The sequence below is a fragment of the Adiantum capillus-veneris genome, chromosome 30 (genome assembly GCF_014529385.1).
Source record: "Adiantum capillus-veneris isolate H3 chromosome 30, ASM1452938v2, whole genome shotgun sequence".
Lineage (NCBI taxonomy): Eukaryota > Viridiplantae > Streptophyta > Polypodiopsida > Polypodiales > Pteridaceae > Adiantum > Adiantum capillus-veneris.
Window position 1 is genome coordinate 111,412,785 of NC_140960.1, and position 144,179 is coordinate 111,556,963.

General features: G+C 42.9%; 3 protein-coding genes across 10 annotated transcripts; 2 read left to right on the forward strand and 1 right to left on the reverse strand.

Annotated features, from left to right (window-relative positions):
• Positions 1 to 13,944: 13,944 nt before the first annotated feature.
• LOC147418614 (uncharacterized) lies at positions 13,945 to 83,630 on the forward strand. 8 transcript variants are annotated; one of them, XR_015187271.1, is made up of 9 exons: positions 13,945 to 14,192; positions 15,119 to 15,232; positions 15,336 to 15,371; positions 80,115 to 80,186; positions 80,270 to 80,311; positions 80,385 to 80,441; positions 80,523 to 80,599; positions 82,760 to 83,068; positions 83,157 to 83,630. XR_015187271.1 is itself a non-coding variant. In XM_086506812.1 (8 exons), exons 2-8 carry the CDS (start codon positions 15,215 to 15,217, stop codon positions 82,956 to 82,958), a joined length of 501 nt encoding a protein of 166 aa, XP_086362938.1. In that variant the 5' UTR covers positions 13,945 to 14,192; positions 15,119 to 15,214; the 3' UTR covers positions 82,959 to 83,630. The 8 variants fall into 8 exon arrangements, 5 of the variants coding, with proteins under 5 accessions (XP_086362938.1, XP_086362939.1, XP_086362941.1 ...); XR_015187272.1 differs by having other exon boundaries at positions 80,529 to 80,599; XR_015187273.1 differs by lacking the exons at positions 13,945 to 14,192; positions 15,119 to 15,232; positions 15,336 to 15,371 and adding exons at positions 79,728 to 79,754; positions 79,834 to 79,895; positions 79,980 to 80,039.
• Positions 15,385 to 16,509, forward strand: LOC147418615 (uncharacterized). The gene has a single exon (XM_086506817.1). The coding sequence runs from the start codon at positions 16,117 to 16,119 to the stop codon at positions 16,507 to 16,509; it is 393 nt and encodes a 130-aa protein (XP_086362943.1). The 5' UTR covers positions 15,385 to 16,116.
• Positions 83,631 to 83,804: 174 nt separating the features above from the next.
• Positions 83,805 to 85,455, reverse strand: LOC147418616 (uncharacterized). Its single transcript, XM_086506810.1, has 3 exons — positions 85,428 to 85,455; positions 85,231 to 85,332; positions 83,805 to 85,116 (listed from the first exon to the last, which is right to left on the reverse strand). The coding sequence occupies exon 3, from the start codon at positions 84,974 to 84,976 to the stop codon at positions 84,047 to 84,049; it is 930 nt and encodes a 309-aa protein (XP_086362936.1). The 5' UTR covers positions 84,977 to 85,116; positions 85,231 to 85,332; positions 85,428 to 85,455; the 3' UTR covers positions 83,805 to 84,046.
• Between the last annotated feature and the right edge of the window lie 58,724 nt (positions 85,456 to 144,179).

Below are 144,179 nucleotides of genomic sequence, written 5' to 3' on the forward strand. Positions count from 1 at the left end.
TAACTGGGGTGACTACCTTGAAAGCTTTATGTGGTGTGGCCCACAACCCATTTACATTGCACAAGTAGAGGCTACAGAGAAGCCAAAATTGAGCCGTACCGTAAGGAGTTGACAAAACTTAGAGCTAGCTCAACAACAGAAGGACTCAAAAGTGAAATCACAGTCCACAGAACAACAGGACTGTTGAGCCAGCAGAGGATCACACCCACATTTTTGCTCACACTCATCTTTTTGTAACCATTGATTGTAATAAATGTCTTTCCGACATTAATTTTGATTTGATCCATTCATTAAGTAACGGGACTCAATTGAGTTTCCAGCTTGTAATCCCGAAGTAATTTCACTTGCTGATGTAATTAGCTAGAGATGTTCTCACCTCCAAGGGTGAGGTATATAAGCCAAAGTTTTTGTAACCTAAGGATTTGAGATTATTAATCAAAGTGAGTTTTTGGAGCGCCGTGACTGTGTCTGAGAGAGAGAGAGAGAGAGAGAGTGAGAGAGAGTCTTATCTACTTGCTACGCGAGCTACGGAGCCGCCATTAGAGAAGCGACACCGCCATTGTGTTAGCAACGGCGAGAGCTACGCACAGATACCAAGAGTGCGTGCTATCGGCTTCTATGTGTGGTGAGTTCCTACGAGCTTCGGTGTGAGTTTTCTTCCAACTCGTGTGTCGGAATGGAGTGTGCAGCATATCTACAGAACCACAACGAGTAGAGCTACACATTAGTACCATCGGGGGTCAAGTTTCGATCACCTGTATTTTTCGGCCTGTCTTCATACGCGTTTACCGCACGGAGTGGATATAGGTTGATTTTGCAGTTCAAGTCTTTAGGGTGTTGTTCTTACCTAGTGTATAGACTTCCCCTTGAGTTTGAGATCGATTCAATGATCCTAGATCCTGTTTCGTATAGCATTCGTTCGTAGTACGAATTTCAGTCACTTACGTATTTTAGAACTTAGATTTGATTTCCTTAGTAGTGATTGTCATTAGAAGGTCGAGTAGGTGATTTGACACCCACCTAGTTGTTTCCATGCGCCTGCGGGTCAAGCTCCGTCCTCGTTTGACAAATTCTGTTGTTGGTTGAGTTCTCGCTATTTAGCTTCCGCTAGCGGCGTAACCGCCTTAACAAGGACCCCACAGACTTACACCTTGCACCTGAACATTTCAAATCCTATACCACAGAGGAACGTAAGGTTGTGTATACAAAGGCTCAAAGAAAACCTATCGATGGAAGCAATGGAGTTTATGACGGTCCAACGATAGTTAAGAAAATAGAGTTAGCAAAATCCTGGAGAAGAGTCCAAACCTATTTTCATTGCCCAAGACTTTGACTGAGACTGAGGAGTGTGTACTTAAAGAACTTCTTAAGGAATTCATGGATATTTTTTATTGGAAATATCATGATATGAAAGGTGTTCCACCTTCTTGGTGCAACACACAATCCCCATGAATAGCATAGCTAAACCAGTTCAGCAACGACCCTACCCAATGAATCCTAAATATACAAAGATCGTTCAAGAAGAGATTGAAAAGCTTGTGAAATGCGGATTCATATACCCTATTGAGCACTCAGAATGGATGTCTCCAATAGTGATTGTGCCAAAAAATAATGGGAAACTCAAAGCGTGCATGGATCTCAAGAAGGTCAATGCCGCCACTAGGAGGGACCATTACCCCTTGCCATATTCAGAACATGTGCTAGAAAGAGTTGCAGGAAGGAAGCTTATAGCTTTTTAGATGGGTACTCTGGCTACAATCAAATCACAATTGCACTAGAGGACCAAGCTAAAACATCCTTTATAACCGAATTTGGAGTGTTCGCATTTCGTGTTATGGCTTTTGGCTTAACCAATGCCCCTGCTACCTTTCAAAGATTAATAAACACTGCTTTTAGAGAATATTCGAGGGAGTTTTGCGAAGCTTTCTTAGATGACCTTTGTGTTTATTCCTCTTGGAAAGAACATCTATCATGCTTATGAAAAGTGTTTGAGAAGTGCAGATTATATCGCATCTTCTTAAACCCTTTCAAATGCCAATTTTGGGTTAAACATGGAGTCATTTTAGGGCATATAGTGTCCAAAAATGGGATTTCCATAGATGGGAGCAAATTAAAGCCATTTCTGAATTGCCACCACCTTCAAACTATAAAGGAGTTCAAAGGTTAATGAGCCATGTTGGTTATTACCGACGGTTTATTTTAAACATTGCCGAGATAGCTCGTCCTTTGTACAAGCTTCTTATTGAGTTCCACTGGACCGCGGAGTGTGATCATGCTTATGAGTCATTAAAAAAGACCTTAACAAGCGCTCCTATTCTACAAGTGTCTAATTGGAATGTAGTTTTCCATGTGCATATTGATGTGTTGAACTTTGCTATTGGGTGTGTTGTAGCTCAACCAGGAGAACATAAACTGGACTGCCCCATTAGCTTTTCAAGTCATCAATTGAATGATGCCGAGAGAGACGACACCACTACAGAGCGAGAAGGTTTATCTATGATTTATGCAGTAAAGAAATTCCGCTACTACCTTCTTGTCAACAAGTTTGTTTTCTATGTGGATCATCAAGCCTTGTTGTACCTAGTAAATAAATCTTGTTCCATGGGAAGAATTACACGATGGTTGTTAATTCTTCTTGAGTTTGATTTTTCCATTGTGGTGAGACTTGGTAAAAGACATGTCATGGCAAATCATTTGTCTCGCATACCCAATGGTGAAGTCCCTACTAGAGTTGATGATGAATTGCCCGATACTTCATTATTTCTAGTCAAGACCATGCTTGAATGGAGTGAGAAGATTGTGAACTTTCTAGTTAATGGTTTTCCACCCAAAGAGCTTCGTAAGGACATAGCTCAAAAACTATTAAACGAACGTGAACCTTATTCTATCAATGTTGGTGATAAAGTCCTTATGTATGGAGTACGTAACGAAAAGAAAAAGTTGAAATATGTAGGAAAAGGACCATATAGAGTATGTGAAATCACTCCACAAGAAACCATTCGTGTGGAGACTCTTGATGGAGTCAAAACCATTGGATTCCTCAATGGTAGAAAATTTTAAAGATATTATGCTCCTTTAAGCCAAGAGGATTTACATGCCATCCATCAAAAAAAGGTAGGCAAAGCACAAATAGAATTGAAGAAGATACAAGCTCAAGCTGAGGCTAAAGAGCAACAACAATGCATAAGATGCCAACGAGAGGCCAACCTTGGACTTACACATGCATTCCATGTTGAAACAGAGGATCATTGGTTGGACTCTGACACATCTCTATGATACCCTATTGAGCTAAATAGCGCCTATGGAAAAGTGCTATATAACACCTTATTGGACACGGGTGCTAAGTATAATATTCTATCATATGGGGTTTGTTGTCAGTTAGGGAAGCCACCTCTATCTGAGAGTATTATCCAAGTCAAGGATGTCAATAAGAAAAAAACTGTGATTTTTAGAATCTGGCACACTTCTGTGAGTTATGACAATGGGGTTGTAGCTCAAGACTATTTGGTCATACTTGCTGGAACTATGGAGGGTAATATAAACCTAGGATGCACGTGGATGATAGCCACCAAATGCACTATTGATTGGGGGTGTCACAATGCAAAAACCAGCTCTTAGCCCTTCCACTCAAGCCAAAGTCCCTGAGATATTGCCTCTTAAGGATATAAAACCCAAAACATTGCATGTCCAAGAGGTTGGACCATATGTCCCCATAGCCCAACTCTCTAGAGCTTCAATTGCTGTACTTGAAATAAAGCTTGAAACACACAAGACCCATCCTAATATAACAAAGAATACATACAAGTGGGTCCCTAAAGCTTCTTTAGCGACCATAGTTAGTGCTCAAAGACAGGATCCTAGTAAGAGACGTCCCACTCGCCCCAAGAAATGTACAGAAACTTTGCGTTTGATTCTCAAAAACCTATTGGAAACCCAAGGCTACTATGAAGGAAATGATCAAATCTGGATGCCAAAACTTAAATTGTGCTCTTACCTGTCACCTGACCCATTTGAGCCCAATCTTGTAGCTCCAAAACAAATTCAAGATTGCAAAAAGGAAAAAAATCACAGAATGCTGCACACCCTCTCCAAAGCTAGTTTGGGTACTGAAGAAAGAACGATTTGTTCCACCTAACTCAGGAACATGGAAGTCAAATGAAGCTTCTTGCTCTTCATGTAGTTCATATATAAAAATAGAAGCTTCCACACAACCTCCACCTACCATTGTACATATCCATACAAAAAAGGAAGAATTTGCACCTCCCATTGTAAGTTCACCACCTACAACAACGTTACAAATAAAATCATGGGAGAGTACCTTAGCACCCTTGCAACTAGATGATATGCCTAGGACGGTCGAAAACTAGTGGTCAAAGTCTTCACCTATAACAACTTGGAACAATTGGCTTCAAAAGGTGACAATATCATTCCAAAAGGTATGATCTACCCAAGAAAGGAGGGAGTGTTTGTGCTGACATTCATCATTCACTCACTTCTCTCTCGACCTTCCTCCCTGACCTCTCAATCTCCAATCTTATGGATGTATATATAAAGCCATTATGCACAAGGACACGGCATTTTGACACGCCCCTTCTAACCATCATCTATCTGTGTGTATAGATATGGCTAGTATGTTAGAGTCATCCACTCCTGCCTTGGATGAGAGGTACCCTCATTATTTTTCATAAGTGTTTCACACGGTCTTTGTGGTGCTTGCCTGTGAATGGGATTTGGTAGGTACGCTAGTATGTGAGAGGAATTTTGACAAGTTAAAATGGCTGATACGTCTCTTGACCACGACTTATCCATACGTAGTAGAGAGAGTTTCTCCCATTGCACAAGCCTACCCTTTTGACCAAGATGACTATAAATGTCTAGTGACCTTCTTAGTAAACATTAGTGCCTCTAATGATGAATACAATTTACATGATTACACAGATGGCACATATGGTCTCACGGATGATGACTTTGTTTTTCTCGATGACAAGGATAGGGGTTTAGCTTTAGGGTTCCTCTCCAATCTCTACAATATCCTATTTCCTTGACTCTCTAGGGGGAGTGAAAATAATTAGGTTAGGGTTCCTTATGTTGTTTAATTGTGTTCAATAAGGGTTGGTACCTCTTCCCACTGATGTGTCTCTGAAAAGTGGATGTTTGGTGGTGATTATTGTGCAGTTTGTGACTACATAAAGATGCCTTCAAAGGACAACGACAATTAATGTTTACATGTTACAATGGATGTTCTCCATTATATCAGGTGTACTACTTCCTTTTATCTACGCTTTTCACAGTTACATGTTTGTATCTCGTCATTTGAGTTTCTAACAATACATACAATTTATGAAGTTGTGACATTGCCAATTTAGATGCTATAATTTTTTCAAACTTCTAGTACCTTGTTCTTCTCTTTGACTTTGGTCTATTAGTTGGCTTTAAGTAGGTATCAGGATGTTAGGCTAAACTAGACCACTTAATTGCTGACTTTAATTCCTAAATAGTCTATCAATTGTAGTAGCTTTAGTAATGTTTTAGGCTATGAGAATATAGTTCTCTCTAACTTATTCCACCTAAGTGTGACTTGTGTTGTGGAAGTTCATGTGTTAAGCTAGTATTTGAGACCTCGAGTCTCCCGGGCTAGTTATGCTCAAGCTAGTATTTGAGACCTCGAGTCTCCCAGCTGCTGGTATTTGAGACCTCGAGTCCCCCAGCTACTTGTAGCAACTATGACAACAACAAAAAGAAAAGAGAAAAAAAACAAGAAAAAAAGAAGAAGAAGAAGCAAATAGCACAAACTTCCTTGTATTTTATGTTGATCACACTTAAGTGGTATAAGTGACAATATCACTAGTCTTTAGACCCCGACGAGCATTCCTAGGGTTAACTACTCTTTAGTCAACATTTTTTAATTAATGTTGGTCAATCTAGTACTTACTTTAGTCCTAGCTCTTGTGTACTTCTCTTAGAGTCAACCTAATAGACATTAACTCAATTGCATTTCGTTCAGGTACTAGCTTGTTATAGTTGGGAATGTTACAATTCATGAATTTGTTTTTGCATTTCCTAGAATATCATGTATGCATCTCACTTATTGCACGTTTACACGTGCTACCTTTGAACTTTACCAATGTTGTTTTTCTTTTGCTACAGGTACTCCTATCGTGGATCCCAATGCTGCACTGTTATATTCCAAGGGCAGAATCTACTTCAGGAAGAGGGGCATGCTAACCACCGGCATCCACTTCTAGTAGTCATGGCCAGGCTTGTCGGTCCAATAGGAAAAGGGTAAGAGTGATCGCTGATGAGAGGCGCACTCTAACTGGAACAATCAAGGGTTAGTTGGATAAGCATGGGCGCCCAAGTGTGAATGGGCGAGCTCATATAAAAGTCACCTAAACCTAAAAATCATTCATTCTCTCATTTGTGCAATTGAAGAGTGCTCTTGCTCCATCTCCATCTTCTTCTTCATCTCCTTGTGTGTCTGTGTATGCATGTGTGTGTGTGTGTGTGTGTGTGTGTGTGTGTGTGTGTGAGAGAGAGAGAGAGAGAGAGAGAGAGAGAGAGAGAGAGAGAGAGACTGATCGAGCATTGCGATGGCACGGCGGGGGCGAGGCGGTTGAGCGCAGCATGATGATAGATCCCTCTCCTTCGTGGCGAGGAATCCTCCACGAAGGCGAGCGTAGGGCGGTGAGTGACACACCCTTGCTCTCTTGAACTTGCTAGATTAGTCTGGTTGTGTGCTTGCAGCCATTTATGGCTCGCACATTGTGTATGGCAAGTCCCTTGCTTTGACATGTGCAACAGACGTGCACAACTACTCAATCATAAATGGATTTTCTAGCTACTTTTAGATTTTGATAGCGATTGAAGATCGATTGAAGACGACTTTCATTACTCCTTGAGGTTGTTTTGTCTACAAAAGAATGCCTTTTGGGCTAGTTAATGCATATGCTACCTTTTAAGTGTGGATGAATAGAGTGTTTGGTCCCTACTTGGGTAAGTTCATTTGAGTTTTCATGGATGACATTGGGTGTTATAGCTCCAGGGTCACAGATTTGGAGAAGCTGAGGTTGAGTTTTGAAAGGCTTGAACAAGAGGGTGGGCAACTCAACCAAAAAAGTGTAAGTTTGCTTATGCCAAAGTGCATGTACTAGGACATGTGGTTTCCCAAAATGTAATAGAAGCCGACCCAGAGAAAGCTAAGGCTTTGTTGCTTATGGATCCACCCAGCAACACAAAGGATTTGGAATCATTTGTGCATAATCTTAGGTATCTGTCACGTTTTTTCTGGATGCTATGTCATTATATGTATCCTCTCCAAAAATCGAGTCAAAGAGTTCAAGGGTTTGAGTGGAATGAGGACATGCAACATGCTTTTGATGGTATCAAGAAGGTATTGTGTGCTCTACCAATAGTGAGTCCTTGTGATTGCAATCGATTTTCTAATTATCTATTAGTGTGGGCTTAGTAGCATTTGGGTCGGTGCTCTTACAAAAGCATGGAAGAAACTTCAAGCCAGTCTATTTTGAGAGAAAGATGAATAATGTAAGCGAGTTCTCCTACACAGAAATGGAACAATGGATATTTGCCTTGGTTCTTGCTTGTCGTAGTTCAAAACATATTTGTTGCCCCAAAAGTGCTATGTGCTCACCACATCAAACCTGTTGCTGGATGTAGTACATTATTTGAAGCCTAGCAAGTGCATCTTAAAGTGGAATTTGGAGCTTCAATTGTATGAGTTTGAGTTTAAAGTGGATCATCTGTTAAAGTTCACTTGGCGGACACAGTGGTACACAAGGGAGGGGAGCTTCCATCTTACCCAAGGGTTGACAAGGATGATCATGAAGAGGAAGTAGATATTACAGATGCGTATACAATGATGTTTGACGGTGCATACAAGAAACTTCTTCAAAAGCAAGTGGTGGGGTAGTCATTAAGAACCCAAAAGGCAATGTAATATTTTCTAGAGCTTCATGTTGAAAGTAACAATGAGGCCGAGTATCTCATGCTTTTCCTTGGGTTGAAGCAGTGTGTTGAGTTTGGATTGAAGAAGGTCATTGCAAAAGGGGTGCGTTGCTAGTCATGAATCAATTGCTTGGTTTGTGGAATGTTAAGAAAGACAATTTGAAGAAGTGGTTCTATGGCATCAAGAAGCTTTTGTATGAGTTTGAGAAGATACAGTTTAAGCATGTTCCTCGTGATCAGAATAAAGAAGCTAATGAGTTGGCTAGGGACAAGTTGGATGCCTTAGTAGCTCCTTTAAAAGTCAAGGAAGCCTTGTATGCGGGAAGGGAAGCATTGCAAGATGTAGAAGTATTTCTTGGTAAAAAGGGCATGCCAAAGGTTCGGTGTAAGAGAATAGTTGCAAAAGCAAGAAACTACAGATTGGTAGATGAGGATCTCATGCTTTATGGCAAAAATAGCATTTTGAGAAAAGTGCCGTACAAAGAAGAAATAGTCTTGATTTAGGAGCACTGCCATGAAGAAACAGGTCATCAAGGCAACGATCAGGTTGTCTTTTGTATTTTGAGAGCAGGTTATTGTTGGACCTCTATGATGAGAGATGCTTATTTTTGGTGCAAGTCATCCCATGAATGTCAAGTCTTTTGATGCATTTGCAAAATGGGGCGTGGATGCTGTGGGTCCAACGCCAAGGACCAACAATGGAAAAAGGTATATCCTTGTAGCTGTGGACTATTTGACAAAGTGGGTGGAAGCAAGAGCTGTAAAAGATGTAACAGCAGGAAGAGTGGTCTCTTTTTTGTATGAACATGTGTGTTGAGGGTTTGGAGCTCTATGGTTATCATTTTTGATCGTGGACCAAGGTTTATGGGAAAACTTGTTGCTGTTTTCATGGAGAAATTAAAAATTTAGCATAGGCATTCTTCTCCTTACTAACCACAATGCAATCGGTTGGTTGAAAACTGCAATGGTCAAATTGTGAAGATGCTATCAAAGTATGCTAAAGAGCATCCTAAAGAGTGGGACTTGGACTTGGAAAAGTGTTTGTCGGCTTATAGAACTACGTATAGAGTGTCAACACAGTTTACGGCATATGAGCTTGTTTATGGAAAGGAAGCTCTTATGCCCATACAAATGCAATTGGATGTCTTGAAGTTGTTGTGCAAAATGCAAGGTTTGCATAATGATAAGCAGCAGGAAATAATTCTTTCTCTAGAGTTGTTGCGAATGAATAGAGAGAAAGCTAGTGATGATTATCTTCATCAACAAGCAGAGACAAGGATGCAAAAAATGAATAAGAGGCTGCCAGAGAAAGAGATTAAAAAGGGAGATCAGGTGATGAAGTATGACTCTCGCTTGGATTTCACTTTTCAGAAGAAGTTGAGGGACAAATGGTTGGGTCCATACAGAGCGAAGCATGTATTTCCTAATGGCACATATGAGTTGGAAAAATTTTCAGGGGAACATTTGTGCTATAGAATAAATGGTTATAGATTGAAGAAATATTTTGTGAGGGATGTGGTTCCAGATGCAAATAGTCTCTTGGTTGAGCATAAATGCTCTACCTAGAGGGTGGACAATGATGATAGACCGCTTTCAACGTGTACAAAGTAGAAAATATGTACAAAAGATGTAATACATGCATTTGGGACCTTTGGGAAGTGGTTTCAAGCTTTAAAATAGATGCAACGTATACACATTGTGAATAGTCAAGTTCGCGTGCCAACAGTCGGCACATGCCTGGATAGGGTATCGAGGCCTTGGATATGGTTCTTGGTGGCTTCTTTTGGCTCTAGGAAATATTTTTCAGCTTTCTAGAATGTGAATAATGTAAGTGACAAGTGTGGGCACCCTCGACCCACCCGAGAAGTTTGACATATACAGTAATTGTCTATTTGCGACACCTGATCTGCTGCGGTGATGCATACACCACCCTAGAAGTGGTCAAAAATAGAATGTGGGGATGTGGCCAAAAAATTTGGGTATCAAGGAGAAAGAGTACAGAATCTGGTGACTTTTGGAGTCCGATTGGGGTTTTTCCCACAAAAATGCTCGTCAGGGGTCAAAACTGGGCCCAAAAAGGTCAAAAAATGGCCAAAAATGGTGTGAAAATGCTTCAAATTTCCAGATCACTCACGGTGTTGTGAGAGTTCAAGCTGAGGGAGATTTTTTGAAGCCAATACTCAGCCCTTTCACGTCTGTGTGTGTGGGAGAAAGCAAGGTTCTTACAGGTGGTCCAATGCAGTCCCGTCGCGTTCGCGTTCTGTTTTCGAGTGTGTGGAGGAGTGAATGAGAGATTTCTCTCTTCATTTTTGCACTTGGAAGAGTCTATGGAAGTTCTGAGGTTTCCATGGATGTGTGTGTGAAAGGAATGGAGGGAAGAAGGTGCGGCTTTCTGCAAGACTATGTGACCCTGTATCGGTGCCATTAGGGTTGGTGCGACTCCAAAGAGTCCAACAAAGTGGAGTTTGGTGAAGGCTTTGTAATGGTTTGAGAGAGGCCTTTTTTGGATGAAGTTTTTGAGTTTTTGATGGTTTTTCTTGTATATTTTGGTCACCATCAAGTGTAATTTCAAGTGTCGATCAACTCGACTCACCTTCTAGTGTCTGTGGGCAGGCAAGGGCTTGTAGGTCGAGGTGTTTAGAGTTTGAATTGAGCTTGTGGGTAGTATTTCTATTGAGCTCTTGAGTGGTGGTGTGTGTGGGTTGGAATTTAGATAACTTCCTTGTGTGGTGTTGAGTTGTCTGGGTGTGTGAGTGTGTGCACGACGTCTTTTGCTCCATCAGCGTCGCCACGACGGACGTCTGCAGCATAGCTTTTTGGTATTAACATAATGTCAATATGCAAGGAAGACTCGGGATGGGGCACGAAGACTCAATGAGATCGTCAATCTCAAAGAAGTGAACCTTAAGGACTATTCATACATCTACAATAGAAAATCAACCACTTCCTATTCAAAAAATGAGTCTATGTCCAATCTCACCGCTCTAGGTCATCACGCCTTTTCGGCATCCAAACAAGTTTGGAATGCAACAAAACTTAAGGAGAGGTATTATAACGTTAAGTTCATATTCCTACCAAGTTTTGCAATCATCTAAGGAGGTATATGATCACGATCCATCCCAAAAAATGTATAGGAAACTGAAACAGAACTACACAAAAAGGTTACCTTCAAGATTAGAAACACTCTTCCAAGGTCAAACCATAAAAAAATAACCATTCAAGACCTTTGATCAATGCATTTAGCTCACAAACAAGATGTCGTGAACCACAATAAAATTGAGAATGATTACACTTAGATTAAAGAGCAAGAGACAAGGAACACAATGTGCTATTCAGAATCAAATTTTGATTACCAGTCAAGGAGAAAGATTGATTACAACTTGTAGCAGCAATGCAGCTTTCAGTTGACGTCCAATATATCCCAAAGATAATGATAATGTCCTTCTCAAAACTAAGGGTTTTGACTTAAAAACTTGGGACCCTTTCCCACGACCATTGGCCACTTACAAGGTTTGTAGGCTCGGAGAGAATAAGAGGGAATGATAGACTATATTACAATTTGAGAATCATCAACTATAGAATTACACAGCTTCTTTTGAAAAATTGATTGAATATAGCAAAGTTTAACGTGTATTTGGCTTTTAGGTGACATTCTGCTGTATCCACCAAACATTCCCCCTTCCTATTCATTGCACGTCCTCGTGCAATCTGTATTTGATTGTTGCCTTTATTAGTTGACCAGTCTCTTTTCCAGTGTCCTTGTGAGTCGCCCGAATTTCCATCCTTGTTGCCAGCTCTGTAAAAGGATTATTGTTGAGAGTGCTTTGATATGCAATATGTCGAGCTGGTAAATCCTTGGTCATGGGATTAAAGATGGAGGAGGCAACTTCAAAGAATCCTATCATGAATGCCTCCTCAATGCTTTTCATGTAGTGTGAGGGCAAAAAAATCACTCATGTATATAATCCCACGATGATGTTTTTGCTCGGAATCTCTATTTCCATATTCAAGCATAGTCCTCTTGTGCCTTCGACAAATACCTGCCAAGGATGCTCCGCTGCTTCTATATCACTGAAGGCCGTTATACAGGTGATTAGCATATTTGCAATTTTTACAAGCATTTGACATGAAAGATCTGGTACTTCCTTCATCATGTTGATGATTCCTTTTAACATGTAAAGCATATACTTTTTTGAGGGGAGAAGGTTATTGCCTAGCTTGGTTATGACTGGGTAGTTTTGAACAATTGGTCTCCTGCTTTGCCATGAATAAAAGCTATCCGAGGATTGCCGTTGTTAGGAGTTTTTTGGAAGAAGTGATTGCGCATATGTATATACACATGCATGGTGCATCGAATAAAGGATTGCCCATTTTCCAAAGCCAGGTGGTTGTGTGGGGCCCACATGTGTACATGTAGGACAACATGTACATAGTGCATCGATTTTCATTCGTCACCAGTATCAATGTATTTTTTTGATAATAATGAGGAGTCGGTAGCACGTAAAACTTCTCGTGGAAGTCATCCATGGGTAAAATCCATGAGGTAAGCAGATGCGTCAGATGGCATCTAGTGGCGTCAGGAGGTCGAATGGAGTCAATACTTGCACGTGATAAGTACGGACACAATGTGGGTGTTTTCTTGTGATATTTATGCAGAAAGGTCACCGGTAGGACTATATTTGGGGGACACTTCACGTGGTTGCGGGATGCATTATTCGAAAAAGTTGAGTGCCAGGTGTGCGGATGATGCAAAAAGGTAACAAAAATGCATTGCGTCGTCAGTTTTTGGCCTGTTCGGGGTCTGTTTGAGGTCAACTAAAGGCCCAAAGGTGCCCAAGCAATAAAGTGAAGTGTGGAACTGAAAAACCTGAGAAAAAGACCAGCAAAACATGGAGAGAAGAGGAGGAACAACCGCAACTCGATTTTTGCTATTTTTGGAGCTTGTTTTGGCCATAAACTGCTCATCCGAGGTCAAATTTGAGCACTTTGATATTGTAGACTGGGGTTTTTGGCTGCTAAGGACGCAATGGTACTGTCCACTTTGCCAAATTCCTCACGTTTCTTGCTATTTTACCGTGTATTTCTCTTGTGAGCCAAGCCTCTGCTCCAATTTGTGATCTCGGGGGATTCACCGTGTTTTTTCGTACGGTACCACGTGAGTGTACAAGAGGGGGGTTTTGAATTTTGTACATAAGCGTATACAATAGAGGTAGCCCCTCATTATTTCATACTCATATCGTATACATAAAAGAGGGGGCATCGGGGGGGGGGGGAGGGGTATCACATACTATGTGTGTGTGTGTAATATATATATATACATACATACAATGTATGTATGTATGTATGTGTGTAATATATATACATACATACAATGTACATATATACACCATGTTTATAGATCACATCGTCCGCGGATAAGTTCGCATTCCGTGGATAAGTTCACATTTAGTTCACACTTAGTTAACATCGAGTTCACAACAAATTTGGTGTGGTGCACATACCCTCCCAAGTTCACATCTAGTTCACACCAAACTTAGTGTGGTGCACATGTTCACATTTTGTTCACACCTAGACGCTAAAGGGTCCAATCACATGGGGTGGGTTTCACTTTATAGAATTAGCTTACCCCAATTCTAGCACCAATGGATGTGGGTTTAATGGTTAAGTTAACTGACATGAAGGCGTGCCATCGCAGGTTTTGAGTTCAAATATGGTCCGCGACGAGGTTTAAATGGAGCTCTGATTGTACTAATTCAATTTTTACACATTTTCACCCTTGAGATCAACGAACACCTATCGCGTTTTCTCTGCGCATTACCGCAACAGTGAGCTTTTGTTTTTCAACTTCCGCCCATGGTCCGTCATCTATAGCGCTCTTGAGAATTGAAATTGATGCTTGCGTACTCAAGATTGACCATCCCCGCTTAAAGGTTCTAAAACTGGGGGTTTTACTCTAGCCTAGTTCAAAAAGCGATCGGATGGGCCAGACTGCCCTAACGTGTGCCTTTCGCACCTCCCCAAAGAAGGAAGGATCGCTGAGAGTCATACGTTTGAGAGCTCTCCCGCCAAAAGCAGAGCAATGGCAGTCCCAGAAGGAAGCACGGGCCTCATTCGCATCGTCAAGGCCTCTTGCTCCACCCTTGCCCCTAACCAGATTCACCTCCTCCCCTGCTCCATCTCCTTCAGTGGCCCCGTCCCTGTTTCCGATTACTTCCGGCCCAGGATCACAGGTATTTCCCTATGCTCTCCCTCATTACACACAGCCCCATGCACGTTTCTGATGCGTGCGGCATTGTTTTTTTGGCTTTGAACCCTTTCACTTTTATGGAAGATGTAAAGTCCTCGTACTGGCCAGAATCAGGCCAAAACACTGCATTTGAGCTCTGAGTTTTGTATTCATTGACTCAATTTCGAACATTACACTTTCCTTCATCTTGCATTCAGGGCACATGCCCTGAGCATCCTTCTACAAGGCATTGTCCGTTTGTACAGAACGGTTTTGTCAGATGCACCTAGCAAGTAGCCAGTTGGTTCGTGGGCTCCTTCTCATTTGTTTGTGCTTTTGAAGCTTAGATTCAGGTGTGGTAATGATTTCAAGTTTGCCAGACCTTACTCGCAAGTCATCTAGTCAAGCCTTCAAAGATAGTGGCAACATCGAACCATTTTTATGCACCTGCGTAAGATGGTGCCCGTGCTTCTAAAGGCTGATTTTTGAAGCTGCCAAGAAACGAAGAGGGATACTTTAGTTGCGTCGCCTACCTATGGTATCATTTTGGGGATTTTCCCAATATGTGTGTTGTTGGGGAAATTCACCAGATAGATGTATAATTGCCAAAATAGCTCCTAGACAAGTGAAAGAATTAGGCGTGAGCAGATCTTGAGGGATGGGAGCAAACCAAGACTGCAATTGTCTCTGAAGTGGCTCGCTTGAAGGGGAAAAGGGGGGTGCTGGACTTCAGCAACCTTGGGCTGAGCAAAAAAATTAAGTCAAAGAATGTTTGCATTTTACCATGTAAGTGTTCCACTTAGCTTCAAGCCTCCCTTGCAAACACAGGGCAAGAGAGCACAAAACGTGTGTGTGTGCTTGGAGAGAGAGAGAGAGAGAGAGAGAGAGAGAGAGAGAGAGTTGTATGAGCATTGTGTGCGTGTTTTGAAGGCTGGACGAGTTAACCAGGCTTTGGTTGCTATCCATGAGCTCAAGCAACATTTTAAACAGAGCATACATTCAAAAACTGATTAGGAGTATGTTGGCATGGCAGTAGCAAGAAAGGTAATGGCTGGTTGACGGAGTTTTTAGACTGTTGCTAAGTCTTTTCACCATGTTTGTCTTGATTCTATTCACATAATGATTATTCTAGCTATTGTCTTGTCAGAGTAAAGAAGCAGGAGTTCAGGCTCGGAGATTTAAGGTATGCTTACTAGAAGCCAGAATTCATGATCTGCAAGTAGTAGTAATGCACATCTCACGTGCATAAGATATGAGTTTGTATTATGTCAGTCAATGTGAACTGGTAAAGAATTATAAATATGTTGATGATTCCTTGCACTTTTGAAGATGGATTTGGGGGTGTGGGAGTGTGTGAAAGAGGGGGTGTTGGTTGACAGTGCAGCAGTAGCCAATGCTCAGCTCCAATAATCACTAGAGTTAGTCTAGAAATGGAGGTTTCTCACTTGCATTTTACATAGTCGCATCAGTTAACATGAAATGCATTGTCAAGACAAAGTTTTCCAGGTGTGGATATCATGGAGTCCTCTGAATATCAACTTGCCCAAGAGAGTTTTGTAAATAGGTCTAAGTCTCATGTCTGCATTCTTAACACTCTGCATTCTAAGTCCCAAGTCTGCATTCTTAACTCAGCAGGTCACTCGAGTGGGTCTCGAGTCCATGTTTTGTATGCCAGTTGAAGGGTGAGCCACAATGCTCCGAACCCCCATCATTTGTATTGTAAAGCCCTGTTGGCTTATTGAGTTGAGGAGAGTCAGTCCCTCACTCGCTACCTGATTATTGTTTTTGGATCCACGGGTGTTGCCGGCCACTATAGACTTGGCCCTAGTTTGCTATTGGGCTCTTGTTGAGCCCGTGTTCAGTGTATTGCGCCCTGTTATGCTATGTATGCACTTGGGTCCTAACATTTGGTATCAGAGCTTGTCGAGATGGCCTCATTAAAGGCTTGGTTCAATGTGGAAGTTGCGTCCTTATGCTTTGAAAGGGTGATGCACCGTTTAGTTGAACGTTATGATGGATGGAGCAGAGAAGAACCGGAATATGATTGGGATATGGTGCAAGATGCTATGCATGCTTTGACTCAAACTCGCTCGAGGACTATGGAGATTTACCACAGGGATGTAAATTCAATGCGGTTGGGAAGTAAGAGAACAAGGAAGGAACTTGAAGGAAAGAAAGCAATGTTGGAGGACGAGCTCCGCCGGCAAGAGCAAGGGATAACCTGGCTTTTTGAGAAGGTGGCTATGATGCAGGATAAGTGGGCCACTGAGGTAGCAATTGCGAAGGAAGAGATGGATCAGCAGGGGCTGGTTCAAATGTAGGTGTAAGGTGCAGCGGAATGAATGTTGTATTTTCTCAAGATATGTGATCTTTATTGCTCAAGGTTCCTTTTAGTTCTTTAGGGAAAGAGAGAGCTTTCCGTCTTGTAGAGTGCTGTGGTCACGAACAAAGTGAGTGGATATTGTGCGTGCAAGTGAATGAGATTGAGAGAAGGAGAGAGAAGAGATACGACACCCGAGAGGTTGTAAAACCCTCCTCCGAAGGCCCCACTCTCGTCGGCGAGAGTGGTCTACTTTGATTGCACAAAGGTGTACAATGCGAATGCAATGGGACTATGCCGATGACGACGACGGTGATGACGACGACGACTCGATGGCTGAAATCTGTAGGCTTCTAATCGTTGAATTCGAGGACTGTTTCGGTGGCTGAAAATGACTGTTTTGGCTGCGTTTTGATGGCTGAAAATGGGGGAGCATTTGCAACCTTCTTGGGGGCTGATCTGCTACGGAGTCTAGGCTGGAAACTGGGGTCCTCCAAGGCTGAAATCCGATGATTAAAAACGCTGAGATGGCTGGTCCAAAAACGCTGAACTGTGGCAGCAAAGAAAACGCTGGTCTGTTGTGGTTACCTAGCGTTAGTGAAGGTTGATCCGTACCTGCTGGATATGTTGCAGCAAACGTTGAAGGGCTGAATTGGACAAGCTGAGAATCTGCCACAAAAACGCTGAGGGCTGGTGGTGGTCTAGCATTAGTAAAATGCTAAAGCTGGGGTTGATTCTGTCGCGGGAAAACTCCAAGGATGGGGCTGATCTGCAAGGGGAACAAGCGCTAGAAGAGGGAAACTTCAAGGCGATGGTTCTGTTGGGAATCCTCGCGAAGAAGGAGGTCCAAAAACGTTGGGGGGTTTTGGGGGGGTATTGCTGAGAAGTTGCCTGTTGAGCGGGAACCTCCTGCTGCCTCTTCTGCCAGAAAGTGCTAACTTGGGTTTGCTTATATATTAACTTAGCAAAATTGCCCTACCTACTTTTGTTGGAAAGTCACTTAAAAATAATAAGTGAAAATACCAATAAATAGAAAAATAGGCTAAATGCATTGGAAAATTCCCTTAATTGATGCTAATGGATTCTGATGGGAATTCCGATGATCATGCTGTGTGCAACCGGAGGATATGCATCTATGCTAAGTGACTGGGCATGCACGGTCTACGAATAGACTCACAAAAGTGCCAGATCACTGCTAATCTAAACTGACTGAACTGACGGGAACCCTGCTATGGTGTAGCTTGTCCACGGACACATAGGGTTGGGATGTGTCACGTGACATTAGGCCACATATGGCCGTTGGATTCCCCCTCGATGAGGTGGATTACAAGAGGATGCGAGGCGGGTGAAGTGTACTCGATACCGTACCAGGCAGCCAGGAACACGATTAAATGGTCGGGGATGCACAACAATCATGGTATATCGGGCTGAGCCGGGGGGGCCAGTGAACAACTAAGACGTGTGGTGAGATATGTGGGCATGAGTGGAACAGCATGTTGGGGCAGTCTATGGATGGCCGATGGTTCCCCCTCGACAAAGCGGGTTGTCCATCGAGTGGGAGCGCAACATGAGTGCGCATGAGAATAGCTAGGGTAGTAGAGACGAGATCACTACGACAGGGCGATGCAATGAAAAGGGTGGCTGAGAGACTGAGAGAAAGAGAGAAGAGAGATACGACATCAGAGACGTTGTAAAACCATCCTGCGAAGGCCCCACTCTCGTCGGCGAGAGTGGTCTACTTATTGATTGCACAAAGGTGTACAATGATGATGCATGGACTGATGCAACTCGTGACTATGTCGGTGACGCCGATGATGACTTTAGGGCTGAAAATCTGCCAAAACCTAGGGGCTGTTTGTGCGACTGAAAACGCAGGTTTGGCTGCGTTTTTAAGGCTCAAAATGATTGCTGTCCTTGACTCCGAAAATGCTGGTTTGATGTGGCGACTGAAGGCTGAAAACGCTGCCCAAGTGCAGGTCTGTGGCTGCGTTTTGTAGGCTGCTAACGCTGGCTGAAAATGCTGATATCTGCAGCCCTTTATTGCTGAAAATGCTAGTTGGCTGCAGTCCCTTGAGGGCGATCCCAAAACGCTAGGGATTGGGGGTGGATGACGATAGCAAAAATGCTAGGTTGGGGACTATTGCTGCTGTGTTGCTTGTGGAAACGTGTCACGTGACACATCCCAACCCTATGTGTCCGTGGACAAGCTACACCATAACAAGGTTTCCGTCAAGTCCAGTTAAGTTAGATTAGAAGTGATCTGGTACTTTTGTGAGTCTATTCGTAGACCATGCATGCCCAATCACTTAGAGTAGATGCATATCCTTTGGTTGCATAAGCATAAGCATAAGCATTTCCATCAGATTCCATCAGAGTCAGTTTGGGGATTTTTCAGATGAGTTTAGCCTATTTTTTCCTATATTTAACATTTTTCACTTATTTATTAAGTGACTTTTGTTGGGTACTCAGTAGGGCAAACTCGGTAAGTTAATTTAAAAGCAAACCCAAGCTAGCACAAATTGGCAGATGAGCCAAGGAGCACAGCAGGCTACCAGGCAATAGGTGTTCCCTCCCTCTCTCAGCAAGACCCTCTCCAAGCATCTTGGTGAGGCCCATTTCCCCGCATCACCCTCAACTTGGGATCGCCCAATCTACTGGCTGCCCTAGCGTTTTCCTCCCATGCAGAGATCGCCAGCAAGTAGTGGAGGCTAGCGTTTTTCATCTTGGTCACATCAGCGTTTTTGGCCTCCACTAACGCCTGACACACCTCAGCCAAATCAGCGTTTTCATCAAGCAACTTGCAGCAGATCACCATAGCCGGGTAAGGGGTTATTAAGCACTTGAAAACCTGCACTTTTCAGCAAGAAACCCTCTGCTGTCCCAGCGTTTTTCAGCAAGGAAATTCCATCCAAAAACGCAACCAAAGAGCATATGACAGCAGCGTTTTCCATCACCTTTTCGACCCCGACAAAAAAGTCATTCTCAGCCATTAAAACAACGAGAAACAATCATTTTCAACCACCAAGAAAGTCCTCATCGTCGTCGTCATCGGCATAGTCCCATTGCATTAGTCCATTGCATTCGCATTGTACGCTTTTGTGCAATCAAGTAGACCACTCTCGCCGATGAGAGTGGGGCCTTCGGAGGAGGGTTTTACAACCTCTCGGTGTCGTATCTCTTCTCTCTCCTTCTCCCAGTCTCATTCACTTGCACGCACAATCCACTCACTTTGTTCGTGACCACAACACTCTACATACGGAAAGCTCTCTCTTTCCCTAAGAACTAAAAGGAACCTTGAGCAGTAAAGATTACTAATCTTGAGAAAATACAACATTTATTCCGCTGCGCCTTACAAAACGCCAGGCTACAAGAGAGGATGGCACCACAAAAACGCTGGGCTGAATGGGAAGGGGCTCGCCAAGGAATGCTTGGAGAGGGTCTTGCTGAGAGAGGGGGAGTACCTGTTGCCTGGGGGACCTGTTGTGCTCCTTGCTCATCTGCCCAAGAGTGCCAACTTGGGTTTGCTTATATATTTTCTTACCCAATTTGCCCTACCTACTTTTGTTGGGAAGTCACTTAAATTAATAAGTGAAAAATGTCAAAAATAGGATAAAGTCACTGGAAAAATTCCCAAACTGACTCTGATGGAATCTGATGGAAATGCTTATGCTTATGCGGTGTGCAACCAGAGGATATGCATCTACACTAAGTGATTGGGCATGCACGGTCTACGAATAGACTCACAAAAGTGCAAGATCACTTCTAATCTAGACTGGTTGGACTTTACGGAAACCTTGTTATGGTGTAGTTTGTCCACGGACACGTAGGGTTGGATGTGTCACGTGACATTAGCCGATGCTGGCTAAGATGAAATTAGTAGACACCGGGCAGCCAGGCAGCAGATGAACGATGTTCGCATAGCGACCAACAAGGCAGTGGGGCGAAGAGTCGCTCTATAATGTGGGGATTGCAATCGAGCGACTTCAGTTGGTTGATTGCTTGGACTGAGTTTATGAGGTGGATATCTCCTCGTCACAGAAGTTGTGAATGCACAAACAGGTGCAAAAGGGAGCCAAATCGACGCCAAGTTTTGGGAGGTGGTATGCATAGAGCTCGGCATTGATCCCACAGGGTCATACATCGGTGATGCTAACGTGTAGCTAGAGAGAGTGAATGTGTACTACAACGAGGCAAGCTGCGGGCGCTACGTGCCTCGTGCCGTGCTCATGGATCTGGAGTTAGGTACTATGGTCAGTGTTTGAACGGGTCCCTATGGGCAGATCTTCCGCCCAGATAACTTCGTCTTTGGCCAGTCCGGAGTTGGCAACAACGACTGGGCCAAGGGTCACTACACCGAAGGCGCGGAGCTCATTGATTATGTTCTATCGTTCTTTATTCTATTTTATTATGTGAAATGCTGTTTTGTCATGCCTTCTTTGCTATTTCTCCGATGTTACAGTTCCATTTATGTCTGTTATAACGATTCTGTTGTCAGTTTTGGTTATATTTGACAATGTAGCTAGCATGTGCAATCGTCTTGTTTGAAACAATGTTCAGATCTGTCCTCAGTGAAGGTTTGAAAATAATATTCAGATCTGTCCTCAGTGAAGGTTGTCAGATTTCTTTAAGTGAAATTTTCGCCGCTGTTGTTCTAACTTCTCTAGCTTCCTAGTATCCCCTCTCACTTGGTAGACATTGGCTTTAGATCTACGCTCACCACTCCCAGCCAGTGCTAGATTCCAAATTTGAAGTTAGCAAGGCTTTGCCACAAACTTTCTTCAATTAATGTTGATCTGTAAACTGTATACCGTTTCTATGCTTGAGATGTTTGTCTATACACTATGATGCAAGCTTCTGTAGTGGCAGTGTCTTCAACATTGTGTCATTAATCCTACCGAACTGGTTGATGGTGTCTTGTATACCTTGAACGACGGTTTTTTCTTTTTGCTATAGCTACATCTTATAAAAAAGCTAGCTTTTCTCTACTGATCAGTTAAATCTGTTATTGCTTGCTTTGAGGCCTTTGTTTTGTAGTTGTTTTGTAGTTTTGAGCTCTGCCTCCCACAGCAAGTTCGCGTTCTCAACGGCTTCCTTGGGCCTCATCTTATTAAGCTTCCTCTTTTCAGACTTCTTCGGCAAGGATGATGACGATGCGAGGAGGAGTTCGTGCTAACGCTCACGATGGGAGGCTAGCACCTTGCAAGCGAAGCGATTGCCAGACGCAGAGAGAGTTCTCAGTTCACTGTAGTCGTGACTTATTTTCGCCTGCTCAATGTCCTTAGGCTTTAGCTATGGCGTTCGAGTCTTGACCTCCTGATCAGTGACACTTAGTCTTGATGTCCCAACTTGCTGGAGCTGGCGTTCGAGTCCCGACTTCTTCCATTGCAACCATCAACGCTGTTGACTCCCTGAGCCTCTCGTTGCCTGTCCGATGCACTAAATCGGCTTTTTGATCATAGTTTGAAGCATCTATCGGTAGTTACACTAAATCTTGTCATATTTTGTCAAATTTTTTCAAGGCAAGCTCGAAATCTAGCCTAGATTTTGCAAGTTAGTGATACTCACAATTTTGGGTGGTATGAAAGATGTTTGTCCGACATGGCATGTGGACCAGTGAAATGTTGATTAAGGGATGCGCACTTCGTTTAGGAAACTCTGTTTAGACATTTCATTTTGATGTTTTGATTTATGTATTTTATGTACACGACAGCCATATGACATGGACATGCCATTTTGTTGATTGTGTAGTATGAGAAGTATGACATACTAACAGTTGGAATATAGTTTGATTTTGAGGGTTCTTAAGTTAATTTGGTAGGCTACTTCTATGTTTTCATTTTGTGTTTGTTTTGTACACGATCGCCTATCGATGTGGACATGGCTTTTTGGTATTCATGTGATTAGACTTTGTGATTGGAGGTTTCGTATGTACTATGATATGCAGCTCATACCACCACTTTGAAGTTAGATTACTTCGACTCTGTTGAAAATGTGCTTGATTTTAATGTGTAAGATAATCCTTAAATCCCACGTGGGAGCCCAAGATGAGGTGGACAATTTTTTCGCAAAAAGAAATTATGTGATGAAAATCTCATGTGGGAGCCCAAGAAAAGGGTGTACTGGTTCTTTTTTGAGAAATAGGTCTCTGTACAAAGGAGACTTCGGTAAAATTTTTAAGATTTATATGTTATGTACAAACTCAAAATTAAATATGGATGGTGCTTTTTTAAAAGTTTCACTTTGTTTAAGCATAGACGTGCATTCATATCACATATAATTGTTTTTGGTCAAAAAGATTAATCTTTTAATGGGTTGTTTTGTAATGTGTTTTGATTTGATGAATGAAGTTTTTCATGGTTGTTTAAGAGTATGCATTATTTGTCATTTAAAAAACAATCCATTTTATATGTGTGTCTTAAATCCCATGTGGGAAGCCTACTAAGTAGGTGGCTACTATTATATGGTTTGAGATTGAGATTTGTATCAGTTTACAAGGTAAATGCTAATCGTTTTTTGATAAATTACATTGAAACGATTGGTTTATTTTAATTTAATATTCATTATATTTGTTGCTTTTCATGGTTTGTTCTCTTAGCATCTATTGCAAATGAAAACACACGACATTGTACACTTGTTGTTCATTTGTAGTTCATCGTATATTTTTATAACATGTGCTTCTAAATTGTTATGTTACTAGTATACATAAAATAGTGGGTCATTACATTTCGTACAAAATTCGTATGAGGGGGGATGGCTCATTGCGAGAATGTCCCTATCTTGTCCGTATGTAGGGGGGTAGGTTAGCATGTAAGATACCGTACATAGGGGGGTTTCTCTAATATTGATGCACGCAGGTGACATCTCCCCATTACTAATAGTGAATCCCTCGGGTTTGTGATTGTATCTGTCATATTTCTTTCATATTGTGTGAGCTATTTGTCTCATTGGTATTGGTCCTAGCTCAATTGTATTTGAACATAAAAAATCTTCCTATTTTGAGCTGAGTTTTTTGGATGTGTGTGTGTGTGTCTGTGTTGAGTGGGCAAATGGATAGTCTCTCTCCTCTCATTCCATCGGTGTGTTCCCTGTCTCGGTCAGGTGGGTTGTGTAAGCCGAGTGGTGTCCCATGTATCATCCCAAGAGTGTGTGTCGGGTGATTATAGAGACGTTGTGTGTGTTTCCATCCTGCTCACATTCTTTTGGTGCCCCCACAGAGGATCTTCTTTGAGTACCTTCAACTTTGGGATTACAGGTTGCAGATTACAGATTACAGGTACAGGTGATTCACACAAGTACAGGTAGTTGGAGTAGAGTGATATATTGGCAAGTGGAAGTCACTTACAATTGTCGTGGATATGCATCATTTGACGCCTGTTTTAGCGCATTGTCTGTTGGTATTGTACGTTACTTGTGGAAACTGTCATTGTATGCGTTTTTGGAGCCATACTTGGTTTTATTTGGCAGTCCCAGCCATTTATGAGACTTGGTCTGGAAGATAGTCATTTCTGAAACTTGACTATACGAAATTGCATAAGCTTTCGTGAGAGGGTCAATAGCGTGAGGTTTTCTTGAACTGGGGGATTCTCAAATATGAGATCCTTTCGGTGGTACAGGTGGCTGGAGCACCCTTTTCGTGACCTCGCCATAGGTTATGTACTAGTGATTCCTACTTGATGCTCGAGTTCTATTGTTGGCAGATTATGCATACATATAGTCTATATTTTGGGTTCTTACTGCTCTACTTTTGGGGAATCTCTGTCAAAATTTTTCCAAGTTGTGATGGTTGGTTTTTTTGTCTTTTGAGCCATTTATATTGTTATGTTGTTGAAATTCTGGCAAAATTAAAGGATAAGTCAGGTGTGCCTTCTTGGGAGCTGTATGGTTAGCTTTAATGGATGATCAAAACGGACCTCAGTTCATTCCTTTTCATTTAACACAAATAATCCAAATAAATGTTCATGTGTCTAGGAAGATTTTTTTCCAGCAACGCATAGTCTTTATGTCCAGGCCAAGAAGATTAAGATAGATACTAGAATGCCCTTTGTCTGTTGTAATTCCGATGATTAACTATGAAAACTCATTTGATATGCATGTGTTTGTCCTTATCTAAAGTCGAGCTCCATTGAAGTTTTTGGGGATTGAGTCAGTAAAACGTTTTGGGTTCTTGCACCTGTGTTAGAAGGGGTTCTCAAAGCATTGAAAATTGGGTAGCCATGGCTTTTTGAGCTTCATCTTTGTCAATGAGAGTGGCTTTCCCATTGTACTGAATGGAGCTAATAAGTTCATGGGTCGTTTTGAAATTTGTTCCCCATGGAGGTAGTCTTAAAAAATTGTCCAATTGTAGACATATGGCCCCTTCTAGCACTTTGGACCTTTGATGTAACATCCATAGTTCCCTTGGAAAAAGGGTGGCCTTTACTATCATTTCGTTCGCTACTTGGAACTTCTCGATGAATATGTTTGTAGGTATTGTTTCTAATACCTATTTCGTGATGTGAGCTTTCTCAATGAGGAGATATCAGTGATCTTGTATGGAGCCAACTCCCACTCCTTTTGTGCTTTTTAGCGCGACATCTTGATGCTAGTTTTAAGTTGAAAATAGGGTTAAGCTTCGACCAAAAATTGTCGAAAGGGTTGAAAAAATGCAAACTTTGACCATAAAATGAAAAATGAGCATAACTCTGTCAAAACTATCGTAGATTTGACCAAATTTACGAGTGCATCTAAGATTACTATAGTTACAAAGGCATGAGGTCACAAATGAAATCAGGCTCTGAGGTATGTGGATCACGATCCATGTTGAGAAACATTTTGAAGATCTGATGATACCATCTGGTAGGGCTCATCAAGGTGAGGTCTTGGTCCAAATTTTTTGAGATTTGGATCATTGGTTAGGAACATAGGTCAATACTTTGTAATTTTCTTCAGACTTAGAGAATTTGGGCATTTTGGTTGGGATTTTGGGATTCAAATGAGTTGATACTTCATGGCTAGACTTTGTGTGATGTTTTGAGCCAAATGATGTGATTTTTGTCTTTGTTTGGACAAAAAGGTACATGAATCCCGATCCATGTTGGGAAGGGTATTTGGGCACTCTTTTGCACACATGTTCCTATAGGTCTTCTTAGCACTCTAGTGAAATTTTTTCAAGTTTGGACTTGTTTTTCTGTGTTTACTTTTTCTAGTTTATGGTCATGTTTGTCCCGTCTTGACCATATCTATTTTTTGGATCCAATTTTGAGCACTTCCCTTGATTGACATATGTTCATTGACTCCGGATGATGTATGTCTGAAAATCACTTTTTTGCCTAATTCCCCGCCAAATTTCATCAGTTTTTGAATTCATCCGAAGTGGGAAATTGATGCAGGCAATTTGCACAACTTTATTGGTATCCCTTTGCTTTTCTTTGCCCCTAATTAGACCTTTAGTGTTGCTTCTCTTGATCTTTGGATTCTACTCACTTCCGCATTCCCTTTTGTTTTGGATTGCTTTCAAATAAAGCCATCGGAAGTTCCAAATGCCACTGTAGTTAGTGGTTTAGCTTCATGTTCCCTTCCCATTCCTATTCCATAGTGTTTTTTTGGAAATACGACCATTTTAGCCTTGATTAAATAAAAAATGACCCTTTGCAGACTAAAATTACCAAATCGCTATGTTTTAATAATTTTAAGATCCCTTTTGTGATTAATTTGCATGGTCAGTTATCCTTTTGTCTTCTCCAGCCAGTGATCAACTTCTTCCCTGTTTTGTCATCAAGGTACATGGATTGCTATCCATGTTGGGAAGGGTTTTGCAAATCCAATTAGTAGAGTTTTCTCCTAGGCTTATAGAGAACTTACTGCCCAATTTTTATTGGTTTTAGGATTTCGGGAATATGGATCACGATCCATGTTTCAACCCCTTTTTGCAAATGTTTTTGCATTTGCATTGGGTGATTCTCTTAGCTGCAGGGGCCTATGAAGAAAGGGTTTTGGTTTTGGGCAAGTTTTGAACTCCCCCATAAGCTCTAACAATTTGCAAAACTTCTATTTGATATGATCTGCCGTTTTGGTAGAGTTGGTGCAGTGTGGAGCACATACAAATGTTCTTGTAGGTTTAATGATCATACCTGCCAAATTTGGTGAAGTAAGAGCTATTGTAGTGGTCGTAGTAGGCAAAAACACGTCAGGTATCTCTAAGCTTCTCTCTCTCTCTCTCTCTCTCTCTCTCTCTCTCTCAGTGAATGCGAATGAGATTATCTTGTCCCATTTTGACTATATATACCCTACCTACTCGGAATGCCCCATTCATAGTTACCTCCATTGATCATATCTTCCTATTCATATCACCTGCAGTGTGAACCGTTCTTCATTTGGATATTCTGTCGACAAATGGCTTTTAATATGCTATTTTGATTCTTCAGTAGTTGGCTCAAAATTCATCCTATGCCAAACTTTTTCATATTTGCCATGTTTGAAGCCCTTGCTTTGTAGATTTGGCGTTTGCTCTCAGAAGTCAATTGGACTTTCCTGGCTTGACTTATTAATTTTTGTTGATTATTTTTTCTTTTTAGTTTTTTAGTGTTTAAAAATAAAAGAAAATTACCCATAATTATTATTAATTGACCAAAATTTTACCAAAATTATTTTTATCATTCATACATACATGTTCTTACCATGACATCTTATTTTTAATGAATGATGTCAATATGGTTCATGATTATGCATGCTAAGAGCTAAAAAGCTCTTAAAAACTGATAAAGTAAAATAATATATACAAAATGATGAGTATCTTGCTACTTGTTTTTTCCCCCTTCCCATAGCGAGTCGTCCCCTGACGAACATGTGTCAAAGTGCATGGGTACAAAGATGCTATTGGAGGGGAATTGATGTAATTATTCTGTTGGCAATTTCTTTGAAGGTTTACTAGCTCCTTTCGCTTTAATATTCTGACCTTGGCCTCCTCCTTAGCCTGATCTTGAATAGCATGTGCTCGATTTCTTTGGTGGTTTGCTGCATGAACTGTTTGGAGCTCTTCTGGTGTCAGTGGGAGAAGATATTTCTTTAACTTGCAGCCACTCATCCAATTAGGCATCTCCTCACTTGCCAATGTTGCAAGCTTGGTGGTACCACTTTGCAATATATCATGTATTACAAAAGGCTCCATCCCTCGCTTTTTGAGTTTTTTGGAGTTTTGTTTTAGGGTAAACACCAAAATGTAATCCTCTTTTTGGAACTGCTTGCTATGTATTTATTTTTGCGCTCTGTTTTTGATAATGTTGTTGACCTCTCAGAGATACTTTTCGCTTGTGATTTTTGTCTGTTCTTCTTTTTTAAGTATTTTCTGCTGAGTTGGGTTTTATGAACCTCTCCAATATCTTGTCTTTAAGCCAATCACTTGCTTCAAAAAATCATAGTAGACCACTTGTCGATCCTTCCGTTTGATGTCCTAGTCTGAGCTAATAGAAAGCTCGTCGTTTGCGTTGTCTTCTAAAGGCTTGTTAGTGGAGTCTTGGAATGCTTCCTCATCAGTTTGATCAAGGTCCCTTATGAAGATCTCGTCCACTATATATTGGCAATTTGCAACTCCCTCCTTCCGATCTTGATTTTGGATATAGGCTGACACTCATCATTTGAAATGGAATGATATCATATCCTTACTCATCACAGAATTTAGTCAGTGTCACCTCATTCACACAAACATCAAGGGTGGCCAGTATTTGCTGCCATCCAAAAGGTTCGAACATCTCTTTCAAAAAGGGCTATGGTACATACGCCTTGTCTTGTACAAACCTATTGTGAATACAATCCACTTTTTTCAAGCTGCCACTCTCAGAATCTTCACATATCTAAATGTGAGCTTTGTTTTGCAGTCAAGCATGTATTTCTCCTTCTTGGTCAGTAATGGAGTTTAATTCTTCTCCTAGGGTTTGTTCCACATCTCTATAACTATGATCGGTGACACTGATCTTCGTAGTGACATCCTTGTGTCTTAAGTAGATATAGTCATAGCCCCAATCTTGTACCATTTTGAGCTGACACATAAATAGTATGTCCAATATGATATCAAAATTGCTGCTCTCAATGAAATGCATAATAGTGAAGTTGTGTTCATATGGGATTCCACAAGAGGTTAATACAATTTTCTCTAATATGCCAATAGGTCTCTCCAAGTACCCATCCACTAATTGTAGTTTCATTCTAGTTTTCCTCATGCTTTTCGCATTTTTCCCACATTGAGTTCAATTTGTTGCAGCATCTCATTGGTCTGAATAGGTCTGATATGAGAGATGATGTTGCATTTGTCCGTTGTAATAATGATGAGGTTGCTGTTTATTTATGAAAAGTATATACAAGGGAAGTAGAATGATGAGGTTCTAAACGAGGGTCTAATACTTGGATGACCAAAGCGAAAATACTCGGTGGGAAAAAAGTGCCTTTGGGATACGCGCATTATTGGAGTATTTATTGGCATGGAAAATATTAATAAAGTACTCAAGGGATTATTTGCTGATAGATATGGAATTAAAAAGGCACCAAATATGAGAGGGTAGCATGATGGAACATTGGATTGCCTGTTGTAGTTCACTCACGGTGCATAGGTGGAAGCAAAAAAGAGTGTCTAATGCATATGTCCAATGATGGCACATCCTATTTATGCATACACAATGCATGGAAAACAATATGTTGTGCAAGAAGAATTTTGAGGGGTTTTTCAGAAAGATGGTGTAGCTATAAAAGCATATGACATGGCTTTTCAAGCTGGCACCCCTTTATGGTTTTTGTTGTTGAGGATATGTGCTCTCATCTTACTGTGCACTGTGCGTGAGTGTTGGACTCTACGACACTCCACCAATTGTAAGTTAATAGACTTTGACTCTTATGCTCATCTCATCCAGTATGAGCGACATGACTTAGATATGCTCAACTCTTTCAGTTTGAGTGTAAGCTTAATAACTACAACTCATAGCACATAGTTTAATATGACTTGAAGCTTTGGGCCTAATGCTTTGCTCATTTTATGGCTCAGAAATCTTTGACTTTGACTATGTCAAAGAGTGTTTTTTGCACCCTGGCGACTTGATTTTTTATATTCTTGTGCTTACTACAAACATTTCTTCAAATAAAAGTAAGCTTGAATCCTCAAAAAGAGGATTAGTGAAGGACCAAGTTGGCACTGAAGGTTTCATTTGCCATACCTGTTTAATCTTCTTCGAATCTACATTCGCATTGGCTGGGTGGTCCTTCTTTGAGTGTGAAGACTCCAGTATCTATTTGATTCTCCATTTAGGCATGTTGATAGGAGTGTTTGATGTTGCTGTAGGCCTTTGTTCACTGTCGGCATTTGTCTTTTGACTAGGAGCATTGGAAGACTTAGGAATCCAAATCTTTCGAGGACCTTTGTATCTCCTTTGTTGACTTTGCTTTGCTCTAGGTCTTGTTGAGTTTTGAGCTCTTCATGTAGGCCTGGTGCAGTTGCAGTTGGCTTGTGGTGGCTGACTGGTAGCCAAATCTTTGTATAGCCTGTGTGGAATCCTTGTCCAAGAGGCAGCATCCTTTAGTTGAGCTTTATCTGCATTTTCTTGCTTTGATCATTTTCTTCAATCAATATTGACTCCACTGGTTGTAATATTGCACATTTTGCCTGCAACGGATGAGCATTATCTGCCTGCATCTGAGTAACCTTTGACCTTAAAAGATCCATTGTACTTTTTGTAGAATCTGTCTCTCTGGAGGAGGTGACCTTTGTGTAGCTTTCTTGACTTTTGCTTCTATTGACTTTGACTTTTTTTCCACCTATTCTGGAAGCTTGAGGCTTTGCATCATCTTCAGATAGTCTTTGACTTCAGTTGTACCATCCATATAGGTCTTGATCTCGCTAATAATCGTTACCATGTGCATCTTGATATGCATATGTGAGCTTGGTCACATGTAACTATTTGAACACTATTGGATTTGTCTGTTTTTGACTTTGACTTGTGGAGATCAGCTAAAACTTTTGTCCTTGATGATCTTCATAAAGACATTATTCTGTAGACTTTGATGGAATCTGGGTTAATTGGAGAATTCCAACAACCATATGATCTCTCAATGGTTTTTGCTTTGAAGGAGTTTGTTGGTTAAAGGCTATAGGGCTTCTAACTAATGTAGCATTTCCTAGTACATAAGCTGAGCTTGATGGAATTATAGCTCCCCCCTTCCTAGGGTGATCATATAGCCTGATTCATTGTAATAGTTCAAAATTGTTTGGCTCTAGTTTAGTCTCACCTTTTGGGACTGTGAAGGTACACTTTGGGTAGCACTATTGTTTGGCATCTGTGAACATTCTGCATAGTTTCCTATGTATCTTCATGAAACATGACAAATTATTTCCCAAGTCAAGCTATAGATAGCATTATCTTTGCTCTGATATTATCTATCCCATGGGTCTCCTATGATATGAGATTCTGTGGTTTCAGGACCCAAGGCATCATAGATGCTAGACTCTTGTGTATATCTATGACTATTTTGGTCAAAATATATATTCGTTGGGTTACAACATCAAAGCTTGATTTCTGATGGAGGAGAGTTTGGCTTTGAAAATATTTCTGGGTTCACTTGGTTAATATCCTTCAGCTCTAGAGAGGATGGGCTATAATAGATTCTTTCCTTTGAAATGAACCATCCTTTCTGATCTATCACTGGACGCACTTCTATGAGCTGGTATGTGGGATGTTCAAACACTGGTTGATCCTTTTTGTACAGTTTCTCTTTTTGGTCTACATAGTGTGCACATGAATTATGTGTTCCATATAATGCTAACATCATTATGTTTGATGTGTCCCTTAGACTCGTGAATGATTGCACACTTGTGGTAGTGGATGCAAAATCATTTGCAATCCTAACAGTCTTTTCAATTTTCGGTGATATCTGGACACCTTGACCAAATTCATGCAGGAATTCGTTGTTCAAAGAATCAATTTTAAACCTTTCAGGTGCCTATGCATGTTTATGCTGATTTTGAACTTGCAGTGCTTTTACTGGTGCTTCTAATGGTAATGCAGAATCCTCTAATTGCATTGAAAGTGACGAGTTTGATGCACTTACATTATGAGTTGCATTTTCAATTTTCCATGTATCTCGCTTGGCAGTTGATGTGTCCCTGTTGTGTGGATTTCTTGGACAATCTTCAAAAAAATGTCCACCTTTTCATTCACAGTCTGAGCAATACGCCATGATTGGTGGTATTTCATTTGGTTCTGTCAAGTCAAGCTCTAGTTGAGAAGTTTCTGCTTCTATGCTTGCCAAGTTGTCGGCATCTTCTTTCAGAACACTAAGCATCAAGCTGTAGAATGCTCCGTCTTGACCTTTATACTTTCTTTGGCTCGGTTCTCCAATTAGATTGGCTTCTATTGACTGATCTGTTGGATCTTGCAGTTCTGGCTGTCAACAATAGATCTGACCACTGTAATCCATGTACAATGACCCTGATTGCATATGCACCAATTGTATGTTTTGCTGGCTTGTGCAGATTTTTGGATAAACACTTGGGTCGGTTGTTTGCATCTCTATCTGCACTTTATTTTTGAGCTTGCAATACCTAGCTCCATTGAAGTCTGTGAACATTTGAGAGTTCTCTGAATTGGCTTCACTCTTATCCACTAGAATCTTGGCTCCTATGTTGCTTTTGTTGCTCACCAAGTATCTATGGCCTTTTGTATCTGCATATAAGACTTTATCTCTATTGTAGCCATATAGCTATAAAATCTGCTCTATTGTAGTTGTGCATGTGTTGCCACTGCTACTAGCTTACTCTGCTGTACTTGAACTCTCGGCTCGATTTGAGTCCATGTTGTCTTGGTCTCTAAGAACTATCTCTTAGCAGATCTTGGTATTGATTAGTAGAATTAATCCTGCTCGAGTTTGATAAGACTGCTTTTGCCCAAGTAATTTTGGTAGTTGATTGCTCTTGGACTCACACGAGTTGATTAACTCTAACTCAAAATTACAAAAATTGATTGCAGCCTTGAAATGATAGAAATCTAGGCCTTGAATAACCGAACCTGCAGATTAGATTGTTATCTGTTTTTCCACTTGACTTGAATTCAGCTCCTATCAAGCTCCCAATTCTTCACCTGTCCTGGTTCTTCAATTTGAGCTAAGTGAGTCAGCAAATGAGATTTTCAAATTCTATCCTTGGAAGGAGCTAAAGGACTAATTTGCAACTTGAAAACTGAGTTATCATGTATTAATTTTGATCCGATGGAACCCAAACTTGACCAGTGACCTTGTATTATGTTGCTCTAACACTCTACAAGCTCAAAAGTCCAAAATCTTGTTTCTTGGGTTCAAAAGTAAATAATTATGATTATTTAACTTTTTTTCAGTTTTTACCCCTTTTTAGGCTTGTTTTGTCAATTAATCACCTTGTTGTGGTCTCTGGACAAGTTTGGTTGAGTTTGAACAAGATTTGTCCAAGTTGTGATTATTTACTTTTGGCCCAAAATGAACACTTTTTTTAATGTTTTCAGTGGACAGTCTTTTTATGCTCTATTTTAAGCCTTTGAGTAAAGTCAAAACTTAATCTGGCCTAAAATGTCAAGAAAAAGTAAATAATCTGAGTTTTTGCAAACTCTTGAAATTATTACCTCAATGTGTCCTTAAGCTTACCCATTGTTTTAAAGAATAATCCAACCGATTTAATGGTTGACAGCCTTTTGGTGCTATTCTAGCCATAGACCAGAAATTCTGCAACTTCACATAAACAACTCACAATTGATTCGTTCGGATAGAGTAATGTTCTGAGATTCCACTTCAGATTCAACTTACTCTACTCTTAGGTTCTACTGCAATGGGGTTGTCGAAAGTGTCCACAAACACTCATTTTTTTGTTTTATATGGTTTTTTGAGCCTTGATCTTAAGACTTGTCTCGTCCATTAATCATTCTCAAAATCCTAATCTAATCATACAATCCTACAATCCTAAAAGGTACTTAGCAAGTACAACATACTTCCAAGCTACCCCTACACAACCAAAGACGACAATCTTAAGCTATGCAGTTTTAAAAAGAAAGTTTTGACACTAGGTGATCCTAGAGGAAGTTAAAGGATAACTTCACAAGACGCTCGTGTTTTTTCCTGCTTTAGGTCTCTTCGATCCTCAGCAGCGGCGCCAAATGTGGGACGGGTGTCTAACCTCAATCCTATCTTATTGCAGACATAGCGAGAACCACGAATATACTTGTCAATGCATGGGACAAAGCTTACTCGACTAGTGCATGAGGCTACAAGAGGTTGTCAATCTCTTGGAAAACAACAAACAACTTGCATGTAACTCACACTACACTCAAATGATAGAAATCACCAAAAGCTAATTGCTTATCGGTAAACAAATCACAACCGTTACATCATCAAACGACATCCAAATGTTATGAAACTTTTAGGACATGTTTAAAGACCTAAGCAACATACTTATGGTCTCATATCTCACTTTAGGCCAAGTGCAAAAATCATGATTATTAACATCAGTGAGTTTTTGATCTAGTCGTTTTTGACCCAAAATGCATCTAAATGCTTAGCAATGATGCCCCAATACCCGTCTATACTTAGTTTATGATTTTGAAGCTTAAATTCCTACTTATGATGAAATTAGACAGTGCGTCGACGACGCCAAAAGCTACGGATTATCATGAAATGCTTACATCAATGCATAGAGCTTTTACCTGCGGTTGCAATGCAATAGACTGCACTACAATGTGACAACCGGGGAGGGAGTCGGAAGCACGAGAAGGAGAGAATTGAGCACCATTAGCTCACGCTGTGTTTCTATTATTCAAAACTTAATCAAAACTTTACAAAGTTGGCTTTTATACCTTAGCCAATGTCTAAAATGTGTAATGTCCGACGCCCAAGACATTTGAGGCTCCACACTTGTTGTATCTGCAATTTATTACACTAATTGACCTATGTTTTACATCTTGGAACTCTTATTGAGCCTGTAACACGTTACAATTATCACAATGGCTAAATAAATCGAGAAATTACAATACATGGCCATTTTGGAAAAATGTAAAAAGTGTGTAACTTCAATCTTCACAGCTTCTTCATATTCATCTTTGACGTGTATTCATAAGGCTTCGATCTTTAGCAGCTCCTGTTAACTGACGTCAACTCAGTCGGCCTTATTTTAATGCCCTTAATTGGTATTGGTGCTTAAATTGATCACCACATTGTGTTTCTCTTCATCTCGCTTTGCCGTATATGTATATCTTCAAGTAAGAAAATCCCTCTGGATGAATATATTTTTGGCCCCAATATCTTTTCAAAGAAATGATCTCCCAGCCTTTCAGAGCCCTTTTTGTCGCTTTCAACCCATGTAGAACAAGTCTCTTTCTCTGAATCATGCTCAAACAATGACATGGGCTAAGCCTTTGAGCAATCTTGTACAGTTGTGTTGCTTGACCTTCAAAGGATGCAACTGTTAAGAACAACATATGCCATCTCTCACAAGTTCTTAGTTCCATGCCAGCCTTGGAAAACTTTGTGGAAATAAAAGAGTCTCATGTATGCATCAGAGTATCCTCTTCGAAGGTGAAAATCCATTTCTCAACCTCTAGTTGTTGCAAGGTTCGTGATATAAGCGCTCAATTTTGATAATGAGTCTATGTTAATTCATTGAGCCTGTTATTTTTTGGAATCTCTAGGAACCAAAGCTTGCCCTTGAGCTCTCTTCCATGACCCTTTAGAAACTTTGGATGTTTTCAATCAAGGTATTCAATATAAGAATTAGACATAAAATACTTAAAGCACAAAATTACAATGCATTTTGTGGAGGTGGATTTTCAATAGCACTTCCAAATTGCTTTATATGATCTCAATTTCAATAATAGCTACCAATTTGAACATGTCTCTCTTTCTCTCTCTCTCTCTCTCTCTCTCTCTCTCTCTCACACACACACACACACACACACACACACACACACACACACACGGGTTAGTGTAACCGGCCTGTTCATTCCAAAAAGGGCGGTAGACTTTACTTTAAACCTTGATTTAGCTTTCACCCATTATTAGTCGTCTATTTTACCTGTACTTTCAAGACACAACAAAGGGGAGAGGGATACAGGCTGCTAGATTGCACCTGTATGAGTAGACGGACACCAGATTGGCCCCTAACCTAGGCGCCCCTTTCGGTATTTCTTTATTGTTCAAAAGGGGGAATAAACGTTGTGGTTCCTACAAGCTGCCCCGCACAAACTCGGCTGAATTTCCACTGTTCCGGCCCGATTTCGGCAGCATAACTGTACTAGAACCCTTCGCAGTCAGTATTCCCACGCATTGACCGACTTTCCCGACGCATACGGGCACTTTGCAAAACCTGGCGAGAATCTGCAGCACGCTGAATTCTCTGTTTTCAGCCCTGAAATTGCGCCAGATCACCTGTACATCGGTCCCCTTGCGTCCCCGAACCTCCTGGGGGTATTAGGGTCCGTTTAGGGCCAAAACCCTAAACCTGCAAAAATACACAGCAGGCTGTAATTCACTGTTTCGGGCTCCGTTTCGCGTGCCGGTCGCATCCGTAGCAAGTCCTCGAGCTCCCGCACCTGTAGGGCTACTTGCCCTTTGAATCGGACGAGATTTCTGGCGTGAAACCTCTCCGAATTCACCTGTACCTGCGGGGGGATTAGCCGCTAGCTAATCCAGTACCTGTGCAAGAGGCTCTTGCCTCGGCAATCGCGCATGAACCCACACAACTGTACATTGGTCAAATGAAGAGCCCACTAGAGGGGCATAACATACTGCCAAAGGGGAGAGAGAGGGCAGTGCGTAGCGTGCAGGGCATCACTCCTGGCACCGCACTGTGCATAAGAGGGAAAGCAAGCACTCCATAGCTCTTAACCTGTGACAAAAACTGAAAATGAGGCTCTCCCCTCTCCAAATTCAGCGCCACTTCTTGTTGCATGAGGCAAGTGCACCAGAATGTGCCACTTGGCACATTTACAAGCATTTTCCCGTTTCGGGGTTGCCGCCTAAAAATATCCCAACCGGTTGCCCAGTTGACTTCACGGCAGAGTAAGAAAATGTTCCCTTTGTCATTCCGGAGGTAATGACGCCAACACATTTTCAGGTCCCAAAATAGCAGTTCCCTAAATTTTAGGAGATACTGCCATTGTATCTTTCTAGGTCATCCGACCCTCTTTGTACACTGCGGCCACATCCAGAACTGAAATGTAGCCTCTGTAGCAAAGGATTCCACTTTGGCTAGTCAATGACCCCACTTGGCTAACCATAGTCCTTGTCCAACCTTAGTGCTCTCTTGCCCTCAAGCCTGGACTCCCTCTGGACAGTTCCACACTAGCTATGCAATGCAGGGCAGTTAGATTTCCCGAGGGGTGTTTCCAAAAAGTGAGTAAATAGATAATAAGAAAGAAGTCAACAAAAATGATAGATAGTAGTCACACGCTAGTGACATACCCCCCTCTTGAAATCTCAAACGTCCTCGTTTGCATCTATGTCGTACATGCTTACTGTCAACATTGATGTATTCAACACCTGTCGACACATATACGACACATACATGCTCATTGTCAACCCTGGTGTATTCAACACCTCGTCGACTCATGTATTGCCTGCGTGTGAACCATGTCCCAATGACATAGTGGTAGCTGCGCACTGTGCCATTGCTTTGAGTCACTAACTTTCCAATGACAAAATGGTAGCTGCACATTTTGCCACTGTCTTATAGTACACGTTGGATCCCGTAACACTTTCGAGCATACCCAAACCGACAGTTTAAGAATGCAGTTACACATGTACTCTTTAATAGAAGCAATCACTGTATCCTTGACAAACTGACAAGAAATACTCACTTCTATAGCACTAACCAAACTTTTGGACATTCCATAAGAGCAATTGCCAAACTGACAATCTGTATAGCTCTAACATTCATGTAACAGGTATTTGATTTGAGCTCACTTTAAATACCATGTACATCATTTGTTTCAGAAGCCATTGTCACACTGACAATCCATTTAGCTTTGAAACTCATGGGGCCAAGGTAGGTTGCAAACCGAAGGCTTCCAAGTAAAGTGATAACACAGTTGGTGACTCTGCAAGTTCACCTTCTTCCATCCACTTAGCATCCATTGGTGGATAGTTTCTGAACTTTACTAAGTAACGCCTAGCAACCTTGCCTTTCACTTTCCTTTCTTTGTGTGCCAAAATCTGTTCAGGGACTAAGATCTCGTCAAGTTCCTCGACTTCCGGCTGATCTTCAGCTCGCATATCTTCTGGCACATCACCCACATAGGGTCTGAGAAGACTCACATGAAACGCATTGTGAATCTTCCAACTGTCAGGCAATTTCAGCCTATATGCAACATCATTGATTATGTCGCATACTTGAAAAGGCCCATAATAACGCATGCTGAGCTTTGGAAACAGTCTTTCCTTGCCCTTCATCTTCTTTAACCTTGCCTTTTCAAAGCGTAAAAGCACCCAATCACCAAGTGAATATACCACTTCACGACGGTGACGATCAGTTGCTTTCTTTTGCTTTGCCTGAGTCTTTTCTAAGGCCACTTTGACCTTCTTGTACATTTCATCCATGTCCTGAACATACTTATCTGCTTCAAATATCTTGTCCTTTGTATGTAGTATGGGAGGAACTTTCTTGCCACCTTCAACTATCTCAAAAGGTGCCTTGCCAGTTGATGAATGCACTGTATTATTGTATGCATACTCCACCAATGGCAAATACTGCTCCCACTTTCCTTTATGCTCTGACACATAACACTTCAGCAGATCTAGGACAATAGAATTTGCCTCTTCTGACTGCCCATCTGTTTGAGGATGAAATGACGAAGAGAATTTGAGCGTGGTGTCCATATTCTCAAACAAGCCTCTCCAGAACAAACTTGTCATGCGTGGATCACGGTCGCTAACAATCGACTGTGGCATGCCATGATACTTGAAAATATTGCTCATAAACAAGCGTGCCATCTGATCTGGCTTTATCTTCTTCCTGACAGGAATAAAATGAGCCTGTTTGCTAAATCTGCAAATAATGGTCCAAATACCATCGTTTCCTATCTGCGTTCTCGGAAGATCAAAGATAAAATCCATAGCAATACTTTCCCATGGTTTATCTGGAATAGGTAGTGGTTGCAATAACCCTGGTGCCTTTTGCCTGTCAAACTTGACCTTTTGGCATATTAGGCATTCTCGCACAAAGGCATCCACATCCCTTCTCAATGTAGGCCAATAGAAGAATGTATCAACCGCTTTAACTGTAGCATCAATACCACGATGCCCTGCATACGGTGGGACATGACTTTCTTCCATAACTTTGCATCGCAATGGCTTTGTGACACACAATCTGCCATGCATCATCATGAACCCATCTTTGAGAAGATAGTGTTCATGACGTTGTCTATCCATTAGTTTCTCGAAGACCCTTGCAAAATCTTCATCATTTGCATACTGTTCTCTCATATCATCAAGTTCATGATGATAAGGAATCGACACAGCTGAAATTTGTGGCTTCCTAGACAAGGCATCAGCCACAACGTTCTTCTTGCCTTCCACATGCACAATCTAAAAATGGAACACGGACAAGATATTTGCCCATCGCATATGCTTCTCAGATAACTTTGTTTGTGTCAAGAAGTATCGCAAGGTCTGATGGTCCGTTTGGACAACAAAGTCTGCACCTAGCAGGTAGTGTTTCCAACTTAAGAGCGCATGAATCACAGCCAGTAACTCTTTCTCATAGACCTGCATGGTCATCTCTGGCCCTTGCAAAATTCTGCTCTCATAGGCTACTACCCTGCCATCTTGCATTAGCACTGCACCAATGCTACTACCGCAGGCATCACACTGGACAACAAATGACTTCCTAAGATCTGGCAACACAATGACTGGATCTGAAGTCATCTTTTCCTTTAAGAGATTAAAAGCTGAAATCTCTTTTTGTGTCCATCTAAAGGTGACTGCCTTCTTTTGAAGAGCATGTAAAGGTGAAGCAATCTCAGCGAAATTTCGGATAAACCTTCTGTAATAGGAGCATAGTCCCAAAAAGCTTCGGACATCATGCACCGTCTTCAAATTTGGCCATGACTTGATCGCTTCAACTTTTGCAGGATCCATTCTGACACCATCCTTTGAGACAATGTGTCCCAGAAAGTGAATCTCTTCCAGAAAAAACTCACTTTTCTTTGCATTGATGAGCAACCTATGACTGCGTAGCTCTTTGAACACAATGGCCAAGTGATGCCTATGCTCCTCTTCATTCTTTGAGTAGACTATCATGTCATCAAAGAATGTACCAACAAACTGCTGGTGTGGACGGAAAATTCTGTCCATCATCCTATTGAATGTAGCAGGAGCATTTGTGAGACCAAAGGGCATCACTAAAAATTCGTAAAGGCCAAACGTCGTTCTAAAAGCAGTCTTGTGCACATCCTCTGATCTAATGCGGATCTGATGGTACCCACTCTTTAGATCTATCCTGCTAAACATAGCTGCTCCTAATTTGTCCATAATATCATCAATTCTAGGTATAGGGAACCTATTCTTGATGGTATTCTTGTTCAATGCACGATAGTCGATGCACATACGCCATGAGCCATCCTTTTTCTGCACCAACAACACTGGAGAACAGAATGGAGATGAACTGGGCTGAATCAGCCCCTTTTCTAACAACTCCTGTACTTGGCCCATTATCTCTTTCTGCTGAGCCGCACTAACCCTGTACGGAGGCTTATTTGGTGGGCTACTGCCTGGCACCAAATCTATCGCATGGTCCTCGGGTCTCTCTGGCGGTAATTGAGACGGTAATGAATCGGAAAAACAATCACTGTACTGTTGTAAAAACATTGACCTTTCTTTATCTAGCACAGATAAATTTGATTCATCACAATCTGACACTTCACGTGCAAAAACCAAGTACGCAGAAAGATGCTTTTCATTACAGAAGTAATAGTAGAAGCTGATACAGTAGGAATAGACTCCCCTTTAAGCTTTACATCCAGAATGTGAGTCTTTCCCCTGCTCTGTACAGTGATCTTTTTGTTGTAGGCATCTATGATTCCCTGTACACGAAACAACCAAGGAATACCTAACAACACATCACATCCGTCCAGTGGCATGATGTAAAATTCTTCAGCATCTACATAGGACTGGATATGTAGACGCAACTTTCCAATGATGGGTGTCACAGCCTCTGTATGGCCAGGACATGCCAAACCTGCCTCTACTGTATATCCCATCTCTTTAGGTCTGATTCCCAACTTCGAAGCCAATTCTGGGGAAATAAAGTTGGCTTTGGCACCTGGATCAAAGAAGATAACCACTGTTTGATCCTTGACCTTTCCCCATGCTCTGCAAAGCTCACTTGCATCTGAATTTGGCTTATCGCCCACCATATCTGGCACTAGACCAGCCATGGGCTTCTTTCCTTTCCTGTCCTCCTTGTCTTCAGAATCAGCTGGCCTTTTCTTTGTAGGACAATTGTAAGCAATGTGGCCAGGCTGCTCACATATAAAGCATTTGTTCTCTGTCCTCAAGACCTTCTTTTGCTCTTCTGACTTGCGAGGAAAACGTCTTTTCCATTTCTTTGCTGGTCCTTTTTCTGATTCAGCCGTAGCTTTGTCTTTCCCTGCGTTGGCTGACTCTTGAGTCCCTTTAGGAGCCTCATTGGGAACGTGCTTCTTGGCTGAATTTTTCTTGCCTGATCCTGCATTGACGCCAGTGTTAAATTCACAATCTTCTCCCTTGAGCAAACCATTGCCAGTGTTTGCTACCTCGATGAGCTGTGTCAAAGTAGTGACTTTTGTCTTCGTGCAGTACTTTCTCAATCCTTTGGGTAGGCCACAACAGTATTTTTCAATCTGTTATGTCAATGGCACAAACCTATAGGAAGTTACTGGAAGTAGAGCTTTCCAAAACTTCCGATTGTAATCATCTAGATTTCTGCAAGTGGTAGCATTTAGCTGGTGCCATTCTGTCATGACATCTGCTTCAAAGTCATCAGATAACCATGCTGCTGCAAAAATCTGCTTGAAGTAAATCCATGTGGATGGAGCTTGCCCTGAAGCAATAAAGTTGTGCACCATTGTCCCGCATTCCCTGTCAAGAAAGTGGCTGCCTTGCGGACCTTTGAAGCCTCTGTAAAGTTTCCCCCTGCATAGGCCTTGTCAAACTGCTGGAGGAATGAGAGAGCCTTCTTCCTGTCATCAAACCCTGTAAAGGTCGTGAATGACACATCTTTGCCACCTTCTTTGTACGGAGTTGGCCTCTCCAGCGGCGTTAGATTGTCATATGGAAGTGACTGAAACATGGGAACACAATTAGGGTTTATCTGTGTTCCTTGGCCGCTATTAACTTGACCTGGAAATGCCATATTTGGCTGCTGATTTGTAATTCCAGCCATACCAAAATTTGCCTGTGGCATCCCAAATTGGCCCTGAGTGCTCTGAAACCCTGGTAGCATGCTCGTGACACCATACATGGGGTTAGGCATCATCGTTTGAGCACCCCCAAACACTGTTCCTGGCGTGTAAAACTGATTTCTAGGTGCATGACCCGCCATGCTCTGGAATACGGATCCACCTCCAAAATAGCCACGGTGTACTGAAGGTGGTGGGAAGACCTGTTGCATAGCCTGTAAGTTGCTTCCCTGCCCATTAGAACCAGCTATAGGCTGCTGAAAGGTGGCGGGCTGAACTGGTACAGCTTGAAAAATTGGCATCTCAGCCACCTGTTCTTGCACCTTAGGCATAGGTTGTGGAGACTGCATGTTCTCCGTTAAGTGTACAGGTGTTTCCATTGACTGTGCGGTATGAATCACATGTGCTCGAGCCTTAACAGGCTTTTGAATATGATCCAGTGACCCAACTTGCTGAGACGGAACAGGAGGTTGCAGAAAGGCTAAAAACCTCGGGTTCTGCATTACTTGTGTGAACATAGCCACAGCAGTAGCCAACTGGGTCCTGAATATATCGTCATCTGTCTGTGGTGGTCTTGAGGACTCACCCACTTCATGTGTCTGTTGACCTTGTGAAGAGGAAACCTCTTCAGTCACATCATCTGGTCTCTCAGCCATAATTACAATTCCCTGTGTCTGGTCTATGATCCCCTGTGTCTTCAAGCCCAAAACTTACCAAGGCTCACTTCTATGGGAAAAAGTGATTTAGTCCCGTTGATGGAACCATGTAACCGGCCTGTTCATTCCAAAAAGGACGGTAGACTTTACTTTAAACCTTGATTTAGCTTTCACCCATTATTAGTCGTCTATTTTACCTGTACTTTCAAGACACAACAAAGGGGAGAGGGATACAGGCTGCTAGATTGCACCTGTATGAGTAGACGGACACCAGATTGGCCCCTAACCTAGGCGCCCCTTTCGGTATTTCTTTATTGTTCAAAAGGGGGAATAAACGTTGTGGTTCCTACAAGCTGCCTCGCACAAACTCGGCTGAATTTCCACTGTTCCGGCCCGATTTCGGCAGCATAACTGTACTAGAACCCTTCGCAGTCAGTATTCCCACGCATTGACCGACTTTCCCGACGCATACGGGCACTTTGCAAAACCTGGCGAGAATCTGCAGCACGCTGAATTCTCTGTTTTCAGCCCTGAAATTGCGCCAGATCACCTGTACATCGGTCCCCTTGCGTCCCCGAACCTCCTGGGGGTATTAGGGTCCGTTTAGGGCCAAAACCCTAAACCTGCAAAAATACACAGCAGGCTGTAATTCACTGTTTCGGGCTCCGTTTCGCGTGCCGGTCGCATCCGTAGCAAGTCCTCGAGCTCCCGCACCTGTAGGGCTACTTGCCCTTTGAATCGGACGAGATTTCTGGCGTGAAACCTCTCCGAATTCACCTGTACCTGCGGGGGGATTAGCCGCTAGCTAATCCAGTACCTGTGCAAGAGGCTCTTGCCTCGGCAATCGCGCATGAACCCACACAACTGTACATTGGTCAAATGAAGAGCCCACTAGAGGGGCATAACATACTGCCAAAGGGGAGAGAGAGGGCAGTGCGTAGCGTGCAGGGCATCACTCCTGGCACCGCACTGTGCATAAGAGGGAAAGCAAGCACTCCATAGCTCTTAACCTGTGACAAAAACTGAAAATGAGGCTCTCCCCTCTCCAAATTCAGCGCCACTTCTTGTTGCATGAGGCAAGTGCACCAGAATGTGCCACTTGGCACATTTACAAGCATTTTCCCGTTTCGGGGTTGCCGCCTAAAAATATCCCAACCGGTTGCCCAGTTGACTTCACGGCAGAGTAAGAAAATGTTCCCTTTGTCATTCCGGAGGTAATGACGCCAACACATTTTCAGGTCCCAAAATAGCAGTTCCCTAAATTTTAGGAGATACTGCCATTGTATCTTTCTAGGTCATCCGACCCTCTTTGTACACTGCGGCCACATCCAGAACTGAAATGTAGCCTCTGTAGCAAAGGATTCCACTTTGGCTAGTCAATGACCCCACTTGGCTAACCATAGTCCTTGTCCAACCTTAGTGCTCTCTTGCCCTCAAGCCTGGACTCCCTCTGGACAGTTCCACACTAGCTATGCAATGCAGGGCAGTTAGATTTCCCGAGGGGTGTTTCCAAAAAGTGAAAGTAAATAGATAATAAGAAAGAAATCAACAAAAAGGATAGATAGTAGTCACACGCTGGTGACAGTTAGGATATCCCATTGGTTATATACAAACATCTTCACACTAGCTTGAGCTTGAGGCTCTAGTTTAGTCTCACCTTTTGGGACTGTGAAGGTACACTTTGGGTAGCACTATTTTTTGGCATCTGTGAACATTCTGCATAGTTTCCTATGTATCTTCATGAAACATGACAAATTATTTCCCAAGTCAAGCTATAGATAGCATTATCTTTGCCCTGATATTATCTATCCCATGGGTCTCCTATGATATGAGATTCTGTGGTTTCAGGACCCAAGGCATCATAGATGCTAGACTCTTGTGTATATCTATGACTATTTTGGTCAAAATATATATTCGTTGGGTTACAACATCAAAGCTTGATTTCTGATGGAGGAGAGTTTGGCTTTGAAAATATTTCTGGGTTCACTTGGTTAATATCCTTCAGCTCTAGAGAGGATGGGCTATAATAGATTCTTTCCTTTGAAATGAACCATCCTTTCTGATCTATCACTGGACGCACTTCTATGAGCTGGTATGTGGGATGTTCAAACACTGGTTGATCCTTTTTGTACAGTTTCTCTTTTTGGTCTACATAGTGTGCACATGAATTATGTGTTCCATATAATGCTAACATCATTATGTTTGATGTGTCCCTTAGACTCGTGAATGATTGCACACTTGTGGTAGTGGATGCAAAATCATTTGCAATCCTAACAGTCTTTTCAATTTTCGGTGATATCTGGACACCTTGACCAAATTCATGCAGGAATTCGTTGTTCAAAGAATCAATTTTAAACCTTTCAGGTGCCTGTGCATGTTTATGCTGATTTTGAACTTGCAGTGCTTTTACTGGTGCTTCTAATGGTAATGCAGAATCCTCTAATTGCATTGAAAGTGACGAGTTTGATGCACTTACATCATGAGTTGCATTTTCAATTTTCCATGTATCTCGCTTGGCAGTTGATGTGTCCCTGTTGTGTGGATTTCTTGGACAATCTTCAAAAAAATGTCCACCTTTTCATTCACAGTCTGAGCAATACGCCATGATTGGTGGTATTTCATTTGGTTCTGTCAAGTCAAGCTCTAGTTGAGAAGTTTCTGCTTCTATGCTTGCCAAGTTGTCGGCATCTTCTTTCAGAACACTAAGCATCAAGCTGTAGAATGCTCCGTCTTGACCTTTATACTTTCTTTGGCTCGGTTCTCCAATTAGATTGGCTTCTATTGACTGATCTGTTGGATCTTGCAATTCTGGCTGTCAACAATAGATCTGATCACTGTAATCCATGTACAATGACCCTGATTGCATATGCACCAATTGTATGTTTTGCTGGCTTGTGCAGATTTTTGGATAAACACTTGGGTCGGTTGTTTGCATCTCTATCTGCACTTTATTTTTGAGCTTGCAATACCTAGCTCCATTGAAGTCTGTGAACATTTGAGAGTTCTCTGAATTGGCTTCACTCTTATCCACTAGAATCTTGGCTCCTATGTTGCTTTTGCTGCTCACCAAGTATCTATGGCCTTTTGTATCTGCATATAAGACTTTATCTCTATTGTAGCCATATAGCTATAAAATTTGCTCTATTGTAGTTGTGCATGTGTTGCCACTGCTACTAGCTTACTTTGCTGTACTTGAACTCTCGGCTCGATTTGAGTCCATGTTGTCTTGGTCTCTAAGAACTATCTCTTAGCAGATCTTGGTATTGATTAGTAGAATTAATCCTGCTCGAGTTTGATAAGACTGCTTTTGCCCAAGTAATTTTGGTAGTTGATTGCTCTTGGACTCACACGAGTTGATTAACTCTAACTCAAAATTACAAAAATTGATTGCAGCCTTGAAATGATAGAAATCTAGGCCTTGAATAACCGAACCTGCAGATTAGATTGTTATCTGTTTTTCCACTTGACTTGAATTCAGCTCCTATCAAGCTCCCAATTCTTCACCTGTCCTGGTTCTTCAATTTGAGCTAAGTGAGTCAGCAAATGAGATTTTCAAATTCTATCCTTGTAAGGAGCTAAAGGACTAATTTGCAACTTGAAAACTGAGTTATCATGTATTAATTTTGATCCGATGGAACCCAAACTTGACCAGTGACCTTGTATTATGTTGCTCTAACACTCTACAAGCTCAAAAGTCCAAAATCTTGTTTCTTGGGTTCAAAAGTAAATAATTATGATTATTTAACTTTTTTTCATTTTTTACCCCTTTTTAGGCTTGTTTTGTCAATTAATCACCTTGTTGTGGTCTCTGGACAAGTTTGGTTGAGTTTGAACAAGATTTGTCCAAGTTGTGATTATTTACTTTTGGCCCAAAATGAACACTTTTTTTAATGTTTTCAGTGGACAGTCTTTTTATGCTCTATTTTAAGCCTTTGAGTAAAGCAACCGCGAGAAAGCTCCCTTGTTTGGACAAGCAGCCATGGCGGACGTGCACCAAACGGGTAGCGGCTTATCTCGCGAGATTTGCGCTGCAGAGAAGGTATTTTTTTGTCACTGGATCGCCTACAGAGAACTATCACGGTGGTCGTTTTCTCTAGCTTCGTCATCGACATAGTCGGCCATAGCTGTTGCAGCAAAAACAAAGTATTTTTTTATTTTAAAATTTTTTTTTGCCCTATCCAACTAAGGGCTTTGGCCCATTGTGCACAATAGCTGGGTTCAATTAGGCCATGAGGACAGGACCAAGCCACATGCAACATGCAGCCATCAAGGTCTCCGTTCGGAGTTCGCAGGCAGCAACCAGGGACCCACAAGCAAGGAAGTGGGGTACCCCAGATCACCTTCGAGTGCCATGTGGAAAGTTTTTGTCATCTTGTTGCAGATTTTGCAAAACTTTTGGCTTCATTTTTTATGGTTTTTGGATACCGTAATCGGCATGCAAGTGAAGAACTTCCACACGGCCAACTTTGTAAAAGGAAAGTCGGATGTCGGCATTGAAGAGATAGATTTTTCTCAACTTCCAAGCACGTTTGGGGTCTCAATCTCTCACAATAGTGACAAAGAGCAAGACACAACAAATGCGCACGGCTAATGAGTCAACATGGTAAGACCATGGCTCCAAAGAATCTTGCTATGAGAAGCTTGGCATGCAGCAGGCAAGATGTTAATAACAAGGACATTGAGAATATCACGATAGGGTTTTGCTACTATGTGCAGGTTTGTCAAAATTCATAAGCAAGTGAACATGTATGCTTAGGTCTGTGTAGCTAGAGCACCCATATACAATTCACGAGAAAGCATAATATATTCTTGCAAGCTCTCACCGCCCTGGATTGGTCAACAAGGTTGAAGGTATAAAAATTTCTTTACAGCTTACTTGATTTTGAGTTTATTTTGTAGAACCATTCTACGAATTTGCGAAAGATAGTACGACAAATGTTTATCATTGAGACAAAGGAGCAAGGCTCCGATCGAAGATGCTCTTGGGCACGGCTTGTGTCACCCAACTAGAGCAACAAAGTGTTTACAAGCTTCATTTTGTTGGCGAATCGGGCAAGGCCCTCGGCAACAACCAGTAGAGTAGCTATTGCACCAAGCAACGGTATTTGGCAAAGCATTTCTTGATTGCTACCCATTCGATTATTATGACGACAGGATCTGTCAGCAGGCGTACATAATGAGGTACACAATTGATTTTTGTTTATTGAGCATCTGCTTGATAGCTATGGTATGCAATGGATGTGTGTGAATGGTCAAGGTGTAACAGTCATCAAGCCAAGCAGGTACAAGATCTACAATTAGACAAGGTCATTTTGTTTTTTGGTGGATGGTCAACACGGTCGACTTTATTTTGCTATGGCATCTATCTACGAGCACAAGTATCGGTAGCATCACGTGTGTCTACTGAGAAGTATCATGCAAAGATAAGTCTTCTCACGTTTGGACTATGCTAGGAGCATACAAAATTGGGAGGGGACATGACAAGTGTCTACAGCTTCTTTCATTCTGTGCCAAGACGGTGTATGTAGTGCATACAACAACCCTAGAGGTTAGGGACCGCGGCCAAGGGCCGACTGCCAATGGGAAGGGATCCTAGGGACAAGAGGCTATAAAAGGGAGGTTGGGTGGAGGATTCGGGGCAGTCTCAGGGGGTTATGAGCATACCTCAACGTGCGGATATTAGCACCAATTTACGTAAGATAATGTCAAATTGTGGTGTATCCATGCTCGATTGCGCAAGGCACTTCTCGTATCAGCTCAATCTGTCGGGCCGTCAATGTTGCCAAGGGCTCCTACCTCTACGTGCATGGCAATGCCAATGAGATTTACATCATTCCATCTCACTACTATTTATGCTTCTGCTATAACTCTCACTACTTTGTCAAGGACAAGGTGCATAACTGATATCTTAAACAACATTTTTTAATGTTATTCACAGGCAAAGTGCCATGTTTAAAGTTACATTGATATAATCACGATCACATACACGGTTAGTGGGTCCAGATGTGATTTACGGTACCTTTCACTATACGAGTGCATGGTACCAGTTTAAGATATAGACAAGGTCTACACAGGATCCTATGCAAGGGGCATACAACCCAATCCAATAAGGGATTTTCATGCGGGGAAGGTGAAATGAAACTAGGAAGGCCTTGATTGGCATCTTTCTATGTCAAAGGTAACAGGACGGACTCAAAGATAATGATGGTCGGTTTTCGAAACCGTGACCGTGAGAACCACACCCTAAGGAAGGGAAGGCTTGTTACCAAAAGAAGAAAAAAAAAACAAAAAGAAAAGCTCTTACCATTCACCATACCCCCCCTCTAAGGTTAAGCACTAGCGGGGCGTCGCCAGTTTGGCCACACATCTCTCCATTATCACCAGGAGACGAACCCCTCTCTCTCCTACTGCCCGGCTCCGCAAATATTCTCTCTCTCCTACTCTGCCGTTGCATCACCCAGCTCGGTAGGCGCATTGGTGCTTCTGTCACACCCTCCAGCGGGCCGCCACAGATATTATACCTCCTCTCTCTCTCTCTCTTCCAAATATTCTCTCTCTCTCTCTCTCTCTCTCTCTCTCTCTCTCTCTCTCTCTCTCTCTCTCTGTGCTTGTCCACACCCCAGCCCCGACAGGCCGCTATACCCCCCCCCCGTCCACACTCCTTTCGGCTTTACTATTCCCCCCCCCCCCCCCCCCCCCCCCCCCCCTTCCCCCCCCCCCCCCCCCCCTTGTTTTCTCCGTGGCGGACCACCTCCCAATATTCCCCCCCCCCCCCCCCCCCCTATCTTAGCCTAAATCTAGCTCTCTCTCACTCTCTCCTTTAGGAGCGGCCCTGCGGGCCTTAGGGCAAGCCACACTCTCCCTCCCTCTATCTCTCTCATTCTCTCTCTTTCTCTATTCTCTACCCATGCCCCTCCCTTATCCCCTCACCACTTGCTCTCCCTCTCTCTTACTCCCATGGTGGGACCCCCCCCCTATTCTCTCTTAGCTCACCCCCCCCTCTCTTTCTCTCTCTCGTTGACTAATCCACCCTCGGTTCTCGGCACACAGGCCCCCCCCCGCTCTCTGTCACACGTCTTTACTCGGCCCTTGCGTGCGTTGTGAACACTACCCATACCCCTCCCCCCTATCCTCTCACACCCCCTCTCCACACCCTCCCCCTCGCTCCCTCGCGCTGTGCGCTTGCTGCAGAAGGCAGCCCCGCTACCCCCCCCCCTCCCCCCCCGCTCTCTCCGCGGCCTGCACAGTGCCCACGCTCACCAACACACACACTCTCTCTCTCTCTATCACACACACACACAGGCCCTCGCGGTGCTCTCACACAAACACACACACACACACACACACACACACACACACACACCAGACACCCCCTCGCCTCTGCGTCGCCAAACATGAAAAAATAACAAAAAAAATAATATATATATATACATAATATTACCCCCGTTCCCACGCACACCAATACGCACACACATATATATACACACTCACACCCACTCACTCACGTACATATATCCACACACCTATCCACTCGTACATACATACACACACACGCGCATAAAAGCACACATCAAACTACAAAATACAAAGAAAACGGAAGATCCATCGGCATCGACACCATCCACAGAAGAAAGCAACCCAAAGCATGCGACATCGACAACAAAAAGAGCAAATGCGTCGAAGGCATGTCCCGGCCGATCCCGAAAAGACGTACGTGCTACACCGATGCACCGACAACACACCATTTGTCGGCATCACGCAACCACGACACCATTTTCAGTAAATCGTAGGTTATCATCATCATTTTTTTCAATTTTCACCCAAGCCTTGTAAAATTCCCAATTTGTAAAATCCCTTTCTTTGGGTGATGCTCACAAAGGCCCACCTAGAGGTTTTCATTTTTAATAACTCCCAAAACAAAGCAAGGGTCAACCACACCGGGCCCACCGCCTTGCTTTGTCTCCCCAATTAGCTTACCCTAATCAAACCGGGAAAACCCTAATCCAAGCAGCCACACACCTATAAAAGGGCACTAAGAGGTCACTATCGGGGGGGGGGGGCAGTTCATGAGAGGTCAGCACTTCGTAGAGTTTTAGTGGCAAGAATTGACACTATTGGCATCACGGGGAGGGGACTTGTGTGATGGTTTGCTTTGGAATTGCACCATGTGAAGGGAGCTACGTCCACCTCTCGACTCCAATGGTCGATGAACACACACATACACGTTCTTGGTAGCAAGTTTCACAATCACCGAGTCGTCTTTAGAGAAAGCACCAAGTAGTTTCACCATCTCTTCTCCCTACCTCTCTATGACCACGGTGTGCCGCCTCGTCGGAAGGAAGGTCATTGTAAATACTGCAGAAATAATCCTCTCTGACACCCCCGAGGGTTTTCATCATTTGTCAATCTGTGTGTGTGTGTGTGTGTGCAGTGTTCACATCACCGTGGTCTACGTCCTAGCCGCTCAAAGCTAGGTGGTGCCCCTTGTTTGCTTTACCGTGATGACCGGCTCGAGGCATGTCATCGGCCCCCGGCGTTTTAGAGGTCGTCAGGGTTCAGGCGTCGCTTTGCTCCCGTCATTTGGTGCCCCCACTGAGGAGGGCTTCTAAGAAACCTTCAGTTTACAATGCTGAAAGTGACACACGCCATCAATCATGGACGAATGGCTGAAGGAATTTTCTAACTGGAGGACGGAAGAAGAGGAGACTAAGGAGGCACTAGCCGCCTTCATTGAAGTACTATTGCCAGGCTGCAGTGTCGTCAGTATTCAAGAGGTAAATTCTCCATCTCGTGTTGCTCATTCTAACCACAAGTTGAGAGCATCAGGTGGGAGGTTTATGAAGTTCCATGACTGTTGTCAACCAAAACACACTGTCAATGAGTGCCAGCAACGAAGGCAGCGAAGGGGTTGAAATCGTCTACATCGACATTCAATTCGAAGAAGTCATCCACATCCAAGGAGGAAAGAAAACGGTGAGGCCTCTTTTCCCTAAAGAAACTGCAGTCAAAGTTATAACCTTTACTCCAAATTGGCCTAAAGGGGCTGCTCGAGCCAAAGGTAAGGAAAAGATAAGCCAGTCTGGAAACACATGAACCCAAAGGGAGAAGCATCTGGCCAAGCAAGTGCTTCAAGCTCAGAGACCCGGGTTGTACCTAGCTTGCCAAAGAGGAAGTCATCTGAAGCTAAGCGGCGGAAGGTCGCCTACCAATTCGTACGACGCATGCGAGTACTACCAGTCCACTTCGACAATCTTTAATAAGAAGTGGTTCGGCTACTACTCTCGCTGTTTTGGAAGATGGGTAGAGGGTCTTCCTCCTCTCCCTGTACAACTTATCCTGAAGAAGCTCTCCAGTGGGCTGGAGACGACGAGTTGTAGCTAAATGGAGTGGAATTCATGCAACACGCCGACTACGGAAATTATTTGCAATTGCTACTAGCCAAGAGGCTGACAGTGGTCAGACGCGTCACCATCACCCCGTACGTACTGAGCGGCGACGAAGGAAAGGTAGAGCCCATGAAAGCCGGCGACCTCCTGTGGATGTGCCGACTCATCAACACTGGCACGGTAAGAGTATAAGTAAGTACTCCACCCTCTGTGCATGATGAAAAACGGGCCGATAGCATTCCCGTTCAGATTCTTGTAGTATATGCATGTGAATATCTATGTAGATAGGAAAATCTTCTACCAACAGAAGATCGTGTACCTATTCGGTGCGCGGTACTAGGAGAAATCCTTAATTCCCCAAACCCTATCATTCTCCCCGTATTGGATTACCACCATTCCTTTAATGTTTCTGTCTCTATCCTGTTTTAACCTATCCAACCAACCCTGTAAGCGGCTACTGTCATTAATCTTTAAAAAAAAAAAAATGTTTGTAATTTCTTGAGTCACTACCATGGCAAGTGTTTCTTTCCCCACGTTCAGTGGAAAGAAAGGAGAAGATGTCACCACCGACTTTTTGGATGATTTCGACATTGCTTGTGTCATTTCCAACAAAGCTGACGACGCTTCATGACTTCGAGTTTTTCCTCTACTGATGAAAGTAGAGGCCAACGTCCTGGTATAATGCATTGCCCCAGGCTACCAAGAATGCATGGGATGTGTTAAGGGTTCCCTTTGTAAAGAGGTTTGGTGGAGGCACAACCTCGGAGAAGCTATGGAAGCTACTGACGGAATTGAAGCAAGGAGGTCCGCTAGAGTATGCCACCTACGAGTCAAAATTTGTGGACATATGGGAGAGATGGGTTGCCTCACTGGAGGAAGGCGAAGGAGTGCCTAATTTCCTAAAGAAGGACCGTTTCATTGCTGGTCTATTGTCGCCGCTTAGAGAAAAGGTGAAGGGAAGGTTTCTTGCATCATATGAGTTGGCAGTAGAGGTAGCCCGCCTTAAAAACAAGAAGTTGTGCATGCAAGCAAGAGTAAACGAGTTAGAGGAAACAAGCTCGGCCCGACCAACCCCAGTGACTGCAACAGCCAGTCATAGAGCCCAACTGCAAGAGCATCAGAGGAGCGGCAAGACCTGCTAAATCGCATCACCACCCAACTAGAGAGTTTATCCGTGCATCTGGTGCACCAAGGGCATGCACCTGTTAGGAATCCAGAACAAGGGAGAGGACAATGAAGGCAGAACCAAGAGTACCACTGCTACAATTGTAGGGAAGACGGCCATGGTATGTACTACTGCCCACATCCAAGGAGGCAAAATTTCAATAGAGAGGGGAGACAGAATCGGATCTCTCCGCCAAGAGCAAGACCACCAACAAGGCAACCAGGGCCGATCCCACCAGTTGAGATCCTTCGACAACCTGTACAACAACAACAACCACCACCACAACCTCTCATTCCACCACTACCCCCACCACCTGCTGTGAACCAAGCGGTGAGTGTTATTAGCTTGGAGGCTAAATACAAGGCAAAGGTAGAAGATCAGTTCGAGAGAAGCACAAAGGGAAAGCAAAGGTACAAGAAGTGGATGCTATGGGAGTGAAGGTGCCAGGCACGAGGAAGGCTCTCAAAGAGAAGATAAAATGAAAGAGAAGGCCGAGTCTAGCAAGCAAGCAGCTAAACCGCAATGGAAGATAGACATTATGGACTTCTCACTAGGTGAGTATGCAAAACCCTATGACTTAGTTCAGGATGTATTGATGCAGGGCCCGAAGATAACTTGGCCCCAATTACTCCACCTTGCACCAAGAATGAGGAGGCAATGGACAAAAATGGTGAGCACTAGAAAATCAAGACCCAGGATAGCTGGGGCTATCTCTGGAAGGGATCTCGATGACATCCTACCAACTATGGATGCCCACATCAAGGGGCAACGAATATCAAACGTCTACGTAGATGGTGGCATGCAAATATGCGTCATGAGTGAAAAGATGATGCACCATCTAGGACTAGAGGTAAGTAGGCCGGCACCCTACCGAGTCAAAATAGCAAATAATGTAAGAGTGAAATGGGTGGGCATTGTGAATGCGGTCAAAGTAAAAGCATTCAATACAGAAGTGGAGGTAGACATCTTTGTCATGCCACACAAAGGGGAGGGCTACCCTATCATTCTTGGGAGGCATTGGCTTATGGCTATGGAAGCTAAACAAGACCGGAGCACCGGAATGATTCAGATGAAGGACGCTAAAGGGAAGTCCATATTCTACGACATGAGGACTGGGAAGCAAGGCAACATGATCTTGGAGGCTTCAGAAGATGAGTCCACGAGCGACTATTCGTCTACCTCAGGAGAAGAGACAACCACCACTGACGGGAGCGACAATAGCATTGAAGTGATGGGGGTTATTCTTAAAGATCCAAAAAGGTTGACACAATCTGAAACACCCCCGACAAACCAAGAGGAACCATCAGGACGCAGTCCTCAAAGGATGCAGGTAAGTTACAAAAAATGCTCTCAAATGAGTTAACCGATGAAGAAAGGAAGGAATATGTTTCCATGCTAGGTAACTTCACTACTTTGTTCATTGATGGCTATGATAAGATCACAAGAATTACAGTAGTGCAACACCACATAAAACTCAAGGAAGGCAGTAAACCTGTAGTGCAGAAGCTCAGAAGACTTGGAGTAATCCAACAAGAGGCACTACTCAAAGAAGTGAGAAGTTTGCTACAAGCATGCTTCATCTACCCTGTCGAAGACTCAGAATGGGTCTCCCCAGTAGTAGTCACACCAAAGAAGAATGGTAAGTGGAGAGTCTGTGTGGAATATAAACCTGTCAATGCAGCCACGAAGAGGGATCACTTTCCCTTCCCATTCCAAGATGAAATTCTCAATGAAGTGGCGGGTCACGAACGATACACAGTGTGCGATGGCTACTCAGGATAATTCCAGATTAGCATTGTGGAAGAAGATCAGAAGAAGACAACCTTCATCACACCTTGGGGATGCTTTGCTTACAGGGTGATGCCTTTTGGCCTCACTAATGTCCCGGCCACATTTCAACGCTATGTGACCTTTGTTTGCCAACCCTACTTGGAACATCAATAAGGGTTTTCATAGATGATTTTTGCATCTAAAGTTCACGAGCCCTTCATTTAAGCAAAGTCTATGATGGCTTAACCAGGCTGCAAACCTTGGGTAGCCAGCTCAACGTGGATAAGTGTTACATTGGTCAAAGCAAAGTCCCTCTCCTTGGCCATGTAATTTCAACAAAAGGCATTGAGGCTGACCCTAGCAAGATTCAAGTACTGGTATCTTTGTCGTCACCCACCACCGCTAAGCAGTTGGTTTCTTTCCTTCAGAAGGTAAGATACTTAGCAGGTTCATTCACTTGCTATCTCAAGTGGTCCTCCCTCTACAACAAATCCCCCAGAGGGATGTCTTCTCATGGAGTGAAGAAAATGAGCAGCAATTTACCGAGGTGAAGCAAATCCTAGGTAAGCTTCCCACCATTTCACCCCCTAAGTTGGATGAGCCATTTTATGTGAACCCTAGTGTAGGAAGTGATACACTCGGAGCCGTGCTAATGCAAAAAGGACCCCCAAACTTCTTTCATGCGTCCTATTTACTTCTCTAGTCGTGTCATGACCCCGTCAGAAAAGGGATATACCAAAGTAGAACACATGGTTTTGGTGCTAATGTTTGCTACCACAAAGTTCCGCTCCTATCTTCTGCCTAGACTCTTTGTACTCCAAACAATGGAGGAGGTTTTCCCATATGTAATGCGACACATGGATGTCTGATCTAGGATCTCTAAGTGGCTAATAAGATTACAAGAGTTTGACTACACCATGTAAGTAGAAAACTCCACCATGGCTAGTTTAGCGGGAATTGTCACTCATTGCCACTATGAGAAGAAACTGAAGGTCAACACGGAAGCAAAGGAAGAAACACCAATGGTAGAGAGTCCTAGGCTAGAAAGAGCTCACTCTCTTTTCTTTGACAAAGCATACAAAAGAACAATGGACCAGTCTGCAGTTGGCATAGTCATTTTCAACGAGCAACAAGAAAGAGTATTCTCCATCGGGCAGTTATTACACTTCCACTCCAACAATGAAGCAAAATATGCAGCCCTAATTCTTGGGTTGAAACAATGTATTTCACAAGGAATTCAACGCCTAAATGTGTTTGGCGATGCTTTGCTTTTGATAAGGTAGATAAACGGCACTTGGGTTTGTATAAATACGGTTTTACTTGGTCAACTACGCCAAGTTAAGGATCTTCTAAGGAAATTTTTGAAGCAGTGAAAGTATTTCATGTCCCCAGAGCAGAAAATCAGGAGGCAGATGCTCTAGCCAAAGAAAGAATACAAGAGATTCCCGTAGGAGCAATCAAACTGAAGCTACCCCTCTTTCAAGGTAGTGATGCTATGCCTGATATCGTAAGATTTCTAGATACAGGAGAATGTCCGGAAGGATACACCAAAGGCCAGAAATAGTGGTTGGTAAGGAAGGCTACCAGATACCGCCTTGTAAACAAGCACTTGTAATGTAAGGGCAAGGGTCAGATTCTGAGGCGATTGCCGACCTCCAGTGAGATCACAGAGGTAATTTCAAGTTGCCATGATGGCGTCTGCCGCGGGCATTTTGAACTAGATATCATCAGTAGGAAGATTCTACAAGCAGGAGTAATACAGACAGACAAGCCTTGAGAGTAGTATACGAGATAGAAAAAAACTAGTAGTTGATTTTTCATAGAAAGCAATAAAACCAGTAGTTACAAGCTTGGTAGAGATATGGCAAAAGATTACAAACTGTGCAGGGATAAGCTGCCAAGATTACTAGACTTGTGAGGACTCTATGGGTGAGAAGCTTATGGGCTCTGGATGAAAGGTGCTTCTTCCTTAGAGTTCTCTCTCCTTTATAGTAGAGGAGTATAGATAGCTTCAAACATACGCAACTGCGTGGTAGGTGCAGGTGTCACTTTATAAGGTGTCTAGCACATGCAAATTCCTTTAGAGATAGTGCGAGGTAAGTGCACTTGTCACTTTACAGGGTGTCCAGCACATGCCAGTTGCTTTAGTGATGGTAGCGTTCGAATCTCTTTACATGTGTTGATATTCAAGATGAGTGCAGATATATATACAAAAAGTAAAATATCTTTTGCGTTACAGCTGAGATTGAATCCATTTTTTCAAAAAGTGGAATGTGACGTCATGGCTTAGGTAGCTTTGACACGCGATAACAAATCGGCAATATTATTTTTGCACCCAGGCACATATTCATAAGTCACATCAAAATGACTTAGCTTGTAAGCCTATCTATAGATGCGAGCATTCCCCACCTTTCCTACGTTCTTTTCCTGGAGGAATTTATCAAAATGTTTTAAATCTTCGTAGGGTGAATGGCACTCCTAATAAAAATAGTCGAAATGATAGCACAACATTCACTCCAGCTAGCAATTCTCTTTGGATTGAATGATACCGTTGCTCGGCATCTTTGAATCTTCCAGAAGCCCATCTACAAATGATAGGCGTATCATTCACCTGTTCACATAGTATTCCTCCCCATGCCTCTTCAGATGCATCTGAATATACAATAATAGGATTGTGCATAGGGATTTGCAAAGGAGGTAATTTCTAGCAAATGTCCTTGATTGTATGCACAGCCATAGACAAATTTTCATACCAAAAGAATTCTTTGCTACGTTCCAGCTGCTTGAAGGGTAGTAGACCCTTTGCCAAGTGTGGGTATTGTGGCGCGATCCATTGCAAGCATCGTACAAATGACTGAACCTGTTTACGATCCTGCAGCTGATCTGGAAATTTCAATAACTTCTTTAAAACATGTTCTTGCATTTTGATACAGCAAGAGAAGATCTCCACCCCCAAAAAAGAAGTTTGAGGTTGACAAAGCTCCATTTTCTTGAGACTAAGAACTAGTCCAGTATTTTGAAGCTTTTGCACAAACCTCTTAAGATGTTTAATATGACTTTCAACATCTTTGGAGTAGACCAGGATATCATCGATATACAACAGTAAGAATTCCTTGCAATCTGAGAAAAGAACCTCAATTCTTTCGTGACAGAGTGAGGGAGCAGGCTTTAGTCCCATGGGTAAGACTGTCCATTCAAACATTCCTTGGGAAACAACAAAACTAGTTTTCTATTGATCAGTAGGTCTGATCTTAAATTGCCAAAATCCATTCTTTAAATCAAATTTGGAGAATACCTGACTGTCCTTGATTCGGCGGAGTAGATCATCCTTTAGTGGTAAAGGAAAACATTTGGCCTCTAGCCAGTCATTGATTGGTTTATAATTAATGACTAGACTTTTCTTCCCTCTCTTTTGCTCTGAATGATTATTTACATAAAACGCTTGACAAGCAAAACATTATTAGAGGGGACAATCAAACCAGTTTGCAGTAGCTGATCAATTTCTTCCTTGCATAGCTTTGTGTCTTCCATAGACATTCCTGGGTGAGTAGCCTTTAGACCCAATATTCTTCTTTGTCCTAAAAGGCTAAGGGGTATTCACTAGTTTTCTTGGCCAGTTGATTAGCAAGTGATTGGAGCTCATCATGATGTTTTAGTTTTTCGGCCTCAAACCATGCCAAAAAGCGTTCATTTATGTGAGGATTAGGGAGTGTTGGAATTACCCCCCCCCCCCCCCCCCCCCCCCCCCAAAACAAAAGAGCTCCGCGAGCTTTACTAAGAACTGTGTAGGGCTTAGCATCAAGGCGGAAGCTGATCGAAAGATCAGTGTTCACAGTGTAGGGCATGAGTTGAGATATTACATAAGCACCAAGAGTAAGGTCAGTTTTAGGATGAGGATGAAGATAAAGGGTAACTTGCATCTTAGCATGAACCAAAGCCATTTTACACATGACAATTGTAGAAATGCGCCCACGAGTGTTGTTGGCATAAGAAACAGTAATACCATGAGAAAGCTTGGTTACCAAATGTTGAGGAACCAGAGCTTGGTTGATGTAGGAAACAACAGACCCTGAATCCCATAAAGCATCAAGTCTGAAAGATTGCTCAGCCGGGAATTTGATCCAAGCTTCAGAGTAGAAGTCTCGATTGTACTTGGGATCAAAATTGATGATACTACAGCTGTTTATGGGCCGAGTAGGAATCCAATCGATAGGGGCTTCATTCGCAATATCAGTCATAGCAACTACATCAGACAGATGGTTAGCTACTTCATAAACATGATCAATCTTTGTTTCTAGAGTAGCTAATTGGCTTTCAACAGAACGAATCTGATTTTGTAGTTGATCACATTTAGCATGTACCTCCTGTATAGCTTGGAGAATAGCTTGATCATTCTTGCTACAGATCTGAAGATACTCACAAGCTTCAGTTAGAGGATGATCTCTAGTGGTAGAGGCTTCAGGTATATCTTCATCAAGCTGCACTGCTAATGGATTTGGAGGATATCTTTGTTGATATCTACTTGTTTCTTTGTTGGGAAAGAAACGAGTAGAAACAGCTTCTCTTCTCTGATGAGGTGTAGCAGATTCTCTTTTATGATTCATCATCCTGCGCCAATCTTCCCTTAGGGCAATTGCAGGGGCATCTTCAACCATATCTCTGAACAGAGGTAAACGTTGATATCGCTGTTGCTCTTTGCGGGACAGATCAAGCTTGAGCGATGGATACTTATTTCTCCATTCTTCCAATTCCTCGGATGAACTAGAAGTGGACCCTGGACTGGATGATTGTTGCTTCTTTTGCCTAGGAAAGGAAAAGGGTTTCCTTACCATATTCTGTAGTCGAGGCTCGCCGTCGTCAGAGAAAACAGGTTCCTTTGGAATATCTAAAGTAGATGAATTTTCAAAATAATATGAAGTAGATTCTTCATCAGCATCAAAGTCAATGTACTCAGCAATAGGGAAGTCCTTCTTCTGCAAGGTATTACAGTAGATTACCTCGTATTTGTATCGATCCTTTAGGATAGCATTCCCAAATTTCTTTTTCCATTTGGACATTCATGAGCGATATGTCCTGGCTTATTGCAGATGTAACACTTCACCTGCCTTCATTCTTCTTTACTCAATTTCCTTTTTCTACGAACCACTTTGAATTTCTTGCCAAATTTATTTTTGCAAGCTTTGACTTTACAGTTGCATTCTTTGGCTGTTCTACATCCAAAGGCCTTAGCTTTTGTTTCCTTCTCAAAGAAACTCGTATTGAATCCTTTTACCTCCTTTATTTCTTTCCTAACTCTTATTCTAGCACATTCTAAGTCAGTGACTTCATCAATAAAGGAATTTATCTATGCTAGAGAAAGATTTTCATATACATGCAAACCTGCAATTTTAATCCTTTCTTTTATCAAATTAGAGAAAGGCTTGGGGAAAGAATTCAGGTAGTATTGTTTGTACTCTGTTTTGAAATAACCACCAGGAAAATGATACATTAGCTGTGTCATATGCTGCTGATATTTCTTGACCTGGGTTAAATCACAGAGTCTGCTTCTGAAGAAAGCTTCCTTATTGCGCTCCTATATCTTCTTGGTGGATCCTAAAAACTGCATAACAAGAGCTGCAAAAAATAATGAAATTACATTGTCGAAATTCTCTCGTCCTTCATGCCCACCTTGCATGATGTAGGCTTTACTGTCCGGACTGAGATCATCCCACCAGGCTCTTAACATTCCCTGAAATCCTGTTATAATCATGGACACATATTGTCTCTGTGTTAGATCTTTATAATTGATTCCATAGTGGGCTGAGTTGTAGATGAATTCGAACACTTCCAAATCTGCTCCTGGGAAAGACCATCGATATCAAGTATGGTCATATCTCCGATCTTTGTTACTCCCTTTAAATTTGAGGATGTGGATGAAGGTGATTCAACCTTGACTCCTTCAATTTCCATTTTGACACGATTTATTATCCATCTTCTTCATCAGAAGAGAGCAGATATTATGAGCTGATTACTGACTCATCATCAGAGGAGGCTTCCAGAATAGGAAATATTTGGGGTAACAACACATCTAGCTCATCCAATTCTTCCTCTTGATATCCCACACATGCGTCATCATGAAATATTGTCCAGTCACTATCCTCTGGTAGGATAGTTCTGACAACTTCTCCCTGTTGTTGCCTCTATTCCCAAGTCTGAACTTGAGCATTAACCCCCCATCTAATATTGGGATTAAACCCAACATTAGGGTTAAACCCATCCTCTAAATCTTCTGGGACAAACAGTGACATGTTTGCAGGCAACTGGGTTACTGATTCGATGGTGTGTTCATGTTGAACAACTGAAAACATCCTTGGGAAATTCTTGTCACTGGATTGATTGTCATACTGAATCAATTGGACAGGCTGCACGGGTTTTACTTCCTTTCCTTCCTTTTTATCTTTCATGTCATGATATATTACCCCCCGGAGAAAAGAAGGTAAGGACGAAGTAAGCAAATAAAGTTTGTTGAGTACCTGATACTGCAGAGCAGCAAGTTCCTTCATAGTATTAGTGTGCCAATGTGAAGAAGACTCCAAAGGCTGTAGCCTGGTAGTAGGTGAAGGCACAATATCTGGCATACTATGAGACAAATCTTTATCATGGATGTCCTTAGCATTCAAGACATCAATTCCATTAGAAACATAGGCAGACGCCATGATGCGATTGCATAACTTGCACCGAAATAAACCTTCTGAATCTTTGTAGCTTTCGGGGTGGAGACAGGCCAGAGGTGGTGGCCGTATGGCTGTAGGAGATTCGGCAGAGCTTGAAGAAGAGGCATAGTACTGGGGTTTAGCCAGTACAACATCTAACTGCTTCCTTGACTTAGAGCGGCCCAATATCTTGTACTGGTCTGTAGATCCAAGCCTTTGCACTTGGAGAGGAGAAGGGGCAATGAATTCATTTAAAAGAGTTTTAGAAATATCTAAGTGCCATTCATCAGGGAATTTCACTTCTTGCCAGGCAACCATTTCAGGTAAGGTGCCATGAGTGGTCTCATCTACCTTCATGACAATATTCTGTCCCTTGACTAGAGATGCATCTTCCTTCAGATACCCAAAATTGTATACAGAAGGTAAACATGTGTTTACAGTTCGAATGATCATGCGATATGCAATTTGGAGATGATCTGAACTAAACCATGGCTTTTGATCAATAGAGACACAATCTCATCAAAGTATTTGTCTGTCAAACTACAAGGGAAATTAGGAAAACATTCTATATAGATGGGTCCGTTTGACAGGCTTCCTTGTAGGACACTTATAGTCTGGTCTGCCAGATTCTTATGTCTAGTGTCCAAAAGTGCTCAAATGCATGAGACATTCAAACCTTTACGGAACAAAGGGATTATGCCTATAGCTATATATCCTATATGCATAAACTGATGACCTTTCTTCAAGGCCTTTTGCCTAAAATCAGAAAGCTCTTCAAAGAGATGGATAATATGGTTATCCGTCTTGCTATCTCGTACAGTAAGCTTTCCATGTGTTTCATGATACATGGTACTAGCAGAGAGGGCAAAAGCCTTATGATGTTTATAGATTTGAGTAGAAGATACCTTTGGTAAGCTCCACTTTCCAGAGGGATTAGCTTCGTAGAATTAAATATTATCGAAAAGCAACTTCTTAAAGGAAGAGATGAACATAGCCATAATGATAGAGGTTAGGGCTTTACGTAGTTGATGGTGGTTGAGCTTGATTAGAGTACGAAGGCGTAGCGCACCTGGTAGTGAACTTGATTGGAAGATATAAGGAGTTGACAGAGTCTGTGTCTGAGTGGCACCAAGCCTAGCGACGGTGACTTAAATAGCTAAGGGCTTCCAATTTCACTAATATGAGGGTACTCGTTAATTAGCTTCAACAGTTACCACTGGCTATCATAAAGCATTCAAAACCATCTAAGAAGTTGTACATGCAAGCAACAGTAAACGAGTCAGAGGAAACAAGCTCAGCCCGACCAACCCCAAGTGACTGCAACAGCCAATCATAGAGCCCAACCGCAAGAGGCATCAAAGGAGCAGCAAGACCTGCTAAATCGCATCACCACCCAACTAGAGAGTTTATCCGTGCATCTGCTGCACCAAGGGCATGCACCTGTCAAGAATCAAGAACAAGGGAGAGGACAACAAAGACAGAACCAAGAGTACCACTACTACAATTGCGGGGAAGACGACCATGGTATGTACTACTGCCCGCATCCAAGGAGGCAGAATTTCAGTAGAGGGGGGAGACAGAATCAGATCTCTCCGCCAAGAGCAAAACCACCAACAAGGCAACCAGGGCCGATCCCACCGGTTGAGATCGTTCGACCACCTGTATAACAACAACCACCACCACAACCTCTCATTCCACCACTACCCCCCCCACCTGCTGTGTCATGAGTGAAAAGATGATGCACCATCTAGGACTAGAGGTAAGTAGGCCGGCACTCTGCCGAGCCAAAATGGCAAATCATGTAAGAGTGAAATGCGTGGGCATTGTGAATGCGGTCAAAGTAAAAGCATTCAATACAGAAGTGGAGGTAGACATCTTTGTCATGCCACACAGAGGGGAGGGCTACCCTATCATTCTTGGGAGGCCTTGGTTTATGGCTATGGAAGCTAAACAAGACTGGAGCACCGGAATGATTCAGATGAAGGACGCTAAAGGGAAGTCCATATTCTACGACATGAGGACTGGGAAGCAAGGCAACATGATCTTGGAGGCTTCAGAAGATGAGTCCACGAGCGACTATTCGTCTACCTCAGGAGAAGAGACAACCACCACTGACGGGAGCGACAATAGCATTGAAGTGATGGGGGTTATTCTTAAAGATCCAAAAAGGTTGACACAATCTGAAACACCCCCGACAAACCAAGAGGAACCATCAGGACGCAGTCCTCAAAGGATGCAGGTAAGTTACAAAAAATGCTCTCAAATGAGTTAATCGATGAAGAAAGGAAGGAATATGTTTCCATGCTAGGTAACTTCACTACTTTGTTCATTGATGGCTATGATAAGATCACAAGAATTACAGTAGTGCAACACCACATAAAACTCAAGGAAGGCAGTAAACCTGTAGTGCAGAAGCTCAGAAGACGTGGAGTAATCCAATAAGAGGCACTACTCAAAGAAGTGAGAAGTTTGCTACAAGCAGGCTTCATCTACCCTGTCGAAGACTCAGAATGGGTCTCCCCAGTAGTAGTCACACCAAAGAAGAATGGTAAGTGGAGAGTCTGTGTGGACTATAAACCTCTCAATGCAGCCACGAAGAGGGATCACTTTCCCCTCCTATTCCAGGATGAAATTCTCAATGAAGTGGCGGGTCACGAACGATACACAGTGTGCGATGGCTACTCAGGATAATTCCAGATTAGCATTGTGGAAGAAGATCAGAAGAAGACAACCTTCATCACACCTTGGGGATGCTTTGCTTACAGGGTGATTCCTTTTGGCCTCACTAACGCCCCGGCCACATTTCAGCACTATTTGACCTTTGTTTTCCAACCCTACTTGGAATATCAATAACGGTTTTCATAGATGATTTTTGCATCTAAAGTTCACGAGCCCTTCATTTAAGCAAAGTCTATGATGGCTTAACCAGGCTGCAAACCTTGGGTAGCCAGCTCAACGTGGATAAGTGTCACATTGGTCAAAGCAAAGTTACTTTCCTTGGCCATGTAATTTTAGCAAAAGGGATTGAGGCTGACCGTAGCAAGATTCAAGCCCTGGTATCTTTGTCGTTACCCACCACCGCTAAGCAGTTAGTTTCGTTCCTTCAGAGGGTAAGATACTTAAGCAGGTTCATTCACTTGCTATCTCGAGTGGTCCTCCCTCTACAACAAATCTCCCAGAGGGATGTCTTCTCATGGAGTGAGGAAAATGAGCAACAATTTACCGAGGTGAAGCAAATCCTAGCTAAGCTTCCCACGATTTCACCCCCTGAGTGGGACGAGCCATTTTATGTGAACCCTAGTGTAGGAAGTGATACACTCGGAGCCGTGCTAATGCAAAAGGACCCCCAAACTTCTTTCATGCATCCTATTTACTTCTCTAGTCGTGTCATGACCCCGTCAGAAAAGGGATATACCGAAGTAGAACACATGGTTCTGGTGCTAATGTTTGCTACCACAAAGTTCCTCTCCTATTTTCTGCCTAGACCCTTTGTAATCCTGAAAATGGAGGAGGTTTTCCCATATGTAATGCGACACATGGATGTCTCATCTAGGATCTCTAAGTGGCTAATTATATTACAAGAGTTTGACTACACCATGCAAGTAGAAAACTTCACTAGGGCTAGTTTAGTGGGAATTGTCACTCATTGCCACTATGAGAAGAAGCCGAAGGTCAACACGGAAGCAAAGGAAGAAACACCAATGGTAGAGAGTCCTAGGCTAGCAAGAGCTCACTCTCTTTTCTTTGACAAAGCATACAAAAGAACAATGGACCAATCTGCAGCTGGCATAGTCATTTTCAATGAGCAACAAGAAAGAGTATTCTCCATCGGACAGTTATTACACTCCCACTCCAACAATGAAGCAGAATATGCAGCCCTAATTCTTGGGGCTGAACAATGTATTTCACAAGGAATTCAGTCCCTAAATGTGTTTGGTGATACTTTGCTTTTGATAAGGTAGATAAACGGCACTTGGGTTTGTAAAAATCAGGTTTTACTTGGTCAACTACGCCAAGTTAAGGATCTTCTAAGGAAATTTTTGAAGCAGTGAAACTATTTCATGTCCCCAGAGCAGAAAATCAGGAGGCAGATGCTCTAGCCAAAGAAAGAATACAAGACGTTCCCGTAGGAGCAATCAAATTGAAGCTACCCCTCTCTCAAGGTAGTGATGCTATGCATGATATTGTTTGCTTTCTAGATACAGGAGAATGTCCGAAAGGATACACCAAAGGTCAGAAACACTGGCTGGTAAGGAAGGCTACCAGATACCACCTTGTAAACGACCACTTGTATTGTAAGGGCAAGGATCAAATTCTGAGGCAATTGCCGACCTCCACTGAGATCACAGAGGTAATTTTAAGTTGCCATGATGGCGTCTGCGGCGGTCATTTTGCTCTAGATATTACCAGTAGGAAGATTCTACAAGCAGGATACTCTTGGCCTAGCTTGAACAAGGATGTACACCATTGGTGTAAAACATGCAAGGCTTGTCAAGTGGCCAGTGATCGCACATTAACCTACGAGCGACAAACTCCTATCATCGCATATGGTCCATTTGAGAAATGGGGAATAGATGCAATCGGTCCTTTATCAAGGGCCCAATCAGGTAAACTGGACATCATAGTGGGTGTAGACTACATGAATCGATGGGCAGAAGCAACAGCCACCACCTGCATTACAGCCCAAGAGGTAGCAAAGTTCATTTTTGAGCATATCTGTTGCCGTTTTTGCACTCCTCTTGAGATAATATAAGATAGAGGACCAGGCTTTAGAGGCGATTTGGTGGGAGAACTGATGAAAAAGTTAGGCATCACACGCCGACATTCCACACCATACTATCCACAGTGCAATGGTCTGGTAGAGAAGGTAAATGGAACGATTTGCAAAATCATCACAAAGCAGGTGAACAATCACACAGAAGACTGGGATAAACATCTCATGGCAGCTCTTTGGGCCTACCGAACGACGTTCCGAACATCACTAGGTTTCACCCCTTTCCATCTAGTTTATGGGAAGGAGGAAATTCTACCCATTGAGGTATAGATAGCCAGCTTACGAGTCTTGGCTAGCCAGATACAACGCCCAATTGTAAATCTCCGGAACCATATCCTGGATCTGGAGAGGCTCCAACTAGATAGGGAAGAAGCAATCAATCACTATGCAGCGCAGGTAGAACGATGCCGGCTCACTTTCAATCAAGGGCTTAAAAAGAAGGGCTTGGAAAAAGGTATGTTAGTGCTGAGATACGACAACAGATTTGACACCAGGAAGGACAAGAAATTGCAACCCAGATGGGAAGGACCATTCACCGTCAGGAAACACTATGACAACGGCAGCTATAAGCTGATGCAAGCAGATGGGAGAATTCACAAGACTAGAGTCAATGGATGGAGGCTGAAAAGGTATTTTCTTAGGTTTGATCCAGAGTTCATGCTAGACATTCTAGAAGAGAGAGAACCCTCTAACTCCACCACTAAAGATGTAGAGGAAGGGCTAGAAGCATGAATGCCTCTAGCCAGATGGGAGGGCTAATGATGGTCGATTTTCGAAATCGTGACCGTGAGAGCCACATCCTAAGGAAGGGAAGGCTTGTTACCAAAAGAAGAAAAAAAAAACAAAAGAAAAGATCTTACCATTCACCATACCCCCCCTCTAAGGTTAACCACTAGCGGGGCGCCACCAGTTTGGCCACACATGTCTCCATTATCACCAGGAGACGAACCCCTCTCTCTCCTACTGCCCAGCTCCACAAATATTCTCTCTCTCTCTCTCTCTCTCTCTCTCTCTCTCTCCCTCCTACTCTGCCGTTGCATCACCCAGCCCGGTAAACGCATTGGTGCCTCTGTCACACCCTTCAGCGGGCCACCACATATATTATACTCTCTCTCTCTCTCTCTCTCTCTCTCTCTCTCTCTCTCTCTCTCTCTCTCTCTGTGCTTGTCCACCACCCAGCCCCGGCAGGCCTCTATACCCCCCCCCCCCCTCCCCTATCTTAGTCTAACTCTAGCTCTCTCTCTCACTCTCTCCTTTAGGAGCGGCCCCGCGGGCCTTAGGGCAAGCCACACTCTCCCTCCCTCTATCTCTATTCTCTACCCATGCCCCTCCCTTATTCCCTCACCACTTGCTCTCCCTCTCTGTTACTCCCATGGTGGGAACCCCCCCCCCCCTTATTCTCTCTTAGCTCACCCCCCCTCTCTTCCTCTCTCTCGTTGACTAATGCCCCCTCGGTTCCCGGCACACAGGCCGCCCTCCCATTCTCTGTCGTGCGCCTTTACCCGGCCCTTGCGGGCGCTGTGAACACCACCCATACCCCTCCCCCCTATCCTCACACCCCTCTCCACACCCTCCCCCTCGCTCCCTCGCGCTGTGCGCTCGCTGCAAAAATCGGCCCCGCTACATCCCCCCCCTCCCCCGCCCCCCCCGCCGCTCTCTTCGCGGCCTGCACAGCGCCCACGCTCACCAACACACACACACACACACGCTCTCTCTATCACACACACAGGCCCTCGCGACGCTCTCACACAAACACACACACATACACTCATTCACACACACACACACACCACACACCCCCTCCTCTGCGTCGCCAAACAGGAAAAAAAAATTGAAAAAAAATAATATATATATATATTTTATAAATATACATAATATTGTCCCCCTTTCCCACGTTCGCCAATACACACATATATATATACGCACACTCACGCCCACTCACTCATGTACATATATCCACACATCTACTTATGTGTACACACACACACACACACACACACACACACACACACACACACACACACACACATAAAAGCACACACCGAACTACAAAATACAAAAAAAAAGGAAGATCCATCGGCATCGACACCATCCACAGAAGAAAGCGTCCCAAAGTATGCGACACCGACAACAAAAAGAGCAAATGCGCCGAAGGCATGTCCCGATCGACCCCGAAAAGACGCACGCTACACCGACGCAGAGGCAACACACCATTCGCTGGCATCACGCAACCACGACACCATTTTCTGTAAACCATGCATAGGTTATCATCATCATTTTTTTCAGTTTTCACCCAAGCCTTGTAAAATTCCCAATTTGTAAATTCCCTCTCTCTAGGTGATGGTCACAAAGGCCCACCTAGAGGTTTTCATTTTTAATAACTCCCAAGACAAAGCAAGGGTCAACCACACCGGGCCCACCGCCTTGCTTTGTCTAATCAATTAGCTTACCCTAATCAAACCGGGATTAGCCTAATCCAAGTAGCCAACACCTATAAAAGGGCACTAAGAGGTCACTATCGGGGGGGGGGGGGAGTTCATGAGAGGTCAGCACTTGGTAGAGTTTTAGTGGGAAGAATTGACACTATTGGCATCACAGGGAGGGGACTTGTGTGATGGTTTGCTTTGGGAATTGCACCATGTGAAGGGAGCTACGTCCACCTCTCGACTCCAATGGTCGATGCACACACACATACATGTTCTTGGTAGCAAGTTTCACAATCATTGAGTCGTCTTTAGAGAACGCACGAAGTAGTTTCACCATCTCTTCTCCCTACCTCTCTATCACCACGGTGTGCCGCCTCGCCGGAAGGAAGGTCATTGTAAATACTGCAGAAAAAATTCTCCCTGACATCCCCGAGGGTTTTCATCATTTGTCAATCTCTGTGTGTGTGTGTGTGTGTGTGTGTGTGTGTGTGTGTGTGTAAGTTTGCGGTGTTCACATCATCGTGGTCTGCGTCCTAGCCGCTCAAAGCTAGGTGGTGCCCTGTGTTCGCTTTACCATGACCGTCTCGAGGCGTGCCATCGGCACCCGGCGTTTGCTTCCGTCAATAACAAGAAGGGTTAAGCATCCTCTCTTGCCACTTATTTTGGAAGGGCTAAGATTCATGTTTTTGTAATCCGTCAGTGATTGCTTTCAAGATCGACCAACTCAATCAGTTGCGTACCCACTGATTTTCATGGACAAGCAAAAGACTTGCCATTACTGATTTTTTGGGTCTTAATTTTTGCACTCTATATTTTCAGAGTGCAGATCACGTTGAGTTTTTGAAAGACAAACTCCTAAAGGCTTCTCTCTACTAAGGTGTATAGATAGAGCAAGGTGTATAAACTCCTAAAGGATTCTCTCTACTAAGGTGTATAGATAGAGCAAGCATTTCCAACAGCACGGCTATTCACAACAACCCAAGATTATGGATTTTTGGGTCTAGAGCAGATCTAGTGGTGAATACGATTCGAACTTGAGTGGAACTTTTCTTTTATCTATAGCACTAGGAGTGTTTATATGCATACAGTTTTAGGGTAAGACCATTCTCGTGATTACTCAATCACTTCTTAAAGTGTTGCTGGTCAATTCTTGGAACCATCACACTTGTACTTTCAAGGAAAGAAGTCCACAGACTGCCAAGGGACAGTGGAACTTCCACAGGAATTTAATGCCACGGGAAAACCCAAGGGGGGTCACAAACATCGGCCAAAGGCTATGCCAAGGGCCAACTGCTAGTTAGGCAGTTTTGTGCAAGGTTTAAACAAGGGGTTTGACAATGTTGATTGATTTTAACCAAAGGGTCTGGATTGCAAAGGCAACACCTCAGGTTACATGTGCAATACTACTTGCATTTCACTAATTTTCAATTAGTGTTCCTAGGCCATTGCAACCGGGAAATTTGGGCAGGTGCCTTTCACTCCGACGGATAAGTGAACATATGTTTCACCTCAGGTACGCATCTGTTTTTGCTTTTTGTTTTTTGTTTTTTCTTTTGGTTTTCTTTTCTACATAGAATGCATAAACTATGTTTGCTCTTCAGAGCAATGACACAGTCATTTAGGAGCCAAACAATTTGGGCTATGGTGTCCAAAATAAGTTTTTGCATTATGCAGTTATAACCCCACTAGTCGGGTTTATTTGGCACATGTTGTCACATGGGATACAACATGGTCTAGGGACTCAAGGAGTTTGGTTTAGCCAGTGTGGAGCAAGGCTAATGAGAGTCCCTCTCACTCCGGTCGTAGAGTGTTTGCAGTTACCTCCACACACAAGTACATCTTGTATTGTCGGATGTTCTTTTTTCAGACATCCTTAGTTAAGACAATTCCACATGTGCCGAATATGAGTCTCTGGGATTGACACTGGTGCCCATTATTTCAAGTATGTGTCACGACAAAGTCCCTAGGTGCTGGTCCAATCTGTTTCTAGACCATTTTCAGCACAACATATCAGGAGCAATTTCAGTGGCCAAAAATTGTCGGATACTTAGTATGACTTGTTCATGTACAAGTACTGCTAAACAACAATACAGATGGTTGGTTATACATATAGCAAGGCTCTAAGTTATTAATGCAAAAGTTTCATTGTTTGTCCCTAGAAGTGATTAATGTTTCACCTTCTATTATGGTTCAAACGTTTCAGCAAGGCTTGCAAATGATTGCAGCAGACAGTATTTAGTTTCTTTTTTGAACTATTTACATTTCTCTTTAATGTGTGCTACGAGAATCACATTCGCCATAAGTATTGGCAAAGCTAATCATGGATATACAGGTTTGGATCTATTTTTTGCTAAATGCATACACACTAGGTGTTATGGGCCCCGGTGTTTAGCAAAGGCTGATTTGGAGACGCATGCATATTCATCACATCCATTGCTTATGAAGGATTTTGCACTCTATGTGCAGTATCTCTATGAGATTACTTTTGGGTCTACCAATCACCAATAGAGATCATGGCTCGATTTGGGTGTTTGTGGATCTTTCAAGTTAACCACGATGGTTATTCACGACATTGTTGATTCCTTAGCAATGTTGTACGATATTGTGATCCCTATTTACCAGTCATCTGTAAAGAGTGTTTGTAAATGGTAGGGGAAAAACACCTCAGTACTATCAGTTATCTAAGGAGATAGACAGATTACAAAGTATACTCTTGTGCTAAAGGATATACAAAGTGCATACGTTAGCACCCGACAATCCAATTAGTAAGCATTTATTGCTCTAGTTGGTGTTTGTTTACCATAAGTTACAGCATGTTTGTGACTAGGTTTAGTCTCTTTATGTATAAGTTAGATTCTCAACCTTGAACACTAGTTATGGTGGGGTTGTTTACTAATGAACTTTGAGAACAAGTTAAGGACTTAAACTTGGCTGATGAGTTATGTCAGCAAGTTACTTTCATGGAAAGTGAAAAGAGGTACTCTTTCCGGTACATCTTTGTTGTGACAACTCGTTTAGAATGCTCATGGTGCATTAAAAATGGAGTCTACACACTATGATTGGATAGGAACCGATACAATCAGATGGTTGCACATGGACAACAATGTAAAAAATCAAGATGTTACTCTTGGTTTCATTGAACCTCCTATTGAACAGTGTTTCGGTCAAGCAACGAGCTAGATCCATGACAGATACCACTGTGGAAAACATTAGTGTACATTAGTGTACCATCACTCTTGTTTTCAAGGACAAAAACGCTTCTCCAAGGGGGGAGTAATGCCATGCCAAGGGCAACAACCGTGGAGGTCATGGACCGGGGGCCAAGGACCGGCTGCCAATGGGAAGGGATCCTAGGGCTAGGAGGCTATAAAAGGGATGTTGGGTGGAGGATTCAGACTGGGCAGTCTCAGGGTTTTACATCCCAATTAGCAATTATTGTTTTCTTGGGTTTTCTCTGGTTGCAGCCTCACTCCACCCCTGCTATTAAGTATGGAGCTTGATTTATCCCTTGTAATTTTTTGTGTTAAAAACACACATTTTTAAGGCCCCCATTATGAGGAGAAGCCATCGTGCGTGAAGAAAAATAACTCTCCGAAAAATAAAATAACTCGTCGGAAACCAAAATTTTCACGCCAAAATATTCCTTTTTTTCTGAATATTATGGTCAGATGGTGGTCAGAAAGTGGTCGGAAATTGGCCGGTCATTTGGGTGGTTGGCGGGTGGTCGGAACTCAATGGCCGGTGGCCGATTTCAAAGGAGGATTTGTCTTCTCAAGGGTGGCCACGCATAGGCGGATTGGAGGGTCCGATTTGGACTTATCTACACAAGAGCGGCTACACATGGCTGCCTCTCATGAGAGAGGGCATCCCTTTTGGCCTATAAAAGGAGGCCATGTCTACACACATTTCAGAGTGTGAAGTTGATGCAACAAGGTGGGTGTGAGGTGGTGAGAGTGAAGCAAGGCGGCAGCTCCAAAAGGGTATAATCCCTTTGTAAACTATTCTTGTTTTGAAGTACTAAAGCCGTTGAGTGACTGCTTTCCCGTGGACGTAGCCCACATTGGATGAACCACGTATATTGTGTGTACTCTCTCTCTCTCTCTACTCTATAATCTTGTGTGAGAAAATCTGTCTCTCTCCATTAAGTAATCTACTCAATTATCTATTTAGCTACGTGGTATTTCCTAACAACTGGTATCAAGGCAAGGTTTGCTCGTAGCTAAGTTATCTCAAGGAAAGGATTCCTTGAATTGAGTGAGAGTAATGGCGGAGGAAGGGAAGCTCAAGATCGAGAATTCAACGGCAAAAACTACCAACATTGGAAGATGCATCTTGAAGATTATCTCTATCAGAAGGACCTCTATTTGCCACTAGGTGGTCTTGCAAAGAAGCCGTAATGATGGCAGATGAAGCATGGATTGTCCTTGACCGAAAGGCACTGGGAACAATCCGGTTAAGCTTGGCATCAACGGTGACCTTCAATGTTTCATAGATGAAGAACACGGAGGACTTGATGAAATCACTTGACGACTTCTATGAGAAACCATTGGCATCGAATAAGGTATTTCTCATGAAGCGCTTATTCAATCTAAAGATGGCAGAGAATGGTTTAGTTGCAAAACACCTAAATGACTTTAACACAAACATAAGTCATCTTCGATCGGTGAAAATCAATTTCGATGACGAAGTGCGAGCTCTCCTTATACTATCATCTCTACCGGATAGTTGGGACATCCTTGTTATGGCTGTAAGTAATTTTATCTCTGGCACAATACTCTTAAGTTTGATGATGTTGTGGGTGTTATCCTAAGCGAGAAAATGCGAAGGAGAAACACAGGAGAATCATCAAGTGCGGCACTGTCAGTGGAAACAAGAGGAAGGCCTAAGAAGAGGTTCAAAAACCAAAAGGATCGTGATCGCTCAAGGCGGAGCAAATCACGCACAAAGTCAGTTCTTGAATGTTGGAACTACGGCAAGAAGGGCCACGTCAAGAAGGATTGTTGGTCCAAGAAGAAGGAGTCGGAGTCTCAAGATAAGAAGCCAACATCGGAGGCCAATGTGGCAGGTAAAGTAGAGCAAGATGCTCTAATTCTCTCATTAGACAATGTGTCTAATTCCTAGATAGTAGATTCCGGGGCTTCATTCCATGCGACACCACACAAGCAACATTTCCAAGATTACACCAAAGGTAATTTTGGGTATGTATACTTGGGAGATGATGAAGCTTGTGAGATTGTCGGCAAAGGTACATTTTCTGTCAAAACTGCTAACGAAAATTAATAGAAGCTTAAAGATGTTAGGCATGTTCCTTCTCTTTGCAAAAATTTGATCTCTACAGGATAATTAGACAATGAAGGTCACAATATTGCATTTGGAAAAAAACAGTGGAAGATCTCAAAAAGATCTTTGGTGGTTGCCAAGGGAGAAAAGGTTGGTACACTTTACTTGTGTACTGTTAGCACGCAACCTCAGCTTGCGCAACAGCTATAGAAGTCGACAGTACGGTGTGGCACTATTGGCTTGGGCATATGAGTGCCAAAGGAATACAAATCCTTCAAACAAAGAAGCTTCTACTAGGTTTGAAAGAAGTGGACTTAGAGTTCTTTGAAAATCTAGAAAGGAAAGAAAAAATAAAAAACTTGAGTTGTTTTATTCTGATGTTTGGGGTCGTGCAAGTACACCATCACTTGGTGGCTCATTGTACTATGTAACATTAATAGATGATGCAACTAGGAAAACATGGGTTTATGTAATGAAGAATAAATCCGATGTGTTTTCCATATTTCAAAGGTTGAAAGCCTTTGTGGAGAATGAAACAGATACTAAGGTTAAATGTCTCAGATCCAACAATGGAGGCAAATATTACAGCTAAGCTTTTGAAAGCTTTTGTGCTAGCAATGGTATTTAGAGGCAAAGAAAAACCCCAAGGACACCTCAACAAAATGGGATTTTAGAAAGGATGAACAAGACAATCATGGAGCGAGCATGAAGCATGCGGCTACATGCAGGCCTACCGCTTGAGCTTTGGGCGGAAGCAGTAAGTACGTCTGTGTACTTAATCAACCGGTCACCCTCAACGGCATTGGATGGGGGAGTTCCAGAGGAGGCGTGGACAGGTTAACCGGTAAACTATGTGTTTCTTCAGCGGCTGTGGAGAAGGTGACTTTGGGTATCACCTATGGAATCCTGAAGATGGTAAAATCTTTAGAAGTAGGGATGTAATTTTCAATGAACAAAATATGTACAAAGATTACTTGGAAAGAAAACAAACAAAAAAAATAGGTGATAAGTACATGGAGCTTGAGGACGCTGAAGACTCAAGGAGTGCAAACGGTGACAATGTGCAACAATGTGAACCAAATGAGGAGCCTCAACCTATTCCCCGAAGATCTACAAGAGCAAGTAGACTGCCAGAAAGGTTTGTTCCTTCCTTTAACCATCTCTTGATCTCGGACTCTGGAGAGCCAGAATCATACGAAGAAGCTATGCATCACGAATCCAAAGAAGAATGGATGAAGAGCATGCAAGTGGAGATGGACTCACTACATCGCAACCAAACATGGGAGTTGGTTGAGGTACCTAAAGGTAAGCGGGAACTACAGAACAAATGGGTGGATAAGGTGAAGGAAGAAGAAGGTGGGAAGAAAAGGTACAAGTCTAAGCTTGTGGTAAAAGGGTTTTCTCAAAGGAAAGGTATTGATTTCAACGAAATATTTTCTCCTGTTGTAAGAATGAACTCAATTAGGCTTGTCTTAAGCTTCGTGGCTGCTCATGATTTAAATCTTGAGCAAATGGATGTAAATACGACATTCCCTCACGATGACTTAGAGGAGAAAATTTACATGATTCAACCAAAGGAGTATGAGGTAAAAGGTAAGGAGAAAATGGTTTGTAGATTAAAGAAGAGTTTGTATGGTTTAAAGCAAGCATCAAGACAATGGTACTTGAAGTTTGATCGATGGATGTTGGATCATGGATTCAAAAATTTCACCTTGGATCACTGCGTCTACACGAAGAATTTGGGAGATGGAAAGTTCATCATCCTAATGTTGTATGTTGATGACATGCTGATTGCAAGTACTAACATGCAAGACATCAAAGAACTAAAAAAGGAGTTGTCTAAATATTTTTCAATGAAAGATTTAGGTGCTGCAAAGAGGATATTTGATATGAAAATAACAAGGGACAGGACGAAGAAGACAATAAAGCTATTTCAAGAGGATTACATCAAGAAGGTACTAGAAAGGTTTGCAATGCAAAATGCAAAAATGGTTTCTATACCTTTGGCTAGTCATCTTAAACTAACCAAGGATATGTGTCTAAAGACACAAGAGGAGATAGCCTATATGTCTAAAGTTCCATATGCTACAGTGATAGGTTCTCTAATGTATGCTATGGTTTGTACAAGGCCAAATATTGCACATGCAGTGGGAGTTGTGAGTAGGTTCATGGACAACCCAGGTAAAGAGCAATGACAAGCTGTGAAGTGGATACTTAGGTATCTAAAAGGGACAACAACAAATGCTTTGTATTTTGGAGGAACTGATATTTTTCTTCAAGGGTATGCTGATGCAAATATGGGAGGTGACAAAGACACTCGAAGGAGTACTACTGGCTATGTCTTCATGGTTGGAGGCACACAATAAGTTGGGCTTCAAAGCTACAGAAAGTGGTCTCACTTTCTACCATGGAGGCAGAGTATGTCGCAATGACGGAGGCAAGCAAAGAAAGTCTGTGGCTTCACAGATTCTTAAAAGAGCTTGGATTCAAACAAAACAACTGTGTCTTGTATAGTGATAGTCAAAGCGCTATCCATCTTGCAAAGAACTCAGCCTTTCATTCAAGGACAAAGCACATTCAGGTGAGATATCACTTCATATGCACTCTTTTGGAAGAAGGACAACTAAAGCTAGGAAAGGTACATACAAGGAGTGAAAATCTTGTAGACATGTTTACAAAAGTGGTCAACAAAGAGAAGTAAAGCTTTTTCTCATCTTCAATCGGCATTCAAGGATAAGAAGTCAGGATGGAAAGCAGTCATAGGTTTGGTTTGGAGATTAGTCTTCAAGTGGGAGATTGTTTAGTATGGAGCCTCATTTACCCCTTGTAATTTTTTTTGTTAAAAACACACATTTGTAAGGCCCCCATTATGAGGAGAAGCCATTGTGCGTGAAGAAAAATAACTCACCATAAAATAAAATCACTCGCCGAAAACCAAAATTTTCAGGTCGGAATATTCTTTTTTCCCGGAATATTATGGTCATACGGCGGTCAGAAAGTGGTCGGAAATCGGCCGGTCGTTTGGGCGGTTGACGGGTGGCCGATGGTCAGAAGTCAATGGCCGGTGGCCGATTTCAAAGGAGGACTGGTCTTCTCAAGGGCGAGCACACATGGGCGGATTGGAGGGTCCGATTTAGACTTATCTCCACAAGGGCGGCTACACATGGCTGTCTCTCATGAGAGAGGGCAGCCCTTTTGGCCTATAAAAGGAGGCCATTTCTACACACATTTTAGAGTGTGAAGTTGATGCAACAAGGTGGGTGTGAGATGGTGAGGGTGAAGCAAGGCGGGAGCTCCAAAAGGGTATAATCCCTTTGTAAACTACTTCTTGTTTTGAAGTACTAAAGCCATTGAGTGACTGCTTTCCCGTGGACGTAGTCCACATTGGGTGAACCACGTAAATCGTGTGTACTCTCTCTCTCTCTCTCTCTCTCTCTCTCTCTCTCTCTCTACTCTATAATGTCGTGTGAGAAAATTTGTCTCTCTCCATTAAGTAATCTAGTCAATTATCTATTTAGCTACGTCTTATTTCCTAACACCTACGGGCATGAGCACACTCACAACTTGTGTGCAACACTTTACGGAAATTTCCTCATGGGAACATGCAGGATTCACAACTTCTTGCGCACAAGTTGCAAACCATCCCTCCACGGGAACTGGCTCTAAGCTTCAACTTGTCAGCCTTGAAGGAGATGTGTAGCGGGGTGTTGGTTGGAGGGCGTGCAGTTGAGCTACCACGTGGGTTTGGAATTACTAACACTGCAGGATATGTTACATACCTATCACCACTTTTTATCACTGTAGGCCCTTATTATATTTTCTAAAAAACCACCAATAAATATTATGCACAATAGTGTTGGGTGTTACTGTTAAAAACCAGTAGTTGTTGCCTCATGCATTTGAGGACATAGCTCGTGGCAGGTACCCCCGCTCCCCTCTTGACATAATCATGACACGACCATGCAAATTTACTTCCAGCCGGCCCAAACAAATACTGCACACACCTTGATCTGGCCCTGGCGACGCTTGCAACCTTCAACTGTTGCTCACACAACTCTCCCCAGCAACGACATACCGCATGCTACCTTGTGCTGATCATTGCCCATTGGCCATTGAAGGATGAAGGGAAGTAAGCAGTTTATTTCTAATAGATGACATTTTTAATCAAGGGCTGCTAAAAGAAGACGTCATGCTTGGAAATAAATAGGTTAATGTTAGTTAGCTAGAAGGAGAGAGAGAGAGAGAGAGAGAGAGAGAGAGAGAGAGAGAGAGAGATGAAATGATATATTAACTTTTGCAATAGGCCAAAAAGGCCTATGAGACCACACCGTTATAGACTTGCGAATCTCATACCATGTTTGGGTACAAAAAAGAGATGTTAAAATGAATGTAGGAGAGCTACCAGTTGGAATTGTATGGGGTATATGTGATCATTAATACAATGGGTGCCCGGTACAAGAGGGTGATATAATGGGTCATGAGTCTATCCTCATTTGTAATCTGCATGTTGAGATAGTATGGCTTGAATCGTGTGTTGCAATCCCCGTCAATGTTGTGAACCCCCTTTACTTAGCCATTGCGTCTTGATATCCCTAGCTCCAATGCTCAGTCAATGAGAGTAATTTGGGTGTGAGCATGAGCTAAGATTTGTAGTGGTGGTTGCTCCTCTATTTGTCCAATGTAGAGAGAGAGAGAGAGAGAGAGAGAGAGAGAGAGAGAGAGAGAGAGAGAGAGAAAGAAATGATATATTAACCTCTTCAAGAGGCCAAAATGACCTATGAGACTAGAACACAAAAATGTTGTACATAAAAATAGAGAGAGAAAGGACATGAAATGATTTATTAACATCTTTAAGAGGCCAAAATGACAAAAGGGAATAGTTATCTCAAAGAAAAAATAGCGACCCAAATTCTTCCCTAGATAGATGATAATACCCTGAATCAAGGCCTTTGCCTTCACCTTTTACGAGAGAGAGAGAGAGAGAGAGAGAGAGAGAGAGAGAGAGAGAGAGAGAGATGCCATTGTTGTTACAATTGTTTACATGCCTCCAATAGAGGCCAATAATGTGCTTAGTTGGAAATTTTCACTTAGAGATCTCGTGCTCTTTCATCAAAACAAGTAGAAAGAGTGCTTAGAACACATCTCTTGCTAAAATGCAATGAAAGTTACTCAATTTTTTAATGGCTAGGTTCCAATTGATACACATGGACCATACTCAATATAACATCAATGGAAGTAGTCTTCTATATATGTGTGCGCCTTCATGGGAAAGTTTGGGAGTGGACATACCCAAACGCCGAGTTGAATTGTAGAGCTGGGCACAAGATAAATTTTCAACCTTGAAGATTTACTTACCGCAAGAGAAGCATGTTCATTATAATGACACGGTTTCCTCTTCCACTTCCTTAGGTTACAATACTACCTAGCAATGGATCGTTCACAAACATCCAACTTTCATCCTCTTGTGGCAAGAATGATTCTTCGAATGACAATGTTATTGATAATGTTTTCTTAGTAGAGCTGCAAGGTTTTGTACATTGAGCTTTTGCAGCGAATTTTAAAGTGTTCAAGAAGTTTTTTGAAATATTTATCCACTTTGTATATCTCTGTTTATAGAATTTTGGAAATGACTCTCCTCTAAGCGCAAATTTACCCAATGACTTGGATCATTCAAAAGAAGAAGTGAGAGAGGTAGATTGTGATCTTTTCCACAAAATTAATTACATGTAGCTCCTCAACTTTGGCTATGTTTATTGGTGTTTGTGTATAGTCGACATGGAAGATGTTTGATCTAGCGAAAGATGGTGAATACCATGGCGTTTCAATCATCAAGTATGTTGTGAGGACTTGTTTTTAGTATTGGTTATGTCATGGGTTGAGATCTACTTTTCTGCTTATAGATGATAGTTTATATAGGTGCTTAACCATGCATTAATAGACTTTGACGAGAGAAGTGATATGGAGACATCTGGATGGGTAGACTTCTTTGGTTTGTTATCTTCTTGAGCTAAAAAACTTGGAACTTGCATGCTAATGTCAATTTCTTTTTAGGATGATGATGCTACTCCACCCATTACCATATTAAAAAAGAAGCCAAAGGTCATGTGCTTGAATGAGCTTGTGGTAAGTGTCCCAAACACAAAATGTGAAGAACAAAACTCTATCTATTAATGGTGTTTGAATGATATTTATATGTTTACTTATAGCGTGGAAACAAAGAGAAAGGAAATGCGCCTTCAAAGAAAAAGGTTTGATATGGTGATTTGATGTCATTAAAGGGTGTCCCCCTTGAAAGGGCTCATACAATTCTTGTTTTTGTAGGCTTTGAAGGATCTCACAAACAAGAATTCATCTAACAATAAAGTCATCATTTCAAGGGTCTGCTCATTGTCAACACTTTGGTAGGCACTTTAATTCTCTATTTTTGTAATGTTTTTGAGATGGAATGGTTTTTGCAAGGTGAAGCAAGAGAAAGTGGAAAAGCTAAAAGAGTTACCAAAGTTCTTGCTAGATGCAAAGAGAACAACTCTACCATGGTACAAGCCCTTTTCTCAGTAAACTAATATATTCACACATGTTTGAATGTTGTAAATTGTTTTTATTTTATTACAGATTTGCAAGTCTAAAAAGAGGAATTTGATTCCTTCTCATAAGAAAGTCACATTATTGACTCATGTATTGCTACTAACATCTAAGTTGGTCTTACAAATAAGCGTGTTGCATTGTAAATTTAGTAGATTTTTATCAAGGTCCTTACACAAGTGTTATATACTTTTTGTAGAATGGGACACTTAAGATGACAACAAAAGTAGCCATAGCTCTAAAAGTGATGTGAGAGCACAAGATAGACCTCATGTATAGGCGACTAGTTGACTTTTTAAAAGAGTTGCAATGCACTACTCTGAAGGAATTGTTTGATTTCAAGAAAGAATGCCAAGACTCGAAGGCATTGGATGTTTTAGTGTGTTGGGCCATTGGGAAAAACAAGATTAAGCTCAAAGAAACTAATGATAAAGATATGGGTTAGGATGAATTTGAACTTGTTTAAAATCAAGTTCACTATGGAACTTTGGTGATAAACATTGTCTCTATCTTTGACAACTATTTTGGGCAGTTTGACATGTATTGTGCAAGCATATATCTAGCTCATAAAGCTAAAATATTTTGTGAGACAAGTTATAATTGATACGATCTCAAGGCATTATTGCTCTTGGTATAGTCTTGAATGCTTGTATACTAAATCATTGATTACTATTAATAGTTTTCATGCTAAACAACTAGCCATAAATAATGTTTGAATTAAGGTTATCTCATAATTTGGATAGTTTTATGCGTACAAGATAGAGATTCCTTTCCATATGTGTGAAAAATTTATAGCTACGAAAATACATTAGAGATGTGATGTTTCTAGCATGTTAGTTTATAGCTTGAAAATACCGTAGAGGTGTGAATGTTTTTAGCATGTTAATTTTTTAGGTGTGAATAATATCACTACAAAAAAATTTATATATGAGAATAAGGATCCTTTTGTCATTGTGAAGTGAAAAAGGTTTACCCTATTCAATTTTTTGCACTAACAGTGACCATTAATGTCTCTCTTTTGCATAGAAAATAAGGACAAGGCTCTAGCTAGAATATTTTTTTCCACTGGTTTTCCATCTATCCAAGGTATTTATTAGCTCATAAAAGAATTCAACTTAAGAATGAAAACTTTTCAATGTTAAAAGTGAAAATAATTTACACTCAAGATTGATAATTCTCCCGATTAAGAGTGAAAACATTTATGATTATAAGATGTATGAGCGAAAAATATTTGTACAAGCAATATAAAATGTAGAATGAAAATATTTCTAAGGTGCTAATCTTTACTTACTTTGTGGTACAGTACAATCTTTAAGAGCCTCCATTAGAAAGAATTCGCAGCATGAACTTGCAAGGTTTTGAGTGCAAATTATTTTCATATTGTGTTTTGATTTTTTGTACCATAGGACCAACGATTATTATGTGTTAACAATTTTTTGTCATATGAATTGAAGAAAGAAATAATTATGAGCATGATTATTTTTCACATCGCTACTTTATTTTGCAAGATACACTTTGAGAACAAGAACGCATCGATAAGAAAAATAACCATTGAAAAAAAAAGGCAATGAGAAAAATAATTCACACTTCTCGTGTTTTTTACACATTAGGGTGCAAAAGAGGGTAGAAAAAAAAGGACCTATTTCTCAAAGTGAGAAAATGTCTAAAACTTGTAATGAATTAGTACCTCATCAACGGTTTGCAGAGACTCGTGCATATGAATATGCCAATGGGCTAGATCAATCTCCTGTCACTCCACATAATGTGAAACAGCAAGCCCAATACCAAGCCGATCGTGGTCGAATATTTCCTGAGGGTATGCAACGGAACTGGAATTTATGTTTTGCCCCTTGAGCCATGCCACCAGTCACCGGAGACGATGGAGTCCTATCAGCCCAAGGCATCAGCGTAGGGCAGATGGTAAGGATGCCTACAGATGGGGAAAAAATATAAAAAAATTTTCTAAGTTACGGTACTCAATATGCTCGTGTGAGCTGAGGCTGTCCGACAGCGGGTGTTGTTGGATTACGCTCGTCAGGGCCCAGCGAAGAAACCACTACGCCCTTCTTGTTTTCCTAGTTTATAGCGGTGGCTAATGACGACCGGATTTGCAGGATCACCATGATGAATGAGGGAAGGGTGCAGGCATGTCCTAGAGAAGTGGATGGGCAACTGCTTACCGCCACGATCTTTTCTTCATCAACAGCAATACCATTGCCCAGTTCAACCGCAGCAAGGGCGCTACTCATGTTCATGACATCAATATTACCTTCTTCATCGGTACTGTTCATAGAATCATTGCCTTCATCATGATCCCATCAAGAGTACTAGTGGCTGCCATACTGTTCCTGACATGATCACTTATATGGCATCATCGTCTTCTTCATCGCCAAGAACATTATTGTTCCTGATATATGACGATGGTATTCTGCTCATATGACGATGCTAAAATTAGCACATCCTGAGACTAATTTTAGCATACATTTGGCTAACCTGCCTTGAAATGTGTAGGCACCGGGGCTGCAATTGACATGTAGGGAATGATTGGGAACTATCAATGCAAACATGGAGAGCAAGTAGTAGTAATGCAGTTTTTTCCGAAACTTTGAGCGCCTTCTCTGACCGAAAGCCAGCGTCCTGTGAGTGGATGCTTAAATTTCGGCAGGACAACAAACATGGCACGCCATGTGCGATCAATGACTCAAACATTACTATGGTGCAGGGAGTGTTGTAGAGTCCAGCTCTTCGCTGACTGCATATGCTACTCCTCCTGCCCTCTTCCTCTGGGTGACTTTTAGATCAAGGAGATGCAGGAAGGTGGTGGCCGTGGTTGCGAAAGAAGAAGAGTTTTTGGCCCTACCAAGATTGCTGCCGTAAGTGTGCTGCTCTTACTTGTGCTCTGGTTGGCTTGGCATTGCAGGGGATAAGCTCTAACATTTGCTCTCGAAAGAAAATGACTAGCTCATTCCTAGGTGCCAAATTCAGCAAGGACAAAATCTTCATAAAGCAATGCAAACAGATACTCATATGAAGAATGGTATAGTAATGCAGTGAACGTTATTGGAGAATAAATTAACATACGAAACTTTCTGTTTACCACATTGAAAAACCTACAAGATGTGAAAAATTGGATATTTCTATGTTGCTAAACGTTTTACCACATCATTGAAAACTTGTATGACAGAAAAAAATTTGCTTACTACATTGAAAACAGTAGAGCATGTGAATCATTGGGTAATAGACTGTTCCTATACTTTTTACCCCGCTACAGAAAAATTGTATCATGCAGAAAAGTTTGTTTGTACTACATTGAAAAAACGCAGAGCATGTGGATCGTTCGGTAATGCAATGTTTCTGAGCATTTTACCACTTCTTACTACCACATTGACATGAATTCGTAGCTACTGAATACGGGGTTGGGCAGCAGACTTAGCAGAAGCACGAGCACGAGCATCAGTTATGGTCTTCTTGCACATGCCTAGCAAGGCAGTGCTAAACCAGTTCGCATTGGCCTCAAGAGGGTTCCAACTTGCCTCCAATAACAGCCGTGGTCCACTGAGCATCTCAAGCCGCTTGATCCCCTCATCCACATGCCAAAGGTTGATGGCGTGTGGAAATTGAAAGACTGAATTGTGCTCAGCTACAAGCTGCTCTTGACTTGCTTGATGCTGCTGCCAGCTAGATGTAGACGCTCTCGCTCTACTCCCCCTCTTCCTTTTCTTGACCTCCACCTCTGCCTCTGACCAATGGAAAAGGCTCTCAAGGAACTGCACCTCCACATTGCGCTCCAGCCGAAGGACTGTTGCCAAGAATCCCAAAGCATCAAGAAGAAGGTGAGGAGAAGTGCACATTTGATCAATGTGGAATTGGGCAATCATGTCTTTGGCTGCGTTGTACATGACTTGTGAGAGTTTTGTGGCTGCCTTTAGACTTTGGGGAGAACCTACCACATACTGATTCGGATCTTCGTCATCAGCAGCTAACAATTTCCCAGGAGGAGCTTTGTACTCTGGGAATTTCTCCTCCCAATACCTGTAGAGGTTGAAAGAAGGATTCTTTGTGCAGGGCACGATCAACTCGTTGGTGCAGAACCACCAAGCTTGCAAGAAAGTCAAAGAGCTTGTGATTTTGCCTTTTGAGACAAGCTGCTTCTCATCATTTGACAGAAGTTTGTCACAATGTGCGTTGACAAACCAATCCAAGATCATAAGCTCAAGGTTAAGAAGGTCAGCAAGGACCATAGACTTCTTGCTCCATCTGAGGTCAACAAGCTCAAACAGCAAACTGTTGATCTTCTGGTTCAAATCAGCCCGTGCCTCCATATCCAACATGTACAATGATGGGAGCTGATCGGTGTCAACTCCTTTGTGCTTGGATGAAGAGGCGCCAGCAATTGGGGCAATATGACCAACCTTCCTTTGACTTGTGGGTAGCTGCTCATCATTATGTCCAAACACCTTCCTAGCCTGACCTGTAGACATACATTTTTTACCAATATGACTCGGATGCTCATCATCATGTGTCAAAATCTTCCTAATTTGATCTGCAGGCAGAACTTCCTCATCATTATGACTCGGATCCTCACCATCATGTGTCAAAACCTTCCCAATCTGATCTGCATGCAGAAGTTCCTCATCAATACGACTCGGTTGCTCATTATCATGTGTCAAAACCTTCCCAGTGTGATCTGCAGGCAGAAGTTCCTCGTCAATATGACTCGGCTGCTCATTATCATGTGTCAAAACCTTCCCACAATACCACTTGACTGCAAACACTCCTGACCTGCAACGAGAGGCGGCAAAGGCCAAAGAGGAGGCTCTTAGGGAAAACCGCAAGGTCCTAGCTATTGTCAGGCGCAATCTAGATAGAGATATGTGGGGACAGTCACAACCAAGTCATATTGATGAAGAACATCTGCCTATAGATCAGAAACAATCCAGTTGTTCCCAAAGACTCTTCGAGTTCCAAGAGGTCTACTTCTGCTAGCTTGATGGGAGAACTTAAGCATACACTGTATGGTACAGTTTCCGCCATCATATATGCCCTGGTAAAAGTTTAAGATAGAGACTAAAATCAAAAGCTACTCCTACTAAAAGTTCAAGATAAAGCAGCCATTAAAATCTTGTAGACTCGCCATCAAAAGCTCAGGATAAAGCAACCATTAATAAAATCAAAAGCTTCTAGAGAAGCTTGCGGAAGCAAGCTAGAAACGTTAAAGCAAGATAAAGCAGCCAACTCGTTACACAGACAACTTCCTCCTTGAAGAGAGTGGGTAGAAACGTTAAAACAGCCCGCCATCAAAAGCTCAGGGTAAAGCTACAGAAGCTTGCGAAAGCAGGCTAGAAACGTTAATATCTGCATTGGCAGAAGCGTTCCACTGGACCAAATTTTACAAACCTTTGCGCAAATTTCAGACATTTTTGGCCAGATTTGCAAACCTACACACAGAACCTGCAGACTACAAACCTACAGACGAAAGGCGAAATCATGCAGACTAACAGGTAGAAAATAGGAAAGGTGAGGTGAAAACCTATAGACTAGCTAGTAGGCGACTAACAGGTAGAAAATAGGAAAGGTGAGGTGAAAACCTATAGACTAGCTAGTAGGCGACTAACAGGTAGAAAATAGGAAAGGTGAAAATCTTTAGACTAGCTAGTAGGCGAGAAGGTTGTACCTGTAGAAAAATAGCGTCACACAGACAACTTCTTCCTTGAAGAGAGTGGCGTGCGCGGCGGAGGTGGACGACCCTCAGGACCTAATAACACATAGTATTAAAGAGGGGGGGTAAGGGGATCGAGGGCAGAGAAGTACGCGCACGAAAATCGGAGAGGTTGCAGCCATAGATGGGCACTTAAAAACTAAACCCGGCCACAGACTAAACTCGGCCAGCGCCTATGTTTTAATAATAAAACCCCAAAAACCCGGGCCATGGCTACAACATGTGCGCGCGGGTGGGATGGTTATCCCATGCGGCACAACTTGGACGACGAGGCCCTGGGTTCAAATCGAGTCGTCGCCCGGGTTGCTTTTCGCGTTGACTTGCCGTGCGTCCGGGTTTAATCTGCCTCGGGCTTCCTGGATCCACTTCCGCGCCGTCGATCACCTTACCCCCCCTCTTTAATGTTATGTGTCACTTAGTGTCGTGGGTGGACGACGATTCTCTGACAATGTACAACTCCAATCTCAGTTAATGAGAAAGACTAGTATGTGACCCTCCACACTATCTCGGCACGTAGCATAGGCACACACACGCTATAATCATCCATCCGGAATCCGACGGGTCTTGAACTCAGGACGTGACGCTTATGTTTCGTGTAGAAGCATCTATTATTACTTGTTGGGACATACACATAGAGGACACATACATAGGAAAATCCTTATGCTGTTACGTGAGCTGGGAGATGAGAGGGGGAGTACTACCGCAAGTGCGTCAAGAGGTCTCCTCTTCGCCTTTCTCCAAAACGCTGAAATGATTTTGCGTGGCACGGTCATGCTCAAATGGGATCGACGACTGAGGTGATCTGGGCCGTCAGCAGATGCGCATTTGGTAAATTCGGGGCGTTTGATAAATTCGGGCAAGCTTGTAAATTCGGCACCCCATGTCTTGAACCTCCGACCTCTCCACAACGAGCCATGTGCACTAACCACTATGCCCTCATGTGCATATTGAAATATAGGGGATTCGAGTATGTCATATTGTAAATGTGGGCCGATTAGTAAATTTGGGGCAAATTTGTAAATTCGGGGCAACCTCAGATCTGACGTTCCATGATTGACGTGCCCCGCCTTTTCCTCCTCCACCATTGATCCCATTTGACCATGCCCGTGTGATATAGTGATGAGGGTATGCCTCTCACGTGTTGCTGCGGTCTTATAGTTATAAAAGAAGTACGGCAAGACATGTAGCAACACTTTCTTGGCTTTGTGGTACTTAAATCTCAAAGCATAGGCAAGATGGCCATATCGCCTAGATTTCCCTAGCATCTTATATTGGCAACAACTTTGGAAAGGGGATTTTAAATTTGTGGCTTGTTTTATTTTCTATCATGTACAATGCACATGGGACACTCAAGGTATAAGAACCCTAGGAGCTAGAGACCCGGATCCTCCACCCAACCGCCCATACTTATAGGCTCTTAGCCCTAGGATCCCTTGTCCACACTGCTAGCTGGCCCGTGGTCGGAGTCCGTGACCCCCCTGTAGGGTAGGGCCCTGCCCGTAGGACTCGTGTCCTGACATTACTTCCCCTTTTGGAAGAGTTTTCGTCCTCGAAAACACAAGTGGTGGTATCTTCATAAGAACACTAATGTTTTCCACTGTGGCATCCCTCATGGATCCAACGGTTCGTTGAATCGGAACCCGGTTCAGTGGGAGGTTCAATGAAATCAAGAGTAACATCTTGAGTTTCCACATTGTTGTCCGTGTGCAACCGTCTTGGTTAACCGACCCATAATCAAAAGAGAGTGAAAGCTCCATTTAGAACTCACTTGAGAATACTAAACGAGTTATCACAACTAAGAGGTGTCTAAATGCATACCCAGGTTTCAGACTTGCTGAAGGTACTGGAATGTGCAATACAACCTCGACTCATCTTTCCATGAAAGTACTATGCTGACATACTCATCAGAAGCAACCAAGTCCTTGACTTGCTGTGGTTCTTGCCAATAGTCAACCTCATCCAAACTGATGATTAAGGTTGATAACTTGAGAATAACAGGCAGAGACTAGAACTAGCCGTAACATGCCTTTCATCATATGAAGCAAACTCCAAACCAGAAAGGTAACCGATCTAGTTGTTTCACTTCTTGCTAACGTATGCACTTAGCATATCCTTTAGCGTGCTTTACTAACGTATGCACTTTGCATATCCTTTAGTACTAAATAGAATGCTTGTAAGCTGCCCATCCTACGCGGGATGAATAGCAATAGTAAGAGTGAGGTGCTTTCCCCCAACCACTTACAGATAGTCGCCGACGACTGACGACAAACTCTGACTCAATCATTGATTATCCAGTCATATACTCGATATGGAATGGAGACAACCAACTAGGTTGAAAGTAGATTGGAGTTTCAGTGCAAAAAATTGCAGAAACAATAATGTCCATGAATTTGCATGCCGCTCCGAATAAATTTGTGTTAAACACTAGGGCCCATAACACCTAGTGTGCATGCATTTGACACAAACATATCCGAACCGCAATTCCATGACGAGACTTTCCACGGTACGTACGTGAAAGTCTTGCAACAAATTTGGACCATAATAGAATGTGACAACCCGATCACACTTAGGTACCAACCATGAGACATTCTCATGAATATAGCATATTTTGCAACAAAAGTTGGACCATAACAGAATGTGACAACTCAGTCACACCTAGGTACCAACCATGAGACATTCTCATGTATATAGCATACTTAGCTATATGTTGAAATGACCCTCCATTAAGGTGGTTTCACAGCACTGGTAATTGTAACAAGTTTGTACTTAGTACCCGCCAATTTCTGGCCACTGAAATTGCTCCTGATACTGTGTGCTTAAAATGGTCGAACCAATGGATGCGACCAGCACCTAAGGACTTCGTCGCGACACATTGGTAAAAGTTGGCGCCAGTGTCAGTCCAAGAGACTCATATTCTCCACATGTGGAATATGTGTCAAACAAGGATATCAAGAAAAGCGACATCCATCAAGTACGAGCTGGTACTCGTGTGTGGAGGTAGCTACAAACACTCTGCGACAAGAGTGAGAGGGACCCTCATTATCATGCTCCACACTGGCTAAACTGAACCCCTTGAGTTCCTAGACCATCTTGTATCCCATGTGACAACATGTGCCAAAGCGAACCCTACAACTAGGTTCGTAACAGCATAAGGTATAGTGGACGCTACAATCCAAAATACTATGTTCCAACATGCCCTTGGCATGGCTTTGAAACATTCAAGCGTATTTATACGACTTGCACTGGAAACCGTGGGTGTTGCCTGCGCAATCCAACCCCTTTGGTTAACATCTACGTAGTCAAACCCCTTGGTAAGACCCTCTGTAGAAACTGCTCAACTAGCAGGCAACGGTAACCAACATAGTTAACCGTGTACATAATGATTGGAATCGACTCGAAAAGTTGAATTCGTCCGCTACCGTGTGGTAGATTGCGGAATTCTTTCCTTGAAAGTTTAACTGGGAGAGATCAATTTGTGATCCTCAATGCCTATGGGGTGATTTAGCAGTCACCCTCCGGGTCGTACCCCAAACAATATGTCCATAGACACTCGGTAGTGCTATAGAGAGAGCAAGAAATCCACACAAGTGAACTGCGTAGCTCTTGTGGACAGCCATGCTGTCTTAACTGATTGCTGCATCTATACTTCCTTGTAGAGATCAGATGCTGTGAGTGGAAGATTTATCAAAAACTCAACTTGAGTGTCGCACTGAAAACATGTAGTGCAAAAATGACACTGTAAACATCCTGAATGACAAGACCCTTGCTTGTCCATTAACGTCGATGTATACTTCCCTGGGTAGATCTATTCACTCTTGAAAACAATCACCCAAAGAATGCCAATAGTTGGGTCTTACCCTTGGCCTGACAATAGCTCTTAGCTTGTGTGGCTCATAGCCCTTGTGCAAATTAGTGTTCAATGGACGAACCGATGAAGACTAATTTGAGTAGCATCTTAGACACGTGCTAGCTGAGAGTTAGAGCACCTTGGCTCAGGCTGACTCACGAGCAAAACACGTATCAAAAGCTTCTTAGAAGATTTTCATTATTCCCTTAAATAGAGAGAACGAGAGAGAAGAAGAGCATGCTGGGCTGCGAAACTTTCCTTGAACGACTATGACGTGTATAGTTGATTGCCATGCTCGTGTGCATCTTATGCCTAACGTGCAGCGTATCCTATAAGCATGCAACAAGTTTCTGCTATGACTCTCTCATTGAGAGAGGAAACAGAAAAACACAACCACATCTTCATCTACCTGCCTTGCAGGGTCGTGATTGTATGCAAATGACTTAGCATTGGCACATTGCCCGTGAAAATAAGTCCTAGATTTAGGTTCCTTTTAGTGCTATTGGGTGTTGATAACAACCAACTAGCAGGTTCAACAATCCATCACTTAGTCTGTCCTTGACAGAGTTGCGAGTGTGATAGCGGAAGCATAATACATAAAGTGGTGGAATTCATGCCACCTGTTTAGCATGCCTTGCATGGAAAAACGTAAGCCCTTGGCTACTATGATGGTCTCAAGCGTGCGAACCAAAACCATAAGTGCCTTGGACAGAAGAAACTGGTAGGGATTCTGTGAGCTGACATTCCCTATTTTTCCAGTTCCCCAAACTTGTGTGCCAAAGCCCTTGATTCCAAATCAATGGCAGTATCTCGGCACAAGGGAGAAGCCGTGCTTCATGTAAAATTGCCAAAGCACTTTCAAAGACAGTAATTGCCAAGTAAAGTGTAAACATGGAAAAAAAAACTAGAACAACTTGAACTTGGCTAACCTGGTAGGTGTTGCTGCAACCAGTTGTTATAAAATTCCAAAGGAAAAGCTCGCGTAAAGGTGGCTCATAGCCAAATCTGCCATGCGAGAGAGAGTCGTCATATATGTATATTCGCCCTCTTGTATCATATACATCCGTCGTATACGGAATGAAAGAATCTGCAAGCATTTTTCCAAATCCGTCCCAAGTTTGTATGCTCATAGCATATGCCAAACGTGGTGAGTCATTATGCAAGATGCGTAAATAGAAGCCGTGCTTCAGCTAAATCTGTTAGTGCTAATAGCCAAATGAAGTGGTTGCAAATAGCATGATAAAAAGAATCGACCTTGTCGAACAATTTCAAGTGAAATTAACCAGTATTGTGTGACAAGCATCCTATGTTGGCTTGTAGAAACATTGACAAGGAGTCGGCCATGCCGAGCAACTTGTTGCCTGTCTCCTTGAGATACTGAAAATTTGGAACTTGGCCTTGCCTTTGAAGGAAAATGTAACCTGTGATGGAAATTGTAACCTGTGATGAGCGTGCTCCATCAAGGTACTTAGGGAAGCCATGCTTTGTATAACTATGTCTGGCCTCTTTGCCAATAAATTCTATTAGCGACCGCTGACATAGCAAAAAGAGTTGACCTTGTCAAGCATGCATAAACAATAGACCTTGTCTACTTGCAGATTTCATAAAGTACTCCTGTTGACGAATCTTACCGTCTATTTCAAGAAACGATGACAGTTAATCGGCCATGCCGATCATGCGAGCAGCTGGTGGCTGCCCTAGTCATCGAAAAGAGAGTGTTGTCTGTCCTGCAAAGATTCGGCCATGCGAGGTACAAACGTACAAATTATGCAGTAAACAATAGACCTTGTCAAGCATGCATAAACAATAGACCTTGTCAAGCATGCATAAACAATAGACCTTGTCTACTTGCAGATTTCATAAAGTACTCCTGTTGATGAATCTTACCGTCTATTTCAAGAAACGATGACAGTTAATCGGCCATGCCGATCATGCGAGCAGCTGGTGGCTGCCCTAGTCATCGAAAAGAGAGTGTTGTCTGTCCTGCAAAGATTCGGCCATGCGAGGTACAAACGTACAAATTATGCAGCTCGTATCTTCTTGGATCTATGAATGATAGCCGTGATCATTCATGTCTATATGTATACATGGTGCGGTTTAACAATGTATACATATAGAAGCCTTGCTTCGCCGCACCCCTAAGCTCAGAGATAAAAAAAAAGAAAGGCTCTTGCTAAACTTTCAGAACGTGAGCATGCCGATCATCAATCCGGCCATGCAACACAGTGGTGCATCCATGATGCATAACAACATGGCAGCAGGAGCAATCTTTTACATGCCGTTGCCAACAAGCATGTTGGAATAAAAGTAGTGGCGTACTTCATGAACGCATGCTCAACAAGATTAAAAAAATAAAAATAAAATCAGAAGCATACCTGAGGGAATGCGTACTTCGCACCCCTTGTCGAATAGATGGCTTCTCTGCCCTTGGCACCTTTCCGATGCGCAGTGAAAGCACATTGCTTTCTCCAACTATGGCCCCTTTTGCGGAGGCCCATGTATGACATAGAAATATTCCTCTGTCGCGGTATTCACGCCACCAATGAGCATCATCACGTTGTATGATGTAAGGATATTTGCAGAAAAAACGGCACATATCCCGGTGCAAATTCTGCAGAGTATGCATCGAAAACTGCTCGCAAGAATCGGCTGCCTCAATACAGGTCGTAGGAACCGTGGGGCTTGGCCCTTACCGGTGCTAGGGTTGCCCCTTGGGCACCCTCGGTTGGGCGCCTAAGGGCGGCCATGCACCATGGAAAACTTAAAAAATAAATAAAACCTCTGGTTCCAGGCATGGCGGCAACAGCGCTGGGGAAGAAGAAGCTATAACTCGCTTGTGGGCGTAATTTGGGCCTGTTGCAGGGTCGGGACTTCACCTCCTCGCCAAAGCGCTCCAACTGAGCCTAACCTCGACCGATTTGACGCAGGTCTGACCACGGCCCCTTTCCCGGCTTAGCTTCCCTGCACACACTGGATAGCTTCAGTTTCTCCTCCACTTCTCCATGGCACCGCATGCAAACTCATGCAAATCCATGCAAAGAAGCATGAGGGCCACGACCTTTCTCCATGATTCCTTCACCGATTCTTTCACCGAATTCGTCTCCTCCGTGAAGAGAGATAGAGAGAAAGAGAGAGAGATCGCCATGCTCTGATACCAATATAAGAACCCTAGGAGCTAGAGACGCGGATCCTCCACCCAACCGCCCATACTTATAGGCTCGTAGCCCTAGGATCCCCTGTCCACACTGCTAGCTGGCCCGTGACCCCCCTTTAGGGTAGGGCTCTGATACCAATATAAGAACCCTAGGAGCTAGGGACTCGGATCCTCCACCCAACCGCCCATACTTATAGGCTCTTAGCCCTAGGATCCCCTGTCCACACTGCTAGCTGGCCCGTGGCCGGGGTCCGTGACCCCCCTTTAGGGTAGGGCCCTGCCTGTAGGACCCGTGTCCTGACACAAGGAGTGTTGTTGATGTTAATCACATTTGTGCTTGTGTGTGTGTGTGTGTGTGTGTGTGTACGATTTCAAATGTGTGGCTTGTTTTATTTTCTATCGTGTACAATGCACATGGGACACTCAAGGAGTGTTGTGGATGTTAACCACATTTGTGCTTGTGTGTGTGTGTGAGAGAGAGAGAGAGAGAGAGAGAGGGAGGGAGGGAGGGCCTCAACACTAAAGGGCACGGGAAGTTTTTGAAGCTCAAGCGGTGGGATCCACGGTAGCGAAGTCAAGACACGGCGATCGAGACGCGCGCAACCGTAGGATGCCGAGGTAAACTAGGACACAAAAAAGTAAACTTGGACAAGCAGGGGGGGCTGTCCGAGTTTATTTATCATTATTTGGTTTGCCCATATGTCAACTTCCCTGTCGCGGGTGTAGCGGTTTAAGCATTGGGCTCTCATGGCGGTCGTGCGGGTTCGAGTCTCCGAGCCTACGATCGACGCCCATTTTTTTCCACCATCCATCCGCCTCGAGATTCCCCCTTTGGAACCCCACCGCGGATCCCATCTCTTTTCTCCCGTGCCCTTTAGTGCTGTGGGAGGGAGGGAGCGAGGGATTTAAACTGTCATAATTTGTTAAAACTTGTTAATCCTCTTGTTTGAAACACAGTCATTACTCTCAGAAAGCACTCTACCATGGCTTCAAGTAAAGACTCCTTGAGACAAAACCATCCTTAGTTTTTTAAGGAGGATTTTAGGCTAATTATTATCAAGTTTTTTTTAGAGTGAGGGGTTTTTGGAGAGACTGTGTATTTACGTCATTATATTATGGCACACCATTTCACATACATACATGAAGAACCTCTATTTAAATCAATATCCATAGGTACAAACAAAGCAATCCAAATATACAAACCACCCTTTTTCTTCCCAATAAAGCAATGAATCCTCATATAATACAATTCTCACAAACGTGACGTAGCATGTCCATCGACCTAATCACTCTATATATTTGCTCAGAGCTCGACAATATTTTAAGCTCCACAAAGAAATACCATAGAAGGATTAGACGCTCCCACACGCTGAGGAGTTAGTAGTTTTGAGTTACTTCCTAGAAACTCGAGTAGGTGATTCAATTTTTTTAAAGGAAATTAACAGCAGAATCAAGGGAGATTCTCATGTGCAGCTTTGCGAAGGAGAAAACCCGCCTCCAGAACTTTAGTTTTTCTCAGTTCACTGCCACTTAGAAGTTGAGTTTTGCTCAATGCACATGGGGAAGTTGGGGAACTGCAAGCGACGTGTTGGGCACCTTGCATATGCGGCATTGCTTTTAAGCCAGGTCGTGGCAAGGGGATGTCAAGGAACCAGAAGCTACGAGGCGAATAGTGGATTCTAGCCCAAATGGAAAAAACTCCTCAAGTACCCCGGATTTTTGAAGTACTTGGTGGAAGTTCCTAAAAACATTAGGGATAACACTCTATTTTGTCTAGTACCTCGTGTACGCACATGGAGAAGTGGAGAAACCACTCAAGACTCTTGCAGAAGCACCCATCTTGCTCAACTACCCATCCATGCCACCAAGGAAGGAGAGAGAATATGTGTCTCTTATATGGTGAAAAACCTAAAGGGAACCATTAAGTTCAATGGCTCTCTTGACTTAATGTGTGTGATGATCATGAAGAGTTGCCTTGTCTCAAATTGTTTGCGCCATCCAAAGCAACGGACTCAACCTTATTATTAACGGGCAACACAGTCACCAAAATGACATATGATTTGTCAAAGCAAACATCCCCGGTTTGCACCAAATTTGGCTTGTTTTACTCAAGTTATACTCATTTTTTGATTTATGGTCAAAGTTTGCATTTTTTGACTTCTCTGGACAGCTTGTTAACAAACTTCTGAAGCTGATTTTTGCAATGTTTGACAACAAAAAGGCTTCAAAGATGCCCACAAAAGCAATTCCCGGAACCACCATACATGTCAACAAAATTATATCAAATAAACTGATTCTGACTTGATCAGGAACTTTTTACCCCGTCTTTGGAGATTTTCCAGACTTGGGTATTTTTCATGCATTCTTTGGATACCAATGGGATAATTGGGCATCTCTAAGTCGCCTTTTAGTCTTTGACATTAGTTCGGCCAAATTCTTCCCTTGTGTGATCACTCGAGACTGAAATGGTCATTTCCGTCCTTGTAGGAGATTCTGAGCTCCATTCAGGGTTTTCTACTACCGTGCTGACTCCTAGTTGGACGGGTATGCCTTTCAAACCATCCGTCATAATGTTCAGTCGAATTTTGGTAGTTGTTGAAGGGGATCGGAGAGCACCACAGACGGAGAGTGAGAGAGAGAAGGAGACACATGACACACAGATATGGATGGGGAGACTCAAAAAGTGAGCAACCTCCTATACGCTTATGCTATGTATAAGGTATACAAGTTAGTGGGCGCCCAGACTTTGGGCGGCTAGGCAAGGCACAGGCGCCTATACCCCAACAACCTCCCACTTAAAGGCGACTATGCCCTTAAGAAAGGGAACCTAGTCTAAAGACTACAAAAGGCGAGAGAAAACCGCTCTTAACCAATGCCCACTGGCTGGCTGTGATCGTGTGCATCCGACTGTCCTGCTCCCGTGTAAGTCCATACACCACCAGACGTACCGCACACGTACTGCAAGTATGTATGCAATACCTGCATATCTCCCTCGTGCACTATGCCATCATCAGTCAACAAACGACTGACAACCCCAACTGCAAATGCTCCAACTGCAGCTGCGATATCCAGTCTCAAGATCAACATCTCATACGTGAGACCACCGAATGCCGATGCAATGCTAGCGAGCCCTGCTAGCTCTACGGAGCATGCATCAACATATATATCCCTGGCAATAGTTATCTCTGACTGACAAGGCGTGTCAGCCACATGCATCTTCTGACTGTCCGCAAAAGACGCATCAACCTGTCGTGCAACCTCAGAGAAAACCAGCTGCTCTAGGTGTCTGCTGGAAGACATATCCTGCACAACTATATCCCCATGCTCACTGTCGAGCATAGAAAGAAATGACTGCATAATCACTGACATCTCAGCCCCCTCTGCAATCATCCACTGCAAACGTGACCACTCAATCTGCTGTGACTCACTAGAGCTCTCATGCTCTAACTCCTTATGCATAGACTCTTGCACAACATTCTCCTGTTGTGACTCACTAGAGCAAGACCGCTCTACCTGTCTATCCTGCATAGAAGTATCTCGCACAATTGACTCTCTGCTTTGCTCAGTCACTAGCAAAGCATGCATGTCGGACTCTGTCACCTCTCTGTGTGACTGCTCAAGTTGTGCCCCAACTGCGTGCACAACGAGCTCACTACTCTGCACTCCATGCAAAGCACCCTGCAACCCATGAGCAAAAGAGACTCGCCTGCTCTCTCGCTCTCTCCCTGGCTGCATGATCACAGAGACAACACCGTCTCTCCCGTGATCAACATGCAATGGGTAACCTGTACCACTCCTGGCACCTCTCGCAATCACTAGCGAACCCAAATGCATCACAAAATCTCGCTCTCGTAGTAGCGAAATTTGACATCCACAATCTCTAAGCTGACCAATCGAGATCAAACTCATTGTCAAATCTGGTACATAGCGCACATGTTGTAACAAGTAAGATGCACCACTCGGTAATGACAGTCTCACATCTCCTGCACCTGCTATCGCATGCACCGATCCATCGGTCAAACGTACACTACCAAGCATCCCGCTAGAATAGCTACAAAACCATTCACGATGCGGCGTGACATGAAACATAGCATCTGCGTCTAGCAACCACTACGAAGGGAGTGCACTATCCACATGTATAGCATCTCGTGCATAGCTCGAGGTAAAAGTGACATCCCCGTCACTAGTATACTCTGACACTACATCTGCTTCAATTGTCAAAGCAACCGAGTCCATGGCATCACTACATACATCTTTGAGACTGCCATGTCTCCTACGATGTCGCATACAACGAAAGCATCGCCGTCTAATGTGTCCTGAACAACCACAATGCCAACACGTAACCCGTCGGCGCATATGTGAATGCTGTTGTCTCACAAGAGTCTCAGATGACTCAGATCTGTCATACATCTCATGCAATCTTTGCCAACATGCTCTCGTAGTCGTCTCATACATAACAAGAGCAAATATAGACTCCGCAAGGTGAAAACATATCGTAGATAATGCCATCTCATCTAGCTCATGCCACCACTGATTGTCAGACAAGCATGAAGGTCTACCTGCATCACCACTCAATGGTCCATGCAACCCTCGCTGTGTCAATTCATCAAGCATACACTCTCTCCATGCTACAAAGTCTGACCCATCAAACATGCACATTTCAGAGAGATCATAATCTGAGCGATCACCTGTCTCTGCCATGAGCACAATGTAGCAAACTAGAAAGCAAAACCACCTCACCAACAACACCTGGAAATTGTCTACAAATATGGCTAGAAACACAATGTTAAACCTATGAGACACACTCCAAAATAGAGCTCCCGCAATGTAAATACAAGCCTCGCCTGCTCTAGTATCACACTGCAATCTGTGAGCTAATCACCAAGCCCACACTGTGTGGTATCGATGCATACACACACACACAAATCTCCCACCCGCAGAGAACACCGCACGCAAATGCTGAGTGCAACCCGCAATCTCTACCTAAATTGCATAAATGATGCGCATAAAACTCATGGAAAAATTTTGCCAGAGTTTCGACGCACAATGGCTATCAACACAAAAGAACCATTGTCCTGCAAGCTCAATACAATGGGCAATCAATGCGTATCAAACTACACTCAACATACATGCATAAGCTCTGCAAACCTGTGTCCAATAAATGCTCACAAAGAGTATCACAGGTGACCATACATGTCATCCACAACCAACCTCTGCACTTGCTCACAAGATCTACTGCTCACAAGATAAGCATACATAGAGCATTACCTGCTCAAAGACCATGTATGCAAGCTACAACATTGCAGAAGAACCACTCAACTGCAACTGGCAACACCTGTGGGAGTACTAGACTCAACCTGTACCTGGGAGTCAAACCCGATCTTGTAACACCTCATATGTGCTTGCTACCTGTAGTGTGCACGGGTAATCTGTCTCTGCAGCAAAGAAAACAACAGAGCCCAAAAATGTCCTGAAAAACAGTCTCTGTGTTTCTAATTTCAGACCCACCTGCACTCTGAATCAGAAAATGATTCCTTCTACAAAGTCGTAGAGCTTAAAGCCAGATCCGTTTTGAACGAAAAAGTTTTGGAATCGAAGCTTTGTAGCTCAAGTTATGAGCAAAACAGTAGACTGCTGTCAAACTGCCAAAAAATGAACGACTTTCTTCTGTGCTTCTTTGAGCTCATAGAAAGGCTCAAACTCACTTCCCACCTCGATGCATGAGTTGAATGCATCAATCTCACAATGCTTCCATGTCTATGGAAGCTCCAAGCTCCAATCTGTCACCGATGTAGCCGTTGCAAAGCTTGCCGAGAAGAGGGAAAATGCTGTACACAGTGGGCTGATCTGTAGAGGAACTGTGGACTGATCTGTGAGCACTAGGAAGCTCCTGAGAGCTCTCCTACAAGCCTCTGTATGGCTATCCACAAGCCCTCTATTTCTTTGCTCAGATCTGTGACCTCTCCTCCATAGCCGACGAGTTCATCGCGAAGCCATCAATCTACGCTCTCACACCTGTCGCTCTGATACCAATTGAAGGTGTTAGGAAATAAGACGTAGCTAAATAGATAATTGAGTAGATTACTTAATGGAGAGAGACAAATTTATATACACGAGATTATAGTGTAGAGAGAGAGAGAGAGAGAGAGTACACACGATATACGTGGTTCACCCAATGTGGGCTACGTCCACGGGAAAGCAGCCACTCAATGGCTTTGGTACTTCAAAACAAGAAGTAGTTTACAAAGGGATTATACCCTTAATGGAGCTCCCGCCTTGCTTCACTCTCACCACCTCACACTCACCTTGTTGCATCAACTTCACACTATGAAATGTGTGTAGAAATGGCCTCCTTTTATAGGCCAAAAGGGCCGCCCTCTCTTATGAGAGACAGCCATGTGTAGCCGCCCTTGTGCGAATAAGTCCAAATCGGACCCTCCAATCCGCCCATGTGTGGCCGCCCTTGAGAAGACAAGTCCGCTTTTGAATTCGGCCACCGGCCATTGAATTCGGCCACCGGCCATCGGCCATTGACTTCCGACCACCGGCCACCGGCCATTGACTTCCGACCACCGGCCATCGGCCATTGACTACTGGCCACCGGCCAACCGACCGGTTGTTTTCCGACCACTTTCCGACTGCCGTCCGGCCATAATATTCCGGCGAAAAAGAATATTCCGGAGAAAAAAAAAGTCTCGGGGGCCTCCGCCCCCGAGGCCTTTAAAGTTGCCCCTGATTCTTGTCCGTGAAAATTTGGTTTCCGGTGAGTGATTTTCCTTCACGCACGATGGCTTCTCCTCATAATGGGGGCCTTACAAATGTGCGATTTTACCACAGAAAATTACAAGGGTAAATCAGGCTCCATACTTAACAAATCTCCCACTTGGAGACTGATCTCCAAACCAAACCGGTGACTGCTTTCCATTCTGGCTTCTTATCCTTGAATGCCGATTGAAGATGAGCAAAAGCTCAACTTCTCCTTGTTGACCACCTTTGTAAACATGTCTGCAGGATTTTCACTTGTATGCACCTTTCCTAGCTTTAGTTGTCCCTCTTCCAAAAGAGTGCGTATGAAGTGATATCTCACCTCAATGTGCTTTGTCCTTGAATGAAAGGCTGAGTTCTTCGCAAGATGGATAGCGCTTTGGCTATCACTGTACAAGACACAATTGTCTTGTTTGAATCCAAGCTCTTCTAAGAATCTGTGAAGCCACAGAATTTCTTTGCTTGCCTCCGTCATTGCTACATACTCTGCTTCCGTGGTAGAAAGTGAAACCACTTTCTGCAGCTTTGAAGCCCAGCTTACTGCTGTGCCTCCAACCGTGAACACATAGCCAGTAGTGCTCCTTCGAGTATCTTTGTCACCTGCCATATCTGCATCAGCATACCCTTCTAGAAAAATATCAGTTCCTCCAAAATACAAAGCAATTTTTGTTGTCCCTTTTAGATACCTAAGTATCCACTTCACACCTTGCCAATGCTCTTTACCTGGGTTGTCCATGAACCTACTCACAACTCCCACTGCATGTGCAATGTCTGGCCTTGTCCAGACCATAGCATACATTAGAGAACCTACCGCTGCAGCATATGGAACTTTAGACATATAGGCTATCTCCTCTTGTGTCTTTGGACACATATCCTTCGTTAGTTTAAAATGACCAGCCAAAGGTGTAGAAACTGGTTTTGCATTTTGCATTGCAAACCTTTCTAGTACCTTCTTGATGTAATCTTCTTGAGATAGCTTTATTGTCTTCTTCGTCCTGTCCCTTGATATTTTCATACCAAGTATTCTCTTTGCAGCACCTAAATCTTTCATTGAAAAAGATTTGGATAGCTCCTCTTTTAGGTCTTTGATGTCCTGCATGTTAGCACTTGCAATCAACATGTCATCAACATACAACATTAGGATGATGAATTTCCCATCTCCCAAATTCTTCGTGTAGACGCAGTGATCCGAGTTGCATCTTGTGAATCCATGATCCAACATCCATCGATCAAACTTCAAGTACCATTATCTTGATGCTTGCTTTAAACCATACAAGCTCTTCTTTAATCTGCAAACCATTTTCTCCTTACCTTTTACTTCATACCCCTTTGGTTGAAGCATGTAGATTTCCTCCTCTAAGTCACCGTGAGGGAATGCCGTATTTACATCCATTTGCTCGAGATTTAGATCATGAGCAGCCACAAGGCTTAAGACAAGCCTAATTGAGTTCATTTTTACAACAGGAGAAAATATTTCATTGAAGTCAATACCTTTCTTTTGAGAAAAACCTTTTACCACAAGCCTAGATTTGTACCTTTTCTTCCCACCTTCTTCTTCCTTTAGCTTGTACACCCATTTGTTTTGAAGTGCCCGCTTACCTTTAGGCAACTCAACCAACTCCCATGTTTGGTTGCGATGTAGTGAGTCCATCTCCACTTGCATGCTCTTCGTCCATTCTTCTTTGGATTCATGTTGCATAGCTTCTTCATATGATTCCGGCTCTCCAGAATCTGAGATCAAGAGATGGTTGAAGGAAGGAACAAACCTTTCTGGAGGTCTACTTGCTCTTGTAGATCTTCGGGGAATAGGTTGAGGCTCCTCATTTGGTTGACGTTGTTGCACATTGTCACCGTTTGCAGTCCTTGAGTCTTCACCGTCCTCAAGCTCCATGTACTCATCACCTGTTTCTTTTGTTTGTTTTCTTTCCAAGTAATCTTTGTACATATTTTTTTCGTTAAAAATTACATCCCTACTCCTTAAGATTTTACCATCTTCAGGATTCCATAGGCGATACCCAAAGTCTCCTTCTCCATAGCCAATGAAGAAACACTTTTTGGACTTTGCATCTAACTTTGATCTTAGGCTTCTATCTATGTGCATGAAAGCCTCACACCCAAACACTTTGAGAAATGCATAATTCACCGGTTTACCTGTCCATGCCTCTTCTGGAACTCCCCCATCCAATGCCGTTGAGGGTGACCGATTGATTAAGTACACAGACGTACTTACAGCTTCCGCCCAAAGTTCAAGAGGTAGGCCTGCATGTAGCCGCATGCTTCGTGCTCGTTCCATAATTGTCCTGTTCATCCTTTCCGAAATCCCATTTTGTTGAGGTGTCCTTGGGGTTGTCCTTTGCCTCCGAATTCCATTGCTAGCACAAAAGCTTTCAAAAGCTTGGTTGCAATATTCACCTCCATTGTCGGATCTGAGGCATTTAACCTTGGTACCTGTTTCATTCTCCACAAAGGCTTTCCACCTTTGAAATATGGAAAATACATCGGATTTATTCTTCATGACATAAACCCATGTTTTTCTAGTCGCATCGTCTATGAATGTTACATAGTACAATGAGCCACCAAGTGATGGTGTACTTGCAGGACCCCAAACATCAGAATGAACCAACTCAAGTTTTTTATTTTTTCTTTCATTTCCTGATTTTTGAAATTTTACCCTCTTTTGTTTACCATAAACACAATCTTCACAGAACTCTAAGTCCACTTCTTTCAAACCTGGTAGAAGCTTCTTTGTTTGAAGGATTTGCATTCCTTTGGCACTCATATGCCCAAGTCGGTAGTGCCACACCGCACTGTCAACTTCTGTAGTTGCTGCACAAGCTGAAGGTTGCGTGCTAACAGCACACAAGTAAAGTGTACCGACTTTTTCACCCTTGGCAACCACCAAAGATCCCTTTGAGATCTTCCACCGTTTGTTTCCGAATGCAATGTTGTGACCTTCATCGTCCAATTGTCCTGTAGAGATCAAATTTTTGCGAAGAGAAGGAACATGCCTAACATCTTTAAGCTTCCATTCATTTCCGTTAGCAGTTTTGATAGAAACTGTACCTTTGCCGACAATCTCACAAGCTTCATCATCTCCCAAGTATACATACCCAAAATTACCTTTGGTGTAGTCTTGGAAATGTTGCTTGTGTGGTGTCACATGGAATGAAGCCCCGGAATCTACTATCCAGGAATTAGACACATTGTCTAATGAGAGAATTAGAGCATCTTGCTCTACTTTACCTGCCATATTGGCCTCCGATGTTGGCTTGTTGTCTTGAGACTCTGTCTCCTTCTTCTTCTTGGACCAGCAATCCTTCTTGACGTGTCCCTTCTTGCCGCAGTTCCAACATTCAAGAACTGACTTTGTGCGTGACTTGCTCCGCCTTGAGCGATCACGACCCTTTTGGTTTTTGAACCTCTCCTTAAGCCTTCCTCTTGTTTCCACTGATAGTGCAGCACTTGATGATTCTCCTGTGCTTCTCCTTCGCATTTCCTCGCTTAGGAGAACACCCACAACATCATCAAACTTAAGAGTATTTGTGCCAGAGATAGAATTACTTACAGCCATCACAAGGCTGTCCCAACTATCCGGTAGAGATGATAGTATAAGGAGAGCTCGCACTTCGTCATCGAAATTGATTTTCACTGATCGAAGTTGACTTATGTTTGTGTTAAAGTCATTTAGGTGTTCTGCAACTGAACCATTCTCTGCCATCTTTAGATTGAACAAGCGCTTCATAAGAAATACTTTATTGGATGCCGATGGTTTCTCGTAGAAGTCGTCAAGTGACTTCATCAAGTCCTCCGTGGTCTTCATCTCCGAAACATTGAAGGCCACCGTTGACGCCAAGCTTAACCGGATTGTTCCCAGTGCCTTTCGATCAAGGACAATCCATGCTTCATCTGCCATTGTTGCGGGCTTCTTCGCAAGACCGCCTAGTGGCAAATAGAGGTCCTTCTGGTAGAGATAGTCTTCAATCTGCATCTTCCAATGTTGGTAGTTTTTGCCGTTGAACTTCTCAATCTTGAGCTTCCCCTCCTCCGCCATAACTCCCACTCAATTCAAGGAATCCTTTCCTTGAGATAATTTAGCTACGAGCAAACCTTGCTCTGATACCAGTTGTTAGGAAATAAGACGTAGCTAAATAGATAATTGAGTAGATTACTTAATGGAGAGAGACAAATTTATATACACGAGATTATAGTGTAGAGAGAGAGAGAGAGAGAGAGAGAGAGAGTACACACGATATACGTGGTTCACCCAATGTGGGCTACGTCCACGGGAAAGCAGCCACTCAATGGCTTTGGTACTTCAAAACAAGAAGTAGTTTACAAAGGGATTATACCCTTAATGGAGCTCCCGCCTTGCTTCACTCTCACCACCTCACACTCACCTTGTTGCATCAACTTCACACTATGAAATGTGTGTAGAAATGGCCTCCTTTTATAGGCCAAAAGGGCCGCCCTCTCTTATGAGAGACAACCATGTGTAGCCGCCCTTGTGCGAATAAGTCCAAATCGGACCCTCCAATCCGCCCATGTGTGGCCGCCCTTGAGAAGACAAGTCCGCTTTTGAATTCGGCCACCGGCCATTGAATTCGGCCACCGGCCATCGGCCATTGACTTCCGACCACCGGCCATTGACTTCCGACCACCGGCCATCGGCCATTGACTACTGGCCACCGGCCAACCGACCGGTTGTTTTCCGACCACTTTCCGGCTGCCGTCCGGCCATAATATTCCGGCGAAAAAAAAAGTCTCGGGGGCCTCCGCCCCCGAGGCCTTTAAAGTTGCCCCTGATTCTTGTCCGTGAAAATTTGGTTTCCGGTGAGTGATTTTCCTTCACGCACGATGGCTTCTCCTCATAATGGGGGCCTTACAAATGTGCGATTTTACCACAGAAAATTACAAGGGTAAATCAGGCTCCATACTTAACAGAAGGGGATCGGAGAGCACCACAGACGGAGAGTGAGAGAGAGAAGGAGACACACGACACACAGATATGGATGGGGAGACTCAAAAAGTGAGCAGCCCCCTATACACTTATGCTATGTATAAGGTATACAAGTCAGTGGACGCCCAGACTTTGGGCGGTCGGGCAAGGCACAGGCGCCTATACCCCAACAGTTGTAGGTCAAATTTCCTGATTCGGGTGTGTTTGACAATTTTGGCCCATTCTATGAGCAAACTTTGTGCATTTTCTTATGAAAATTCAAGAGAGTGTACTCCTCCATGAGTTCTAAGCCTGGGCCATGTCAAAATTTCTAAAATCTGAAACTGGGTCACCGATCGCAATCGTGCCATAGATCCCAAATTGATTTTTGACACCTGCAGGTTGTTGGCGAAGTTGAGAGAAGGCTTTTTGCAATTTTTGTGTCAAATTTGGTTAGTGAGGTACACTGATTACGATCGGTGTACCACCACCAAATTGAGATCTGATCACATGGATTTGTTCCTGACATTGTGGGGAGCACATTGATGTGTTCTGTCCCTGAAAAAGTTTTGTCATGATGCCTCTAAGGGCCCTTGACCTATTCGACTCAATCCAACTTTGATTTGGTCAATGAGTCCGTTTGTGCGATATTTCGCGCTTGCATGTGTAATACACTTGATCTTTACTCGACAAGGAACATACCTGTGAAATCTGGTGTGAAATACCGGCTCTGATCGTCCGTACGGAGTAGAAATATGGCAGCTCGCTCTAGGTCAAGAAGCTCTTCTCTTCTCTCTCAGAATGGAAATTAAATAATGAGCTAGATTTTTGGCCTACCTGACCCATATCTTCCCGAGGTTTTCGTGACATAGGGCTAATTTTCCTTACCTTTGATCTCGAGATAATTTGTATACCACCTGTGGGTCGAATGGTTCGTCATTCTGACGTCGTATCACCGTTTGATGCGATTCTGGGGAAATGTGGTCATGATCATTAAGGCTGAAATTCGACGTCTTTAGATTAGCTTCATATCTTCCATGCTTAATAACCCTATCATGATACTTCTGCGTTTGCTTCCAGAACTTGATTCCGACACTGTGGGTGATATATTTTTTAATTTTTGAAGTTTTATTAACGAAAATTAAGCGAAATAAATATAAAAGACTTATTAACTGGCGAAAATTAGCCAAAAATTATTATACTCACCCCTAAGTATATATTTTCACTAGAAGCATCCCAATGCTGCAGATTTTGTCATTACAACTCATTATTATGTTGGTTGGATGATAAAAACGCTAAAAAAATGCTAGATTTTGATCAAATTTGTTCAAAATTGAACTCTAAAAAATGAAAAAAAAAACACGCAGTATGTACATATATACACGTTGGACCCCTTAATGGTCCTGACTGCTGCTAGATTCAACAGTTACTCCCCCCTTTCTAAACTGAGTCGTCCCGAACGAAGGTTGTGTGCGTGTGCATGGGTTTTGAAATCTGTGTCTATGCACGACTGTGTAATGTGGCCCTATCCTCATGTTTGAGACAATGCATTGGGAAACAAAGTGTTGTGCAAGATGCGGGGACTGAATGTAATTTTCAGTGGCTTTGGATGGCGAGGCTAGCTGTTTATGGAACATAAGAGCTTGCAGTTTAATTGCTCTCTCCTTGATTGTTGGTTTTTTGATGGCAACTATTTTAGGAACCCATTTGTATTCAGTTTTTTTCATATTTGCAGATTTTAATGTAGGTTCCTGAATTTTCTTAGGTTTCCATTGCCATTTTGTTAGTTCAGGCTTCCTGGATTGACTTTTTGGTTTCCATTCGATCTTTGTCGCTGAATTTTTGGTTGTCTCCAGCTTTTCCCATTGCTCGTTAGTGTGAATTATAGAAAGAGGAATTTGAGCCGTATATGCTGGTTGAGGAAGTCTTTGTTGTTGTAATTTCTGTTTCCGCTTTAAAATCCTGATTCTGGCCTCCTCTTGTGCTTGAGCTTTTGTCTCATTTGCTTTGTTCTTGCGCTCCTTCGCAACGTGGATTTTGGCAAGCATCTCTGAGGTTAGTGGTAGGTTATACTTCTTTAATCTGTAACCACTAATCCAATTAGGCATCTCCTCTCCCTCTAATGTCGCAAGCTTAATGGCACCTCTAGATAATATGTCATGAATCACATAGGGTCCATTGCCTCGCTTTTTGAGTTTCTGGGAATGTTGTTTCGGGGTATACATTAAGACGTAATCCCCTGTAGCAAATTCCTTGCTGATAACATGTTGATCAAAGAATGATTTCATGTTTCGTTTTTGCGCATAGATTGATGCAACTGCTCTCAATTTAGTTTCATCCAATTTTTCCAGGATATCTATTTGATTGGATAATTCATGGTCCGTCCATTCTAATTCTTTAGCTACCCGAAGTGTGGGGATAAGAAATTCAAGTGGCAAAATTGCTTGAATTCCATAAACCATGTTGAACGGAGTTGTTCCGATTGAGGTTTTGTACGCTACTCTATATGCCCATAAAGCTGAATACAACTTCTGATCCCAGTCGGCTCTCGATTCACTAACAATTTTCGTGAGAATTGTCACCAAAATCTTGTTCGTACTTTCTGCTTGTCCGTTAGCTTGTGGATGATAGGGAGCTGACTTCTTGTGAATTACCATGAATTCATTCAATAGGAATTCGATCACTTCATTGACGAAATGAGTCCCTCTATCGCTCACTATTGGTAAGCCATACCTGGTGAAAATGTTCTCATACAAAAAACTGTGTTGTCGTTTTTGCATCATTTTTGGTTGTTGCTTTCGCTTCAACCCACTTTGTTAGATAATTTGTTGCCACAATAATGTATTGAGCGTGCGTTCTATATTCAGGAGGTGCAATTGGTCCTACAAAATCTATTCCCCATTTTGCAAACGCTCTTGCCCCCATCATTGGTCTCAAGGGCATGTCATCTCGTGCTCTAGGAATCTTTGTCCTTTGGCAATCATCACATCGTTTCACAAACTCTTCGGCCTCCATGAATAGTGTAGGCCACCATATGCCAGCAATAAGAATTGCTTTGGCCGTTTTGTCAGCTAAGAAATGTCCTCCAGCTTGTCCGCCATGTGCTTGCTCTAAGATAGGAACGTATTCCTCTTCTATCGCACACATTCCCAATTGATTGTCTTTTCCCCTCTTGTAAAGATTGTCCTCAATCAATACATAGTTTTTTCCTCTTTCGTGATCGTTTTGATAAGTGATCTACTCATCTCTTCAGGCCGTATTCCGGTGGTGAGGTATTCTACAATGTAGTTACTCCATCTGGGTGCTACAGATAATTTGAATAGAGTCGCGTGTTCTATCGGCTTTTGAAAAGTGCAGATAATACATGATTTGATATGCTTATGAACACTTTGTTGCATTTTTGGCCAATATACACCCATTCTCATCAATCTTTGATACGTTTGTGCATGCCCATTGTGAATCCCCGTTGTTTGTACATGAGACTGGTTTAGATACAAGTCGTGTTCACTTGATTCAACACAAAGCCTAAGGATTTGATCCGATACATGTTTGTATAGCCTTCCAGCCAGCATTACCAATGATCTAGATGCTGCAATGTAGATGGTTGTCTTGTCAAATTCAATGACCCAATAGTCAACAAAGGAATTACATCCTCGCTCCATCTTGGAACCATTTCTATGTTGAAGAGATATGCATCTGGCATATCATCATCAACTCCTACAGGTTTTTCTCCATGCACCATTCTAGATAAATGATCCGCTCTTTGGTGTGTAGTTCCTTCTTTGACTACAATCGTGAAGTCAAACTCAAGCAGTATGATGAACCATCGTACAATCCGCCCCGTACTGCAAGTTTTGTTTACCAAGTACAGTAGTGCTTGGTGATCAACGAAGAATACAAATTTATTGGAAAGTAGGTAATGTCTAAAATTTTTCACAGCATAGATCATACCCAAATCCTCCCTTTCAGTTGTTGTGTAATTCTTCTCTGCACTGTTTAGTTGTCTACTGGAGTAACTGATTGGAAAATCCATGTTCTTTTCTCCAGGTTGTGCAAGTATGCATCCTATAGCATATGCTGATGCATCTATGTGGATGTGGAATATCTTTTCCCAATCTGGAGCCTTCAAAATCGGAGCGGATATCAATCTTTGCTTCAAAGTTTGAAAAGCTTTCTCGCACTCATTTGTCTACTCAAATTTAGTTATCAACGCGTAAAGTGGTTTCGTAATTATAGTGCATGAGTAGATAAATCTGCGATAATATCCACAATGGCCCATAAATGCTGTACCTCCTTTACCTTTACTGGTCGTGGTAGATCAACAATTACGTTGATCTTCTCCATGTCTGTTGAAATACCATTTTTGGACACTATATGTCCCAATATTTTGCCTTGTCTTACCATGAAGACACATTTCTCCGGATTCAGGCAAATCCGATACAGTCTGCATTTTTTGAACACTTTGGTCAAGTGCTCTATGAGCTCCAATCTTATGAGAGAGTGAACGCACAAGTCATCCATGTAAATTTCTAATAACTGTCTTAGATATTCTTTAAAAGCATGACCCATCAGCCTCTGAAATGTGGCTGGTGCATTCGTTAAGCAAAAGCCATTTACCTGAATGCAAAACTGCCCCATTCAGTTGAAAAAGTCGTCTTATGCTGATCCTCTGGCTTTATTGCGAGTTGGTTGTAGCTTGAAAAGCCATTTAAGAAACTGTAATCTTTTTTTCCTGCCACTCTTTCTATTACATGATCAGTAATGGGTAGGGGATAGTTGTCCTGAATTGTAGCAGCGTTTACTTTCTTGAAATTGACGCATACTCTCAACTTTCCATTTTTATTCGGGACAACCACAATCGGTGAAACCCAGTCAGTGTGCTCAATTTCGTAAATAAACTCTGCCCCTTTCATCTTATATATCTCCTCCTTGATCTTCCTTGCAAACGTATCATTGTAAGTATAAGGACGTTGTCTGCTTGGTTTGGCGTCATTCTTAAGGGTTATTGTGTGTTGACAGATACTTGGATCCATCCCCTTAAGATCTTTGTATAACCATGCAAACACATCTCAATACTGTTTTAGAGTAGCTATCAAAAGCTTTTCCTCTTCTTCAGTAAGATCCGTGGAAAAATATATGCAGGTTTTGGATCTTCTCCTTACTCCGCTAGATCTATTCGTTTGGCTTTTTCAGGACCGTCGTATGATGTACCAAGTTCCTTCAATTCTCTCATCGGTTGTTGCACTATGATTTTTCTATCTTGTATGGTATACTTCTTATAATGGGACGGAACATCCATCTTGTCAGAATCCGAGTCCTCATCTGTTTCCATTTCAGTTGTCCATATGTATTTGAAGGTCTGTTTGAGCTTATTGTACTCTGTTTTCCTGTCTGTTTTGGTCATTCTAGATCCTGTTTCCCCCTCCTTATGTGTCTCAGTCGTTTGCTTTTTGCGCTTGTTCTTCTTCTTGTTTTTCCATGGTTTAGTTTTGATAAACCGGCCAGTGACCTTGTCTTTGACACAATTGTTAGCTTTTACAGGCCTTAGATATCCCGTTTTGTCATTGACAAGAGGCACGGGTTTATGATTATTCGCTCTTGATTTCCTTGTTCTCTTTGATCTATACGACTAGGTTTTTGGTTAGGAAACTCGTAAAACCTATCCGATCTCGACATATACTTCCTATCCGTCTTTGATCCACTTGATCTTTCATCATCAGCATCTATCATTTGGATTTCATCACCTAGTGATGGAAGGTCATCACTTAGTGAGTCTGTGAATTCCTCCTCTGTTCGATTCCTATCATCCATTACAGATATCTCATCAACTATTATTTTACACTCAGTCTCACGTAGTGGTTCTTCTTGTTTCTTGCTATCTGATCCTAACTCAAGGATGACGCTAGCCATTTGCAACGTTACTAGGTCGTATCCTTCATCATCACAAAATTTTGTAGGCGTGCATTCGTTAACACATACATAAGGTTGACAATATTTGAGTCTACCCAAATGGCTCAAATAAATGTTCAGGGAAAGGTTCTGGGAGATAAGCCTCGTCTTCTACTGACCTTTCCAACACACATTCCTCTTTGATTAAGTCTCCACAATCAGATGCTCCACACATCCAGACATGTGCTTTCATTTGTAACCACGCAGGTATTTCTTTTCCATTCATTGTGGTTAAAACAAATTCTTGCACTGGTGTTTTTGCAACGTCTCTATAGCTGTGATCCTTCATGTTGATTTTTGTTATTAGCTCCTCATGCCTTAGGTAAATTTGGTCGTACCCCCAATCTTGTATCATTTTGAGTTGACGCATAAAAGGTCACCCCAAAATAATGTCAAAATTGTTCGTTTTTCCGAAATCTACCACGACAAAGGTGTGCTCATAGTTAATTCCACACGAAGTTACAACTATTTGGTCCAGGACTCCCAATGGTCTCTCTACATAGCCATCTGCGAGTTGCAGTTTCATTCTCGTCTTTTTGAGAGCTGGACGGCCCCATTTCTCCCAGATTTTCTTTGTAGCAATCGCAACTCCCGCTCCACTATTTAGGATAGCTATCATCTTTATATCCTGAAATTCGACAGGTAAGGTTGTATTACCTTCCTCACCTTCAGAGTAATCTCCGACCTTGTTTATGGGCACAGGTTGGGCTTTGGGTTGACCTTCCCGTTTGTTTTCTTCTACCGTAGGGTTTGTCTGAAGAGGAATCTTTATTCCTTTGTTCTCCAAATGTTTCCCCATGTCTTTCCATAAGTGTGGTCCGACTCTCAAGAGTTCTGACAGTGTGATTGTGCATGTTACAGGTGTTGATAGCATCTCTTGAAGACTTTTTGAGTCAATCATTTGTGGAATAGCTCTCATCTTGGATGGAACTAATCTTGTCTTTGATTGTGCCTCGTGTACACCTATAAATGAAAGCAGGGTTTTCAGGGATTGAGCTTTGCTTTCCATCGAAACCTTCGTTCCTGCATCTCCATACAACGATTGTATATCTCCTGGATAAAATTCCTTGTCCATGTTAACCTCAGAAATTGGTGCAGATTGTAACGTCGCGCTTTCGTTCTTTCTATTTCTAATGGTTTCCCATAAGTGTTGTGGCCATGGTTCTTCCACTTCTGGAATTGGCATTATAGTCATTGACTTAGCATCATTAGTGGTGCTAGGCACCGCTCGGTGATCCAATGAAAATATAGTTTCAGGCCTAGGTCCGTTTACTTGTTCTGATTCATCGATCTTCAGTTTTTCTCGCTTTTTGTGAATCAACACTTCTTGTTCTAGGGTTCTAATCGCATTAGGTTCCATCAATGCCTGGGCTGTTTCAATAAGGTGTTTACACATTTCCAAACACTTTGTTTCCACTTCTGGTTGAGGATAAGTCAACCATCTCTGCTCTAAGGTTTGGTTTGTTTTTAGCCTTGCTTCATACGCTTGTAATAGAGCATCTAAAGACTCTAGCACTTTCTCGACCAAGACTGATCCCCCTGAGGATGCATTCCTCGGCTTGTTGTTGTCCTCAACAGTTTTACTATCTCTCTCTTGTTTCAGTTTCTCTTTCGTTTCATGTAATTCATTTTGCATGTCAATTTGGGTTTTTATCCTTCTTGCTTTCATTCTGTCTCGTTTCGCCTTCCAGGATTTCCGCTGTGTTCTCACAGATAAACTCTCGTTTTTTGTGGGTATTGGCAACTCGACCTTTTCTTACAATGGCTTTTTTTTCTCTAAGTCCTTGGCTTGGGCTCTGGTTACTGATCATGGGTTCGGTTTCTGATCCACTGCTTGCACTTGGTAACACCCCCACAATATTGATAGTTGCTTTTCCCTTGTTGTCCGGATTCCTTGGGCAATCTGGCAGTATGTGATTCACACCATACCCGTCACAAAACCCAAAAATTTTCACTCTTTCGTCTTTGAAAGGACAACTACTCTCCCCATGATCTGTACTCCCACAGTTATAACACGGTCCAATTGGTGGTTGATTTTGAGGAGGTGGTCCCATAGGTTGTCCCGCCCTATTAGGATATCCTCTTGGTTTGTAGTTCTGGTTCTCAATGAACATTAGAATTCTTTCGTCCACCAAATATTGATCCCTCGAAGGTTGTGCTACATACGTTGGTGGTGCCATACCCTCGTTATTTCCCCACGGTTGATAGGCTTTGTCTGCGTACATCTGTGACTCAGGTTCAGTTACGTAAGGCTCATTCGGTTCCTCGTAATAAGAAATTTGAGGTGTATTATTTGTTCCTGGTGATGTTTTGTAAGGTTGAGCATACCTAATCATGGCCCTATTTTCCTGTGGTAAAGGAGGTTGTTGACCCAACACATGTTGAGGTCTGTCTGCCCCTGCTACCATATTCACATTTGGCCCAACTCGTTATCTTGGAGGAGGTGGCTGGGGTGGTCCTGCTGGAGATCCATACGGCCTTTCCCTCACATAGTTTTTGTTGTAAAAACACTCATCTGTGCCATGGTTCGTCCATTTTTGTTCTATGGCGCACCCTTTCAGTACTCGTCTATTCGCAACTGGTGCTTTTGGCTGTTGTGTGCACCATGGCGTTGGGTGACCCCCCCACATATGTCACATTTCCTCGTTTGAGACTGTCTCATCACCGGATTTGATCTCATATGTTGTCGCATTCTCTTCGTTACTTCCTCTATCATTTGGTCAGCTGTCGGCATCAAAGAAGCCTGAGCATCTTTCTTGGTAGAGGGTTCACTCTTAATAGATAAAGAGCCACTGGTTACTAAATCAGTATCCTCTGACACTTCCCCATATGCTTTGCAGTTATCAACAAGATATAATGCTTCCCTTGTAACTTGTTCAAATGTGCTACAGGCTTTCAAGTGAAGGTCCTTTTTCAAGGTTTCGTTTCTAAGTCCTTCAATGAAGAGCACAGACAATCTCTCGTCCTACGGTAATTTCTCCTTGGGCACCTCTCAATGTATTGCTTGAATCTCAAGGATGCTTCCTTCACTTTTTCATTATCCTTTTGGATAAAAGCATATATCTGTGATACAGTATTATGATTTATAACCCGTTTTGAGAATTCTTTCGCGAACTCCCGCAATACATGTTCAATATTCGGACAAGTTCCAGGGTTCAAAGGTTGAAACAATGTTAAGACCGTCCCTTCCAAGGTCAGACCGAATCCCTCATATTGAGTATGGAAATCAGTGATCTGCTCTGCTCTTAAGACTTGCTTCAAGAACACACGCACGCATATACGCAGCCACCCACAAAAAAGTAAAAAGCGAAGGAACTCGGCAATCTACGCCATTGACAAAGGAAGGAGATGGTCAAATCACTCAATAACGACAACACATTAAGAAGTCATGACAAAGGCATGCCCCATCAGGCGGCCTCAAAGCGGACAAACACGTAGCATCTTGGCATCACGCAACAAAACACCAATTCTGGCAGCATAAACCTCACACGGGTCACCTGAACCATAAACAAAAACCCTTGTAAATGCCCCAAACCCCCCACTCTTCTCTAATAACCTAACAAAATGGCTAGTGGATTGTAAAAAACCACCCACCCCACTCTTACCTCCCCTGTCTCTATCTCTACCTTCTCTCCTTCTCTATTTCTCTCACTAGGGAGGCATCTAGACTCTCTACAGCGACAAGTGGATATCTACAAGAACCATTAGGTAAAGACCACCTTTCAAGCCTATATAAAGAGGCCTCCGCTAAGCACAAAGGGAGACACAAGTGAAGGAAGAACACACTAGTTGCACCACCCAAGCTCCATGCACTCTACATTCCATGCACCACTAAGCACATAATGTACGTTTCAAGCTAGGGAGCTCAAGGTATCATGCTTTGTTACAAGCATGGACATTTTAGCATTAGCAACATCACCATCATTACTAATATCCACCACACCATGGTTGAGTTACTAGTCATGACCACCCCATGCATATAAGGCACTCACTATCACCCCCACAAGGCAACATGAGCATGCTAGGATTGAATGCACCGATACCATGCTACCCTGAGCCACACTCGGTGCTAGTGATCAACATTACTGGCGGCTGCATCATCTTGATGTTTTCCTCAACTAGCCTCCACTAATATGCTAACCTCCCGCTAACTCCAAATATTTTCCATGCACCATATGGCGCTTGCATTCCATCATGCATCCTCAGTGCCAAGAGCAAGGTTGGTAACAGTCAAGACCACAATTTGTAAGTATCATCATCATCAATAAAAGTGTGCAGTGATGTCTTGATCTTTGAGTCCATTCCCTTTTCTCCTTAGCTTTGTTTTTGCGGGATGTGTCATCTCTTGTATATCACTCTTCTTGTGCTTCATCACGTGCACCATCACAATTCAGTCAATATGCTCCACTCTGACCTTGTCACATACCTCTCTCGTACACACACTCCTGACTGTTGACTAGGCTACATCATCATCATTTCATGTTGGCTACCTAGATGGCATCTCACTTTGTCTGCGTCCTAGCCGCACTTCTGCTAGGTGGTGCCCCTTCTATAATTATAGGATAACTCTAGTTTACAAGACTAAAACCCCTAAACTTTTGTGGATGGATGAATGGTTAGAAGGGTTCGCTAACTGGACGACAGAAGAAGAAGAGCTCCAATCACAACTAGACGAACTTTGCATCTCCATCGAAGCTCGAGTGCCAGGCATAAGGGTAATCGATTTTCAGTAGGAAAGTCAACCAGCACGTCAGACTTAGTGGATATACATAGGCTGTGTGCCGAGGAGAAGAAGGAGGAAGTCAAGACCATGTCCGCAACTTATGACCAACCCGCAACAACAAGATGGAGGGAGCTATGAACAATAGAGAATCAACACTATTCTACTTGGAGAATTGGGTAACTCAAGTCACCAGGGTAATTATCACAGTCAGTTTCCAAGTCGCACATGATGCTGCAACACAGATAACGGAAGCACATGCTCATGCTCTCACTAGAGAGACTAGGGATCTACTGAGCTTGTTTCAGGAAAGAACACCACCCTCTCCCACAAGATTGGATAGTGACTAATCACCTCTAATCTTCACATGCATTAGTACAACCTACCTCAAGGCAGATCACACATTCCGATACGAGTATGCTCAATCAAGGTAATACTGGACTAGAAGACTCACTACCAGCACGCCATCGACACCGTGCTGAGTGGGGAGCGCTTCTTTGAGGTTTTGGCATCAGATCAGCCATTTTTCTTACCTTTGGTACAAGGCAATGTACCATTTGAGATTTTAATCTATGTTCTAGTATAAAAAGGGTATACACGCCTCCTTGTAAAGAAAAATAACCAATAAAAAATCTTTTGATTGCAAGCTAAGCAGTGTGTCTTTCTAGCTCTCTCTCTCAGTAATCATGGCAAGTGTTGCATTTTCAACATTTAAAGGAAAGAAGGGGGAGGATTTGGTAACAGATTTCTTAGATGACTTTGAAGTAGCATGTGTAGTAAGCAACAAAGATACAGATGAATCCCGGGTTAGAATCTTTAAGCATCTCATGAAGCTAGAAGCTAGGTCGTGGTACAACGCACTTCCACAAGAAACTAAGGATGACTGGGAGCCCTTAAAAAACTACTTCTAAGAGGTGCTTTGGGGGAGGTACCACTTCAGAGAAGCTGTGGGACAAGTTGAGAGACTTGAAGCAGGAGGGTCTTTTAGAGTATGCCACCTATGAGTCCAAGTTTGTGGATTTCTAGGAACGGTGGGTTGAGTCACTAGCAAGAGGGGAAGCTGCACTGGATTTCCTCAAAAAGGACCAGTTCACGCATGGCTTGTGGCCGCTGCTCAAAGAGAAGGTGAAGGATAGATTCCCGCCTACGTATGAGCTAGCCATGGAGATTGTTGGCCTTGAAGACAAGAAGCTGTGGATGAAATCCAAAGAAATGGAGTCAACAGAAGCAGGAACATCGCATCGACCAACAACCACGACAACCACCATTACTCCACCACCACCGGCTCTTGGGGTAAGACATGACCAACAAGATATGTTGGCCCACATTACTGACCAACTACAGAATTTGTATGTCCACTTGATACAACAAGAAAGGAATCAGGAGAGAGAGCAAGACCCGGGGAGAGCACGATGACAAAATAGGGAGTATCACTACTACAACTGCAGAGAAGATGGTCACGGTATGTACTACTGTCCCAAACCGCGACAAATTTATAATAGGGGAGGTAGGAGAAACCAACTATCACCCCCTAGAGAGAGAACACCTCCACCCCGAGCACCAGCCCTACCAAGACAAATTCTACGTCCACCCGAGGCACCACTAGAAGCATCCATTCCACCTCTTGCATTGGCACCACCACCTGATCTCCCTCTAAACATCATAAGGTTGGAGGAGAAAGGAAAGGCTGTAGTAGTGGATCCACCAAGTGTAAAGGAGAAAGATAAGGGTAAGGAGAAGGTAACCTTCGTAGAACCATTTGAAGCCATGACTGTAAAGAGAGCTAGGAGGGAGAAAACTACACAATCTGATGATGAGAGAAGCATGAAAGGAGAGTCTAGCAAGAGGCTGTCAAGGACACGACAAAAAATAGGCATCACCAACTTTCAGTTAGGGGAGAGTCCTAGGCCCTATGATCTAACATTGGATGTGTCAGAGCAAGTACCAAAGATTACATGGCCACAACTGCTACATCTTGCACCAAAGATAAGGTGGAAATGGTCCAAAATGGTAAGTACAAGGCACTCCAAAACAAAGGTAGCCGGAGCAATTTCGGGTTGCATCATGGATGACATCCTTCCAATCGTCGACGTCAACATAAAGGGTAAGAGGGTTGGAAACACCTACATTGATGGTGGTGCACAAATTTGTGTGATGAGTGAAGCTATGATGCTTCGGCTAGGGCTTGAGGTTGACATGCCTTCTCCATGCAAGGCAAAGATGGCAAACAACACAAAAGTAAAATGTGCGGGTGTGGTAAGTGCTGTGAAGGTAAAAGCCTTCAATACTAAGGTAGAAGTAGATGTTTTTGTGATGCCAACTAAGGGGAGGGCTATCCATTGATCTTGGGAAGGCCATGGTTGATGGCCATGAAGGCAAAACAGGACTGGGGCACTGGCCTTCTACGCATGACTGGTAAGAAAGGGGAAACAATCTAATACGACATGAAGACCGGCAAAGCAGAAGCAAACAGACCTAGAGACATTAGCAAATGAGACCACTAGTGAGTCTTCCAATTCTGAGGAGGAGACCACCTCCATCGATGAAAGTGACAGTTCCATGGATGTGATGGGTATCATCAAGAAGGATCTACAAAGGGTAAGCACAACTGGCGACCCATCACCAATAGCGCAAAGCAACGAAGAGGAAAGCAAATCACCTGGCCTAGGAGAAAGTAGATTGAAGAGTATGTTGTTTATGGAGTTAACAATTGAAGAGAAAGATAAATTTTTGCAAATTTTGATGGGATTTCATGACCTTTTCATTGACAATTATGAAAGAATCACAGGTATTACAGTAGTGGAACATCATATTAAACTGAAGGAAGGGGTAAAACTAGTTTTGCAAAAGCTACGACGGCTGGGGGTTATACAAGAAGAGGCACTCCTTGCCGAGGTAAGGAAGCTACTAGAAGCAGGGTTTATCTATCCTGTGGAAAACTCAGAATGGGTGTCACTAGTAGTAGTGACACCTAAGAAGAATGGTAAGTGGAGGGTCTACGTCAACTACAAACCACTAAATGCAGCCACAAAGAGAGACCACTTCCCTCTGCCTTTCTTGGATAAAATTTTGAATGAAGTAGTTGGTTTTGAATGCTACACTGTGTGTGATGGTTATTCCAAGTATTTTCAAATATGCATAGCCTTGGAAGATCAGCTAAAGGCCACTTTCATTATGCCATGGGGTTGTTTTACATACATAATTATGCCATTTGGTCTCACAAATGCACCTGTCACATTCCAAAGATATGTCACATATGTCTTTCAACCATTCTTTGGAACATCCATACGAGTGTCCATTGTTGATTTTTGTATATATAGCCCTCACATTTCACACTTAGAAAAGGTAACTGAGGGTTTGGCAAGGTTGCAAAGCCTAGGTGGGAAATTAAAGTGCCACATTGGGGAAAGCAAAGTCATTCTTTTAGGCCATGAAATTCAGCAAAAGGTATCAATGCCGATCAAAGTAAGGTGTCCACACTCATAGCCCTACCTTCACCAACAACCGCACGTCAACTGGTCTCTTTTTTACAAAAGGTGAGATACTTGAGTAGATTCATACATCTACTATCACAACTTGTTCTACCACTGCAACATCTCACTCAATGATCGACTTTCACCTGGGATGAGGAGAGGGAACATCACTATAACAAGGTAAAGGAGGTCTTAGCCACCCTACCAACTATCTCACCGCCTAAGTGGGATGAAAAATTCTATGTCACCTCAAGCATGGGTGATGACTCCTTGGGGGTTGTGCTACTCCAGAAGGATGCAACAACATCTTTCATGAGGCCAATCTACTTCAGTCAAATGATGACAACAAGAGAGAAATATTTCACCCTTGTGGAACCCTTAGTACTAGCTCTTAGATGATTTGCAACTACAAAGTTTAGGTGTTATTTTCTGCCTAGGCAATTTGTGATTTTAACCATGGATGAGATGTTTCCCTATGTTGTACAACACATGGATGTTTCTGCTAGGATTACTAAATGACTAGTTCGTTTGCAAGAGTTTGACTACACGGTACAGGTAGAAAGCACGACAAGGGCAAGCTTGGGGGGACTCATGACCTACCAAAACTTTGAGAAGAAGGTAAAGCAATCTAAAGGGGAAGGAGTTCAAACACTTTCAGATCCACCAGTGGTAGAAAGAGCACACTCTCTCTAATTTGATGGAGCCTACAAGTGAGCATCCGACAAAGGAGTTGCAGGCATAGTGGTCTTTGATGACAAAGGTATCAAGGTATTTTTGCTTGGCCATTTGTTAGAATCACATTCTAACAATGAAGCCGAGTATGCAGCACTGACCAAGGGGTTACAATGGTGCATTTCAAAAGGGGTAAGGCGCCTTAATGTATTTGGGGATACTCTACTTTTGGTAAGGCAAGTAAAATGAGTTGGACATGTAAGAATCCTAGCTTGAGGACTCACTTAAGCTGTGTAAAAACTTTGTTGGGTAATTTTGAAGCAGTTCAACTACACCACATTCCAAGGGCTCAAAACCATGAAGCCGATGCCTTAGCAAGCAAAAGACTGTAGGAAGTGGTGGTCGGGGCTATAAAGCTAAAACTCGCTCTATTACAAGGTAGTGACACCTTACCCGACATCATGCATTTTTTGGAAACATGGGAATGTCCACCAGACCTAACAAAAGGGCAGAAGCAATGGCTTACCAGGAAGGCCACAAGGTATTGGCTTATCAATGACAATCTGTATTGTAAGGGTAAGGACCAAATACTCAAGAAGGTCCCTCTCTCTAATGAAATTATGGGGGTAATTTCCAGTTGTCATGATGGTGTTTGTGGCGGTCAGTCTGCCTTACATATAACAAGTAGGAAAATCTTGCAGGCTGGTTTTGTATGGACCAGCCTCAAGCGTGATGTACACCACTGGTGTAAGACATGTAAGTTGTGTCAAAAGGCCAACACTAGGTCACTCATGCTTGAACCACAAAAACCTATCCTTTCATATGGGCCATTTGAAAAATGGGATATAGATGCCATAGGACCATTGCCTAGGGCCAACTCAGGGAAGTTCTACATCATCATGGAAGTCGACTATATGACTGGATGGGCGGAAGCCACATCCACAACTAGGATCACAGCTGTGGAGGTAGCTAAGTTTGTCTACGAGCACATATGTTGCAGGTTTGGAACACCATTAGAAATCATCTCTAATAGAGGGCGAGGTTTCAGAGCAGACTTGGTAGGAGAGTTAATGCAAAAACTAGGCATTACAAGGAGGCTGTCCTCACCATATTACCCTCAATGTAATGGCCTAGTTGAAAAAGTGAATGGAATGGTTTGTAAAATTATCCCCAAGTAGGTTAACAATCATCCTGGGGATTGGATGAGTATCTACTCCCAGCTTTGTGGGCCTACCGAACCTCATTCCACACATATTTGGGGTTCACCCCATATCATTTGGTATTTGGCAAGGAGGCAATCTTACCTATTGAGGTGCAACTAGCAAGTCTCAGAGTGATGGCAAGCCAACTTCAACGACCCAACATGCATTGGAGAGATCACATCCTTGACTTGGAATGACCACAACTGGACAGAGAAGAAGCAATCAATTATTATGCGGCACAGGCAGAACATAGACGGCTTAGTTTCAATCAACATCTTTGGTGCAAAGAGTTAAAGAAGGTCATGTTGGTGCTCCGCTATGACAATCACTTCGACAAACGCAAGGATAAGAAGCTCCTACTCCGATCAGAAGGCCCTTTCATCATCAGAAAGAAGTATGCCAATGAGAATTAACAACTTATGGAAGCTTCATAAAACCAAAGTCAATGGCTGGTGGCTTAAACCTTATTTTCTACGATTTGATCAAACTCCACCTATCAAAATTCCTGATGAGGATACACCATCAACCTCCACCTCCGATGACAATGATCAAACAAATGAGTTAGAGGCATAAATGCCCTAACCTTAGGGGGAGGGCTAATGAGACCGGGTTAGCCCTCTTCCCTCTATCCCGACCAGAGAGATTAAATTTTGCTTGGATTTCGGAGCCGAGATCACAGGAATAAACCCCATTCGGGGAGCATGAGGTAAAAACAATAAAAAAACGTGTTTTTCTTATTATTGCCACCACCAATCTTCCCTCCCTTACGTGCGCACGTGCAATAGACCGCCGCATTTTCCCTTTTAACACCACTCCCTACCTCTCCTTCATTATCACCAAAGACAAGCTCTCTCTTCTACTTGGCTCCGCCAACCCGTCTCACCCTCTCACTCTCTCGTTCTCTGTGTAGACAAGCCATAATGACACATTAAATGTCTCTCTCTCTTCCCCTGGTTCGTCAACCCAAGGCGGGCCGCTCAACTTGGGACAAGAGTCTCCCTCTCTCTCTTTCATTATTCACACTCTCTCACACTCTCACTCCCTCATCTCTCCCCTCTTGTCCATACCCCCTCGTCCTCAGCATAAAGCAACTCTGTGTGTGTGTGTGTGTGTGTGTGTGTGTGTGTGTGTGTGTGTGTGTGTGTCTCTCTCTCTCTCTCTCTCTCTCTCTCTTTCTTTCGAAAGCATCATAGCACTATTGATCACCTTGTCACTCTTCGAGCTCTTATGGAAGCGTCTCGATTGAAAGGAAAAAAGTTGTATTGTTGCTTTGTGGATTTCAAAAAAGCTTTTGACATGGTACCGCGAGGAAATCTTTGGAGACGTATGCAAAGCCTTCAGGTGCCGAGAGAATTTATGCATGCAGTCTTTTGCATCTACCAAAAAGTGATATGTCGATTACATATGGGAGATGTAATTTCAAAATTTTTTGCAAGCACCATTGGTGTCAAACAAAGATGCCCACTTTCCCCAACCCTCTTTGGGCTACTCATTGATGAATTGGAATGCATGGTTCTTGATTTTATGCAGCAAGAAGGCATAGAAAAGGTTAAGATCAGAAATGCGTTGATCATGCTTTTGCTTTATGCCGATGATGTAGTGCTCTTGGCACATACCTTAGAAGATGCACAAAAGCTTATGAGTGTCTTGGAACGCTTTTGCCTACATAGCGGGCTGATCGTGAATGGATCTAAAACCAAGGTTATGCTTGTAAAGACCCTCAATGACGAAAATGCATGCATTGTATACAACAATGAGCAACTTGAAGTGGTAGATCACTTCACGTACCTTGGCCTTGAGGTTCCATCCAATCATAAATGGAAGGATTGTGCAATGCGTCACTTGGAAGCCAGAAAGAAGGCTTATTATGCATTTGAGAACATGTGCAATGCTGGAGAGATCAAGTGTTGGGCTCTCAAAAAGTACCTCTTTGACACATTGGTGACACCGGTGCTTCTTTATGGAGTGGAGGTGTGGGGTGGAAGCATCGGGAAGTCTACATGGAAAGAGTTTGAGAATGTTCAAAAGCGTTTTCTCACCAACTTTCTCCAAGTCAAGACACAAACACCCTACATGCTCTTACTTCTTGAGTCTGGATCGATTCCCATTGAGGTGTTGGGCATGCAAGGGTTGTGGAGTACATGCTTAAGACCCAACGTAGCCCTTTGCATCGACTTCCTAGAATCGCATATGAAGCAAGTCAAAAGGTCCAATAGACATGCAAGAGCAAAATACTAAGTTCGGGGTGGATGCTTGGCATCAAGAAATGGTTTGGAAGATGGGATGCATGTCACTTGGTCAAGGATGCCTCGGTCGACTCCCAAGTTAATGAGGCCTTCTTACAACACCAATGTATCACGGCTTGGGAGAAATCCGGAGGTTCTCGCTTCAGCCATTACACCACACACGTTGCCCCAAACTACAAATATCTCTTCTTCTCTGAACGAGGTAACCGAACCCATCCTTACATCCTTGAGCCCATCCCATTGAGTGGGATCTGCTCCATTGCCTCCATTCGTCTTAGCTCCCATTCTCTACGTTGCGAGACAGGACACTGGGGCACTGGCGAGGAGTCTCGTCGACTTTGCACCTTATGCCCTCGTCAAGTGCGAGAGAGTGAGTACCACACACTACTTGAGTGCTCAGCTTTTGACCACATTAGGTCCTCTTTTCCCCATATATTCATCCATGAGCTCTCCCTACATACCTTCCTCTCCCAACCACACTGTGGAGTCTCTATTGCAACGCTCATTTCAGCCATTTTTTAGCATCGAGAGTCACTTATGACCTCCACTCATACCATGTGACATGTTCATTTGGTCCCATAGGTCATATTTGACCTCCGAGGACGATAATAGAACTATCTCTCTCTCTCTCTCTCTCTCTCTCTCTCTCTCTCTCTCTCTCTCTCTCTCTCTCTCTCTCTTAAAAACTCCCTCTCTATCTCTCACACACTCTCTCTACCTCTCTCGACTGAGATGGGTGCATAAAATAAACTCTCTCTCTCTCTCTCTCTCTCTCTCTCTCTCTCTCTCTCTCTCTCTCTCTCTCTCTCGTTCCCCACCACCACCCTCGTTGACTCTCTCTCCCCCCTCTCGTTTCCATGTCGAGACTAGCCCATGCAGGCACAGTGGAGTAATCTCTCTCTCTCTCTCTCTCTCTCTCTCTCTCTCTCTCTCTCTCTCTCTCTCTCTCTCTCTCTCTCTCTCTCATAACCCCCACCACACACACCATACCCTCCCTCTCACCCCACTTCCTCTTCCCCCCTCATCTCCCACTCATGCTCACTCTCCCTCTCCCTGTCTCTCTCGGCCAGCAGTTCGGGGCCGCCATAATACAACGGGCACAATGGAGTAATATCTCTCTCTCTCTCTCTCTCTCTCTCTCTCTCTCTCTCTCTCTCTCTCTCTCACACCCCCCCCCACACACACCATACCCTCCCTCTCACCCCACTTCCTCTTCCCCCCTCATCTCCCACTCATGCTCACTCTCCCTCTCCCTGTCTCTCTCGGCCAGCAGTTCGGGGCCGCCATAATACAACGGGCACAATGGAGTAATCTCTCTCTCTCTCTCTCTCTCTCTCTCTCTCTCTCTCTCTCTCTCTCTCTCTCTCTCTCTCTCTCTCTCTCTCTCTCTCGCTCATAACCCCCACCACACACACCATACCCTCCCTCTCACCCCACTTCCTCTTCCCCCCATCATCTCCCACTCACGCTCGCTCTCCCTCTCCTTGTCTCTCTCGGCTAGTAGTTTGGGGCTGCCATAATACAACAGCACAATGCAATAACACTCTCTGTGTGTGTGTGTGTATGTACACACACACGCACACCCCATTAGCCGCTCTCACCCCCTCACACACTCTCACCACCCCCCCGCTCGCTCACGACCCTCTCTCCCCCCCGTTTTCTCTTTAGCTTTCACGTAAGCAGCTTATAATATATTATATATATATATATATTAACATATCTTATTATACTCTCGTTTGCACGTACATTGGCCGACGCACTTACCCATACACTATACACACACACCCACACATACACACACACACACACTCACCAACACCTGCACCATCACAGAATTACACACATTCACACACACGCGCATACACACTTACAAGCTCAAACAAACACATGCAGATACATACATGAGCACGTAAACGTGCACGCATGCAATCAAACACACAGTACATGCACGCCGACGAAGGAACTCGGCAACTGACGCCATTGACAAAGGAAGGAGACAGTCAAATCACGCAATAACAACACCAAATTAATAAGTGACGTCGAAGGCATGCCCCGACTGGCCTCGAAGCAGACAAACACGTAGCATCTCGGCATCACACAACCAAACACCAGTCACCCGAACCATCCAACAAAACCCCTTGTAAATGCCCCAACCCCCCACTCTTCTCTAATAAACTAGCCAAACGGCTAGTGGATTGTAAAAAACCCCCCACCCCACTCTTACCTCTCTCTCTATCTCTACCTTCTCTCCCTCTCTATTTCTCTCACTAGAGAGGCATATAGACTCTCTACAGCGACGAGTCGATATCTGCAAGAAGCATTAGGTAAAGACCACCTCTCAAGCCTATATAAAGAGGCCTCCTCTAAGCACAAAGGGAGACACAAGTGAAGGAAGAGCACACTAGTTGCACCACCCAAGCTCCATGCACTCTACATTCCATGCACCACTAAGCACATAATGTACCTCCCAAGCTAGGGAGCTCAAGGTATCATGCTTTGTTACAAGCATGGGCATTTTAGCATTAGCAACATCACCATCATCACTAATCTCCACCACACCATGGTCGAGTTACTAGGCATGACCACCCCACGCATATAAGGCACTCACTATCACCCCCACAAGGCAACATGAGCATGCTAGGATTGAATGCACCGATACCATGCTACCCCGAGCCACACTCAGTGCTAGTGATCGACGTTACTAGCGGCTGCATCGTCTGGATGTTTTCCTCAACTAGCCTCCACTAACATGCTAACCTCCCTCTAACTCCAAACATTTTCCATGCACCATATGGCGCTCGCATTCCATCATGCATCCTCAGTGCCAAGAGCAAGGTTGGTAATAGTCAAGACCACCATTTGTAAGTATCATCATCATCATCAATAAAAGTGTGCAATGTTGTCCTGATCTTCGAGTCCATTCCCTTTTCTCCTTAGCATTGTTTTCACAGGATGTTTCATCTCTTGTATATCACTCTGCTTGTTCTTCATCACGTGCGCCATCACCAGTCAGTCAATATGCTCCACTCCAACCGTGTTACATACCTCTCTCGTACACACACTCCTGACTGTTGACAATGCATTTTCTATATCTGGACGTTTGCTACATCATCATTTCATGTTGGCTACCTAGATGGCATCTCACTTTACTACCCTAGGTCATCTATGTATGCGTCCTAGCCGCACTTATGCTAGGTAGTGTCCCTTCTATAATTATAGGAGGATAATTCCTACCTTGAGATGATGCTTGGGGATGTTCATGCTATGTGTGGTGTAGAGGCCACCTCATATGGCATGCCATTTTCGACCATCACAAGCATGTATCAAGATCAATACCCCTGGCAAGGATCTTCACTCTAGTTGGCAAGGCTCTACATAAAATCTTCCAAAGTATTATCCTCATCTCAAATGGCGAATGTGGGCACCAAATGTTGTTTGTGATAGTTATTCACCTTGATTTTGGTCATTGCTTGCCCCATTGCCTGTTAAGGGGGGGAAACTAGTCCTTGGCGACCATAAGAGAGTTGTACACGTCCTTGGTTTGTGGCTTGAGAAAATACCTATTTTCAGGCCACCACCATACTTTCCACTCGAATTTGGACTGGCAAGAAGGAAGCCAACAACTTTCAAGGTGTTCTAGAGCCCTAGTGGCCAATAGCCTTTCATTCCCACAGAGGTGGAATTGGGAGGCTAGTTGGTTTATTCCTTTCTAGTTTCTGCTATTGCTGTCCCAAAACTGGCCCGAGGAATGTAATCCTTTGTTACAAATTTTCCTTGCCACTTCCCTCTCATAAGGGTTTATTGGATGCTTCTTGCCTTAGACAGCCAAGGGGACCAATTGGATATGGAGTTGTGAAAGTATCTCAAAATCTCTCCTCATTCCAACGATTATGTTGGTCTCTTACATTTCCTAGCTAGTTCACCCGTTAATCCCCCAAGTTTCAGATTGGGCCATTGAGGGGCCTCAATAGGTCTCGTAAGACAATCCCATCTTGCCCACTGCTAGGGCGTCGAGTCTTTAGTGTTATTTTTCCATAAGAATCTTTTTACCGGTTTTAAGAACTCTTTCCAACTACATTTGGCTAACTTTAGTAGTGACCATTGAAGGCTAAGCAAGGTATCATGAACGACTTGATCACTTTCACTCTGCTCAAAAATGAAAGGAGGACATACTCCCATCTTTGCATCTTGCTTCTTACTTTATCTAGAACCCATAGGACTCTTTGTTTGTGTGGTATATCCACCCCCATAGGGACCCCTGTGTGTCAGAATACCCTCCCTTTTGACACTACCTCAACCAACCACATTTACGAATCAAACGAGTCGTTTTCTTAGATCCAGATGTAAGCTAAATAGTAGAATTGAATACTACTTAGAAGAGGCAAAACATAACCAAAGCACTACAAAGTTCAAAACTTCACAATATGTGACTTCAACTTTGTTGCTTGTTGTTGAGATGGGAAAAAGATTATCACCTTTATCATGCATAGCCTCGACAACAACTATAATATCCCTAGCCGTTTCTCCACATATATCCCCTAGACCACTTGCAACCTCGTCTCATCAAGTCTCTCTAATTGTTCAAGTCTATTGGACAAGGCACACGTGTCCCATTAAAAAAATGCTACTACTTGCTAGTAGAACAAATTTTATAGCTCTAAGTGTGTCTTCTTGGAAAGCTATAAAGGCCGACTCTTGAGCCCAATCGTGTAGCTCAAATGTGGTTGTGAAAAGAATACCCATGATCTTCTTGAACATGGTGCCATTCTCAAGTACATCACCACATGAAACCCACATCAACTCATATTAGCCTTCAAATTTTGATCTAAGGGCATAGCAATAGGCTTACAATCACCAATACCATACTTTAATAACATATTTAATGCATATTGCCTTTGTGAGAATGGGGGATATTTTTAGGCGAGCACTTTTTGGTGAGTGCTTCTTTGGAATTAGACGAGCAGATTCCAAACAAGATTCTCTCTCTCTCTCTCTCTCTCTCTCTCTCATTGCTCACTTATCCTTACAGAGGCTTCTTCTCTTGCTCTCTTCATCTTTCATTCCATGTCTCTTCCTTTGTTCCTCCTTCACTCCTTTGGCACCTCCTCCCTTAGTACTTTGTAACCTCTTCCTCTTGTGCTCTCTCTCTCTCTCTCTCTCTCTCTCTCTCTCTCACACACACACACACACACACACACACACACACACACACACACACACACACTTGCACACACATGTTCTATCTTCTCGATCTCTTACTCTCTTCTTCCCGCCTACTAATGCACAATTTGGTACGAGTTGGAAAACGCACCATGCATCTTGGTAACCCGGACAACATGATTGAGCCTCCATAAGGGTACGTGAGCCTCCCACCTTTCCCTTATGGACTCTCTCTCTCTCTCTCTCTCTCATTTTTTCTGGATCTCTTACTCTCTTCTTCCCATCTACCAATGCAAAATTTAGTGCATATGGCAAACACCATATGTGCACGATGTCTCCTTATAGAATTGGACACTATATAACCCGACATGGCCATCTTCAATGTGGGTCTCCTTCAACACCATTTACTCCACATATCTCCTCTACCACCTTTGTCTTCAGTGCTAACACTATGCTGTTCTTTCATGCAATATATCCAAAAATACAAAATTGATACCATATGTGCACATCATCCCGCATTGTGGCTCGTGCACTACCTTGAGGAGTGGTTGTATCATCTGATCTGATAAGATTGTTGGTCTAGTTTTGAGCAAGAGAAATTGGCATTGCAAGAGAGTTTTCTTAATTCCTAAACTCCACTTGATACCCCCCTTTAAACAATATTTGCACCTCATCACTAGTTAGATTAGTGCTCACATGTATGGGTGAAATGTGTGGTGGGAGTTGGGGCTATGGCTCTATGTTTTGGTTTACTACATGGCAATGGAGGACATGATCTGGAAAAAACTAAAATAATTTTTGCACCATACCTTTGGGATGTTTTTCTATCCTTCAAAAGATAGGGCCGGTACACCAAGGTTTGAACCTACAATATTTCACCCACAACTTTGACCTCCTCTTGGCATGCCACTACACCACACATGAGTCTGCCACCTTATAATCTTCATTGTATAACCCACATTGCTTCATTTATACTGCACTCCATTACACACTTCTCACATAAATTTGTCCTACCTATTGGAATTTGTGATGCGCTTTCTTACGAAAAGCTAACCTTGTAGGGCCTGCCACACTTCTTACCATCTTTGCTAACTGAGTTGTACTCTGGCATATGTGATGCATTATCTTCCACATTAATAACTTCACTTGGTCTTCATTTTTACAGTGATGTCTCCTTATCCTCTATCAATGGAGTGTTTGCTTTGTACATTGAAGTGCCCTTAATAGCCTCATTCACCATCCTTTTAAACCTTCATGGCTCTTGCGTGTGGATCCACGATCAAAATATTTTGCACGTGAATTTGGTGTTATCCGTTAGTGTCTTGGATATGTCGTTGTGCACATTGTGTCTATGTATGCCACAATGAAATATTAGTTGGGTGGCGGTGTTGTTCGCTGGCATGACATAGCATACAACACACTTGCATGATGCAATGTGCAAAGCAATACAAAAGTGGCATGTAAGGCTCTTATCTCCCATCTCACAATATTGCCCAAGTGTACAGGCCATCCATAGATAGCCGTTGAAATGGCTTGTATTGGCAATATGATAATTTACCAAGTGGACATGTTGTTCATTCATGCACTTGAAAGACCCCAAAAAATGACTGATATATACTCGAGATATACCACTCTAGGGAAAGCTATATTAGATATTTGAGTCTTCAACCACAAATGAGTGCCATACGTATACTCCATTGCATCCATATGTTGCACCTTCCCCATGGCAAGTAGAAATTCCATAACAAGGTCTCCTTGGCTCTTGGAATCTCTAAAACGTGCTCCACCCATTGTATTTGTATAAAAGCCTTTGTCAATGTCTTTGTCTTCTTGGCTTGGAGAAATTTCTGCCAGGTACTCCTCTTGAAGCTATTAGGGAGTGAAACTTGAAGCAGCCTACTAGAATCTATGATCGCCTTTTAATCAGCTTACCTGGCCAAATGAGTTTATATTATCGCAATGGGAGTCATTAGTGAGTGAGTGAGCTTGTAGAGTGAGTGAGCTTATATTATCGCAATGGGAGTCATTAGTGAGTGAGCTTGTAGAGTGCTCAATGTAGCTTACATTGACCTTGTATTTATGTAAAATTTGCTCATCTAATACATAGGTCCATTCACCCAGATGATTCAATCGTTCATTTCTATATCTCCCACTTCAATCACAATATCTATTGCTATAAATCGCATTAAATGAATTTTTCCATTAGGAAACATTTAAACATTATAAATTTTACCATTGTAGAAATGAAAAGTAAGTTTTTTAGCAAAAATTACCAGAGAGTAAGCCATAGAAAGAAGTTAAACAAGAAGATTAGTAAATATTAAAATTAAATAAGTAAAACAATGTAATATCATCACTTTAAACCTATTTATTTACGCATGTATAATAAATTAGTTGTTGAAATTTTTAAAATATTTTTTTGGAAAAACATAATTTTTATTTAAAGGTTTAAAAATTTATAGAAAAAATTATCTTTTTTTTAAAGTTTGTGGAAATTTCCAAAATACTCTTCAAACTTTAATAATTCCTAGTATATCCTTGTATCATTTTGGAATGGATTTGTCTCAATTTTTGCATAGTGTAATCTTTATGACAATCGAGTTCTATCTTGTAGTGTTTTAGAAAAAATCATTCACCATTAAGCTCACAAATAGAGGCATATGTTTCTAAAAATGATGAACGGTTTCATCTTATGTGTCCACAATACCGTTTAAAATCCTAGTCCTATCGTCTTCTATTGAGCGAGAACCAATCTTCCTATGAAGATTGGTTACAAATGAGGGATTGTTTGTGAATTTTAGAGAACTTGAAAGGTATATCAAAACATTTTGGTCAAATATGAGAGGTATATTGGCCACTTGTCAAGAGCCAATGTGGCCATGACGCATAACCATGGCCCGTGGACACGACCACGCAAGCTAGGAGCCATGGTGTGTGGTCATGGTGGCCATGTGGCATCCGCTACATGTATTATCGTTGGTTGATGGGCCACGCGGTTGCTTACGTGGCCACTTAAGAATCCACGTGGGCGGCCACATGTATTGTCTATCACCCAATGATGCATGGACAACGTGGCCCACGCCAAGGATCTCGGGGCCTTCGTGGTCACCAAGGTCCTACTGACCCACCTCCACGCAAACCAAGGCCCAATGGCCTTCCCACGCGTGGCCACATGTGGCCCACGTGGCCACGAAAGCCATGGTGGCCACTTACACGTGTCCCGTGTGGCCACGTGTAGCCATGTCGCGTGACAGTCGCAATCGTACATGTACAATCGACTGTCTACAGTACACGTAGCAACCTACGTGGCCAACTTACAGGCTACGTAGATGACCATCACCATGTGGCAGAGACTAGTGGACACCCATCCCCACTAGCCATGGCATTTGAACAATGGCCACATGGGATGAATATGGCGCATGACCACTGGCAATGCACCATTCATGTCATGTGGCACGTGGTTACTGGCCACACGCCATGCCTGGTGTGTGGCTCGCGTGCATACACACACATGTGGTTGCATGTATGAACACACATTTTTTTGGAAAAAATAATAAAATATAAATTTATTTTTTAATTCATTATTTTATAAAGTGCTATATATAAGGACTCCCTCTTTCTCTCAAGCTCTCCATCTTCTCTATATATCTATCGCACTCACACTTTCCATCTCTCCCTCTTTATCTCAAGCTCTCCATCTCTCCCTCTTTCTCTCAAGCTCTTTATTTCCACTCCCTATCTTTTTCTCTCCATCTTTATCTCTCAAACTATGAGGACCCGGAACCAATCCAAAGGTTGTGGTGTCGCATATGAGAATCCCACTAGTGCTACACAAGAAGTGCTTACACAAACCCTCGGGGGGTTCACAATGTGTAAAACTACCATATCATGTGAGTTCAAGACATGTTTGTAAAACCCCTTATCTGTGAATTTCGGTAGGAATATAATGTACCCTTTTCTTTTAAAATCTGTAAGTTTTTTTCAAATTTGAAAAAATAATGCCCTTCTGTATATATATTTCTGTAAGTTTCAAGGACTTTAAATACCCTTCTGTTGAACTCACGTGATAGGTTACATTTTTTATTAGGTGACCTCCCCGGGCACAAACCACTCAAGAAAGTTATTAATCTCAAGTTGCTAGTTCTCTAAACCCCAAGCCTTCAAGTAGAGGGTTGATTCATCCTGCAAAGCTGCTTCTGAAGTAGATGATGTTGACAATGAGTTCTTTGAAAATGTGGTCAACAAGTACATATCTTTGGGTTAGGATACTCATAGAGCTTCCTACCACAGCAAATTGCCACGCTTACCTCTTGGTCTCCTTCTTTTAAACCCTGTGATGCATGGTTTTTAGGACCCCTTCTGAAGATGCAATAAAGGCACAGTCAGTTGTTGGGGAGATGAGGATACTCTAGTCCAAGGGATCTCGAAAGAGAAGAAAAATCTACTTCACAAGCACCAAAGAGTAAAAAGTGCCATGGACAGAAGATACGTGGGAACGAGCTCTTATGCATGCCTACAACCTATATCTTACAGAATAGCCCATTCTAGGTGTGAATTTCTAGTGAAATTTACACGAGGATGTTCGTGTGGACTCACAGCACAGCATACTCCGTTTTCACTTTTTTACCGACAGTAAATATTTTTTACCACAGTAAATATTTTTCACCTACATGGTGAATACAAATCACTTTTTACCTACAATAACTTTTTTTACCCATGGTAAATATTTTTTACTGCACCATAAGTATTTGATAGGTAACAGTTCACTGTTACTAGAAGCAGTGATTGGGCATCAACAATGCAGTTACAGGAGGAGAAAAGGGGAAAATCTTATGGTAAAGGTGAGTCAACAGGGATAAAGAATTTTGAGTTGAAAAGAGACATGCTGATTTTTTCAAAGAACACATGTCAAAAGAAGCCATGGTTGAGGATTTTTTGAGAATTTGATATTCAGGAGGACCCAGCTGACATGTGCAGAACCTCCAGTTTCAACAGCCACCTTACCTGCTCTTAAATGCTAGTCAAGGCCTTATCCCCATGTGTCACAATCAGAAAAATCAGCATTTACCCTCCCCTCTCACATCACTCTAGAGAATATCTTGATGGTGACATATCAGGTGACCTCAATCTGTTGACCACCCTAAGCAAAAAGTAACCCCAATCAGCGGATTTAAGCATGTTTATCCTTAATCCTAAACCCTCTCAGAAACCTATATAAGGAGGCCTTCTTTCACTCAAAACCAACACTTCACCCAATTCACCAAGCAATGAAGCTATGACGACATTGCTCACAACGAGGAGCTATGGATGGAGCTCTACTCTCTCTCCCTCTCTCTCTCTCCCTCTAGTATGCTACATTACTAGCCCTAAAACCTAAATAAGGAGTCTTCTCTCATGGTCCATGGCCACCATCCTCGCCATCATTCTCTAAGGTATTGATGTGTTGCTAGTAGGATCATACCTACTTGCTGGGTTGATTGTTTTTGACAAGGGATTATGCCATCCTTGGCTTGCTTCTCTATATCCTTGTTATGTATGATCAGATGCCGTTGTATTGTTAAGCTGATGTCTTGTGTATATATATGCTACATAAGGTCCCTAAGCTTCGTTTCTATGTGTTTTGCCATATGTTTTGATGCCATCATAATGCCAGAAGTCTCACTTGCCTATGTGCACTATGTGTGAGGTCCCTAAACCTCTTAATTTAGGGTGGTGCCCCCTTGATTTGTTCTTTGCTTGTTTGCATGAGGCGTGGTTTGTGGAGTGTGCACGAGTACAGAGGCCACCCGATTGCACTGCTCTTTTTCCCGCTATCATTTTGGTGCCCCCACGGAGGAGGGCTACACAGACCTTCAGTCCACAAGCAATGAAGATGTGCAATCTACAACATGGACGAATGGCGTGAGGAGTTTGCAAATTGGAGAACAGAAGAGGAGGAGGCTTTAGAGGCCTTAAAAGCTTTCATCAAGGTCTTGTTACCAGGTTGCAGTGTGATTGAAATTCAAGAAGTAAGTTCTTCTACATGCCTTGTTCGTGATCGTCGCCAATGAAGGAGAGTAAGAAGAAGAGCTTGATATACCTCTCCTCTCAACCTATGAGTGCTCCAAAAACCTCCAACGCACACGAGCTTGAAATATTCTACATCAACATACACGAAGGTACTGTGACACACATTAAGGGAAGAGAAAGCATCACCAGACCTCTCTTTCTTGAGGAGCCAACTAAGAGGAGGAAGATCACCTCTACACCTAAGTGGCCCAAGGCCACAGCGCGTGCTCAAGCGTAAGGTAACATTTGGCTTAATCTCATTAATAAGGGATTACATGACCACTACAGGCAAGAAAAAGGCTAGTGAGCAACCAACTTCAACCTCCAACTTGCAACCACGACTCTCACCCCTAAATCCTCCTGAAGCAAAGAGGCGAAGGCTTGCCTACAAGATTGCCGCCCGTCTGCGAGTGCTCCCAGTGCACTTTGTGAATCCAGACACCACCAATCCCAAGCCAACCTCGTGTCCACATGAAGATCACTTTGGATATTGTCCAAAGTGCTTTGGAGACCGGGTGAAAAGCCTCCCTGCCCTACCTTTGTTGCTAATTTTCAAGAAGTTATCTCAATCTAAGGAAACTATCTTAGTTGATGATGTGCTGCACATTAATGGTGTCACTTTCATTCGTCATGCTGATTATGGTAATAGCATCCAATTGTTGCTTGCTAAAAGGCTCAGCATTGTACAAAGTGTTGCCATCACGCCTTACGTCTTCACAGATGCATCAGGAAGAGTCAAAGTGATCCGAGGTGCTGACCTTCTGTGGCTGATTAGGCTCATTGGTCCCAAGGTGGTGCAACTAAGCTAGGCTCTTGTGTGTAAGTATGGATGCCAATAATGAGAATGATGATCCCCGCATGTTTCCTTTCCATTTTGTGCGTCATATCCGTGTGAATATTTGTATTGATAGAAAAATGTTTTATCAGCAAAGAATAGCCCTGTTGTTTGGAGCCGAGAGACTTGGGGAAAGCTTGCGCTCTCCTCATCCTGTCATTCTACCCTTACTAGACTATTACCATTCCTTTGATGTGTCGATCTTCATCCTATTTTGAGCTAAGTTGTGCTAAATCTCCAAATTGTAATTACCATACTCTATTTTAAAATAAATTGGAGGTGTTTGTGTAAATGTTTACTCTCTCACTTATGGCCTTCCCTAATTTTTATGGTAAGCCTGGGGAGGTTGCTCCAGACTTTTTGGATAATTTGGAAATGGCCTTTCTGGTATCGGGAAGGGATGACGAAGCTACTAAGTTAAGGGCCTTTTCTTTGGTCTTGAGGGAAGGTGCAAAATTATGGTATCAAACTTTGGCACCTGAAGAAAGAAGAGACTGGGAGTCCTTAAAGATGGCCTTTATCGAAGAATTTCGCCGCCATGAGCCTCCAGAGGAGATATGGAGACAGCTCTTAGAGCTACGCCAAACATCACCCGATGACTATAGAAGCTATGAAGGAAAGTTTTCCAACCTGTGGGAGAAATGGTGTGCATCACTAGGTGAAGGAGAAAGGGCGCCAGAATGCCTAAAAAAGGAATGTTTCCTGGCAGGGCTTTACCCCATCCTTCGAGAAAAGGTAAAAGGTAAATTCCCAGATACCTTTGATAAAGCTATGACTTATGCAAGGGAGAAGGATAGGAAGTTAAAATTCCAAGCTCAACTACAAGGAGGAATGGAGCCTCCACCGCTAGCTCAACCTACGGCAAGGGTAGTAGCAGGGACAGGAGCAACAGACCAAGAGTCCTCTCAACAAGAATTACTTCAACAAATCACCAATCAACTAGAGAGCCAGTCCATCAATCTGGTTCAAGGTGTAAGGGCTCCCCAGCCAGGAAATGAACGAAATAGACAAGAAGGACAAAGGCAAGCACGTGAGTACATTTGCTACAACTGTGGAGAGGTAGGTCACGGCATGTATTATTGCCCCCATCCACGACGCTATCAAGGAAATGGTAATCAAAGACGGCCTCCTCGCCAGCAAGTCACTCCTCCTCGAGGTAGGCCACTAAATGGACAAAATGCACACGTGGCTCCACCAATCCAAATATTGAGACCCCCTCCTCCACCACCAGAAGCACCAACAGAGATCCCTCCACTACCATCGGGAGGGGAGGACAGGGCTGTCTCTGTCATAAGTCTTGACAATGGTAAGGATAAAGGGAAAGAAAAAATGGAGGAAGCTATTGCCATGCCAATAAAGAGAGTTAGGAGACAAAGAACTGATGAAATGGAAGCTTCAGAGCCGGATAAAGGGAATGAGGGTTCCTCCCAAGTGATAGGAGACAAGAAAAGGAAGAGTAGGTCAAGGAGGCACATAGGAGTAGAAGACTTTCCACTTGGGGTAGGATCCATACCTTACGACCTGGTAGCAGATGTGAGTAAGCAAGGACCAAAGATTTCATGGCAGCAACTCCTCCACCTTTCCCCAAAGATGCGTAGAACCTTGTCTAAGATGGTCAGCACCAGGAGGGCTAAGGCAAAGTCAGTTGGGTCTATTAGTGCAAGAGGCATGAAGGATATCGTGCCAGTCATGGATGCAGAGATTAAGAGTCAGCGAGTCTCCAATGTGTACGTAGATGGTGGAGCTGAGATTTGTGTTATGACAGACAAATTAATGCACAGGTTGGGTTTGGAAGTAAACGAGCAAACTTCCTTACAAGCTAAGATGGCAAATAATGTAAGGGTGGCTTGTGTGGGAAAGGTTAATGGAGTGAAGGTTTCAGTTTTTGGTGTGGCAATCTCAATTGATGCTTATGTGATCCCAACTAAGGGGGAGGGCTATCCGCTAATCCTTGGAAGACCTTGGCTTATGGCTATGAAAGCTAGGCAAGATTGGGAGACAGGTTCCCTTGAGTTGCGACCAAATCATAAGGTAGGTGGCAAGCAACAAAAAATTGTGTATGACATGAAGTAGGGTAGACAACAAGACCTAGAGATGGAGACTTCTATGGATGAATGGAGCACAAGCAGCTGCTCTTCATCTGAGGATGAGTCATCTGAGGAGGATGCTAGCTCTTTGGAAGTCATGGGTATAATACTGCGAAACCCAGAAGGAGAAGGTGGTCAAGACTCTCTAAACAAGGAAGAAGCCACAGTCTTAGAGGAGATGCTAGCTAAGGACCTACTAGAAGAAGAGAGAGAACCCTATTTGCAGGTACTAAAGAAGCATGCTGGCCTCTTTATAACTGATTACGAGCACATTAAAGGAGTGATAGTAACCCAACACCATATCCAATTAAAGGAAGGTGCCGTCAACCTTGTTGGTGATGAGGTATTTACACAGGTTGAAGCTCTAGTAGGTCATGTTTCTGAGTATAAAGAGATGGTTGTGGAGACGTTTACAGAGGGTTTGGATACAGGTTTGAAAAGTGATCAGGTTTGCTTGGCTATGCAGCAAGTGGAGGCAAATGGCAGGGTCTTGCTATGTTATGTGATGCTATGGATACATGTGTTATTGGAGGTTGCTTTACATATATTTTTGTGTCAATGGCGAGGTTTTCTTGAAGTGGACTATACCATGGAGGGTTCTGTAGCAGATGGTAGGATAGCTGCTTATGATTCAGGTTTCTCAAGTGATGGCAAGTATGCTTATAGTGGACACGATGGATTATGGATGCAGGGTGACGAAGCTCCGTGCTATAAAGAGCTGGAAGGGTGGCCTGTCTATTGGCCTACAAGTGCAAAGGAAGGCTTGGATATACATGTTTTACAGGTTGATGGCAATGAGCAATGCTTTACTTTTGATCCAGGTGGATTCTACACCATGCGTGGGGGAGCTTTGAGCTTTCCATTTGACCCTGGAGGGTGATGCAGTAGCAGATGCTTTTTTCTCTATCTCTATCCTATCTATATAGCCACTATACTATCATTTTTCTTATACAGTCTATAGCTCTATGTTATATAATTCTCTCTATACAGTCATCTTTTACCTAAATAATACTATGGTTGAGCATGAATGCTCAACGAGGGGTTGGGCAAAAAAAAAAAGAAAAAAAGAGAAGACAAAAAAAAGAAAAGAAAAAAAAAAGGAAAAAAAGAGAAGAAAAAAAGAAAAAAAGAGAATGCTACCAGTGAAAGTGGATATTGACAATGGATGGGGTATGGCTTTCAAGGGTCTAGGAGACCAGTTGTTAGTCATTCCTACAGTAACTGTAGCACAACCTATAGCTAGAGGCATCAAATACCTCTAGCTTAAGGGGGAGGGCTATATGATGCATGGTTTTTAGGACCCCTTCTAAAGATGCAATAAAGGCACAGTCAGTTGTTGGGGAGATGAGGATACTCTAGTCCAAGGGATCTCGAAAGAGAAGAAAAATCTACTTCACAAGCACCAAAGAGTAAAAAGTGCCATGGACAGAAGATACGTGGGAACGAGCTCTTATGCATGCCTACAACCTATATCTTACAGAATAGCCCATTCTAGGTGTGAATTTCTAGTGAAATTTACACGAGGATGTTCGTGTGGACTCACAGCACAGCATACTCCGTTTTCACTTTTTTACCGACAGTAAATATTTTTTACCACAGTAAATATTTTTCACCTACATGGTAAATACAAATCACTTTTTACCTACAGTAACTTTTTTTACCCATGGTAAATATTTTTTACTGCACCATAAGTATTTGATAGGTAACAGGTCACTGTTACTAGAAGCAGTGATTGGGCATCAACAATGCAGTTACAGGAGGAGAAAAGGGGAAAATCTTATGGATAAGGTGAGTCAACAGGGATAAAGACTTTTGAGTTGAAAAGAGACATGCTGATTTTTTCAAAGAACACATGTCAAAAGAAGCCATGGTTGAGGATTTTTTGAGAATTTGATATTCAGGAGGACCCAGCTAACATGTGCAGAACCTCCAGTTTCAACAGCCACCTTACCTGCTCTTAAATGTTGGTCAAGGCCTTATCCCCATGTGTCACAATCAGAAAAATCAGCATTTACCCTCCCCTCTCACATCACTCTAGAGAATATCTTGATGGTGACATATCAGGTGACCTCAATCTGTTGACCACCCTAAGCAAAAAGTAACCCCAATCAGCGGATTTAAGCATGTTTATCCCTAATCATTAACCCTCTCAAAAACCTATATAAGGAAGCCTTCTCTCACTCAAAACCAACACTTCACCCACTTCACCAAGCAATGAAGCTATGACGACATTGCTCACAACGAGGAGCTATGGATGGAGCTCTACTCTCTCTCCCTCTCTCTCTCTCTCCCTCTAGTATGCTACATTACTAGCCCTAAAACCTAAATAAGGAGTCTTCTGTCATGCTCCATGACCACCATCCTCGCCATCATTCTCTAAGGTATTGATGTGTTGCTAGTAGGATCATACCTACTTGCTGGGTTGATTGTTTTTGACAAGGGATTATGCCATCCTTGGCTTGCTTCTCTATATCCTTGTTATGTATGATCAGATGCCGTTGTATTGTTAAGCTGATGTCTTGTGTATATATATGCTACATAAGGTCCCTAAGCTTCGTTTCTATGTGTTTTGCCATATGTTTTGATGCCATCATAATGCCAGAAGTCTCACTTGCCTATGTGCACTATGTGTGAGGTCCCTAAACCTCTTAATTTAGGGTGGTGCCCCCTTGTTTTGTTCTTTGCTTGTTTGCATGAGGCGTGGTTTGTGGAGTGTGCACGAGTACAGAGGCCACCCGATTGCACTGCTCTTTTTCCCGGTATCACCTGCATTCGCATGCATGATGATTAGGTAATGGATTTGCAACTTTCCATTGCAAATAAAGGTTACAAACCGATTATGGAAAGGTTTATTGTGAGTGAGCGGATTCTCGATAAAGATTACAGCCAGTTTGTTTTTTGTGGCCATTCCACTCGAGATCTCGCGATGTCATACGATTTAAATAAGGAGTTCCATCTCCTCAATCATATGGCTAAGAGATATTCTAAGGTTTGGGACATGAATCAAAGATTGGAGGCATGGATGCATTAAATGAACGAAAATGACATCCCTATTGAAGAGGCACCCTACGTAGAGTGTGTGCTTGTAGAATTCAAACTAGAGGAGAAAGCAAATTTCCTAGTGGTTTTAGACATGTCAACACAAAAATATAGGTGATGTTTATAAAGTTGTTTGCATGTTATTTTTTTGGGCACTTTGTGAGGAGCTGTGTCAAAAGTGCATATCATATACCATTTGGGATGAGAAGAGTACAAAAATGACACCATCTATAGTGGCCGAGATCACACGAGCATGCATTAGCATTGGTCAATTGTGGAGTGATCGAGATTATATTGTGATAAATATAGAAGCTAATTCATTTTGCTAGAAAGTGTCATTTAATTGACATGCTGCAAGGTGGCGATTCAACCTTAAAAGAGAATGGCATAGGGTTGATAGAGAAGGGTTGGATCCAATGGCTTCACTACCACGTGTATTGGTGGCAATTGGAAAGGTGAGAGTAGTGATTATGTTCTAGTAATTAGCTTGTTAGTAGTCTTAGGTATGCATTGCTATTTTGTGTAGGTGGGTCCTTGAGATGGTAGAGAAGATGGAAGTAAAAAACCAACAAGTTGTCGACCTACACTTAAAGGATAAAGAAATGCATGGTTGCACACTCATACATACATTAAAGACTTATCAAAGAAATCATTTTCACAAAGCTTTTAGGAAGTGGAATGCAGGGATCAAGTCCACACACAAGCCCGAAGAGTAGCCCCACTTTGCTTTACGACAAGACGCGTGTTTTATACATTGGACTTTTGTGCCATGCATCATATTTCCCATAAGTGAATTAACATCTCACACTTATCGTATTGCAGATGGTAGAGAGACTTTCTAGTCTACCCCACTCTTGAGAAACCTAGTGATGCATGGTTCAAGTCCAAGAGAGAGGAGACAAGGTTATATCTAGACATGTGGATAGATGATATGCGACCAATGGGAGCTTGAAGGAAAGTGTCCCTAGTGGCTGGATTACTTGACAAGGAGTACTTGCCCAAGGAGGAAGAGCTTTACGCAAGTAGAGTACAATATATTTTTGCGCTTTGTCATGAAATAAGTAATGGGTAATGGGTATGCTAAATCCATTTTCTTTTCAATAGAGAAGCATAGAGATTTACACAAGAAGGTTGTTGAGCAAGAGGATGTGCTCTCTCCCAGTACAAGAGGATGTGCTCTCTCCCAATACAAGCAAACAACCGGCTTTAAAGAAAGACACAAAGAAACACTCCACAATGGGCAAGTAAGCACTCTTGACAGATGGGCGAGGGATGTGTTATGCAATGATAGGTAAGTCATGTGATTTTGCATATTAAGTCATGTCCATAGCGTTGTCAGGGGATATGTGTTCGAAACGTGAGCAGGGCAGGCGCCGGGCCTCTGGCTGTGGGAGGTGTGAAAGAGACAGAATGAGAACAACATATGCAACGGAATATGGCAATCACCGTACCCTTCAATTAATCAAGTCAATCTTTAAGTACAACTTAATCAGTAGCCAAGGCAGACTGTTACCAACGCCAACACTTGGATCAATTGGTAAATAGGAGTTTAAGCTCCCTTTACAGATTAACCGGGCCGTTAACGACACTGGGCTCAATAAAACGATTGATTAAGCTTTAGAGTGATGATGTTCATGATAATTCTCTCTTTTCATGTTATCTGCTTCAACAGCACTTGAAATCTGCAAGTTTCAATTCTATTCACTGCTTCAATTTTCATGCTTCATGCTCTAGTTACTTTGCATTGCCTGAATTGGCGCCAGCCTCAACTTCTCCTTTGATCAACTTAATTTTTATTGCCTTCAAGCTCCAACTCCTTTGCAAAGCCAAGCTCCAACTCTCTTTTTGCCTTTGCCCTTCGGACTCCCTTCTCCCCTTGCTTTAATTGGAGAGAGAGAGAGAGAGAGAGAGAGAGAGAGAGAGAGAGAGAGAGAGAGAGAGAGAGAGAGAGAGAACAAGGTCCCTTCAAAGCCCCTTGCTTTTGATTGGAGATCAAGAGAGAGAGTTTCTCTCCCTTGGTTGCTTGTCGAGAACGAGAGAGAGAGAGAGAGAGAGAGAGAGAGAGAGAGAGAGAGAGAGAGAGAGAGAGAGAGAGAGAGAGAGAGAGAGAGAGAGAACGCCCCTATGCCAACTCCTTATGCTTCATGCTCCAACCTCTTTGCCCTCCCGACCTTGCAACTTCCGTTCTCCTTTTTCTCCTCTTCGTACCCCCATTCCTTCTTCCCTTATTTCCCTACTACTTGCCTTCCGCTTCCTCGCTTTTCTCCACCTTCCCCGCTTCACTAAGGTTGAGAGCGATAGAGAAAGACCTTTGTCACATCAAGGTTGAGAGAGATAGAGAGACCCCTCTTTGCCGAGGCCAAGTGAGAGATAGAGGGAGAGAGAGCCTTCTCCTCCCTTTGCTTCATAACACCATGCCTTGCCTTGTTACCTCCTTGCCTCGCTTCCTAACACCTTGCCTTGCCTCGTTATCTCCTTGCCTTGATTGGTCGACCCTCCTCACGTTCATGCTTCCTCTTTGTCGAGAGCGAGAGGTCTCACCTCATTGAGGTCCCAAGCCAGAGAAGCGAACCAGTCCCCCCTTGCCTCCCATAAACCTTATTTTCTGCTCAAGCAACTCCCCTCCTAAATTAGCTCCCCAAAAACTTTCCCCTCCACGCAGTCACGACACCGTGACTAACGTGGCGTGGGAAAGTCGGCTTGGTGACGTGGCAGGCCGAAACTGGAGCTCCATGAAATTCTACCTGAACAGTGCCGAAGCGTGCGCCCTAGCGTTGTGGGCCTCTTTCCCTTCTTGCTCGGCATCATCTGATGCTTCTAGTGGCCGGCGCGAGCTTCGCAAGCCTCCCCCCTTTTTCTGTTCGCTGCCCGTCGCCATGGCCTCCTTTTTTTTTCCCTTGCTTACACACTTAAGCCCTTTAGTTTACAAAGTGGGCGGCCCTTAATTGGCTTGGGCGGCATGGGAGGTCCTTCCCGGCGGCCTTTTTAATTCATTGTCTTGGGAAGGCAACTTCATGGTGGGCACCACATTTTGTACACATATCGGCCGAGCATTGCCAAGCACAACACCTTCCTCGAGTGGCCCCCATCGAGCTAGGCCTATCCCACGATGAGTACGGCTCATGAGATGACATTTAGGACTATGACTCATCAAGTGATTTCGTAATGGCACCACTTTTAGCATGCATAATCTAGCACGACATTATAATCCTTCTCGAGCTTAATCCACTTAACATATCTATCATCCAAGGCACTACTAAGTACATCAATCATATCTTCATTAGCTGGTCATGAAATACAATTTAATTGAAGCACCAGTGCACTGCAAGAGATGAAATACCGAACAAGATTCCAGTTCCCAAAACCTTACTGAAGCTCAAAATTTCTCAGATGGCACTATGTACGAGCTGACCAGATTGGTATGGAACCGGCCCCCGATGAATCTTTAACGGCCAATAACTTGGCAACCGGAACGCTGATCGCTGATCTGAAAAGACCGATGCACTCCACAAAGTGAGCACTTCAAGCCCATGCATTCTTTCCATTTTTGTCCCCTCAGCTGCAATTGCCTAATCCGGTACAGATATGCAATTAGCTCAAACTTCAAACTACCATAACTTTTGCACCGTAGCTCCAATCGAGGAGCCGTAAAGACAGGCTGGTAGAGCACTTCAAGCACTAC

Excerpts from the sequence above, each read along its gene's own strand:
- LOC147418615 (XM_086506817.1), top strand. The coding sequence starts at position 16,117 with ATGGCCTCATTAAAGGCTTGGTTCAATGTGGAAGTTGCGTCCTTATGC.
- LOC147418614 (XM_086506812.1), top strand. Across the intron at positions 80,187-80,269 it reads TGTGCTTGAATGAGCTTGTG|CGTGGAAACAAAGAGAAAGG; the intron begins GTAAGTGTCCCA and ends GTTTACTTATAG. Across the intron at positions 80,600-82,759 it reads AAGAGAACAACTCTACCATG|GATCACCATGATGAATGAGG; the intron begins GTACAAGCCCTT and ends CCGGATTTGCAG.
- LOC147418616 (XM_086506810.1), bottom strand. The coding sequence starts at position 84,976 with ATGTTGGATATGGAGGCACGGGCTGATTTGAACCAGAAGATCAACAGT.